Source organism: Hypanus sabinus, chromosome 25, assembly GCF_030144855.1.
Source record: "Hypanus sabinus isolate sHypSab1 chromosome 25, sHypSab1.hap1, whole genome shotgun sequence".
NCBI lineage: Eukaryota > Metazoa > Chordata > Chondrichthyes > Myliobatiformes > Dasyatidae > Hypanus > Hypanus sabinus.
The window spans coordinates 20,864,929-20,996,947 of record NC_082730.1 but is presented as its reverse complement, the minus strand read 5'-3'; the positions used below and the strand labels follow the sequence as shown (position 1 = coordinate 20,996,947).

At 40.3% G+C, this 132,019-nt stretch overlaps 2 protein-coding genes across 4 annotated transcripts; one reads left to right on the top strand and one right to left on the bottom strand.

Moving 5' to 3' along the window:
- Positions 1 to 32,995: 32,995 nt before the first annotated feature.
- On the bottom strand, positions 32,996 to 37,021 carry LOC132381088 (general transcription factor II-I repeat domain-containing protein 2A-like). The gene is made up of 2 exons (XM_059950282.1): positions 34,704 to 37,021; positions 32,996 to 34,618 (listed from the first exon to the last, which is right to left on the bottom strand). The coding sequence occupies exon 1, from the start codon at positions 36,187 to 36,189 to the stop codon at positions 34,708 to 34,710; it is 1,482 nt and encodes a 493-aa protein (XP_059806265.1). The 5' UTR covers positions 36,190 to 37,021; the 3' UTR covers positions 32,996 to 34,618; positions 34,704 to 34,707.
- A 19,557-nt stretch (positions 37,022 to 56,578) lies between these two features.
- On the top strand, positions 56,579 to 131,448 carry cttnbp2nlb (CTTNBP2 N-terminal like b). 3 transcript variants are annotated; one of them, XM_059950280.1, is made up of 6 exons: positions 56,579 to 56,695; positions 71,397 to 71,502; positions 104,434 to 104,664; positions 109,615 to 109,722; positions 124,701 to 126,401; positions 131,309 to 131,448. In XM_059950280.1, the coding sequence occupies exons 2-5, from the start codon at positions 71,404 to 71,406 to the stop codon at positions 126,381 to 126,383; spliced, it is 2,121 nt and encodes a 706-aa protein (XP_059806263.1). In that variant the 5' UTR covers positions 56,579 to 56,695; positions 71,397 to 71,403; the 3' UTR covers positions 126,384 to 126,401; positions 131,309 to 131,448. The 3 variants fall into 3 exon arrangements, with proteins under 3 accessions (XP_059806263.1, XP_059806262.1, XP_059806264.1); XM_059950279.1 differs by lacking the exon at positions 131,309 to 131,448 and having other exon boundaries at positions 124,701 to 127,759; XM_059950281.1 differs by lacking the exons at positions 56,579 to 56,695; positions 71,397 to 71,502; positions 104,434 to 104,664; positions 109,615 to 109,722; positions 131,309 to 131,448 and adding an exon at positions 122,082 to 122,423 and having other exon boundaries at positions 124,701 to 127,759.
- Positions 131,449 to 132,019: the final 571 nt, after the last annotated feature.

Here is a 132,019-nt window from a genome sequence, read left to right as displayed (position 1 = left end):
GCTTTGGTGGAATGGACAGCAGCATATTTGATTTGACATCAGTTGTGACTCGTTCATTCCGAACTTAACTCTCTGATTCAGATTCATATTCAGATTTAGTTAGACCTGGTGTGGCCAACCCTATTTTATGCCATGGATCGATGTCATTAAGCAAGCAGTCTATGGACCCCAAGTTGGGAACCCCTAATTTAGACCATTAGATTTAAAGATGAGAGCAGAATTAGGCTATTTGGCCCATCAAGTCTGCTCCACAACAGATGAAGGTACATTTATCACTTGTACATCGAAACATGCAGTGAACCATTCTATGATGCCTCCATGCTCTTCAAGGAAGATGAGATGAAAATGGAGACACTACAACTGCAGATGCTGGAATCTGGAGCAGCACACAACCTACTGGAGGAAGTCAAAGAGTCCAGCAACATCTGTGGGAGGAAAGGAAGAGTGAACATTCCTGGTCAAAACCCTGCACCTGGACTCTCAGCAGTCCTACTCTCTAAAGGTTAGAGAAACCCTTCCTGCTATCCCAGTGTTGACCATTGTAACACCAGCTAGATAGATTTAGGTGCTATGGTAGCGTAGCGGTCAGCGTGATGTAATTACAGCTTAGGTCATGGAAGTTCAGAGTTCAATTTCAATGTCATCTCCACGGGGTCTATATGACCTTTCCGAGACAGGCATGGGCTTTCTCTGGGTACTTGAGTTCCTCTCACAGTCCAAAGAGGTACCAGTTAGTAGGTTAATTGTTCATTATAAATTGTCCCATAATTAGGCTAGGATTAAATTGGGGGTTGCTGAGCAGCACAGCTCTAAGGGCCAGAGTGGCCTGTTCTGTGCTGTCTCTCAATAAATAAATAATCTGCTGATAAGTTTACTGTGGATTGTGGTATCTTGTCTTATGAAAACTGGCTACCGCCATTCCTACATTAGCCAGAGCTAAAGATGGCAGCAGAGGGCAGCTTGTCCCAGTTCATCAGTGCAACAGTTGAATTCTTCCTCTTTTAATGTTTTTATTTTTCTTCCAGGGTTGCTGGGTCCTATCGGGATCTTTGGTCCACAGCAGCACTCAAAGACTGCGGCTCAACACGATGGCGTGTTGGCATTCTCGGAGCCCGCCATCCAGCCACGTTTCGGCATGTCCAGGTTCTGCCTGAAGTCAGGCGCCTTCAGGGTCTGTGTGGCCCTGTGGACACGAATTCTCACTGGAGTCGCGTACTGAAGTGAATCTAGATCCCGAGACTGTGAGAGTGGCTCTCGGGGGCTGTGCACTCGGTAATAGGTTTGCCAATGCTCGGGTTGGGGGACTCGAAATAAAAAAGCAACGCTTCAAACTGACTAACATCGACATAGTGACTGTTGTCTCCCTGTCTCTGTTGAAGGAGTGAAATCTGCCTCTCCTTTGTCAGAGAAAGAAAGAGCCTGTGGGATGTCAAAATGTTGGAGTGCACAATTAATATCTGATGCACTGTAGACCATGATCGCTCTTTGGGAGCTTTGCTGTTACTTGCCTGGTGGGTGGTGGGAATGCTGATGCTTTATGTCAGAATGGGAGAGGGAGGAAGGATGCTGCTTTTGTATGGGGATGGGACAGGGGGCTCTGGGGTTCTTATGTTTTTTTTGTCATTCATTCTTTGAGGGTTTTTCTTCTGTTTAGAGGATGTCTGCGGAGATTAAGAATTTCAGGTTGTATATTGTATTCATTCTCAGATATTAAATGGAACTATTAAACAATTGAACTTTTAAACAGTACAACAATGACAGCACACCACATATAATTCTCCAGGTATAAGTCATTTTGAGACATACTAAGATATTTAAAAGATCTGCAGAAATGCAAATCCTTTCTTTCTCACATATAGTTAATGGCTACAAGGCTTAAAATTGATGCATTTTATCTGTAAAATGCTGGGAACTGGAGTTTAATTAAATTAATTGATGAAGGGCCAAACAGAAGTTGTGGGTAATGAAGCAATCAATCCTAGTTGTGCTCAATTAATTTTGAGTTGCAATCAATCCATTTTTTTTTATCAGCCCACGCACAGAGAAAGCTAGGTGAAGGCCAAGATGTATGGTTTTGGGCTAACACTGAGAGGACCATAAGTGAAGATATTGGACTTGACCCCAAAATCTACAAACAGGCTAATACTAGACAGTCCTAAGAGAGCACTGCTCTACAAGGATTGAAATTATTTTTCTTTTATTCCAGTAATATCCATTTGAGAAAAAGAAAATCTGTCACTCTTATCTGGTGTGGCTTAAACACTCAGTGGCCACTTTGTTAGGTACACCATGGAACTTGGTGTGGTCCTCTGCCGCTGTAGCCCATCCACTTCATGGTTCAACATGTTGTTCATTCAGAGGTGCTCTTCTGCACACCACTGTTGTCAAGCGTGGTTATTTGAGTTACTGTTAACTTCCTGTCAGCTCAAACGAGTCTGGCCATTTTCCTCTGATCTCTCTCATTTACAAGGCATTTTTGCCCACAAAACTGCTGTTCATTGGATAGTTTTTTTTCATTTTTCATATCATTCTCTCTAAACTTTATAGCAGGAGTTCCCATCTATTTTATGCCATGGACCCTGACCATTTAACCAAGGGGTCTGGGAAAATCCTAGGAGACCAACAGTTTCTAAGATACTCAAACCATCCTATAAAGCACAAAGAATCATTCCATGGTCAAAATCACTTAGATCACATTTCTTCCCCCATTCTGATGTTTGGTCTGAACAAATGAACCTCTTGACCAAATCTGCAAGCTTTTATGCATTGAGTTGCTGGCACATGATTGCCTGATTAGTTAACTGCATTAAAGAGCAGGTGTACAGGTGCACCTATTAAAGTGGCCACTGACTGTACGTGACACCAGATCTGCCTGTGTGTTTGACTCTTGGCTGTCCTCATGAATGCTCTAGCAATTAGAATTGGACAATAAATGTTGGCTTTGCCAATGGTATTTGTCTCTCAAGATCAGATAAAAATCAATGAAAAATGGAGTTGCTTTAATTGAGTATGTCTAATCACAGAGGATCTTTTATTTTCATTTAATTTGCTTTCACGTCTAAATAGCACATTCAGCTCCCCTCTGGGATCAAGAAGCTACAACAAAATTGTGTTTACTGATTTCTCTGAAGACACATAATATATATGAATAACACAGCAAACAGGATAAAGTAGCATGAAAGCAGGAGAGAGAGAGAGAGAGAGAGAGATGAAAGACAGCACAAGCTTTGATATCTGTGGATACAACAACATCATTAACTAAAGATGCATTTCATGCATGCAGATTGCATTTTGGACACACCCACGCAGCAGTGAAACACACTGAAGGGTTTTGTTTATTTCGGTGGGCATGCAGTAGAGGGACATCTTCGCCAAAGTCCAGCCCTGCGCAAGGGCAAGAAATCCTCCTGCTATTCAGTGGCCTTTTACCCGATTTGCAGATCACAATCAGACTGCAGCTCTGGGCAATCCCTTCAGTCACTCTGCCTCAGTGTTTATTTTGTGAATCTATTGGTGAATTTGATCCATTGATGTCCCTCTGCCATTCCACAAGAGATGCTGTCCGCTCTGTTAATACCTAGGAAATCCAGGACTTCCTTGTCTGCGTGGCAAAAATAGGTTGCACTTTCTGTACCAATATAATTTGGTTGTATGATTCTCCTCATCAAGAAGGGGAGGGATAGTTGCATCCCTTTGTTGATTGCAGCATAAGAAGATAAAGCAGATCAGGCCTTGCTCATCAGTGCCAAGAAACCTAGAGATTTCATTACATACTGTTGTTAATTCCAATACATGTAGACTATAGGACATTACAGCACAGTACAGGACTTTCAGCCATGATCTTTCAACCTACTCTAAGATCAATCTAACCCTTTCATACTATGTACTGTAGCCCTCAATTTTTCTATCATCCATGCACCTATCCAAGTTTTGTAAATCTCCCTAACATATCTGCCTCTCACACCATCCCTGGCAGGGTGTTCCATGAACCCACGAATCCCTGTGTAAAAAACCTACCTCTGACGTTCCCCCTATACTTTGCTCCAATCACCTTAGAACGATGGTACTGAAGGTCACTTTCCTTCTACAACCCTGAGTTATGCTGCCATTTACTGACTAGTGCCAACAGCTCAGCATGCCTAAACCACGTTTCTGATGGTGTGTCAAGCAGCGGGTACATCTTCTGCAGCCTCCCATCTTCCATCCAGATCTTCTGCAGAGTTCTCAGCTACAGAAGGATGAAAGATCAAAGGGATTGTATCAGAATTCATAAGTAGCTCTGGCTGAAGTAACTTCTTTGAAACCTTAGAAGCAGATATCTCTTGAGGATGCAGCCCAAATGCTCATTGTGCAGCCTTCATTTTTTTTATAGTGAATCGGATTATTAAACCATCAAAGTTAATAGTGTTCATTATAATAAGAAAGGTTACAAAGCTATTGAAATAATGGAGTTGTTTATTCTACATAATGGGACAGTTTGCAGCCAATCAAAATGAACAATGTTGCTCTTACTATATTGAGACATATTACAAGAACTAAAATGATTTTTACTTTGCACAGTAAACTTGGGAAAATTAATAATATTGTGAGATGAAGAACCAGTACAAAAAGTATTAGATCCTACTGTATGATTGCCTACAAGTAACTAGGCCATAACACCAGTAAAAAAATGATCACGTTTCATAAAGTAGCAACATTTATTGCACTCATTGCCTCAAAATAGAAGGGTTTCCCTTCAGAACAGAAATGAGAAGGAATTTCTTTAGCCAGAAGGTGGGGAAACTGTGAAATTCATTGCCACAGATGGCTGTGGAGATCAAGTCATTAGGTGTATTTAAAGTGTAAGTAGATAGGTTCTTGATTAGTGAAGGTTTCAAAGGTTATGGAGAGAAGGCAGGAGAATGGGTTTGAGAGGGATAATAAATCAGCCATGATGGAATGGTGGAGCAGACTCAATAGGCCGGATGTCCTAGTTCTGTTCTTATGTCTTATGGTCTTAATAAAATGTTCCAACATGCTTCATGGAAAGCTACCAAAATATGATTTGTAGATAACAGAATATTAAGACAGATGATCATGGGTTATTCACAGGGGTAGGTTTGAATAAGGTTCTGGAAGAATGACACAGTTATGAAGGAGCTGAGGGATTCTATTCCAGAATTTCAACAGAGGAAAACATGGTTGTCCATAGTGAGCTGAGTAAAATCAAGGATATACAAACGGTCAGAGATAGAGTCGTGTGGAGATATTGGAAAGGAGCAAATAAAAATGTACTGTACCTGTTCAATTCAGAAGTCAGACCAGAAAGTTCACTTGTCTGCTTTCTCTTCACAGATAGGGCCTGATACATTGAGTGATTCCATCATGGAATCCTAGAGCACTTGTGCATGTTTTTTATTGAAACAACTGCCTGGTATTACCCCATCTCTCTTCACATAATCTTTACATAATTTGTCATTTGGAATATGTGATGGAAACTGAGTTAGAAGTAAAGGTCCAATGCCTTCCTCCACTATCCTTTTAGGTTATATTTTCCAGATCTCAATAGGCCTATAGTGTGGAAAAAAATACTCCATTTCTCCCTAAATCTGCAAATTATTTTCAATCTGTAACCTCTTGATACTGAACTGCTTTTTAGTATTATTTCATTTATTTCTTCCTTTTTTGTAATAGTTATCTTACATCACAAGTGCTTCATTGAGTGTAACTCTCATTGGGATATTCTCAAAGGGGTATGAAAGGTGGCGTAACAATACAAATTTGTAGTAGGTTCAATTTCAAACTTCTCAGTGCCAAGAAGGAGATTGCAGTTTCTTCATTTTGCTTAAGTAATTGATGTAGAATTACTTAATTCCCAATGGTTCTTCTGCACTGGTCATGACCTCAGTGTGAAACGGACCCTGGAGACAAAGGAAAGAGACCAAGCTGCTGGCCCATGCTATTCTTATATGCTTGAGCTGCTTGAAACTGGTCACTGGTGCCAAGGCACCTAGTGCAGCCAATGGGGTGCTGGCTGCATACTTCAAACTAGCCAATCGATGGAAGTGACTTTTGACCAAAAAGTAAACAAACCCTCACATAACACCTCCCTAACAACACATTAAGACAGCATGAACTGCAAGAGCTCAAGAAAAAGGCTCACTTCAACTTTTTCCTAGTTAACAGTGAGTGACAAATGCCAGGAGAATCCACATCTTGGGAATGAATTTGAAAAATGAATAGAGACAACGAGGGTTATAAGGATGTTTAAATGCTGTGGAACATTTGTCATGGAACCAGTATGTGACAGCAGGGCACTAGTGTGCATCTACAGTGAGCGCGACAAGAGATTGAAATGGGACTGTCAGTCTACTTTATGCATATTTGTCAAAACTGTTCATCAAAGACTCTCAAATTTTGCCAAGATTTAGTGGTTTAATCTAAACAATCTGGAGCCCGAGGTGCTAAATGTTATAATTTTGCACTGTAAAGTAATCATTCTGACACTTTCAAATTCCTTTAAAACAATTTCATGCTAAATCTAGACAAGGCCAATAACTGTTTGCCTCCCATTTACAAAGTGCCCAGAGGAACGCATTTTTATTTCAATCCTGTTTCTTCTGCAACTTGCCTGAAATTAAACTAATACTTTGATAGTTTAAACAGATTTTTTTTCCCAAGAGAGTATAAGTTCACTGTGATTCTTGCTGCTTAAAGCATGCATATTTTATCTTTTTTGGAGGATATTTTACAACAGCAAGTTACCTAAATTTCAATGAAGTCTGTGTTCATTTTTCAGGAATTTCTCATTTTAACGCGCTTAAGGAATGAGCTCTTCAAAGACCTGTATAAACAGGAATCTGACTCGTTATGGGAGATTGTGCCCTCACTGCTATGACTCTAGCCCTCAGTTCAGCTGCAGCAAACATATAAGCTTACCTTCACCTCAATGTTACGCACCGGCAAGAGCCGAAATCTGAAATAAAAACTGCAAACAGTCAGCAAGTGAGGCACAAAAGAGAAACTGGTTATCATTTTAGGTTGAAGGTACTTCTTCTGATGAATGGACTCCAACCTGAAACATTAACACTGTCGTTTTCTCTCCGCCACTGTCTTTTCCCTTGGTTACCCCAACACTCACCACTGGCCACTTCCCATGCTATACTTTCTGTAAACTTGAGGTTACCTAAAACTTTAAAGATGTAATTGCATTGGAGAGTACACGGGGGGTGGGGGGCTCACTAAGATGCTGCATTTATGAAGAAACTGTAGGTTTGTTTTCCGTGTACTGGAAATGGCCAAGGGGGTCTCGTTAGAGATACACAAAATTATGAGACCACAGATAAAGAAGCTAGTAGGTGTCTAAAATAGAGGACATAATTTTAGGCAAGAAGTAATTGGTTTTGAGGAGATCAGAGTGTGGTTAGAAACTGGAAAACTCTGACTGAGTGGTTGGTGAAGTCAGAGTCTTGGAATATTTCTGAAGCTTTATTAGGTACATTCTGTACCCAAGAAAGTAGCTACTGTGCATGTGTTCATTGTCTTCTGCTGCTGTAGCCCATCCACTTCAAGGTACAACATGTTGTGCATTCAGAGATGCTCTTCTGCACACCAACATGGAAACACATGGTTATTTGGGTTACTGTCATCCGCCTATCAGCTTTTACCAGTCTGGCCATTCTCTTCTGATCTTTCTCATTAACAAGGCATTTCTGCCCACAGAACTGCCGCTCACTTGAGTTTTTTTTTATTTTTTGCACTACTCTCTGTAAAATCTAGAGACTGTTATGAGTACAAAGTTTCTGAGATACTCAATCCACCCCACCTGGCACCAACAATCATGATTACATTTCTTCCTCATTCTGGTGTTTGGTCTGAACAACTGAACCTCGTCTGCAGGCCTTTATGCATCAAGTTGCTGTCACATGATTGGCTGATTAGATATTTGCATTAGCAAACAGGTATACAGGTGTACCTAATAAGTTGGCCACTGAGTGTAGGTGAGGACTTGAATCACCTATAGACCACATGCTGATAAGTAAGATTAATACAGAAAACAGGTGACTCAGTGACTTGTGTTGTCAACATGAGAACCAATTCACCCTGCCGTAAACTACCAAGTCTGATAAGATGGTCTTGCCCATTCCATACCTGCCATAGTCTGTGCCTGCGACTACACAGAGATTAGATTTGTAGTCACACAATCTATAATCAGTTGTTGCACAGCTAAAACTAGAGAATTATTTACAGTACATGTTTTTATTGTGATCAAACAGTCCAACAATATTACTTACCTCCTGTATAAGGTAGAATTCCTGGCACATTAGAGACCCACATATAGTCTAAAAAGAAGGGTGCTTGATGTCATCCATGTTTTTTATTTACCACTTCTCTTTACCCTGTGCCAGTTTACTTACACAGTCTCTTGGTTGAGCGATGACTTGACTTTAAATTTCTAACCCTCATTTACGATTTCTGCCATGGCATTATGTCCCTTCCTCACAACCTTCCCTTATTTTGGTAAACTCCTGTGTCTCTTTAGCCATCTGCCTACCTCCAGTGCTGGGCCTTCAATCACCCTGACTTTAATCTTTCTGCTAGTGTTAGCTTCAGGTGTGAAGGCTTTAAGCAGTGAAATTCCCTTCTTGCCCTTCTGCTTCTCTGTCTATCCTTCTGTTTCCTTAAAACTGCTCCCTGATCTTTTGTTCCAATCTCTTTTTATGCCTAAGTGCAGAGAGTATGTTTCCTCTCAGATGGAGAGCCCAGAGCCAAGGGTCTCATAATAATGTCTGCTGAAGACTGAGTTGAGGAAGAATTTCTTCCCTCAGAGGGTTCTGGATCTTTGGAGCACCAAGGCAGAGAGAGCTATTGGACAGAGTCCTTGTGTATATTTATTGCTGAGATAGATATCACCTGATATGTAAACACCAATGCCCAGGAGCAAAAAAAATTTAGAGAGAGTGGTGGATACAGCCCAACCCATCAGAGGTAAAACTCTCCCCACATTGAGCACATTTAGAAAGGAGCACTGTCACATAAAAAACAGCATCAATCATCAAGAACACCCACCATCCAGGCTACGCTCTCCTCTTGCTACTACTACGCAGGAGGTACAGAAGCTGAAGGTCCCAAACCACCAGATTCAGGAAGAGTTATTACTCTACAACCACCAGGTTCCTGAACCAGCATGGATAACTTCAATTGCCTCAACTCTGAACTGATTCCACAGCCTATGGACTCATTTTCAAGGAGTCTACAGTTCATGTTCTCAGTATTTATTTATCTAGTTTCTTTACTTGCATGATTGTTTTTTTTTGCACATTGGTTGTTTGTTAGTCTTTGTTTATGTGTAGTACATTGTAATATCTAATGTATTTCTTTACTGTCCTATGAATGCCTGCAAGAAAATGAATCTCAAGGTGACATATATAAATTGAATTTGACTTTGATATGACTTGATTAGGATGGCAATGAAGGACTCCAGGTAAGGGGATTTGTGGAATATAAGATCAGTCATGATCCAATTGAATTGCCAAGCAGAGCTGAGGAGCTGAATGTCCTACTACTGTTTCCACTTCTGAAGATTTTTACTCGATAACATTCCTTATGATGTTTTATATCATCAAAGGTGGTATACACTGTAAATGGAGGCTATTGCTGTTGTCAATGTGCAGTTTTAAAGGGATAGCATCACTATAAGGGTCACTCTCTGCCCTTTTAATCAATCTGTTGACTTGGGTTTTTCTTGGTCACGGTTGTGTGGGAAAGATTTTAGTTTTCAATTGTTGAGACACTTTGGATTTACACCAGGGATCACGAGAAGAAATCAAACCACAGAAAGAAGCACAAAAACATTCGCAATCCAATAAAAATATTTATTTCAGTTACTGTAAAGTATCTCATATATTTCAAACCTTTTGTTTACTTTAACTCAATAAATTTAATACGATGAAAAATTTACTGGTTGCCAAACACAAGGCCTATTTTGATAATCTATCAATTTCTTTCAAAAAGGTTCAAACACTAAATGTATTATAAATGTATTTCTGCTCAAACTTCTATCTTTTCTTTCCAGTATAGGATGGAGAAAATCTTTTGCTATTTAACCATTTTCCCTGCTATTCTCCTGACTTTGAGCCTGACTGAGTGCCACCAACATGTAGCTCAACACTACCAGCTATTAGAGGCATCACTCCTACCTCAGGTGCTCAAGCCTTGCCCAGAACCATCCAAACCCAGAGCTGGCTCCACCTCAGCAGCTGCCCAAGTCAGTTTCTTGTTGAAATGTGAGTTTATGCCTTGAATCCAACAAAATGGATATTGCTGTCATCCTTTTGATCACAAGCCCTGGATACCAACAGCTGGAAGTAGGTCATTTATCCCAAATCATCACTACCAACCAAATCGGCATTCTTCTGCGTTAATCCTATTTCCAGACTCTTGGCCCACAGCCCACTTTGTTCAGGTGAGTTATGTGCTCACTTCTTCATTGGTGTCAGCCACCCAACTTCAACCACCCCCTCAGGTAGAGCATTATAGGTACTGTACCTACCACTCTCTGGGTGAAGAAGATCTCCCTCATATCCACTCTAAATTTCTTTTCCCTCACTCTAAATCTAGTCTTATTTCATTATCATCATCATGATGTGCTGTGTTGTGTGATGTGGGCGATAATGTTTCAACCTGAGAAGTTCTAATCTCTAACCACAACCATGAATACTCTTGGCAAACTTCTCTGCAGAAGTGGTTTGCCATTGCCTACTTCTGGATGGTGTCTTTACAAAACGGGTGACCTCAGCCATTATCGATTCTCCTCAGAGATTGTCTGCCTGGCTTCAGTGGTCAAATAACCAGGACTTGTGATATGCATCGGCTGCTCATTTGACCATCCACCATCTACTCCCATGGCTTTACATGACCCTGTTTGGAGAGAGGGGGAGCGGTGCTACACCTTGCCCAAAGGTGACATTCAGGCTAGTGGAAGGAAGGAGCACCATGCAACTTCTTTGAAAGGAATGTATCTCCACCCAGCCACTGCAGTTTTACCCACCCCCTCTACATTTCTTTCCCCTTACCCTAAATCTGTGTTCTAGTTCCGTCTCCCTAGGTACATGGAATGGAAGGGCTTAGAGGGTTTTGGATCAACCATAGACTACTGGGACTAGTAGTCAGCATGGACTAGCTGGGCCAAAGGGCCTGTTTACGTGGTGTATTACTCTAACTCTATAAGGGAGGGCAATTTCTCTATCCCAGGCAACATACTGATGGATCTCCTCTGCACACTTCCCAGCACAATCACATCCTTCCTATACCTTGGTGATCAGAGCTGCATGCCATACTCCAGCTGAGGTTCATAAATTTGGAGCATTACCTCTCTAGTTCGGTTCCCTTTTGCCTTCCTATTTCTGAACAGACACTGAAGCAACGAACACAACCTCACTATGTTGCTCTCTTTTTGCACTATTTTTTTTTAAGCTTTGTACTGTACAGCTGCCACAAAACGACAAATTTCATGAAATAAGTCAGTGATAATAAACGTGATTCCGATTCTATATTCAATACCATGATGAAAGAAGGCCAGTATCCCAGATGCCTTCCTAACCACATTACCTACAGTATCACCACCATCAAAGGTCTCTAGACGTGCACTACACATTCCCTTGGTTCCTCAGCGTTCCCTATCCCATGACCTTTCCATTCATTCAAAACATCTTTTGAATTAAACATTAACCCAGATACTTCCACCCACCCCAGTTTACACTGCCAAGCCCATGGCTCCAAAGAGCAGCCATTATGAATTGGCCATTCCTTTGCCAGATGAGGGAACATGTGCCTCAAAATGAAACAATGGTTACAGGAAACAAATTGCATTCAAATAGGAAAGATGGGCAAGTTCTGAGAAGCAGTACAGAATCAATGGGCTAGAAAGAACATAGAATATTTCAGCTCAAGTACAGTCCCTTTGGCCCACGATGTGCTGACCTTTTAACCTACTCTAAGATTAATCTAACACTTCCCTCCTGCATAACCCACCAATTTACTATCATCCACGTGCCTAAGAGTTTCTTAAGTTCCCTTAATACATCTGCCCCTAACCTTACACCGCATCAATGCATTCCACTCACCCACCACTCTGTGTAAAGACCTTATCTCTGACATTCCCCCTATAATTTCCTCCAATCACTTTGAAATTCTTCCCCTTTTATTAGCCATTTCCAACCAGGCTGTCCACTTGATCCATGCCTCTTATCATCTCGGACATGTAATGCCCTGGTTAAGATTTCTACTGCTATGCTGCAGGTATTTCATTTTAACAGCTTCTGCAAAAGTAGTGAGTCCTGCTGGTCCAGTAGAATGATTTGGTTTCAGCTAAGGGCAGAAGTCCTGTTGTGTCGGCCAATCAGGAAGGTGGGATCCAGAGAAAATGCTAGAGGGAGTGGGGCAGAGAAAGATTTGTGATGGACAGTAGTCTGGCTCGGGGCCTTTTTGGTGGGAGCTGCGGAGCAGGGCAGAAGGGAAGATGCCACAGAATGCTATGGGAAGGAAAGACCCCATTGGCTCTGAGGAGGGGGGCCACTACACCTGGGAGAGAGCCGGTTTGTTCAAGATGGACTTCAAGGGAAGTTCGGATAGTGCCGGGTGCTTTCATGCATACTGTGGGTCCAGTGCCATGCTTAATGGTTATATCTGGGTACGAGCTCTGACAGTCCTGTGTACATTTAGACAAGTTTAACTGTAATGGACCCTTTTTATTTTTTCCTTTCTGCTCTTTTTCTTAATAGTTGTTTGATAAACCTGAAATTAGTAAATATACTTCCTTTATAATTTTTTTCAGTGTGCGGTCTGTAATTTCTTGTCATCCAATAATTGTGCGTAGACAGTATTTACACAGCATTTGCTCAAATCGAGGTTTCTTTAATCAGAACATCACGACATTCCTGTTTGGTTGAACCCCAAATCATACTGAACCTGGACACGTGTTGCTTGTGAAAGGTGGTCTCCACGCTGCTGAGTCACATGGCTGTTATCAGAGGCAGCTTGCGAGTCAGGTTTGCATACAAGCCTGGTGGGAAGGTTACAGACACTTCTTGTATAGAGAGGTCACTGCACAGGATCAGAAAAGCTGCAGAGGGCTACAAACTCAGCCAGCTCCATTCTGGCCACTAGGATCGAGGACATCTTCAAAAGGTGATGTGTCAAAAAGGCAGTGTCCATCATTAAGGACACTTATCGTCCAGGACATGGTCTCTTCTTAGTACCACCATCAGAGAGGAGGTACAGGAACCTGAAGACACACACTCAACATTTTAGCAACAGCTTCTTCCTCTCTGCCATAAGATTTCCAAACGGACAATGAGTCAACCCATAACACTACTTAATTATCTTTGCTATCTTTTTGCACTACGTATTTAATTTAATCTTTTATATATACTTATTTTAATTTACAGCGTTTTTATTTATTACTACATATTGCTGCAGCAGAACAGCAAATTTCATGACAGTGATATTAAACCTGATTCTGAAACACCTCTTTCAAGTCTGTATGAAACAATACCTTTTGCAGCTTCGTGGGTGAGAAGAACTCAGAGCATTTATGGAAAAAAAATACTCATTCCCCTGCCTAAGGCATCGATGGTGGTCCTTAGTACATGAGTAACAGAGGCCAGAGGAGCAAAGAGAAATCAAAGGTGTTTCACATTCATCTGGAACAGAAATTAAAGCTGTAATTTAATTCAGGCCAAGACAGATAACCCTGTAACTGTAGAAGCGGTGACTGCTGTAGTATCTCAGTCATAGAAAGCTTTAAATGGAAATCACTCCTGTATGTACAATGCATCATTTGCAGTTGTATCGCACTTTATACGAACATTGACGACCTTGCTTAAAATGACCGTGATTAAAACTTCAGATTATACTCCCCTCTGCTGGTGCTACTGTGATAGCACATGTTAAAGATCCAAGACCCATTTATTTGAGCCTTGCAGGAACTCATGACTCTGAGATTGGCCTTGAATCCGAATGTGCCAGGTTACACTTTAGCCCCCTTTGTCTTCAGCCGCAGGAGATTTTTGCTCTGCGGTTTATATAAAATGGAAACACAGTCTATCCCCGAGCCATGAGATTTAGAGAGAAACATCCAAGAAGCAGCTGTGTAAATTAGAAGCAAATTGGATACAAAAAGAGAAGACAAATAAGGAATGGAAAAGAAAGCAAAGGAAATATACTATAAAATTTGAAAAGATCTCCATCTAGTAATGATTCGAGATTGGCCAAGTTGCTGAGGGTCTGAGAGGAATGCTCTCCTGAGCTGGATGGATCAAAGCTCAGTATAAACTGGATGTGATCAAACCTCACTATAACAAATGGGACTCATGCTTAACACTGGCATTCCTTCACATCACTTCCCCTTTCCCAACAAAATCTCCCGATAGATAGCCCATGTGCAGCCAGTAAACCCAATGTGGTGAAGAAATGGTTCGTTCATATCAATCCTGATTGACCCTATGGAAATAGGAAAGAGGAGTGACTGGAAACTAACCCAGTTGACAGGCCAGGTCCTCCCTTCGTTTTATACTTTGTGTATTTTTCTCACTCTGCATTGGCCCGAAGAACGAATAATGGCCAGAGAGTAAATCTTTGTGATCCACCTGAACCCCTAAATTCCTGCCCAGTGTGTTTGGACACAAGTGCCCAAGTGTCATTCAGTCACAATTTCTCTGATTAATTTCTAAATCCTTCTGTGACCTCCCCTGCCCCACCACCATCACCAGTCTCCTTTGAAACACCCCAGAACAACTTGCAGTCTAACAATCCCAAGAGAGATCTCTAATCCCTTCCTGTTCCAGCCTCCTATGTAAGTCTGATATTTATTAAATCATCTTTACTACCCATCCCTTCAACTGAGTGACGTCCACACTGGGAAACCCTCTTCCTAAGTCTCTGTACTCTTCTACTTTCATTTGCTCCTTAAAATCCAATATTTTATAAAATGGAAAACAAACTGGTGTTCAGCCCCCCTCCCCCACTCTGTGCCAGCCAAGTTCTGCCATCTGAGCCCATCCCATCTGCCTGTGTTTGTCCCATCTCCCTCCCTTCTCACTACTGCCATCAGGCAGGAGGTGCAGGAGTCTTGGGTGCCACATCACCAGGTTCAGGAACAATTGTTGCCCTATAACCATCAGGCTCCTGTATTGGCATGAGTGGCTTCACCCATCTCAAAGCATGACTTTCAGGGACTCTGCAGCTCACGTTTTATTATTCTTTACTTTTTAAAAATTATTATTTTCATGATTTGTCCTCTTTTGCATTTTGGATGTTTGTCAGTCTTTGTAATGTATGTTTTTCATGGATTTTATTGTATTTCTTTATTTTCCTATGGGTTTCTGCAAGACAATTAATCTCACTGTTGTATATTGTATACAAACTTTGATAATACCTACAGAAAGCAATGTAGCATAGGGTTTAGTGTAATGCATTACAGCACTAGAGACCTGGGTTCAATTCCCCCCACAATCTGTAAGGAGTCATGTTCTCCCCATGACCTTGTAGATTTCCCCTGGGTTCCCTGGTTCAAGTGGTTTAATTTAATATCAGAGAATATATGGAACCTGAAATTCTTACTCTTCACAGACTCCACAAAACAATAGAGCCCAAAGAATGAATGACAGAAACATGAGGATCCCAAAGCCAGCCCCTGCTCCCACACACAAGCCACAGGCAAACTGGAAGAAGTCACCTGGGTCTACAAAAACGTCTGGCACCCTGCATTGTTTTTCCCATATTTCAAAGATGTACAGTTAGTAGGCTAATTGCTCACATGGGGACAATGTGGGCTCATTGGACAGGAATGGCATGTTATGGTGCTGCATCTCCAAATTCAATAATACATTTATTTTGAACTCTGAAGTTTAGATTTCTTTTACTAATGCCTCTTTGTTGGCTCAGTCTCAAATAGTTTTAATAACTTTTCTGCTCAATGCCTTAAGTTTAAAACGCTTTGTTAATGGTGCTAAATAAATGCAGGCTATTTGTTGTATATAATACACAAGCAGAATGCATGGTAACAACTGACAATATGTCTTCAACCCCACCCAATTTACAAGGCATGTAAGTTACTGGTTATGTTGATAAGGAGCAGCAAAATTCTTTCAGCCAATATCATTTCATGCAGTTGGTTACTTTATCCTGATTTGCACCTCCTGCACAGGAGAAGATAATTACTAAACATTCCTCCAGCACAGACACAGAAAACTATTGAAGCATTCATCAAAATTTTCATTGGGAACTTTTGCTAACTGCACAAAATTCAGCTTCGAACATTGCTAGTTAAAATTATTATAATGATTAATGATGTTGCTATATTTATATTAAGGACTAGTAATCCAGTGACAATAATCCAGCTAAAATCCAGAAAACATTAATTCAAATCCTAGCATGGCAATTTGAGATTCTGAAATCAAACAAAAAAATGCAGATACTAAGTTATAGGGAAAGGTTGATAGGTTAGGACTTAATTCCCTGGAGAGTAGGAGAATGAGGGGAGATTTGATAGCGGTATATAAAATTATGAGGGTGTAGATAGGGTAAATACAAGCAGGCTTCTTCCACCTAGGTTGGGTGAGACTATCATTAGAGGTCAGAGTTTAAGGTTGAAAGACGAAAACATTTAAGGGGAACCTGAGGGAGAAATTATTTACTTGGAGGATGATGCGAGGGTGGAATGAGCTGCCAGCGGAAGAGGTGGATGTGAGGTTAGTTGCAACATTTAAGAGAAATTTGGATAAGTACATGGATGGGAGAGGTATGGAGGCTATGGTCTAGGTTTTAGTTGATAGAACTAGGCAGAATAATAGTTCAGCACTGACTGGATCAGCTGATGAGCCTGTTTCGTTCTGCAGAGCTCAACGACCCCACAACTCTATGCTGAATTTCTGAAATTAAAACAGAAAATCTCAAGATAGTCAACAGTTTACACTCTGTGGAGTGAGAAATAGAATTCTCAGATTGACACTATTCACCAGAACTTATTAAATTCACTTAAAATTGGTCGTATTCTTTAGAGCAAGACCCTTGCCACCCTTAACAGGGTCTAACCTACACATAAAGTGTTTGCACAGTCTCACTCTGAAATGCTCTCTGTTGCATCAAAACCATCCCCTTTTTCTTGTCAACGTTTCTCAGAATATCCCGACATGGGCAATACATGTTGACCTTACCAAACTTACTTAAGCCCATCACCCCTAATGGTACATAAGCCACCGACAGTAGTTCACCAGAGTCTTCTATCCAGGACCAGTCTTTCTTATTGTCTCCTAAGTCTTCAGAGCTTCTGTTGGTGTGTCTATGGCATTGGTTTTTATGATTTGGGGTTGCTAGCCCCTTGTCCAACCATCTTCCTTTTCTAGTTGGCTTGGTTTCATCCATGGCAGAGTTACTTTGCTGAAGATAACATTAAAAACTATGATCCATCTTCAGTCCCAACTTAGTAGCTGCTCATGTTCCCTTCCAGTCTGGAACAGTTCTGTCACGAATGATATGCAAATACTCTAAAGAAAATGTAATTGCCTTTGCCATAATATTTACCTTGAAATTTACAACGGGAAAACTAACAGGAGACAAGCAGTATGGCTTACACCAGAAGTGAACACAAATTCATTAAAATGGAATTGGACATTGGCTCAGAAGTTTCAGTCATCTACAAAATGAGTTTGACTGACATTTCAAAGATACTGAAATGAAGCCTGCAGATATCAAACTAAGAACTTATACTTGGAGAAAATATACCTCCTATGGGAATGAAATTCATAACTGTGAACTTACAACTTGCAACTTAAAAGCCACATTAAGCTTGTATGTGGTAAAGGCAGGAGGGCCAGCATTGTGCGAGTGTAATTGGCTGAGACAACTACAAATTGATTGGAGATCCATCCTCCATTTGCATGCCACATCTCCGGAAATAAAGCCAATGAAAGTGAATTAAGAAGAATATTGGATGATGTCACAGCAGTGCTCAAGGACAGCTCAAACATATCAAGGGTAAAGTAGTGTTAAAAACGCCACACTCATTTTACAAAGCTCATCCAGTTCCTTATACCACCTGCGATAAAGTGATCAGAGAGCCAGATTGCATGGAGGCTGAAGGAATTCTTTCCAAGGTTCAGTGGAGCCCATGAGCAATGCCAGTGGTCCCAGTAGCTAAGAAGGATGGGTCTATCAGGATCTGTGGTGCTTTTAAGGTTACCCTTGACCTAGTACTGAAAGTAGATCAATTCCCTCTGACCAGGATAGAGGATATCAATGCAATGCTTTCTGGAGGGAAGCACTTCAGCAGAGTGGACTTAGCTAATGCCTACCTACAGATGGACATGGAAGAAGAGTCCTAAGTGCTTCTCACCAAAAACACTCACAAAGAGCTTTATCGCTAAAATAAATTTCTGTTTGGAGTAACATCTGCAAGTGCACTCAGGCAGAAATCTATGGAAAAGGTGCTGCAAGGCTGCCCGGGCACTCAGTGTTACCTGGATGACATCATTGTTATTGGTGAGCAAGATAAGGAAGATCTCCAAAATGTCAAGGTAATGTCAAAAAGATTAGAAGATTATGGGCTCAGAGAGTAATGCTTTAAATGTGAATTCTTTAAAGTAAGTATCACTTACTGTGGTCATTCTATTAATCCAGAATGATTACACAAGTGTGCTGAGAAAATTCAAGCAGTGGTGGATACTCCAAGGCCAGAGAATGGGTCAAAAGGATTTGTCAATTCTATAATAGGTTCCTGCCAAACCTAGCAGTGTGGTGGAAGTTCCGGAGTGTCAGGGGTCAGAACAGTGTGAAGTTGACATTACTAGGGAGAAGGTTCTTGTGAAACTGAAAGGTCTGAAGGTAGATAAGTCACCTGGACCAGATTGTGTACATCCCAGGGTTCTGAAAGAGGTGGCTGAAGTGACTGAGGAAATTTTGGTAATGATCTTCCAAGAATCTATTAGTCTGGCATTCTTCCAAAATGTCAATTCACTTTTCAAGAAGGGAGACAGGCAGAAGAAAGGAAATTATAGGGCAGTTATTCTGATCTCAATGGTTGGGAAGATGTTGGAATCAATTATTAAGGAGGTGGTTTCTGGGTACTTGCAGGTATATGATAAAATAGGTCATAGTCAGCATGGTCTCATTAAGGGAAAATCTTGCCTTAGAAATCAATTGGAATCCTTTGATGAAATAACAAGCAGAATAGACAAAGGAGAATCAGTTGATGTTGTGTATTTTGATTTTCAAAAAGCCTTTGACAAGGTGCCTCACATGATGCTACTTAACAAGTTAAGAACCCATGGTGTTGTAGTACAGAAACTAGCATGGATAAATCATGGGTGATTGGCAGGAGACAAAGACTGGGAATAAAGGAAGCCTTTTCTGGTTGCATCCTGATGACTAGCACTCAACATCAGTAAGACCAAAGAGCTGATTGTGGACTTCAGGAAGGGTAAGATAAAGGAATACAAACCAATCCTCATAGAGGGATCAAAAGTGGAGAGATCGCTCAATTTCAAATTCCTGGGTGCCAATATCTCTGAGGACCTAACCTGGATGGAATATATTGATGCAGCCATAAAGAAGACAAGACAGTGGCTATATTTCATTAGGAGTTTGAGGAGATTTGGTTTGTCAACTAAAACACTCAAAAACTTCTACAAATGTACTGGGGAGAGCATTCTGACTGGCTACATCACTGTCTGGTGTGTGTGTGTGTATGTGTGTGTGTGTGTGTGTGTGTGTGTGTGTGTGTGTGTGTGTGTGTGGGGTGGGGGGTGCTACCGCATAAGTTGCAGACACTTGTAAAATTGGTCATGGATGCCAGCCTCTGTGGTATCCAAGACATCTTCACGGAACGAAGCCTTAGGAAGACGCCGTCCATCAGTAAGGATCCCCACCACCAGAACATGCCCTCTTCACACTGCTACCATCAGAAAGGAGGTACAGAAACCTGAAAACATGCACTCAGCAATTCAGCCTTCTTCCTCTCTGCCATCTGATTTCTAAATGGGCATTAAACCCATGAACACTACACTACTTTTTCAGTTCTGTTATTTTGCACTATTTATTTTAACATAACTATTTAATAGATAAATATATTTTAATGTAACTCATTTTTTCCTCTATTTTTAAATATTATGTATTTCATTGTACTGCTGCTGTAAAGTTAACACATTCATGACATATACCAGTGATATTAAATCTGACTGTGATCAGAACTAGTAGTGTTCCACAGGGGTCTGTGTTGGGACCGCTTCTCTATCTGTTATGTGTCAATCAATTGGATGATGGAATAGATGGCTTTGTTGCCAAGTTTGCAGATGATATGAAAATAGGTGGAGGGACAAGTAATTTTGAAGAAGTAGAGAGACAACAGAAGGACTTAATACAGATTAGGAGAATGGGCAAAGAAGTAGCAGATGGAATGCAGTGTCGAGAAGTGTATGGCCGTGCACTTCGGTAGAAGAAATAAAAGGGCAGACTATTTTCTAGATGGAGAGAAAATTGAAAAAGCTAAGGTGCAAAGGGACTTGGGAGTCTTTGTACAGGATTCCCTAATGCTTAATTTGCAGGTTGAGTCAGTAGTGAAGATGGCAATTGTGATGTGGCATTCATTTCAAGAAGACTAGAATATAAAAGCAAGGATGTAATGTTGAGGCTTTATAACACTTAGATGAGGCCTCACTTGGCATATTGTGAGCAGTTCTGGGCCTCTTATCTTAAAAAGGATATCCTGGTATTGGAGAGGGTTCGATGGAGGTTCACAAAAATGATTCCAGCTTTGAACAGCTTGTCATATAAAGGGCATTTGGTGGCTCTGGGCCTGTATTCACTGGAATGCAGAAGAATGAGAGATGAACCAACTGAAAACTTTTGAATGTTGAAAGGCCTCAATAAGGTGGATATGGAGAGGATGTTTCCTATGGTGGGAGATCTAGGACCAAAGGACAGAGCCTCAGAATAGAGGGGTGCCCTTTTAGAATGGTGATGAGGAAGAATTTCTTTTGCCAGAGAGCAGTGAATCGATGGAACTCCTTGCCACGGACAGCTATAGGTCCACATTGTCCAGTGATGCCTTGGCTTATGGTATAGATGCAGACATGTCACATGTCATGAGTAAAAGAAGTGAACGCCCAAAAGCCATTTCATCACGTTCCCTTACCGCTACAGAGAATAATTATGCACAAGTTGGCAGAGAAGTCTTGAGTCTGGTTTGGGGTGTAAAACATTTCAACCACTAACTGTATGGGAGAGAGTTTACTCTCATTACTGAATGTCAACTATTGGAGGCCATTTTCAATCCCCACTAACAGGAGGAGCAGAAAAGCAGAGATGGTCTGTTGTCTTGGAGGATACATTTACAAGATCGAATTCATAGAAATGCTGATGGATTGTTCTGTTTATCCTTGGAAAAGGAAATACCTGAGAAGTTTACAGAAGAGGACACTCCTCTTGACACATTCTCCCTAATGCAAATCAAAAGTCTCTCTACTATGGCAGAGATAATCCAAAAGGAAACCAAAAAATGCCCTGTACTGTCTAATGTCTACATGGACATCTAAAATGGCTGGAAGGTGCAGCAGAAATTCCATTTTCCCAGAGGTGGAATGAACCTGCCCCTAATGGGGGTTGCCTTATGTGGGAATTGACAGTTGTTGTACCATTCAAGCTGAGAGCTAGAGAGTTGGAGGAGCTGCATGCCAGTCATCTAGGTGTGGTCAAAATGAAAGCATTGGCTTGAAGCATTGTCTGGTGGCCTGGGACAGATCAGCAGATCAAACAGCTTACCATGCACTGCCTGGGATGCTAACACATCCAAATGCCAGCAGCAGCATCTCATCCCTAGAAATGGCCTGCATTGTCCTGGCAGAGGATTCATGCGGATTTAGTCAGACCATTTATGGGCACAAATTTCTTGATAGTGGTGAATGCAGCTACAAAGTGGCCAGAAGTGTTCCCAACAGCCTCACATACTGCAGATGTGTTGAGAAGCCCCTTCTCATGGACTGGTGTTCCAGAATACTTAGTCCGTGACAACTGTCCACAGTTCATTGCGGAACAGTTTCAGTCATTCCTGAAAAGGAATGGAATAAGACATGTTACATCTGCAACCTACCACTCAGCTACAAATAGAAAGTTTTGTCCAGAGTCTAGAGAACATACTGTGAGCAACCTCCGCAGAGCACACCACACTATCCCTGAATCAGAAGTTCACTCAATTTCTCCTTGCATATCACACTGAAGCACACTCCTCAACCAACAACTCACCAGCTATGCTTTTCCTGGATTGTCCCACCTGCTGAAGTTTGGATCTCCTCAAACCCAATCTCACGAGGAGTATGCAGGACAAACAGCTGAGACAAATTATTAAGCTGTTAAATGGTTTTATTATATAGTATGCAGTGTGTGTATATATACACATATTATATAGATGACTATAGAACAAAACATTACATATTTGAATTCAGATTAATTCTATATTGAGTTGGAGTTTATAGCTAAGCAGGTAGGGTAGGTATGTATTTAATATTTTAGTAATATTTGAGTAATATCATAAATGTATTGTTTGATTCTTTGTTCACATAATTCATTATAGATTATATGTATCTTACAGAATTAGATTTATTGTGTTTTATTATCTTATTGTGTTCTTTCAGATCTGGAGAAACAATTCTTCCATTCTCCTTTACACTTGTCTACGAAAGTGACATTAAACAGTCTTGAATTTTGAATATTGATTTAAACACAGAGAGTAGAGATGGTCTTCACCCTTGATTTAACACAGGACATCATGCAAACATGTCACTTGAATCCACCAATCCAGCTGAACACAGAGCATCACTTTCTCATCACACTGCTATTTTCCTTATTGGAATTCTTTGCAGGCACAACAGATAATATTATTTTAATCCTTTGACGAGGGTGCAATGAGGTTAGCTGTCTATCTTTCACAAAACCAAAATCAACAACAATAGAATCAATTAAGGTACTAAACAAGCAGCCAGTCTGAAATGCCATTGTTAAAATCACACTTGTTAACTAATGGCCTAAAACAATGTAAACTCAGCTACCTGCTTCTCCATCTGAATCCAAACAATATTAGAAAAATCATTTACTTGCCGGTATTCATTCGACAGGCCATGCAAATTCTATTCAATTCAAAGTCAAAGTTCAAAGTAAATATATTATCTAAGAGCGTATATGTCGCTAAATATTACCTGTGTCAGCATTTACAGAAAATAAAGAAATACAATAGAATTTATGAAAAACTAAGCATAAGCAAAGATTATGTTGGGATAAGGACACACTTAGGTTGGAGAAACAACACCTGATATTCTGTTTGGGTAGCTTCCAGCCTGATGGCATGAACATTTCTCAAACTTGCAATAATGTCTCCCCCCACTTCACTATTTCCCATCCCCTTGCTGCTTACTTGTAACAGCACTCTTTGTAAATGTGCTCTATGGTGGGAAGGAGTTTGCCTCTGATGACCTGGGCTGTATCCACCACTTTCTGTAGACTCTTCTGTTCCTGGGTTTTGGCGTTTCCATACAGGCCATGATGTAACCTGTCAGGATACCTTACATTGTTAAAGTTTCACATTTTTTTCAATAAACCAATCCACAATATTAGCCCTAAGGCTTCAGTCTAACCATTTCCATCTGATGCCCAAGGTACTGTTAAACTGCAATGAATATGTCGAGTTCCTTTGGTGGAAGAACAGTTGATTAAACATTAAATCATTTTAAAAATTAAAAAATAACGAGAGGGGCCAGAAGCTCAACCTGAAATTATTAATGCTAATAAAGTTACTAAATAATTCAGAAAACAATTCAGAAAGATGTTGAAGCCATGCTAGGTGTAGTGTGTATTTTGTCACTCTGTTATTAGTAAAGAAATCATTAATTTGGAAAGGGTGCAAAAAGAATATTACTAGGAATGGAGTTATAAGGACAGCCTGGATTGGCAAGGACTTTCCTCACTGGATCCCAGGAGGCTAAGAGGTGATCCTATAGAGGTTTATAAATTCATGAGGGGCATAGAAAATGGGAATAGTCATAGTCTTTTCCCCAGGGTAGGGGGCACCAAAATTAAAGAGCATATGACACTGTGCTTTTTGACTCAAGTGCTGAGAGAGAGGGAATTTGAAGTTGATCAAAAGTTCAGTGATTTTTATTAGGAACTCCAGAAATAAAGGAAAAACTACAAAGCACTAGACCGGGGGTCGGCAACCCGCGGCTCCGGAGCCACATGTGCCTCTTTTACGTCTGTGCTGCGGCTCCCTGTTGCTTTGGGAAATAATTGGTTGTGGCGACCCTTTTCCTGGCACATCCGAACCGACTCACAATTAGATAGCCTACGGGGTTTTGCAAGCACAGAGCTTTGGAGCCTCTGCGCCATGGGGGGGGGGGGCAGGTTGAGGGAGGCTTAAAAGTGAGGCTGAAGATTTCGAATAAAGTTTTTTCCTTCGACTGCAGTTACCGACTCCGTGTCATAATTTTAGCGCTGCGTGTAGCACACCGCTACATGGTCAGTATTTAATTAAAATGTATTTTATGTTAGTTTGTTAGTTTTTGAAATGTAAATCTAAATTTGAAGATTATGGTGATCTTGTACAATCTAAATAAGACGTCGTGGCGACCCATTTCCTGACACATCCGAACCGGCTCACAATTAGCCAGCGTTCAGGCTAAGGGAGATAGCCTACGGGGGTTTGTGAGTACGTGTCTTTTGCAGCATCCGCGCCCATGGGGGGCGGGTTGAGGGAGGCTTAAAAGCAAGGCTGTTTAGTTCGAATAAAGCTATCTTTGACTGCAGTTTACTGACTGCGTGTAGCACACCGCTACAACGTGTTTTTATCGCTGGCTGTCCAGAGGGGAGGTGCTGAAACGCTTTGTCGCGTGTCTGGAAGAAGTGAAAACTTTCCTGGGCAGCAAAGGGCTTACCTTTCCTGAGCTGGAACAGCCAGAGTGGCTGGAAAAGCTACACTTCATGGTAGACATGACAGCGCACCTGAACACGCTGAACACAGCTCTTCAACGGGGTAAGGACGTACAGCCCTGCACATGTTGGAGGATGTTTTGGCATTCGAGCGCAAGTTGACGTTGCTTGCCAGAGATTTACAGAAAGGCACATTGTCTCACTTCCCCAATTTGAGAGAGTTCTAACAAGGTCACGACATGATAAATTCGGGGTATTTACATTCTGCAATCATTGCAATGCAAACATGGTTTGGGAAACGCTTCTGTGAGTTCAGAGAGGAAAAAAACACATTATCCTTCCCGGTCACTCTCCTAAGCATCGATCCATCCCTACTGAATACGACTGCATTGTCAGGTGTGAGTCAACCTGAACAAGTATGATAAATATTTTAATTGCCTATTATTTTACGTATATTCATATGTTTTCATTGTTCAGTGAAATAGTCCTTTTATTTTTCAGGTTGACAGCTGGCTGACGTTATTTTTGGTTTGCTGCTGGCGGAAAATTTAAGTTTGGCGTTTTTCATAAATAAAAGAAGGACTCAAATAGCCGTTGAGTATTTTACTTAAAAGTAACCTTCAACCCAACGTCTTTTTTTCGGAGTTCAAAATGTTTTTGTTGCATGCAGAAATGTAATTTCGTTTTCTCTGCAGGAGTTCATCAATTTCATAAATGCAACACATTATAGTTTGTTTATACATAGCATAAAGGCAAAACAAAACGTTGTATGCAGTGTTATTTCATTTTAAATGTCAAACGGGTTTTGCGGCTCCCAGTGTTTTCTTTTCTGTGGGAAACGGGTCCAAATGGCTCTTTCAGTGGTAAAGGTTGCTGACCCCTGCACTAGACCAACAAGGCTGCCAACTAGAACACAAGAAAGTCTGCAGACATTGGAAATCTGAAGCAACACACACAAAATGCTGGAGGAGCAGGTAGGTCAGGTAGCATCTATGGAAATGAATGGACAGTCAGGACTGTTTCTTCAGTTCCATAGATCATGCCTGAGCTGCTAAATTCCTTCAGCTTTGTTAAGTAGAACTTTCAAGCCAAAGCTAACACCGATACAGTGACTCAGCAGTAGTATCTTAATACTAAAAAATACGGAGATTCAGTCTAAACTTCTCTCCCAGAACCAGGACAAGGAGCAGAAGTTGCTCTGCCTTTCATCAAATCTCAACAGGACTGAAAGGAGAGGAAGGGAGTTAAATACCACCAAAGTGCAAAACTAATTGGCTGGAGCATGCGTACTCATGAGCCTGATTGCCCAACTTTGTCTGCAGCTCGCCTACAAGGACCAGCCTGTGATTGTGACAGGGGCCCCTTCCTTATATGGAGCTCCCAAGGCGCCACAAACATGCGCCTATCGGAAGTTGTGGATGAGAGACTTGTTCAGGATGACATGGGACAGAGTTCAAGAACGTTCCTCAGGGCACACCCCTCCCAATCCATGTGATATTGGACCCTGCCCCACACCCGGCGAGATGCCAGGAGGTGCAACGCAGAATAGATCAGGGACACATCCTCCAAGTGGGGAGGAGGGACTGGAGCAGTGGGGGAGAACGTCACCGGCTTGACCTGGGAAACATGGAACATGGGGTAGGCTCACCCTATACAAGACCTTGCTGATAGTGTTCTCCATTATGAATGACCCCATGTAACATGGGGCCATCCGGTGGCTCTTGACTTTCAAGAGAAGATCCCCAAAAGCCCACCAGACTTTCTCTCCTGTCTTGTGAGGCTTCACTTATCAGCAAGGCCAATTGGCCTGCCGGGCATCTTGTCTCTGAGCATGCAACAGAGGAGCTCTGGTCTGTCTCCACGTGCACTTGGAGCATTAGACCAACTGTTCAGCAGCATGTCAGTTTCTTGGTCAGTGAAGAGCAGTGGCTGGATTCTCTTTAGGCATTCAAAGGGGGACATGCCAGTGGAGGACAGCTGGAGGTTACGGTAGATAATCTCTGCCCAAACCAATTAGGAGCTCTAGGACGTGGGGTTGGACGAGACAAGGCAGAGCATTGGGTTGTCTCCAGCTCCTGATTCACTCTCTCAGTCTGGTCATCAGATTTGGAGTGAAAACTAGATAAGAAGCTGGCTGTGGCTCCCACGAGGAAACAGAAGGCCTTCCAAAAACAGATGTGAACCGTGGTCCTCAATCAGACACTATGTCCTAAGGGAAGCCATGCAGTTTGAACGTGTGCTGAACCATGACAGTGGCAGTCACATGAGCTGACAGAAGCTTCGGGAGAGGAATGAAGTGGGCAGCCTTGGAGAATTGGTCCACAACCACCAGAATGGTAGCACTCCCATCAGGCAGGGGGTAGACCAGTGATAAAATCCTCTGAGAGGGGGGACCAGGAGCAGTAAGGCATGGGCATTGGACAGAGCAGCTCCACAGGGCACTGACTTGTTCTGGGCACAAGTGGGACAGGCAGAGACAAAGTTGTAGATATCATGGAACATAGCTGGCCACAAAAATCATCTCTTGATAAATTCCAAGGTACATTGAATTCCTGGATATCCAGCCAGATGAGAGGGGCAACCTCATTCCATTGTTCCATGGTAGGGACAAACAGCTGGATGATAGGTTCCCCCACATGGGTCTGGTTCCAACTCTTGGGTAACCATCATCTCCTCCTCTATTCCTCATGTCACCGGAGCAGCAATGAATTAGCAAGGAAAGATGGGCTCTGAATTGGTGTCCTCAGATATGGATCAAATGTGAGCAGATGGGACTAGCTCATGAGACAAGTTGGCTGGCACGGAGAAGTTGGGCTGAAGGGGCTATTTTCCATGCTGATTGGCTCAAAGAAAAGATGATAATTCATTGAATGCATTTTATCTGTGAACTGCCAATTCTGAATTTAATAACACTGTGTTTTAATACCTTCACTATGCTTCATTTCCCTATGTCCACAACTTTCTTCAGGTGTACGAACATACTGTTCAGTTCTTTTCTCCTGTTCAACCATTATCAGATTCATCTATGAATCTTTCTTGCTTCCTTTGAAACTTCCCAAAATAACTGTCTCTTCAAAACCTCCACATTGCTCTCATTGTAGATAATTTCCCAGTTGCACTATTTTAGGCCGTTTCTATGCTTAAGGAGCTAGGTAAATGCCAATTAATTATTTTGGTCATTAGAAGCTTCTGTTATCAGGAAAATACTGGTAGGCAGAGCTTTCCTCAGTAACATTGTGCAGAGAAGAGAGTGCATAATGTATATGTCACCATATACAGCCCTGAGATTTATTTTCTTGCCAGCATACTCAATAAATGGAGTAACCATAAAAGAATCAACAACCACAACAGGGTGGAAAACCAGTGTGCAAAAGACAACAAACTGTGCAAGTATGAAAAGAAAATAATAATAATAAGAAGAAGAAATTAGCAACATATATCGAGAACTTGAGATGAAAGTGAGTCCATAGGTTGTGAGAACAGTTCAGTGATGGAGCAAGTGAAGTTGAGTGAAGTTATCTCTTCTGGTTCAAGAGCTTGATACTTGGAGAGTAATAACCCTTCCTTGTGGTATGAATCCTGAGGCTCCTGTACCTTCTTTCTGATGACAGAAGTGAGGAGAAAGCATGTCCTGGGTGGTAGGGGTCATTGACAGTGGGTGTTGCTTTCCTGTTAAAAGGCTCTGTGCAGATGAGCTCAATGGTGTGTATGGCCTTATCTTCCCACCATTGATGGACTTTTTGCAGCATTTTCTATTCAAGGACATTAGTGTTTCCATACCAGGCTGTGATGCAGCCAGTCAATTTACTCTCCAACTCACATCTATAGAAGTTTGCCAAAGTTTTTTATGTCATGCCGAATTTTCAGAACTGCTGAATTTTCTTCACAATTACACTGACATGCTGGGCCCACACAGCTCCTCTGAAATGCTAACACCAAGGAATTTAATGTTCCTAGCCCTGTGGTGTCATCAGCAAATTTAAATACGGCATTGGAGTTCTGCTTAGCCACACAGATAAAAGTGTAAAGTGAGTACAGCCTTGTGATACACCTGTGTGATGCAGATTGTGGAGATTTTGTTGCCAATCAAACTGACTGGGTCTACAAGTGAGGAAATCAAGGATCTAATTGCACAAAGATGTATTGAGGCCAAGGTCTTGAAGCTTATTGAATAGTTTTTAGCAGATGATAATATTGAATGCTGATCTGCAGTTGATAAAGAGCATCCTGATGTATGCATCTTTGCTGTCCAGATGTTTCAGAGTTGAGTGAAGGGCCAATGAAATGAAATGTACTGTGGGCCTGTTGTGCTGGGAGGCAAATTGGAGCGGATCCAAATAGCTTCTCTGGCAGCAGCTGAAATGTTTCATCACTAACCTCTCAAAGCACTTCATCATTGCTTCTGGATTGTCATTGAGGCAGGTTACTATATTTTTCTTAGGCACAAGTATAATTAAAGCCTGCTTGAAGCAGGTGGGGACCTCAGACTGTTGAAACAAGAGGTTAAATATAGTAGTGAACAATCCAGCCAGTTCAGCAGCACAGGTCTGTAGTACTCGGCGAGGTATCCCATCTGAGACGCAAGCTTTCTGTGGGTTCACCCTCCTGAAGAATATTCTCATGTCAGCCTCAGAGACTAAAATAACTGGAGCATCGAGAGTTTCTGATGGTTCGTCCATGTTTTGACAGGTGAAGTGAGCGGCGAAGGCATTGTGCTTATCTAGAAGTGAACCCTTTTATCACCTGAGTCACTTGGTTTCACTTTGTAAGAGGAGATAACCACAGCCATCGAACATCCTTCAATGATTCAACTTTAGCTTATTACATCCATTTCCAGACAAGATCCTGAATTGTAGTTTCTATATTTAACAGTAAGGGGCAAGGTCAACTATAGTACTTGATGAACTGGCACAGATACAGCCGGAGGCATAGTCAGATACTCCTCAGTGACATAAATGTCTATTAACAACTGAATGATTGCATATCGCTTTTTGCTATAGATGCCAAAACATATTAGCTAAATATTACCGGATACTGAAGCCTATCTCAATACTGAACATCCTGATTGCCATTCTGTTCACAGATTATTCCCATAATAATATTACCTGGATAATGTAGCAAGAAGATGTTTAAATTGGCAATGGTCCATTATTCAAATTCTTATCATAGATCAGATTATTTTGCCTTAATCCTTCAGTTTGAAAAGTCTGAATAAAGTTGGTATAACCGCTGCTACTTGCTTAGTATCACAAACATGGGAACATGTTCAGACGCTGGAAATCCAAAGCAACACACACAAAATTCTGGGGGAACTCAGCAGGTCAGGCAGCATCTATGGCAATGAGTAAACTGTCGACATTTCAGTCCCAGAACCTTCATCAGGATATGTATCTCAAGCAACTTTACTGTAATTAAACAGTTTGACCCTTCTTTAACCCACCCTGCCTCGTTTAAGGTCTCAATTTCATTCTCCTAGTCCATTCATCTCCACTGTATTTGCTCCAATTTTGACACCTTCCACACTGATGCCTATGAAATGTCTTCTTTCCTTTTGAAGAATGGCTTCCTCTCTACCATTAACAAAGCCCTGGACCTCATCTCACTTCTTCTGGTGCCTCTACTGTCACTCCCTGGCCTTCTTCCTCTCCAACAGCCTTTACAATCACGAGCTCATTCTCTGCAATTTACACCACTTTCAAAGGTAGTCCATCTTCCTCTTTCAGCTTTTGCGGAGGAACATTCCCTTTGTGAATCCAGTCTATTCTTCCATTCCCAACTTTTTATGGTACTTTCCCTTTTGACCACAGACAATGCAACACTCATCATTTCACCTCTTGCCAAGCCACCATTCCAAGTACATTTATTATCAAAGAGTATAAAAATTATGCAACCTTGAGATTAGTATGTTTATAAGCAGCCACAAGGCAAGAAATTTGAAAGAACCCATTAAAGAAAAATAAAGACCAATCCCCAATGCACGGGGGGTGGGGGGTAGACACAGAAATCATGTGAGCAACAACATTTTGAACCAAAATCAGTCCTTAGACCTGAATTTTGAACCATCCTGGAGTAGGCCCAAGCCTCAGTATCAGTCCATCATATTAGTGGGCATGGAACACAGCAGCCAGAATAGTCTTCATAGCCTCAGCGCCATGGAGAGAGGAGTGAACATCGTGGGAGAGCAAGCAAAATGGACTCTTGCCTCCGATCCCAAAGGCCCGGCTTTCCAGTATATCGTTTAAATAGTCCAAGCAGTGTATGGTACCTCACATTAGGACCTGGTACCACTGTGTGAAAGGCTCTGGGCCTAGAACTCACTGCCCGGAGACTCACTCCAGGCCCAGGTTTCACCACCCAGTCCGAAGCTGCTCTCGATTTCTCCAAATCAGCTTGGTACCCAGAGCAATCCAACCTCGCAAACGGTTGTATAGGCATTGGAACTCCTGTGCCTCAACTTCTCCTCTCCGATAGGCTAACTCCATCTGCGTTGATTCTGCAGTGCCAGAGATCCATTCAATCTTTCTATATGAAGCAGCAGTTCACTTGCACGCCTTCCAATTTGATGTATTGGAATTGGAAAGTTTGCCTTGCAAGGTGTTCATACAGATCAAATCATTACATGCTGCATTGAGGTTGAACAATGTAAAACAATATCAATGCAGATAAAATGCAATACCTAGAGAGAAAGTGCAGTGTGGGTAAAGTGCAAAATCACAACAAGGGAGATTGGAAGGCCAAGAATCCATCTTATTATACAATAAGTCTATTCATGACTCTGATAGTGGTGGGATTTAAGCTGTCCTTGAGCCTGGTGGTACTTTCTTTCAGGCATTGTTATATTCTGCCCTATGGGAAAGGGGAGAAGAGAGAATGTCGGGCGTGGGTGGGATCTTTGGTCATGCTGGCTGCTTTACTGAGGCTGCGGGACTATAGGGAGAGTTCACAGAGGGGAGGCTGGTTTCTGTGATGTGTCCACAGCTCACTTCTTCTTGTCATCTCAGGGAGAGCAGCTGCCACGCCAAGCTCCAGGTAGGATGCTTTCTATTGTGCGTTGATAAGGGTGAAGGAGCCATGGGAAAACTTGGTGAGCTTTCTTGACCATGATGTCCATGTAATTAGACCAGGTGATATTCACTCGTCACAATGACAGGCAATGCAAGCTTAAGGAACAGACCTCATCTTCCATCCGGTCGTGTCGTTTTCTGGACTTGATATCGAAATGTACACCATCAATCAATTAGATATCTGGATCTGTGTCACTCATCCGTCTGTAATATTGCCTCAGCTCTCTTTCCCATTCTCAGGGAGTGGAGGACTTGCCCAGTAGGTCAAGTCTTCCCGCTCTGTATTTCACAACTATCCCACTCTTTTGACTGGGTTCTTTTGCCTATGTTCTCAACTACTCCCATTCACTCATTGACCAGAGAACCTTGCTTACAGCTTATCCCCCGGTCACCATGGCTTCATCTCGTCAGATGGCTACTGCCATCACAGGCACTAGCCTCCCCACCATCAAGGACATCCTCAAAAGGCAGAGCCTCAAAACAGTGGCATCTATCATTAAAGACCTTCATCATGCCCTCTTCTCACTACTACCATTAGGCAAGAGGTGCAGGAGACTGAAGACACACACTGAACATTTCAAGAACAGCTTCTTCCTCTTCCACTGTCAAACTTTTGAAGGGACAATGAACACATGAACACTTCCTCAGTAATTTTATCCCGCTCTTTAAGCACTACTTACTTAACTTATTTTTTTAATATATGCTTTTTATTGTTATTTATACTTTTTATATCATGTATTGCAATGTACTGCTGCCGCTAAACACTAAATCTCATGGCATTTGCCAACGATATTAGACCTGATTCTAATTCTAATGCTACTTCTCATGTCAGACAGTAATCATGTAATGCAAGCTGCAGAAACCAATATAGGAGCAAAAATAGCAAATAAGATTTGACAATAAATGTGCAGTGACCATCATAGATTGGTATATCATTACATCTCGTGAAAGATATTGAAGTTTGTACTGTGCAGTGCCCGGGCAAAGCGGCAAGAAGTACATCAGATGAATGGAATATTGACAGTCAGTATAAAGATTAGCTTTATTTGTCACGTGTATATTGAAACATCAAAACATACAATGAAATGCACCATTTTATGTTAAATTCCAGCACAGTATGAGCTGAGGACAGCCTGCAAGTTTCACCACATTTCTGGTGCCAGCATAGCATGCCCACAACTTACTAATCCTATCCCATAGCTCTTTGGAATTGGGAGGAAACTGGGAGGAAGCCTATACGGCCACAGGGAGAATGTGCAAACTCCTTGCTGACAGTGCTGTAAAATGTTATGCTAACCATTACACTACCAAGCTGCTCTGGGAGCTATTGGTATCATGGAACAAGAGCAACTCAGCAGGTCAGGCAGCGTCTATGGAAAGGAATAAAAAGTCAACATTTCGGGCTAAGGACCCACCAGGGTATGGCCAGAAATACCAGCTCTTTATTCCTTTCCATAAATGCTGCCTGACCTGCTAAGGTCCTGCAGCATTTCAACTAGGCAAATTGAACAATTGGAATCGTTTTTGCTGGGATTTTCAAATAATCTGATCTGGTCTCACCCTTTACCAATAAAAGAAGGTCACTTTACTAGATGAAGTGATCCTGTGCAACTTCCCAACACTGGCCAGCAGAGCTACATATGATTTCCTACACTTTAGCACCGCCACAGAACAAGTTTTAGCAATTACCTCAAAGGAGACTACATTATTAAAAAGAGCCCTCTTGGACACTGGCCAGCATTCAAATGTTTTATTTGAGCTAGTTTCTTATGCCCAAAGAATGTAAATTTGAACAGTTCATCTCAAAATGTGGAAAATGTGAACAATTATACATCAGTTTCAATAAATTGCTTTGAATGTTTGTTGATTAATTGCATAATTTTGCATTATGCCTAATTCAATTGAACATAATGGTAATGAACATAATAATGAAGGTTTCAGGAGAATAGAAGGTCTATTTAAAATTTGAAGGCTGAGGCTCATCTTTATAAATAAATGATTTAAAGTTGTTTTAGCAGTGTTTATGCATTTAGTGGCATTTGAATCCCCTATCGCCAGCACTCTCCTTCTTCTTCCACCTTCCCTTCCTGACTTTTCCATCTCCTTCCCAGAGCCAGACCCAGTGTGGCATGGTGGTGTAGCAGTGAGTGTAACACTATCACAACACCAGCAACCCAGGTTCAGTTCCTCCGCTGTCTGTAAGGAGTCTGTATGTTCCTCTAGGCCAGGGGTCAGCAACCTTTACCACTGAAAGAGCCACTTGGACCCGTTTCCCACAGAAAAGAAAACACTGGGAGCCGCAAAACCCGTTTGACATTTAAAATGAAATAACACTGCATACAACGTTTTTTTTGCCTTTATGCTATGTATAAACAAACTATAATGTGTTGCATTTATGAAATTGATGAACTCCTGCAGAGAAAACGAAATTACATTTCTGCATGCAACAAAAACATTTTGAACTCCGAAAAAAAGACGTTGGGTTGAAAGTTACTTTTAAGTAAAATACTCAATGTCTATTTGAGTCCTTCTTGTATTTATGAAAAACGCCGAACTTAAATTTTCCGCCAGCAGCAAACCAAAAATAACGTCAGCCAGCTGTCATCCTGAAAAATGAAAGGACTATTTCACTGAACTATGAAAAAATATGAATATAAGTAAAATAATAGGCAATTAAAATATTTATCATACTTGGTTAATGGGATTTCTGCTCCTGGACCTCAGCGCACAGCGTCTGCACATCAGGGCTGTATGACGTCACCTTCATCTTTACACAGGATCGCAAGCTGTCATCTGTGAGGCGTGCGCGATGTTTGTTTTTAATAAAGTTCATGTTGGAGAACACCTGCTCACATACATATGTGGATCCAAAGATCGACAGGACTCCAAGCGCATACTTTTTCATGTTTACATAAATGTCGGGCACAGCATTCCATGTTTCAAACACAAGTTGGTCCGGATTTGGAAGGTTTTCAATATCACTCCATTTGTGATTCTGAGCAAGAACGGCCTTCTGACGGGCAACATCTTCAAGGTCTGCTGTCAAGCGTCTAAACTTGGACACCCATATGTCTTTGTCGGCTATGTCGGCCAGTTCCATCTCAAGATCAGGTTGACTCACACCTGCCAATGCAGTCGTATTCAGTAGGGAAGGATCGATGCTTAAGGGAGTGACCGGGAAGGATAATGTGTTTTTTTCCTTTCTGAACTCACAGAAGCGTTTCCCAAACGATGTTTGCATTGCGATGATTGCAGAATGTAAATACTCCGAAATTATCATGTCGTGACCTTGTTTGAACTCTCTCAAATTGGGGAAGTGAGACAAAGTGCCTTTCTGTAAATCTCTGGCAAGCACTGTCAACTTGCGCTCGAATGCCAAGACATCCTCCAACATGTGCAGGGCTGTGCGTCCTTTCCCCTGAAGAGCTGTGTTCAGCGTGTTCAGGTGCGCTGTCATGTCTACCATGAAGTGTAGCTTTTCCAGCCACCCTGGCTGTTCCAGCTCAGGAAAGTTGAGCCCTTTGCTGCCCAGGAAAGTTTTCACTTCTTCCAGACACGCGACAAAGCGTTTCAGCACCTCCCCTTTGGACAGCCACCGGACTTTGTTGTGCAGCAGGAGATCAGAATATGCGCTTTCCATCTCGTCCAGTAACAAACGGAATTGACGGTGATTTAAACTTTTTGCCATTATTTTATTGACAATCTGAATGACAACATCCATTACTTCTGTGCATTCCGGAGGAAATGTTTGAGCGCACAGTGCCTCTTGGTGCAAGATGCAGTGAAAAGTCAACAGCTTTCTGTCCAGCGACTTCTGCAGTAAAGCCACAAATCCCTTGTGCGTTCCCGTCATATTCGGAGCCCCATCAGTAGCTACTGACACCAGATGGGTGGTCTTTATTCCTTTGGCTCTTAAACAATTCAAGACAGCCTCACAGATGTCCTCCCCCCGTGTTTGGTCTTTTAGAGGTATCAACTCAATCAGTTCTTCCTGTGGCCCGGCAGAGTTTACATACCGGCAGAACAACGCTATTTGTTCAATATCGCCTTTGTCTTTAGACTCGTCACAGGCAATCGAGTAGGCCACAGCTGAATTGATGTCTTTAATTTGCTGTCTTGTGATGTCTTCTGCCATTTTTATGGTTCTGTCTTTGACAGTCTTTGCAGAGAGGGGCATATCCCTGATTTTCTGCACAATTTCACTCTTGTTTTTAAAGTCCGTGAATAGATGTTCTGAAATCTTAATGAAAGATTCTTTTATATATTCACCATCTGTAAACTGCTTCCCGTGCCTGACTATTTCCTGAGCGGCAATATATTGATTTTCCTGACTTCATCCATTTCTGGAAATGATTTTTGCTCAGATCAACCTTCCGCATCAGTTCCGAAACGGCTTTTTTTCTCTCATCTCCATCCGGATATTTTTGAGCAAAGGCTGCGTGTTTACTCTGGAAATGCCTTGCGACATTTGACTTTTTGTTGTTTGCTAGTTTCTCATTGCATATTAAGCATACCGGTAAACCAGTCTCGTCAACAGTGAAAGCAAATGAATCTGTCCACGTATCATTAAACGTTCTGTTTTCTTCAGTCACTTTTCTTTTTTTAGAATTCTCCATAGTTGGCTTACCTTGGATCGAAAAATTAAAGAAATCGCGCACTGGCGGGTGTCAGGTATTGGCAGTGGTGACGTATATTAATAGCGATAAAAACACGTTGCAGCGGTGTGTTCAGGCAGTCAGTAAACTGCAGTCGAATAACTTTATTCGAACTAAACAGCCTTGCTTCTAAGCCTCCCTCAACCCAGCCCCCATGGACGCAGATGCTGCAAAAGACACGTACTCACAAACCCCCGTAGGCTATCTCCCTTAGCCGGAATGCTGGCTAATTGAGAGCCGTTTCGGATGTGTCAGAAAATGTGTCGCCACACTTACATTGTACAAGATCACCATAATCTTCAAATTTAGAATTACATTTCAAAAGCTAACAAACTAACATAAAATACATTTTAATTAAATACTGACCAATTATTTCCCAAAGCCACAGGGAGCCGCAGCACAGAGGTGAAAGAGCCACAAATGGCTCGGGAGCCGCAGGTTGCCGACCCCCGCTCTAGGCGCTCTGGTCCAAAGATGCACCTGCTAGTAGTTTAATTAGTTACGGTTGTAAGTTGAGCAGCAGGGCTGTGTCTCTAAAATAAAACAAATGTACCATGCGCATATGAATTTTCCAGTGCATTAATTTCAGGTGCAACTATCTTTCGAAGAATGATATTTTGCTTAATGTTCTTCCACATAAAGTGCGCTCTTTTGTTAGTGTGAATGTCCTTAGCTATTACTTGTTATTCCGCTTTAGCTGAAAACTACACCAGATAGGGACTAGGTCAGTCAATTCCAACCAGGAGCAAAACAACTCCTATAGTGAAGGATATAGCTTGTTCTTTACCCTGGAAAAGGCCAGTTTTGGCTTTACAAATCATGTTCCTTCCACCTGTGTTTTACTGCCATCTTACTTCGGATTCAGTAAAAATGAAAAAGTTCAGAATCAGAATCAGGTTTAACATCACTGATCTGTTGTCTTTGTGGCAGCAGGATGATGCAATACATATTAATTGATTAAAAAATGTGAACTAAAGTATGTATACATAAAGTAGTTAAATAAGTACTGCAAAAATAGAAATAAAAAAGTAGCAAGGGCTCTATGTCCATTCAGAAATTGAATGGCAGAGGTGAAGAAGCTGTTCCTGAATCATTGAGTTTGTGCCTTCTGGATTCTCTACCTCCTTCTTGATGGTAACAATGAGAACAAGGCATGACCTGGGTGATGGGGTCCTCAATGATGGATGCCGTCTTTTTGAGGCATCACTCCTTGAAGATATAATTAACTCAAAATAATTAAAATACTCCAAGATTAAAATGGGTATCCTTTCATGAGTGTTGTATTAAAAGCATTATACATCATTTCAGTATATATGATTTTTATACATAAAAAGGGGTTAAACCATAACTTCTCCAACAGGTACAACTGCAAATGTGAAATGTGACAAGAATCATTACTTAACCATTAAGCATTATGATAAATTGGCTCAATGACATAAAAGTAGATGATGGATTTTGTCCTGAAAATTGGTGGTTGTTAGATATTTCCAGCAGTAATTTTGCTCTATCCTTTAATAACTTTGCAGGTATCTAAAGTTTGAGAGGGCATCCATCACTGTCTTAGGACATTTTTTTTGTGTGCACCAGGCCTTTTCAATTATTGTTTGTAGTTTCCTTTCCTTTTCTCCAACCTTTCCCCCTTAGGTTGACGTGCGACTAGAACTGGAGAGCTCAGGTTCAGGGTGAAAGGCGAAATATTGAAGAGGAATCAAAGAATGAAACGTCTCCACTCAGAGCATGGTAGGATTGCAGATGAGTGGAAGTAGTAGATGCGAGCTCTGTTGTGATACTTAAGAGAAGTTTGGATAGGTACATGGATGGGAAGGATTTGCAGGGATATGGTCCAGGTGCAGGTAGATGAGGCTAGGTATCAGGTTGGCATGCACTGGATGGGCCAAATGGTCTGTTTCTGTGTGGTAGTGTTCTATGACTTTATGATTGCTTCTGTCTTTCCAGCATTTTTGGCTAAAGAGCTTTCTTTTAATCGGTAATAGGTGTAAAATAGCTTAGAAATGGTGAAGATGGCAAGGTCATTGTGGTATGCTGGAGCAGATACTGTTAGCATATGTGAGGAACCTAATGTTAAACTCCAGTATATAAAGAATCTCTACAGATGAGAAATGAGGGAATTAAATATCTGTCCTTAAGGAAACTCCATGGGAATAGAATGTGAAGCTCCTGCCAGTAATTCTGGCTATGAATGGGAGGGAGTGGTGTGGGACTGCATCCTGCAAATGATAGAGGTAAAGGCATTGGAGAGGTTTGTTGAGCCCAAATGAATCAAATGTTGCAGAGGAAGAGCAGGAACAGTTACCAGGTTTACTCAGGATGTCATCAGTAATGTCTGTCAGACGCCTAGCTGTCACTCCAAGTGCCAGCTGTGCCCCAGGTGTTGCACGGTCACAGCAGATGAGACAGGCAGGAGGCCCTGGGCTGATGCAGCAGGAGTGGGGGGGGGGGGAGAAAGAGGGATGTGCGGCCCCAATATGTGATGTAACAAACAAATCAAAAATACCACACTCAAGTTCCTTAACCTCTTCAAGGTGCCATGGTAGCATTACAGTTAGAGTAACACTATTATATCATGAGCGACCCCGGTTCAGTTTTCGCTGTGGTCTGTAAGGAGTTTATATGAACTCCCCGTGTTGGTGCAGGTTTCTTCCAAGCGCTCCAGTTTCTTCCAACATCCCAAAGATGTACAGGTTACTAGGTCACATGGATGTAATTGTGCAACTTGGGGTTGTTGGAGCAAAAGGGCCTGTTACTGTATTATATCTCTAAATAAATAAAGTAAAAGCAAAGACACAAACTTTAATTTCCATATTGTGCAAGTAACACACATTACCTTAACAAAACTGAATTACAGTGGTGTGTGTGTTGAACTGAAGCTCAACAGCAATAGTAGTGAAATAAGCTTTAGATTTTTTTGATTATCAGTCAAAACACATAATAATAAAGAACAAAAGAATTGAACACGGCAATGAGGAGTGTGTGTGATTACATCAGGCTCTCAGCTCATATGCAATGCCAATCAATAAATGGTGCTCTGGACTACACAGTAAACAAACCAGCTCAAGTCTGCCTCAATGTTCAATCTTGTTATTACTTGATATATTCCACAGGTTATTGAAATATGCCTGTTTATTCAAATTGCTCTTATTAAGAAGGAACAATTTGGGCTCTTGAGAAAGAAAGCCATTGCTGAAGTGATACTCCAGATTCTCAGATAGTTCCATGGTCTTCAATTTTGGTGCACAATAAAAACTAGCAGGCTAAAAATTAAGATAGCAAAATGTTCTATTCAGAGGACAGAATGATTTATATTTGCTATTGAAATTTTATTGCTTGTTTTTCAGCCAATTTTTTTTTCCTGCAATGCCCAATAACTTTGGGCATTACCACATCCAGCCCATTACACTCTGAGCTGAGCTGGACAATGCGTCGAATAACTTACTGTGGGACCATTACTAAACACAGACAGTGTGTAGTGAGACTGCTAGCAAGGAGAGACTGATGATAGGGCAAGATTGCAGTCAACAAGATGAGTTGCAATGTAAAAGGCAGACAAAATCAAAGTGTGAATGCAGGACTGAAGGCGCTATAGTTAAACGTATGCAGTATACGAAATAAGGTAGATGAACTTGTAGCACGGTCACAAATTGGCATGAATGACGTATGACATCACTGAATCGTGGCTGAAAGAAGATTATAGCTTGGAGCTTAACATCGAAGGATACACATTGTTTCAAAAGGTTAGGCAGATAGACAGAGGGAGTGGTGTGACTCTGTTGGTAAAAGATGAAATCAAATCAATAGAAAGGTGACAGAGGATCGGGTTTTGAATTGTTGTGGGCAGAGCTAAGGAACTGAAAGGGTAAAAAGACCCTGATGGGAGTTATATACAGACCCCCCAAACAGTAGCAAATACTGGTCTACAAATTACAATGGGAGATAGAAAATACCTGTCAAAAGGGGATTAGCTATACTGGATTGGTGTTATGTAATGAACTGGAGTTGATTAAGGACCTTAAGGTAAAATAACCCTTAGGAGGCAGTGATCACAATATGATTGAGTCCAACTTGAAATTTGATAGGAGGGAAAAGGTAAAGTCTGATGTAGCAGTATTTCAGTGGAGCAAAGGAAATTACAGTTGTATAATTACAGTTGTATGAGAGAGGAGTTGGCCAAAGTAAATTGGAAGATGTTGGCAGGGATGACAGCAGACCAGCAATGGTGTGAGTTTCTGGGGAAAATGAAACAGGTGCAGGATAGATGTATTCCAAGATCAAATGGCAAAATAGTACAACCATGGCTGACAAGGGAAGTCAAAGCTATTGTAAAAGGGAAAGAGAGGGCATGCAACAAAGCAAAAATTTGTGGGAAGACAAAGGACTGGGAAGCTTTAAAACCCTCCAGACAGCAACTAAAAGAATCATTAGGAGGAGAAAGATGAAATATGAAAGCAAGCTAGCAAACAATATCAAAGTGGATAGTAAAAGCTTTTCAAATATGTAAAAAAATAAAGAGAGATGAGAGTGGGTATAAGACCACTAGAAAATGAGGCCAGGGAAATAATAATGGGGGACAAAGAGATGGCAAAAGAACTAAATAAGTATTTTGCATCAGTCTTCACTGTGGAAGACACTAGCAGTTGAAGAGTGTGAGGGAAGAGAAACGAGTGCAGTTACTATTACAAAGGAGAAGGTTGCTCAAAAAGCTAAAAGACCTAAGGGTACGTAAGTCAATCGGACCGGATGTACTGTACCCTAGGGTTCTGAAAGAGGTAGCAGTAGAGATTGTGGAGGCAGTAGTAATGATTTTTCATAAATCACTTGATTCTGAGACTGGAAAGTTGCAAATATCACTTCACTCTTTAATAAAGGAGGAAATAGCAGAAAGAAAATAATAAACCAATTAGCCTGACTTGTGGTTGGAAAGATGTTGGAGTCAATTGTTGAGGATGAGATTATGGAATACTTGGTAACACAAGACAAGATAGGACAAAGTCAGTCTAGTTTCCATAAGGGAAAATCTTGCCTTATGAACCTGATGAAATTCTTTGAGGAGATTACACATTGAACAGATAAACAGGATGCAGTGGATGTTGTATATTTGGACTTTCAGAAGGCCTTTGACAAGGTACCACAGATGAGGCTGTTAAAGAGCCCATGATATTACAGGAAATTTATTGGCATGGTTAGATCATTGGCTGATTGGTAGGAGGCAGTGAATGTGAATGAAAGGATCTCTTTCTGGTTGGCTGCCAGAGACTAGTGTTGTTCAGCAGGGTTCAGTGTTGGGACCACTTCTTTTTATGCTGCATATCAATGATTTGGATGATGGAATTGATGACTTTGTTGCCAAGTTTACAGATGATGCAAAGATTGGTGGAGGGGCAGGGAGTGTTGAGGAAACAGGAAAGCTGCAGAAGGACTGAGAGAGATTAGGAGAATGGGAAAGTGAGTGACAAATGAAATACAATGTTAGAAAATGCATGGTCATGCACTTTGGTTGGAGAAATAAATGTGCAAACTCTTTTCTAAACTGGGAGAAAATCAAAAAGTCGGAGATGCAAAGGGACTTGGGTGTCCTTGTGCCAAACATCCTAAAGGTTAATTTGCAGGTGGAGTTGGTGGTGAGGAAGGCAAATGCAATGTTGGCATTCATTTCAGGAGTCTAGAACACAACAACAGAGATGCGATGCTGAGGCTTTATAAGACACTGGTGAAGCCTCACCTTGAGTACTGTGAACAGTTTTGGGCACCTCATCTAAAAGATGTGCTGGCAATGCAGAGGGTTTAAGAGGAAGTTTACAAGGATGATTCCAGGAATGAAAGGGAGGAATCATACCATTTAACAATGACAGCACAGAAACAGGCCATCTTGGCCCTTCTAGTCCGTGCCAAATGCTTACTCTCACTTAGTCCCACTGACCCGCACTCAGCCCATAACCCTCCATTCCTTTCCTGTCGATATACCTATCCAATTTTACTTTAAATGACAATATCGAACCTGCCTCTACCACTTCTACTGGAAGCTCATTCCACACAGCTACCACTCTGAGTAAAGAAGTTCCCCCTCGTGTTACCCCCAAACTTTTGCCCCTTAACTCTCAACTCATGTCCTCTTGTTTGAATCTCCCCTACTCTCAATGGAAAAAGCCTATCCACATCAACTCTATCTATCCCCCTCATAATTTTAAATACCTCTATCAAGTCAACCTTCTATGCTCCAAAGAATAAAAACCTAACTTGTTCAACCTTTCTCTGTAACTTACATGCTGAAACCCAGGTAACATTCTAGTAAATCTCCTCTGTACTCTATTTTGCTGACATCTTTCATATAATTCGGTGACCAGAACTGTAGACAATACTCCAAATTTGGCCTCATCAATGCCTTGTATAATTTTAACATTACATCCCAACTCCTATACTCAATGCTCTGATTTATAAAGGCCAGCACACCAAAAGCTTTCTTCACCACCCTATCCACATGAGATTCCACCTTCAGGGATCTATGCACCATTATTCCTAGATCAGTCTGTTCTACTGCATTCCTCAATTCCCTACCATTTACTATGTATATCCTATTTTGATTAGTCCTACCAAAATGTAGTACCTCACACTTATCAGCATTAAACTCCTTCTGCCATCTTTCAGCCCAATCTTCTAACTGGCCTAAATCTCTCTGCAAGCTTTGAAAACCTACTTCATTATCCACAACACCACCTATTTTAGTATCATCTGCATACTTACTAATCCAATTTACCACCCCAACATCCAGATCATTAATGTATATGAAAAACAACATTGGACCCAGTACAGAGTCCTGAGGCACACCTCTAGTCACCAGCCTCCAACCTGACAAACAGTTATCCAGCACTACTCCCTGGCATCTCCCATCCAGCCACAGTTGAATCCATTTTACTACTTCAATATTAATACCTAACGATTGAACCTTCCTAACTAACCTTCTGTGTGGAACCTTGTCAAAAGCCTTACTGAAGTCCATATAGACAACATCCACTGCTTTACCCTCATCAACTTTCCTAGTAACCTCTTCAAAAAATTCAATAAGATTTGTCAAACATGTCCTCCCACGCACATACGAGGAATGTTTGAGAGCACTGGGCCTGTATCGCTGGAATTTAGAAAGAAGATGGGGCATTGCATTAAAACTTAACAAATATTGTAGGGCCTAGACTGAGTAGATGTGGAAAGCATGTTTCCTGTGGTGGGTGAGTCTAGAATGGGACGGCACTGTCCACAGCCTCAGGTTACAGCAGTGTCCATTTAAACAGAGATGCGTAGAAATTTCTTTAGCCAGAGGGTGGTGAATTTGTGGTATTTATTACCACAGGCAGCTGTGGAGGCCAGGTTGTTGGGTGTATTTAAGGCAGAGCTTGATAGGTTCGTGATTGGACAAGGCATCAAATGTTATGGGGAGAAGGCCAGAATGGGGAAAAAAGGATCAGCAATGATTGAATAGTGGAGCAGACTCAATGGGCCAAATGGCCTAATTCTGCTCCTATGACTTATGGTCTGATGTTACAACAGTCATGGGGGATTTCAATATGCAGGTAGACTGGGAAAATCAGGTTGGTGCTGAGTAAAATTCTCCAAGAGGGGTAATTTCTAGAATGCCTGTGAGAGGGTTTTTTAGGGTAGCTCATGGTTGAGGTCACTGGATTTGGTGTTGTGTAATGAAACAGAATTGATTAAAGAGCTTAAGGTAAAGGAACACTTAGGGGTGTGATCATAATATGAAAGATCTCACCTGTAATTTGAGAAAGAGAAGCTCAAGTCAGATGCATTAGTATTACAGTGGAGTAAAGGGAATTGCAGAGGCATGAGGGAAGAGCTGGCCAATGTTAGTTTGAAAGGAACACCAAAAGGGATGATGACAGAGCAGCAATGGCGGGAGTTTCTGGAAGCGATTCGAAAGGCGCAGGATTTATGCATCCTAAGAAGTAATAAGTATTCTAAAGGAACGATGACACAATTGCAGTTGATAAGAGAAGTCAAATTCAACATAAAAGCAAAAGAGAGGGCATATAAGAGAGCAAAAATTAGTGAGAAGTTAGAGGATTGGGAATATTTTAAAAACTAACAGAAGGCAACTAAAAAAGTTATAAAGAAGAAAAAGACGGAATACAAAGATAAGCTGGCTAATAATATTAAAGAGGATAACAAAATTTCCAAAAGAAAACATAACATTTAAAAGAGGTAGAGTGAAGAGTGAATATCAGACTGCTGGAGATGTAGTAATGGGGTCCAGGAAATGGCAGACAAATTGAATAAGTATTTTGTATCACTCTTCACTGTGGAAGACACCAACAGTATGCCATAAGTTTGAGAGTGTCAGGAGCAGAAGTGTGTGAAGTTGCCATTACTACAGAGAAGGTTTTTGGTAAACCGAGGTCTGAAAGTAGTTAAGTCAAAAGGACCAGATGGTTTACACCCCAGGGTACTGAAAGAGGTAGCTGAAGAGATTATGGAGTCACTTAGTAATGATCTTTCAAGAATCAATGATTCTGGCATTTTTTCCAGAGGAATGGAAAACTGCAAAATGTAACTCCACTCTTCAAAGGAGAGAGATGGAAGTAAGAAACCATGGGCCAGTTAGTCTGACCTCAGTGGTTGGGAAGATGTTGGAATAGATTATTAAGGGCGTGGCTTCAAGTTACTTTGGAGGCACATTTTAAAATAGGCTGTAGTCAGCATGTTTTCCTCAAAGGAAAATCTTGTCTGACAAATTTGTTGGAATTCTTTGATGAAATTACAAGCAGGATAGACAAAGGAGAATCAGGATGTTGCACTTGGATTTTCAGAAAGCCTTTGTCAAGTTGACACATGAGGCTGCTTAAAGTTAAGAGCCCATGGTATTTCTGGAAAGATACTAGAATGGATAGAGCATGGCTGATTGTCAGAAGGTGAAGAATGGGAATAAAGGGAGCCCTTTCTGGTTGCCAGCCAGTGACTAATGGTGTTCCACAGGGGTCAGTGTTGGGACTGCTTCCTTTTATGTTATTTGACAATGATTTAGATAACAGAATTGATGGCTTTGTGGCCAAGTTTGTAGACAATACAAAGATAGGTGGAGAAGCATGTAGTTTTGAGGAAGTAGAGAGGCTACAGAAGAAATTAGACAGATTAGAAGAATGGGTAAAGAAATAGCAGATGGAATATAGTGTCAGGAAGTGTATGGTCATGCACTTCAGCAAAAGAAATAAAAGAGTATACTATTTCTAAATGAAGAGAAAATTCAAAAGTCTGAGGTGCAAAAATTTGGGAGTCCACATGCAGGATTTGCTAGAGGTTAATTTTCAGGTTGAATCTGTGGTGAGGCAGGTAAATAAGTTCTTAGCATTAATTTAGAGGACTAAGATATAAAAAGAAGGACATAATGTTGAGGTTATATAGCACTGGTGAGATCTCACGGACTATTGTGAGCAGCTTTGGGCCCATTTTCTAAGAAAGGATATATTGACATTGGAGAGAGTTCAAAGGAGGTTCATGAAAATAATTCTGGGTTTGAAAGGCTTGTCAAACGAGGAGCATTTTATGGCTGGGCCTCTGGAATTCAGAAAAGTGAAGGGAAACTTCAATGAAACCTATCGAATGTGGAGAGGATTTTTATGTTAGGGAAGTACAAGACCAGAAGACACAGCCAGAGAATAGAGGAGTGTCCTTTTAGAATGGAGTTGAGGACAAATTTCCTTAGCCAGAGAACGGCGAATCCGTGGAATTCGTTGTCACAGGTGGTTGTGCATATTATTGGGCATATTTAAGGCAGAGGTAGATAGATTCTTGATTAGCCAGGGTACTAAGTGATATGGGGAGAAGGCAGGCGATTAGGCCTGAGGGGGAAAATTTCATCAACCAACAGCAGATTCAATGGGCTAAATGGCCTAAATCGGCTCCTATATCTTATCACACCCACCCCTTCCACCCCCACCCTCAGTGATAGTCTTTCCCAGTATTCAGGCGGACACCAATCTCTGGTAAGAAAAAATAGATTAGATGTTATTAAGGAGTAAAAGGGTATTTAGAAAAAGCCACTGAAAAAGATAGACTGGCGAAAGTGATTACAGTTAGAGAATTTCCCATCTTCATTTGCCCTCACTGAAACCCACACAAGTCAGTCCAGATAAGGGGCTCAGTTGTTTTTTATTGCACTAAGGAATTAAAGGGAATAAACTGATCGGCTTCTTAAAGGAAACTGATACTGAGTTTTGAGGAAAGGGATGAATGCAAGGGCTAATGTGCTGAGCTTTAGTGAACATGCTGGAATGGATGATAGGAGGATGGATGGTTATTGGTATGGAAGAGTCTAAAAGGGATTTATCCTAGAGTAGGTTAAATATCAGCACAAGATCATGGGCCAAAGGATCTGTACTATTCTATGAATGTAGCTGCCAGCTCCTTTCCTTGGTGTGGAAGTGAAGCTGAGAGGGTGGTAATTGGGCAGCACTGCTGTATTTTTTTTTATTTCTAACTGCACAGTGGCAGATAGATTAGGGACATTTAACAGACTCTTAGATAGGCAAAGCCCCAGAACAGACAGATGACCCTAAAGGAAAGAAATGTGGAGCAGTTTCTTTAGCTAGAGAGCCCCAGATGGCAGTGGAGGTCAAATCATCAAGTATGTTTAAAGTGAAGGTTGATAGGTTTTTGATTAGTAAGGGTGTCAAAGAATACGGGGAGGGGGGGAAGGAAGATTAATGGGGTTTCAGAGGGATAAAAAAAAATCAGCCATGATGGATTGCAGAGCAAATTCAGTGGGCCAAATGGTCTAATTCTGCTGCTGTGTCTTATGATATTATGGTGCACATAGATGCAAGAGAGACGTAATCCCCACTCCCCCACCCCCAGGTGTCAGAGATAGGGGTGAGTGGAAGACTATAGAGTAATCTTAGAACAAAGATTTCAATACTGAGCTACTGAGTAGACCAGCAAGCAATGGATGATAGACAGAGAGGTATGGGTGGATATCACCTTCACAAAGTGCAAGGGCAGATTACTCACAGGCAAGCTCTTGGTACTGACACTGTAGAATACAATCAAAGGTTTTCAAAAGGTTCACTTTATTGTCAAAGTATGCAGGTAAAATACAACTGATCTTCTACAGATAGCCATGAATTAAAGAAAAAAAAATATCAACCCTCTCCCCACAAGAAAGAGAAACAAAACTTGCTAACACCAAACTCCCAATCCCTCCCTCCCAATAAAAAGCAACGATATCAAATTCCCAACACCACTCCCTTGCAAAAAAAAAACAGCGACGATAACATCAACCCCACCAAATCACAAAAACTGGCAGATCACCCACATAGGAAAACCAACAAGAACATCAGGTCCCAAATCCCCCAACCCTTCCCTCTTACAAAAACTGACATATTCCCTACCCGGAACCCCAACCTGCCGATCAGCAACAAGAAAGAGAACACTGAAAACTGACAGAGAGCAATACAGTCTAATCATCACAGAAATCTTAGAACTCCGAAAACATCCTCTGGTCAGAATCAAACTCAGTCCTTCCACGAAGAGCGACCACCATACCTCCATGACACCAACCCGACAGCCCGTGGCCTCCGTGGAGAATGACCGCTGACCTCCTCTGCATTCGCCTCGATGCTTCAAAACTGAGCCAGTCATGGCCCCGCACCCATGATCTTTCCCCATGAGGTGGCTTTCAGTCCTCTCCGTGGACAGCAGAGCGCTAGATTATTCGATTGAATTCCAAGCTGCATGTCAACAGTTTCCATAACGCATTCAAGACCAAAAGAAGCAGCACAAGGCATAAAGAAAGTGAAATAATTGAAGAGATTAGCTATCTGAAAGATGTCGCCTGAGGAATCATTGCTCGCTGGCGCCATCTTGACTAGAAGATAAAGGAAGGCCAAAGGTGGCATTATGGAGACAAATCCCCGACAATAACCTTAACACTGCAGTCGGTGCCTCCGGACATGGAGGCTGTGACCTGGATACCAGCCAGTGTGACTGAGATGGATTGGTTCTGGTTAGATCCAAAAACCGCCAAGCGCTGGAGAACAGCAGACTGCTGCTCATTCTTGATCAAACCATACATGTTGTCTCGCTCAGCAGGATCAGCTGTCACATATAAACCAATCGCCTTGCACAGCTCTCCTTCCACCATGGGGTTTTCGAACATCACCCCAAAGAAGCACGATCCCACCTCGTAACTCAGGAGTCCGCAACACTGAATTTCCCCCGGGTTGGTGGAGTACTTGCTCACACCCTCTGCATTCGGGGCAACACTCTCTGGTTTAATGACTGTAGAATTACCATCAAGGAAAATCCTGAGAATGCAAGAAGATTTGATCAGACTACAGGTGGCCCCCATTTTTCGAACGTTCACTTTACAACAGCTCGCTGTTACAAAAGACCTACATTAGTACCTGTTTTCGCTAACCAAAGAGGATTTTTGCTTTTACAAAAAACGGATGCCCATTTTATATGTGTGTTTACCCCCGAGAAAGACTACAGTGATAGCAGTTGTGTGCGCATGCATGTACGTGCCAATTTTTTTCCCTCCAAATCGATTTTGATAAGTGACACTACACCATACATACAATATTTCTAATTTATATAGGCTGTGTATTTATCATATCACTCCTATATGTTCATGTTATTTTAGGTTAATGTGCTATTTGGTATGATTTGGTAGGTTATTTTTTGGGTCTGGGAACGCTCAAATATTTTTCCCATATAAATTAACAGTAATTGCTTCTTCGCTTTACGACATTTCGGCTTACAAATGGTTTCATAGGAACACTCTACCTTCGGATAGTGGGGGAAACCTGTGGTCCTTTTCTTAAAAAAAAAGTTGGTAATTATCATTAGTGTGGCATGGTAGAGTAGAGAACAGCGGAGTAGCATAGTGGATAGTGTAGTGCATTATGATACTGACCCGGGTTCAATTCCTGCCACTGTCTGTAAGGAGTTTGCACGTTCTCCCTGTAACCACACGGGTTTCCTCTGAGTGCTCGAGGTCCCTCCCACATTCCAAAGACCTACCAGTTAGTGCGTTGTGGGCATGCTCTGTTGGCACCAGATCTATGCCAACACTTGCGAGCTTCCCCCCCACCCCCCGCCCCCCACACATCCACAGACTGTCTTGGTCACTGATGCAAATGATGCATTTCACTGTGTGTTTTAATGTTTCAATGTATGCGTGATAAATAAAGTTAATCTTTAGTTTCATCATGGCATGTAAATGTTTACCTAACTTTGGGCAGCTGTCTGGTTTGACAACATGGCTGGGGACATTCTCTGTGACAAGGAGGGGGTGAGGAACAGGAAAACACAAGTGAATTATAATCACTAATGACACATAACAAGCCCAGCCATATGACACAGCATAACTGTTCCTCTGCAAGGAAGGAAATGGTTACATTATCCAACACTTTGCATCCAACACATTGTCGTCCACAACTTCCACCAGCTTCGATGGGATCCTACCACTAAACACATATCCCCTTTCCACGGGGATTGATCCTTCTGTGATCCCTTGCCCATTTGCCCATCCCCACTAAGTGGTGGAGGAGCAACACTTTATAATACGCCTGGGTAGCCTCCAGCCTATTTCTCCTTCTGGTGAACCAAATTCTTCCCCTCCACCACCACCAACCTTTCCTCCATTCCCCACTCTGATCTTTTACTTCTTCTCAACTGCCCATTACTCCCCTCCCCCGTCCCCTCCTTCCCTTTCTCCAATTGTCCAATCTCCTATCAGCTTCTTTCTTCTGCAGTCCTCAACTTTCCCACCCACTTGGCTTCATCTGTTATGTTCCAGCTAGCCTCCTATCCCTCCCCCACCTTTTTATACCGGCAACTCCACCCACCTCCCCCACAGTCCTGAAGAAGGGTCTTGGCCAGAAACGTCGACTATTTACACTTTTCCATAGATGCTGCCTGACCTGCTAAGTTCCTCCAGAATTTTGTGTGTGTGTGTGTCTCTGTGTGTGTCTTTGCGTGTGTGTGCCTGTTAGTTATTCTGGATTTCCAGCATCTGCAAATTCTCTCGTGTTTGGGACTGCAATATCATTCCCATCCAGTGATCATAGACAGAATTATACAGCTCAGCGACTGGACCACTAAATCCACACCAACCTCTAATCCCATGTCACTGTATTTATTTTATTCAGAGATACAGCATGGTAACAGTGCCTTCCGGCACAACGAGCCTACACCACCCAAATACACCACTGCTACCTGTGAGTTTTTGGAATGTAGGAGGCTACCAGAGCACCCAAAGGAAACCTACAGAGGCACAGGGAGAATGAGCCCAGTTCACCCACTGTTCCCATCACTCCTTTCAGATTCTCCCTCTCAGCAATGCACTGTGGGTAATTAACTTACCAGCCCACACAGCTTTAAGCAAGCAGTGAACCTGGAGCAAACCCACAGAGTCACAGAGCACCAGACATCGGGACTGAACCAAGATCACTGCAGGTGCGAGGGGGCAGCTCCCCCTTCACCAGCATTCATTGACACAGAATGCCAATTCACAGAGGAGACGACTGCTGTCCACTGTAATAAAGCAAAATCCATCACCGAGGGACCCCCACCATGCTCTCTTCTCACTGCTGCCATCGGGAAAGAGGTACAAGAGTCGTAGGTCCCACACCACCAGCTTCAGGAACAGTTATTACCCTTCAACCATGATGGTTTTCAACAGGCAAGGATTACTTCACTCAGCTCAACACTGAACTAATCACTAAACACAACCCATGGACTCACTTTCAAGGACTCTACAGCTCATGGTCTCAGTATTAGTTATTATTTATTTCTTTTTTGTATTTGCACAGTTCATGTTCTTTAGCACACGGGTTGCTTGTCAGTCTTTGGGGATAGTTTTCATTGATTCTACTGTATTTCTTTGCTCTACTATGAAAGGCTGCAAGAAAATGAATCTTGGGGTAGAATTTGGTGACACATACATAAGTTGATAATAAATTCATTTTTAAGTGTCCTTTGAATAATCATACCCCAAGCACGGCAGGCCAATAAATTATCAGGAGAATGCTGTGCTGTAAGTTCACACACCACATACCTGGGGTCATTGAGAGATCGAGATGTACTGTTGTTAATAGTTGTAACCTCAACAGATGCCACTTTCATCTCGGCAGAAGATCAGCTGGAAGAAAACAAGAGCTGTCAAAGCTTACATAACACAGTCTGGACTTCAGAGTTCTCAGTTGGGCATGAGTGGCGTGGAGGCCTAAACTTGTGAAGGGAAATGGCTCAACAAGAAAAGACACACTACTGAACGCACCTTCCTTTATTCGATCCCCACCATCCAAATCCATGCTTTCTTCTCACTGCTATCATCAGGAAGCAGGTACCAGAGCCTTAGGCCCAACACCACCAGGTTCAGGAACAGTTCGGCCACCAGGCTCTTGAACCAGCCTGGACAACTTCACTCACCTCAACACTAGACACAACCTTTGCACTCATTTAGGTGGGGGGGGGTGAAGATAACAAGATATGGGGTATTAGGGTCAGGAATCTCAAAAAAGCTGCATTTAGGCAGATGATATCATTATCTTTGGCGAAAATGATCTCATATTTTTAAAGTATGGAGGATGGATACCGGTGGCATTGGTGCAGTTCAAAGGCATTGATGCAAGTGCTTAGTCATGATTTTACAGCAAAGAGCAAGCTCAAGGAGTCTGATAACAGATTCCTGATTCTACCTCAGATATTACAAAGCCAGGTTATATCAATATATCAATGCAGCTATAACGAAGGCAAGAGAACGGCTGTATTTCATTAGGAGTTTGAAGAGATTTGGTTTGTCACCTAAAACACTCGGAAACTTCTACAGGTATACCGTGGAGAGCTTTCAGACACTGTCTGGTATGGTGGCGTGTGGGAGGTTGGCTACAGCACAGGACCAAAAGCTATAGAAAGTTGTAAAATTAGTCAGCTCCATCAAGGCTACTAGCCTCCAAGACATCGTCAAGGAGTGCTGCCTCATTAAAGTGGCATCCATTGTTATGGACTTCCGTCACCCAGGGCATGCCCTCGTCAGGAAGGAGGTACAGAAGCCTGATGGCACACATTCAGTGACTCATGAACAGCTTCTTCCCTTCTGCCATCCAATTTCTAATTGCACATTAAACCCATGAACCTCACTTTGTTTTTATATTATTCCTGTTTTGCACTATTTTTTATCTATTTAATATATATACTTACTGTAATTGATTTTTTTTTCCTATATCATGTATTGCATTGAACTGCTGCTGCTAAGTTAACAAATTTCATGACATATGCTAGTGATAATAAACCTGATTCTGATGTTAATGAAAGTGTGGGGGACGAGCACAAACAGGCTGGAAAAAATTCAATCAAGGCCTAAATAACATTATAGTCACGCCAGCTGAACGTGGCTATTTTATATTTAATTTTGCTTATCTCTAGCCTGAGTCCACTGACTAACATTCAATGAGAAGCCTAGGAAAACCTACTTTCAAGTGCCCAATTACTTCCCAAGGCACCAATTTTTAGTCTTTGCTTTCTGGCACACAGTACTCCTCCACCAGTAGAGGGCAATGCTTCCCTTTATTTCAAAGCCAGCACTTCACCATCGAAAGCTTTCCCATAACCAAGTACCAGTTTTAGTGATACAATTTCTGTAACTCACAAGTGGCACAGAAAGTCCTACTGGATTATGATGTAGAATTGTGATTTTTCTTGTAGCTTAACTTTTCTATGCTTGTTTGTATTTTTATAAAAATCACTTACAAGTTCAATGAATTGCCCAATACTTATGGTACAACTGCTTCTCTAGAAGCTTCTTGGTTTTCTGTAGGAGGTGTCATGCCACCTGAACCTGGCTATTGTGTATTTAGTCATCATCACTGCAATTTTATCCCGAGTAAGACACAACCACAACTTATTTTTTTGTCTTTTCTTCATTTGCTCTTGTAACCCTTAAACAAGTTTTAATCTTGACTTCTGAAGAACCTCCGGATCGCAAAAACACCAGGATCCAACAGCGCTAAAGTGCTGTAAATCCTGAAATGGAAAAAAAACAACAATTTGCTGGGGGAAACTCAGCTGGTCAGGCAGCATCCATGCAGGGAAATGGATGGCAAATGTTTTATGCCCAGAAGCTTCATTGTGCATTCCTGGTCTACAGCACCTTCACCAAATGTCCTGCACTAGTTCACCACAAGCTTCTCATGGGCAACTGGAGATGAATAGTTAATTTTGGCAACACCTCAAGCCCAAATTGTATTAACATTAGACTTATTTTAAACTTTGTCTTTCTTTCTCACCTGTAACAGATTCTCAGAAGAATTGACTTTATTTCTTACATTCTTCATATACATGAGTAAAAATGTTTGTGTTACCTCTCCATCTAAATGTGCAATTTATAGTAAATAGTATGTACAACAGGATAGTCAATATAACATAGAAATACAGTTGACTTAGCAGGACTTAAGGAGGCTGTTAGCCTGGTGAAAGAAGCTGTCCCGGAGCCTGTTGGTCCTGGCTTTAGTGCTGCGGTACTGTTTCCTGGATGGTAGCAGCTGGAACAGTTTGTGGTTGGGGTGACTCGGGTCCCCAATGATCCTTCGGACCCTTTTTACACACCTGTCTTTGCTGCCTCTCAGGCTCAGCAGCCCAGTTTTGTTACTGACTCCTCTGCTGTGGCTTACACATGTTCTCCCTATGACTCTATAGGTTTACTCCCAATGTTCCAATTTTCCACCAACCCCACATTTGAAAGGTGTGTCGGTCAGTAGGTTAATTGCCTACTGTGAATTTCCATAAGCCAGGTGGGTGGCAAGATAATTGGGGAGGGGTTGTTGATGGAAATTCATGGGAAAGTTAATATGGCAATAAGTGAGGAGCAGAGCGTATTTATGAGATTGCCCTGAAAACGCATGTACTCATTGGGCCAGATGGCCTCCGAAGCTTTGGGGGGGGGGGGGGGGTGCCCAGATGACCGGAAAGAATAGCCACTGGCTCACATCACTTTTAAAAATTACCCCACCCAGAGGACATCAAGGAGCCCTTTGCAAGCACCAAGTCACAGGTAGACAGGGTTTTGGTCTTCATAAGTCCAGAGGTATTGAGTACAAAAACTGTGGAGCCCGCACATCTAGTGTACAGTATTATCAGTTTTGGTCACCCTACTTTAGGAAAATGTTACTAAACTGAACACTTCCCCTTCTGCCTTCTGTATTTGCAGAAATCATGTTTAAGTGTCCTTATGATTGAAAAAAAATTAATTCAATAACTAAAAAGGTCACCCTTGCACACAGGGACATAAATGGTGCTTCTAGGAATGCTCCCCAAGGACGCGTTTTTCCACATACATAAAAATGACACACAGATCAGTTATAAATCTTTCACAAAAGGTCAAATTGCTCCAGGTAGGGTGCGGAACCACCACAACCACAGGAACTTAAATAATACCTTTACTTGATCAGAATTACACACACATATTGAGGCAGTTTATTCAAAGATGTAAATTTCATTTTAAAGAAGGAAAAAGGCTGAGAGCTGGAATGTAGCTTCTGAACCCGATGACGGTGAAACTGATGGAAATGTGTGACATAAAACGGCCTCAATGAGGTAAATTCAATGAATATAAAAACATATCTTTAAAAATCAATTCGATTATTTAATTATCCAATTTAATTATAGTAGCTTTCTGCTACCTTGGAGGCAGAGCGTTGCATATTGCATAGCCAAGATAGAATGGAAACGTATGACAGGTACTCATCATAAAGGCATACTCCCTGTTAGTAGTTGGATAATTGGACTTGATAAACTCCAGTACAAGATAATTGAGCCTAAGACTGTGTGCTTGTTGCTGCTGCTGCTGCTGCCGCCGTGTGGAGTTTGCACATTCTCTTCGTGACCGCAACTCCGATTATTGTCTCTGATATCTCAAAGTTGAGTTGTTAGGTTAACTTGCTAGTTAATATTGCAACCATAAATGTAGTCGCATGACACGGGAATGAGGGGTGGGGGAAGTTAAATGGGTATATGAGAGAGAATCGAATTGATTGTGAAATCTAAGAGCCGGTAACTCGATAGAGAATAGAATTGTCAAACCCAATAACTAATTCCTTCAGATTAGATCCTAATTCCATCAGTTCTATCCCAACCATCGCGCAGTCAGTTTCAAAAGTTTGTTCAGAAATTTTAAAACTTTTCCTTGAAGATACATCACCACTCCTTTTTAGTTACAGCATTGCACGTCAAGCGCACCGCCACAATAAACAGTGAACCTGGATGACTCCTGTCCCGTTAGGGTGAGTTTCAACTCAGACTGCACCTATCACTTCAGAAACCACACCTCTCCTGAAACCAAATGTTTATATTCACAGCACAATCGAAAGTTTCTGAGTGTTCAGCATTCTTTGTGGAGTAGACCATTCGGAAAAATAAAACAAGTTCACCAGGATGAAACGCGACAGTAAATATATATTTTGTAAGCTGGTTTGCCAAGTTGTCATTTTCTTTCCATTATTAACACAGCAATTTAAAACAATAAGGAAGTACTTCACACAATCTATTAATAAACACATTTTAAGCAGGGAGAAAAAGACCAGTACCTGCTTTACAAGGTTGTTTCCAAATTTGCAATAGTTGTTGCTAAAGTTTGCACCATCGTAGGGAAACCCCACCCACCGGAAGTGACTCTTCGTTCCTCGGAGAGGAAAGCCGAACGACGAAGAAACAAAGGGAACGCGAAAGCCCCGCCCACTTCACTGAGCATGCGTGGCTCACGATAGACGCGAAGAAGGCGGGACAGACGTCTCCCCCGCCCATCCGCTCTCATCGTCTTCCGCTCCACCGGCCGAACTCATTGGAAAATTGTCCCAAGGATCTTGGCTTCCCATTGGCCGAAGCCATTGCCAGTCAACGTATATGACATCCAGCGGCGAAAGAGGCGGGCGGAAAAAAGTGAGAGAGAAAAGCTGCTGAGATTGGGTCGAATCGTCAACACGGAGAGCTGGAGAAAGAAAAGCACTAAATGTAAGTTTTTTTTCATCTAATAAAGTATTTTTATGATTATTATAAGTATTCGATGTTTTATGTCGATTTATGTTGTGGGAGTTTTGAAGTGGATTTATTTTCAGACCTTTTGGGAATATTTCACTCTTTTCGTTCTGTACTATGTAGTTTTAATTTCTTTTCCCCTTTTTTTCTTGTCAATTTCTCTGGACAAAACGCTATAAATAGATTTTTTATGTAATCCTTCAACAGGGACGGATTGACTTGATAAAAAGAACAAAAAATCACGAATTTGCAATCAGATTAAAAATCTTACTGTAAATTACAAGTTTCATCTTGTAAATCTACATTTTTTCTTTTATGATTTCTCTGTAGTTTAATACTCTAGGAGTAGATCGCAACATTTTTTTGTGTGGAGGATGATTCTGTATTTTCAGGTCAAAATAGATAACGACTAAATGTTTTATTTTTCTTAAAACAAAAATTCTGCTTCGATTTCTTTCTGAACTTCGTTTGCACCCTGCTGTCCCAATTCTGATTTGAGTTTTGCGTACAGTAGTTGAAGCACTTTGCCAAATGAGGGGGAGGGTTTTGTGAATGTCCCAATTGGAAGGGGAGAGATCAGCTCCATGGAAAGCCCCTTAATGTTGATAGCTATTCAACTCAGTACTTTCTTCGTGCCCCATCTTAATACTAAAAGGCTGCATAGTCGTTAGTGGTATCCGGTCACTGGGAAAGCATGCTTATTGTATATTAATAATAGTTTAAGAGTACTTAAATGACTGTAAAGGACATTCCGTCTGTCGTGGTAGATGTCATATAAGCAATTTCTTTCCTTCCTACACTTCAGAGGAAGTACTTTGGGTCATCCTTGGGCCATACAAGATGAGACAATTTTTCTTTTAGTTGGTGTGGAGCAAACAGATATCACTCTTAGCATTTTTTAAAGTGCATGCTTTTGTCTGAATGTAAAGGAAATTCGGAATTAAGCAGTTTCTTTATGCTGATATTAACAGTTCAGGAAGAAATTGCCTCTTGTAATAAAAAGAAAGGGCTACAATTTACTAAAGCAAAATGGCATGGCTTGAAATTTCCTTGGAGGGCCATTAATTACAGAAACAAATTGGGTGCTCCCTTGTCTTTAGAGAGGAATGTTCTTTTTCATTTTTTTGTAGTTCTTAATTTGCATATCTAATTTATAATTGTACTTTGGTGTGACTAATAATCAGAACCTTATTGACTCATATCTTTCATCTGCCATTTTTCATTGTCCTACTTAAATCTATAAGGTCTGTTCTCTATTTAATTACCCACATGCATTTATTTATTGATTTATCACAAGTTGTTCTTTGCTGTCACTACCCTGCACAGTAGCTGGCAGTGGATCACACTTTCTATAATAAGCTCATGAATATACATTTGGAAGGACTAACCATCTGTGGCAGTATTGATATATAGAAGAATTATGAGTAACATCCTTTTTGTTTAATTCATTGCCCTTGAAGTGTTTTTGACGAGGCTTTTGTTTATTCAGTAGCTACCAATTATCAATTACATAATTGAGTGTTGTTTATGGATAGATAGTTAAGCCTAGCAATGTGAGAAGTTAGAATTAATCTAACCTATAATGTAATGTATCCTGTGTTAATAATTGCCACTGTGATATCCAAAAGCCAGTCTCAATACCCCTCTGTTAATATTCTTACTTGAAAGAAAACAATAAGGTATAAAAAGTATAAAGAGATAATAAGCTAGTTGAGTGCTGTCGCAGGAACAACCTTGCACTCAATGTCAGTAGGAGCAAAGAGCTGATTGTGGACTTCAGAAAGGGTAAGACGGGGGGACCCAAACCAGTCCTCAAAGAGGGATCAGAAGTGAAGAGAGCGAGCAATTTCAGGTTCCTGGGTGTTAATATCTCCAAGGATCTAACCTGGTTCCAACATATCAATGCAGCTATAAAGAAGGCAAGACAGTGGCTTGGGGTGTGAAGAGATTTGATATGTCACTTAAAACACTCATAGATTTCTACAGATGTACCACAGAGAGCATTCTAACTGGCTGCGTCACCATCTGGTATGGGGGTGGGGGGGGGGGTGCTACTGCACAGGATTGAAGTAAGCTGCAGAGAGTTGTAAAATCAGTCAGCTCTCTCATGGGTACTAGCCTCATTGGTATCAGAGATATCTACAAGGAGCGGTGCCTCAGAAAAGTGGCTTCCATCATCAAGGATCCTCATCACCCAGGTCATGCCCTCTTCTCATTGTTACCATCAAGAAGGAGGTATAGAAGTGTGAAGGCACACACTCAGTGATTTAGAAACGGCTTCTTTCCCTCTGCCATCTGATTTCTGAATGGACATTGAACCCATGAATACTACCTCACTATTCTTTTTATTTCTGTTTTTGCACTACTTATTTATTTTAAATAAATACACACACACACACACACATACTGTAATTCATAGTTTTTTCTATATTATCATGTATTGCATTGTACTGCAGCCGCAAAGTTAATTTCATGACACATGCCAGTGATGTTATACTGGATTCTGATTCTAATTCATTGAAGTTTTTGAATTTACATGTTAAGTTGCCATGATGTTGAATGCAACATTTAAGAGAAGGTTGAGTGAGTACATGGATGGGAGGGGTATAGAGGGCTATGGCCCAGATGTGGGTTGGTGGGACTAGACAGAATAAAAGTTTAGCACAGATTAAATGGGCCGAATGGCTTGTTTCTGTTCTGTAGTGTACTATGGCTCTTTGATGATGTAAAGTCATTATTGCATTAATTGCAGTTTGTGACACTTAGTTATCATTAAATATAACCCAACATAACCTTTCAGTTAGTAAGTGTTGCTGTGGGTTGTTAGCACTGAGTTTGTAATGTTTCATCTGGAATATTTTAAATATTGTGATTGATCATGATTTAAAATCATTTAATTTTGTTCAGAGGTTTAGCTAAGCCAAGAATTGCAGTAATTGTTTTCCTCCCCACAAGTTGCTTATAAAGTTGCTTACAAGTTGGGCATATTAAATATAAGTTTGTTGGTGTATCTTGGATTTATTGGCTCAGAATTGTTCTGTAAAATAACAGCATGTTATGGGATACCTTCTTAGAAAAGCACAAAAAATAAAATAACTTAAGCTGTGGACACAAGTTGCAATTGCTGCAAATTGCTGAATGATTTGTGCGCCTCTGTCATTAGCTTACCAGATATGAAATCACTCTTGTCAACTTGCCTCTGAACAGTAAAAAGTTACTGAAATTGTGCCAGAAGTATGAATTAAACTCACCATAGAAATGTAGTGTTTGCAGAGCATTTAGGACACAGGAAATGTAGTACTTTATGCTTCTGAATTGCCAGACCAAGAAAAGGAAAAAATGGAACTTAACTACAGATGGCAAATAGTTCCTAGAGATGATATATATTAAATTTTCAGTTTTATGTTACTCCTCCTTTTAAACCTTCTCACTTGATCCAGTCATATTGTCCTTTTTTTTTCCTGCCCCTTTTGCCACTCCTGTTGGACTGTTCAGCCATTGTCAGTTATGCTGTACCAACGATTTGCAATGCAAAATGTGGTAGTAACTGAAGGAAATAAACCAGTTCATGGCAACTGCTGCAAGAATCCCTGCTCAAGCAAATTCTAGGCCATTATGCCTTTGATTGGTTTTCAAGTGCTACCTAACTGAAAGCCAATGGTCTGATGTAAACCCATTTGTGCATGCTTTTTTCATCATTGCACAATGTTAAATGACAATGTTAAGCATCCCAATTTAGGGGACAGTAACAAAATCACCGAATTTGTAAATCTAGTGTGTAGTTTGTTGTTGCTATTTTTGTTTATCTGGGTATTGAGGCATACAGAAATCTACTGAATGCATCTAAATCAAGCTGCAAGTGTGGATATGGATAGTGCCATTGCTTGCTCAATGGACAATAACACTTAACTCTTTATATTGTTCTGTAGAATATCTATCTATTAAATATATAATTACTTTAGTTTTATACTGAAAGACTTCTTCAAGATGTTTAACATTGTGGACTGGAATAACATTTCTCATAAAGACCTTTTAAGGTATTCTTCAGTTTGTCAGTGTATGTGAATGTGTTACATTTTTAGTAACCTTAATTCTCTAACAAAATACAATGTATAAATTTTTGAATGTTTGATTCAAGTTGTTGACTCAGATCTTTAGTACCTTAAGTTACTCTAAGTCGAAGGATAATTAGTGTCAGTATTTTTATTGAATAAGCTTGAACACTCCTGTATTTGGAAACATCCACTCGTCATTTTGCTTGGTAATCAGAGAATTTCCATTATTGGATTACCTCCATCTTTCATTCCCTTTGCCAAGAAGGTCTTTTACTTGGGGGTTGGGGAGGGAGAGAAGTTTTTCTTTTAAGAAAATCATCCTCCTTGTTACGATTCTTGAAGTATAGCCAGTGAAGAAATTATATCAGTGCAAGGGAAGTTATCATCGATTAAAGCCATTTAATTGACTTATTGTAACTTCATATCTGTCTCAGTAAATTTTGTTCAGTATAAATTTAGAAGTCAGCATTTAAACATCTGGTGTGCCACAGTGCAAGGGTTTATTTACATGTTTTATTGATTTTGTTTTGAGAATGTATACAAATTTTAAGTGTGTGTTTAACCTGATTTGAAATATGGTTTAAATTCAGCTTTGTGCTCCAGTTTTAGTTTTAAGCACATTTTTCACAATTAGGCTGTTGGATTCAAATCGAACATGCCTTAATTAACTTGTCACATCCATTAAATTTACTTGAAGCAGAAGAAATTAAATCTGGAAAGTAATAAACTATACTTACCATGGAGTGGACAAAGAACTGGTGTGTTCAGTAAGGAACAGCTGCATCAAGGTCACAAAAGAGCAGATGTGGCAGGAAAGCAGAGGAAAGGAACAATGATCTGAAATGAAGGGATTAAACATTTTGTTGTTTCCAAGCTGAGCTGCTTTCAGCCAACAATTTTGAAGAGTAACATGCTGGTTACTTACTTAATCACATTTGGAAAAATATACTTAACTGTGCAAAGCAGAAAATTTTATTTGAAATCTTAAAGCAATGAATATTTAAAGGCAAAGGGTTGACTACTGTGCATGTTCCTTTTATTACACTACTTGTAGTTTATTGGGTAAACAATTTTCACCATTCTCACTACAATTTGAAATCTTAATAATGAACCCAGTAGATGTATTACATGAATGAACCCATTTACCATTATTTGAATGTAGGTGTACCATTTCTCTAATCATTTAACTTGTTCAAAGCAGACTAATAATGTCATAGACCAGGAAAACAAGAATCAATGAAACATTTGTTGAGGTGTACAGTTCTCTGTTGGGAAATAAATAGACACAGCTGGTCCCCTATATATGTAGTTTATTAAATTCCCGCATTATGTCCCGAAGCCCAGTAATGCCAGGGAATACTCAGAAAAGGAATCTGGACGACATACTTGTATAACAGTATTGTCTTCTTTAAATAGCAAGTCTGGCAGCATCTGTGGAGGGGAATAAACAGTTGACAATTTAGATTGAAATCTTTCATCAGTACTGGAAAGAAAGGGGACAAAAGCTAAAAATGCCCTTCCTTTCCAAACCTGATAAAGGGCCTCAACCAAACTGACAGTTTCATAGCTGCCACAAAACTGCCAAGTTCCTCAAGTACTTCACGTGTGTTGCTTAAGATTTCTAGCATCTGCAGAATCCCTTTTGCCCTCTCCATCTAGTTATTGCGTTTAACCATTTTAAAAAAAGCATGGTAATTTGTATTATCCCATTTGTCTAGCCGTTGATCTGCAGAATTATTTTACAATTTGTGTTTGAATCCCTCTACTTCACTTTGCCTTCCACTAACAACACTTATGTCATTAGCTCAGCCATTCAAGGAGGTAGATCCATCCACCACAAGGGTAGTTTGCACTGGTAGTGAAGTTATGAGTGTGCCTGAGGGATCTGATGTACTTCCTTTCTTGCTGCTGATGAATCACATTCTTGATGCATGTTCGAATGCTATAGTGGTGAGGCATTCTGCTAGTCTGCTCAAGGAACCAGCTTGACAGGATCCACAGTTTTCCTTTTCCTGTAGGGTCTTAAAGGCATTTCCTGTAAACTAATACTTAATTAACTTTTGGTCAATGAATTTCTTTGATGCAAACTTTTCTGCGAGGGTCAACAGATATGGAGTAGTACAATTGAATGGTTTATTCTGCAACAATATGTCCAGACTTTTACCTAAATAGATAGCCAGGGGGCATGGGGATAGAGAGAGAACCTCAGCATTTAGCAACACATGGTTTTGTACAGAAGCAGCACAGAACTCAATATAGCATAAACAGGTAGCCATCTATGTTGGATATGTTTTTCCTTTCATACTTTTCAGAGCTTCTTCTCTTGCTGTTAGTCTTTGTGGTATGTGTTAAAGTGTCCAAGTTTATCTCTTTTTCCTATTAGCTAATACTCTCTAATCCAGGCAACGTCAGTACTTCCAACAGGTCTAGAAATTGAGAACCCTTCTCTTTGTCCACAACCCTGGCAATTTTTGTGTCATCTGCCAAATTACCAATCAGCCCACCTACATTTTTGTAAAAAGCATTTTATCATCAAAACAGTAGAGGTCCAAAGTCAACTGATCCTTGAAGAGCACCACTGGCCTCAGACCTCCAGTCAGAATACCACCCCTTCATTTCTGGTCTCTGTCTTCTATGGTGGAGCAATTTTTAAATCCAATCTATCGAATCTAATGTGCTGTGATTTCATTGGTTTTTTTTGTTCAAATACTTGCAATTTTGTGATGAAGAAAATTACTAATGTAGCTTATTTTCTCTGTGATGGGTCCCAGCTGTTGGCATGTTAGATTTTTGTAGCACTCCTTGTTAACTTCTAATTAGCATTACAGTGGTAAGTCAAATCTCAGCAGAAGAGGTGCTAAATAGAAGAAAAGGTGTGAGAATTTGAGTCTTGTGAAGCAGAAGTCCCACAGCAATTTTTTTTGGAAATGGAAGTTTTGAGGTATAAAAAATTATACTTGCACTAGGAAATACTGCAATGCCAGAAAATAAGAGGAGGAGACATGGTCATTTTTTAACACCCACAAAATGCTGGAGGAACTCAACACTGAACTTCCAGTCAAGATGGCGCCAGCGAGGAATGGTTCCTTGGGTGACATCTTCTAGATAGCCAATCTCTTCAACTATTTCACTTTTACATTATTTGCTTGTTCTTTTTTGTCTGCTTTGTGTTTTGGAAACTGTTGGGGCCTGTGACGTGCAGTTTGGAGTCCAATAGAATGATCGAGGGCGGAGAGTATCAAGAACTGCTTCATGAAGAAGACCAGAGATAAGGTGTGGGGCTGTGTTTGGCTTCATTTCAAAGCATCCAGGAACATTGAAGCATCAAGGCAAAAGCAGAGGAGATCAAAGGTCGCTCTCTACGGAGGCCAGGGGTAGGCAGCGTTCAGAAGGATGCAGGCCCGCAGCACGGTGGTCGCTCTTCACAGAAGGGCTGAATTTGATTCTGATGGGAGGGTGTTTTTGCAATTCTAATACGTAATTATTGTCGTTTATATTGCTGTTCTTCAGTTTTCTGTATTTTCTTTCTTGTTGCCAATTGGCAGGTTGGGGATCTGTGGATGGTATGTTAGTTATTGTGAGTTGAAGTATTCGAAGCTTTGGGGTGTGATGTTCTTGGTTTTTCTTTGTGAGCGATCTGTTAGTTTTTTTGTATGAAAGGGCAGGTTGGGATTTGATGCTTTCATTTCTTTTGCGAGAGAAGGGTGGGGGTTTTGGGGTTTAATGTTCTGGCTGCTGTTTTTCATGTGGGTAATCTGTTAGTTTTTGTGCAAGGAAGGGGGTGGGGGTGTTTGGGGTTTGTGAGTTTTATTCCTTTTTCCTTTTTTTGTGGGGAGGGGATTGATGTTTTTTCAACGACACCCATTTTCTGTATTTCTACGTCATCTATAGAAGATAAATATCAGAGTTGTATTGTACATGCATACTTTGACAATAATATGAGCCAATGAGCAGGTCAGGCAACATCCATGGAAATGTTTTAGTTTAATTTAGTACTAGCTGTCCTTAGTTAGGATTTGCAGTTGACTAAGACCCCTGTCTGGGTTTTTGTCTTCATATTATCTTATAATTTTCAAAACTTGATCTTTGGAATTATTGAAATCTAAACTCAAAAGCTGGGAGTAAAACCAGTTCTTGGTGGTGAAGGCAGTGGGAGCCAGAAAATGTTGCTGAAAAACACAACAAAACTGTAGAAAACTAATGACTGGGAAGAAAAGAACACTTGGGTTGAAGAAACAACTCATTACTTACTGTAATTCACATTTTTTCTCTCTATTCTCATGTATTGCATTGTACTGCTGCTGCAAAATTAAATTCACAACATAATGCTGATGATATTAAACCAGATTCTGATTAATTCACCAGACTCTCATTCATTTCTGTGAAAAGCACCTGACCAGGGTGAGACTGGGCAAGATGTTCTATACCCCTAAAAATGGCATAGTGTCGGATTGTAAAGAGGTGTTAGCGAGGGGAGTAATAGAGCAGCAGGAATTGTCAGGTGGCTTTTTCAGTGATGTAAACAAGTGTCTGCTGAATAAGTTGAGTATTTTTTAGTCCTAGTGACTCTTTCCAACCTGTAATTTTCTAAATTTTTTGTTGTGTTTTTGACTATACTTTCTGCCTCCCACTGCCATCACCACCAAGAACTGGTTTTACTCCCAGCTTTTGAGTTTAGATTTCAATACAGTCGGCCCTCCTTAGCTGCGGATTATCATGCGCGGATTCAACCAACTGCGGATTGGGAAAACCCGGTAGTTCTCTCTCCAGCACTCGTTATTTGAGCATGTACAGACTTTTTTTCTTGTCATTATTCCCTAATCAATGCAGTATAACAACTATTTACATATATTTACATTGTATTACGTACTATAAGTAATCTAGAGATGATTTTAAAGTATAGGCAGTCCCCAGGTTGTGAACGAGTTCCATTCCTGTGTCTGTCTTTAAGTTGGATTTGAAGTCTGAACAGGTACATCTGGTATTATTTAGCGTCAATTAGTCAAACGTTTGTCTTGTATAATATAGTATATATAGTATAATATAGTATATATTTCACCTTTCTATGCATATAAAACACTGAAGAAACATATGTACAGGGTATTTCAATAATTAAACCACTGCGTTGCTTAGTAATAATTGTAGCTTTCATCGAGGCAGGGCCTTTTACATGCTCCATTAAAATTGTTCTGATCGTTGTTGACCGACTGTAGCCTAACTCTTTTCCAATGACCAATGGCATTTCACTTCTTTCCAATCGCTTTATTACTTCCACTTTATTTTCAATCGTGATTATTTTCATGAACAGAAATACTGCGGATTCAGAGCTGTGCCTGCTCCTAAAGACCACCGCACTGGTCAGGCTAAATAAGGGACTTGAGCATCCGCATTTTTTGGTATCCGTGGGGGTTCCCAGAATCAATCCCCCGTGGATAAGGAGGGCCGACTGTACTACTTGTGTCAGGGTTAGCTTTTAAACTTACTTTTAAATTAAACTGAGCTTCACAGATGGGGTGAAAAATCCTCTTCTGCCATGTCATAGTCCATCTCCTTTGTTCTCTCCTTAAAGATACCCCACCATCCCTGCCCAACCTCCACCTCTTTAATCTACAATCTTAACAGTTGTTCTGCTTGTTAACTTTTTTGCTTCTGTGTCATCATTTAATCTGAAAACTTGACATTTTTTCTCTCTTTCTCTACAAAATGCTGCATGACCCGATGCATTTCCAGCATTTTCAGTCTTTATCTTTTTAGCACCTATGTATTTGTGCACCACTAAGGTATTGGCTTTAAATAATTTGCTTTAAATTGCTATTCACATATTGATTCACATTCACTAACATAAGTCCAATACAATACGCCAGTTAAATTACACAAATTTATCATTGGTTTAACACGTTTCTGAAAATGCCTGACATGCATTTAAAGTCAAGCAGTTGTATATTAAAATGATGTTATTTTGAAAATCCGTAGTTTTTTTCTGTAAAATAATTATGCATGAAAAATATTTCCAAATGGATTGCTCTTCAGAGGTTTGAACTCAAGCTATCCTTTGCTGCTGAACATTGGAGAATCATGACTGACGTATTTCAAGTATTTGTGAGGCATCATGGGAGATGCCTTTGGTCTTTCAGAATTAGTGCAGAACAGTAATATATGTTGTAAGTTGAAGATGGAAATTTACAAATGCGGGTATTGCTTGTTAAACTTTAAGCTGAAACAATTCCTGTACCTCAAAATCAGCACCTGTAACATAATAGAAAAGAGAACTGCCAATGAGGAGTTATTGTGGAAAATGTTCTTGTTTCTTTGATCTTTAGACCTTAGTTAGGATGCTGCCTATTTGTACAAAGCCATACTCCAGCTCCTGAATACAATGCAGAAATCTACTAGTATACTTATATTATAATTTAGAGGCTTAACATAGGTTTCCTGAAGTAGATGAGCTGCTTGGAAAAGTACTTGTGGAGGATAAATTATTACTGGTCCAAAGAGGAAGAATGCTAATGTGATATTTCAACATAACTGCCTTTTAGAAATAGATGGCTTTTCTAGAGAAGCTACCTTGCTGTGTGCTTGTAAGTAGTTTGCACCTGCACAGTGTATTATCGAAACAACATACACAAAATGCTGGAGAATCTCAGGTCCTGAAGAAGGGTCTCAGGCCGAAATGTCGACTGTTTATCCCTTTCCATAGATGATGCCTGACCTGCTGAGTTCCTCTAGCATTGTGTGTGTGTGTGTGTGTGTGTGTGTAGTGTTGCTTTGGAGTTCCAGCATCTGCTTTGGATTATCCAAATCCTGAGGTCCATGACTTTCACATGCAGAACATGGGATATGAACCTATGTTGCCAGATGCTATTGCACCAAATTTCACCAGCACAATCCTTGTTAGTCACAAACCCGAAACTTGATTAGATTTAAATATGGAAATCCACATTGAATTTACATCTCTAACTTTTATCCATCGTGCATGAAGTTGAAGTTTAATTGTCATTCAACCTTACATGAATACCCACAAATACATCCAAATAAAACAACTTTCCTTTGTAGCCAAGGTACAAGACACAGTACCAACAGTCATACGCAGCACAAGGCACGTACTGTATAGGATGGCAGTAAACATAGTCACACAAAAACATATAGTCCAAGTCCTTCAGACCATGGATGTCATAAGAACAAGCCCACAATAGTCCAGAGAGGAATGCAATTGAGCTTATCTTGCACTGAGTGTACGCTGGAGGGCAGCACTGATGGAGCGCGGCCAGCCCGCAATCCAGTATAGATGCTGCACCTTACCAATGAATCAGATATATGTGCTTTTTTAAATACATATTGCAGTGTAGTGTCCCGGCCAGGACATTCTCAATGGTTTTCCTGTTTTTAAAAAAAAAAATGTTAAAATGTGTTTCAATGGTTCATTTTATTGTCAAAAGTATGCATGTACAGTGCAACTCTGATAATTGTCTTCTCCAGATAGGCATAAAATACAGAAAAACCATGAGGGTTGTTGAAAGAAAAGACATCAACTCCCCCCACACAAAAAAGAAACTAAACCCAAACCCCCCCCTCCCTCACTGGAAAATAACCAGCAACAATAGCATCAAACCCCCGACCTCCTTTCTCACACAGAAAGCTAAGGGATCACCTACACAGAAAAACATCAACATGAAAATCAGACCCCATATCCCCAACCCCTTCTTCTCACAAAAACTAACATATTGCCCACGCACAAATTAGCCACAAGAAAGAAAAAAAACTGAAGAAGACCAATATAAAGGATAGTCCAATAATCTCATAAATCTCAGAATATTGAAAACTTCTGCCCCTCCGCATTTGAGGAGAGCAGCTGCATGAACTTAGTCCTTCCGTGGAGTGACTGCCGCGCCAGGTCTGAGTGCTGCCGATCCGGCTACCGACCGTCATTGCCCCTGTGTCCTCCATTGCTGACCCTCTCTGCAATTGTCTCAATCTTCAATCTTTCTCGATGTTTCAAAATGGAGTCGTTCATGACCCGTGCCCCGTTTTTGGTCTTTTCCACCAGTTGGCTCGTGTTCTCTGTACTTTTTTTTGGAGCCGAAATTATTATTTAGAGTAGAAATACTGGCTGATTGATAAAATTGAATTGGGTGGGTAGCATGGTAACATAGCAATTAGCATAATGTTTTACAGCACCGGAGTTTAGAACATCAGGTTTTAATTTCTGCTGCTGTATGGATGTTCGTGATGAATAAGGATTTCAGGTTGTATACTGTATATATTCTACGTTCTGAGTGACAGTAGTACTGCACTAACCAGTACACTACCATGGCGTCTTCGCAATTCTGTTGTTTGGTCTGAGAAACAACTGAACCTCTTGACCATGTTTGCATGATTCATGCATTCAGTTACTGCTACATGATTGGCTGATGAACAAGCACGTGCACCGAATGAAGTGGCCACTGAGTCCATGTACACACCATATACAAGCTCCCAAAATGCAATTAAATATGGAGGTCTTGAGACATTCACACATATTCAGTTACGTAAATGATAGAACCAGTCTCCTTCCTTCACTTCGGCAATGTTCTTATCAGGCTTGCGTGCTTTTGATGCTATTCATTATCATCCTGTGACACCATCATTAACTCGCAAAATAGCACATATTGTACATATCACTGCCTCACAAAATAGCATTCTTTCATTGTTTTTCAGGATGCCATTTTTAGCAGTAACATAAGGGCATTTTCATGCCAGGTGCACTGGTTCAAAGTGCAGTTTCCCATTTGGTTCGCTTGTTGGGATTGGGCGATCAAATACAGCCAGAATACTTGGGTCCTGTAAATGTAATTAATAAATGCATTGGATGGGAACAAGAGAAGTGTAGGGATTGATATTTCTAAGATTTCTACATAAAGGATGATTACATGCGCTGCAAATTTGGCAAACTTTTAAAATTAAAAGGTCATAAATTGGATTAAGATCAAAAATGCCAGAAATGCTTTGCATATTGGGCAGCATGTGGAGTAAGAAATAGTCAACCAGTCGTTAGTACTTAGAAAAGTTTTTAAGTCAAGGACTCATGAGTTGCGGGGCAGGGGAGAGAAAACACAATGACATTTTTTAAAGATGTTCACCCATTTGGTTCCTGTGACTCCCATCAATTTAATGTACTGTACATATACCGATCAAACAGTCAGATGAATCTCCACAGTACCCTAAAGAGAAGAACTCAAAAGATTTGAACACTGAAGAAATTTCTTACATATGTCATAAATACCACCCACCTTTTTTTTCAAAAAAAAGAGGCAGTGTTCTCTTGTTGGGTAGGAGGGTGGCGATATGTCTCTACGGAAGGAGATATAAGGTGCTCCTTCCCTCTGCTAGCCTGCAGATCACCCTTAGGCAAGGTGTAGCAACTGCTTAGCTGCCCCCCCCCCCAAAAAAAATATCTGGGTCACATGAAGCCATGGGACGAAATGATGGATAGTTGTGTGATCAGCTGGTGCATATCACCATTCCTAGTTGAGTGACCACTGATGCCAGGCAGACAATCTCTGAAGAGAATTGATAATGGCTGGGGTCAGTGTAAAGACACTGCCCAGAAAGTGGCAATGGCAAACCACTTCTGTAGAAAAATTTGCCAAGAACAGTCATTGTCATGGAAAGACCACAATCGCCCACGTCATATGACGTGGCACAAAATGAATAAACAAGTGTTCTTGACTCCTAAGCCAGGTGAAATGTCTTATCCACATTAACACTGTCAGGATCCCTATGACTGAATGGAAGATAGAGGTTGAGTGACAAAAGCAGAGATGGAGTTGATGGGAAAAGGGTTAGTAGTAAAGACGCATGTGTAATAACAAGTATGGCTTTTGGCCTTTAGAATGGAATTGACTTTTAAAGGTTGATGAAAAGCTTCAATAGCTGCTTTGGTACTAGCAGTATCCATTGCTTGCATCATTGGTAATCTTCCTGCTAGCAACTCAGAATAATTTCCAGAGCCTGTTCTTAAGTGTGAGTATAAAACATCTGGTCAGCACAAAGGATCAGTACTGTAATGGAGAAGTCATTTGCTAAGAACTCATCGCTCCTCAACATGGGTAATGTGCCACTATTGTGCTACACAATGTTGAACAGAAGACCCTTGTTCTTGTGATTTGCTAACTGGAAAGGCCATACGTCCTCTCATTTTTTTTCCCTCTTTGGTCAATGAAAAAAATCAAAAATAAAAATGCACAATACTGGAAAATAGTGGATCATAGAGATGCTGCAGAAAGAAACAAAATCCATTCCATAGACTAAAACTTGTGATACTTTAAATGAAACTTAAATAAAATGGTGATGAAGAATGAATGTTGTATACTTAATACACCGTTGAATTATGTTTAAAGGTGTTGCTAGGCTAATGAAATTTAACAAGGTTCAAAAAGCCTAAAATTGGCATAGAGAGCTTCAAAGGCAGGATTTTTCAACGTACAAACTATTACAATGAAATATTTGTTAATATATTGGACCAGTCTTGATTAACTCTGTCTGGAGTCATCTGTGTTTTGCAGTATATCTCTTAAACATTGCATCAAAATAGGAGAAAAGTAAGTTTAAAAACATTAACTAATGGATGAACTTTTGTTTTGCAGAGCCATCATGAACCTAGAAAATCTCAGCAAGTCAGAGTTACTGATGTTCTTCAGTGTGCTTGAGGGGGAACTTGAAGCAAGAGATATGGTAATTGATGTGCTGCGAGTAAGTATCACAGAATCTCCTACTTTGCTATTTCTCATGTAGCAATAATATTAAGCGGTGCATCAGCTTGTTCAAAAGCAAATATACCGTTCTTAATTCCAATTGAAAACTAATATTGAGAAATGTGTAGTATCAGCACTTTACCTAACTTTTGTGATGCAATGTTTAAGTGATTCTATTATCTGTATTAGTTATTTATCCTTTGATAAGGACTATTAGTGTGTTGGCAATTCTTATTTCTCTATTCCAATATCCCAGAACTGTCAGCTTTGTTCAAATGCTGATCTGCTTAGGTAGGTGTGCTGTCATCAGGTAAATATGCAATACAAGCACACAAAAAATGGAAATATTTAGCAAATCAGGCAGCATCTGTAGAAAGAAAAACAGGGTTAACATTTCAGGCCAATTATCTTCCATCAGAATTGGGGAAAAATCTAGAAAACAGGTGTGTTTTAGGTACCAAAGAAAAGAGTTTGAGTAAAAATAACGAATATGGATGATAGCGCTGAGACCAAGGAAGACAAACACACGTTGGTGTTGGGTGATACAGGGTGGTAAAGGCTTTTAGTTGCAGTTGATATATGTGCACTAGATAGGGTGGATGTGGAGAGAGTATTTCCTATGGTGATGATATCCAGAACTAGAGGGCACAGCCTGAAAATTGAGGTGTGACTCTTTAGAACAGTGGTAAGGAGGATTTTTTTTTAAGCCAGAGAGTAGTACATCTGTGGAATGCTCTGTCACAGACTGTGGTGGAGGCCAATCTGTGGGTATATTTAAGGCAGAAGTTGATAGTTTCCTGATTGGTCAGAACATCAGAGGATATGGCGAGAAGGCAGGTGTATATAGTCGAGTGGGATCCAGGATCAGCCATGATGGAATGGCGGAGCAGACTTGATGGACAGAATGGCCTAATTCTGCTCTTATACCTTGTGGTCTTATAGTAGATGTTAATCTGGAAAGATGAAGGAGAGGACGAGAAAAATACAGAACACTGTATGTGCTGTACATTAAAGGACAATGCTAGAAATACCAGCTGGTCAGGTAGCATTTGTAGAAAGGGTAACACAAAAGTAATAATACAGGTTGATAACATTGCATCTAAACTAATCATTACAAACTGGAAACTGGAAATTGCTGAATTTACTATCAAATACTAAAGGCTATAAAGTGTTCGGGTGCCTGGAAGGTGAAATGCTAATTCTCAAACTTGTGTTTGGTTTTGTTAGAACAGCCAAAATCTGTCAGAGTAAGAATGTGATGGAGAATGAATTAAAAAAAAATTGAAGTTCAGGGACACTCTCGTCGACTGAACAAAAATGTTCTGCAAAGCCATCATCCACTCTGCATTTGGTTTCTCTCATATAAAGGAGACCACTTCATGAGCATTGAATGTTGCATACCAAATTGAAAGAAGTAAATTGCAGCATTGCTGGAAAAGAATTTTTGGGCTTCAGTAATGGGAAGGTGTTACGTTTTTGTGGATGGTGCAATGTATGTCAGTGAAGTTGGAAGAGTGTACAGTCCTCAGGAATGCTTGAGAAATCTGTCTGCTGGAGCCATCTTGTCAAAAATTTGAACTAAACATGGAGCTTCAAAGGGGCTGATTCCTTCCCACTGACATCTTTCAGCATGATATAGCAAAGAGACATTCCAAAAAAAAATAATTTCTGTGGTGTTAAGAAAATGAGAAAGTGGATGGACAGACACGTATAATTTCCATTCATAGTATTTACACAATAATTCATGCAATTTTCCATTCCTAAATGCATATTTCAGTGAATAGACTTGATATAAAGTTATTACTAATTGTTTCATTTTCACTCGGATAGTAGATCTATTTGATTTATAATAATTAATTAATGCAAATATGAGACTTATAATTAAAGCAGTTCGGTGTCATATGACAGAATCCTTCTGGTTTTTGGTTGCCAATACTTAAAACGATCTTATCACAATTGATGTGTTTCAAAATTAAGTAAATGATATCTACAGAGCTAATTAACTTCCAAAAATTGCAAAATTTGTTCACATTATTTTTCATCAAGTATCTACCATGCTCCTAGTGACTGGTTGCAGAGCTTTGTAAGACCAGTAGTTTGCAATAAAACCCTAATTGCTAGCAAAAAGAAATCTTCTATGACAGTAGCAAAGATATTTTGAAGAATACAAATCCTGTATTATTTCTTTGAATGCTGACCATTACCTGTCCACTAGCAGATCTTTTAAGGTAATTTTCCACATGATTACAGCAACCTTAATCTCTCATACATTAGCAGTTTATTTTATTTAGATTTAAGACCATAATTTTCAATTTAACTACAGAAATTTGAATATGAAATTCTACCATTATCTTGCTTTTTTTTGCTTATCATTCTAAATATGATGGAATGGTATAGTAGACTCGAAGGGATGAATAGCCTAATTCTTCACCTATATCATATGGTCTCAGTTTGTAATTCTGCTTGCCCTTCATTCCTTTATCTATTTATTTTAAATACTGCTTTTCTATAAGATGATAACTAGTGTTAATAATTACAATATAGTTGTTTATAAATTATTGAATGTATGAGAGAAAAAATCTACCAAGTCAATGAGCGGTGAGGATTTGAAACTTAATTGTTGTAGGTGTACGTCTGAGGTAAGTAGCATAGTGTCAAGAGGAAGTTATGCATCCAAAACAAGGAACAGATCACTTCGAAGTTGTCAACGATCCCCCAATGCTTCAAACTTTTGAATGCATATCTTTCTGTAAATTCTTTTTGTATTCCTGTCTGGCCATACACTCTTCAGCCCTTCCTAGTAGTTTTTTCTGCATTGGAACTCACACCCCACCTGAGTTGGCTATCTCCCCGCACCAGTTTCCCTCAACCATCAGGTTCTTGAACCAGAAGGAATAATTTCACTCACTACAGCACTGAACTGTTCCCACAACAGCTGGACTCATTTTCAAGGACTCCTCATCTCATGTTGCCTGTTTATTATTTATTTATTTATCATTATTAATTGTGTTTTTTTTTCTTTTTGTATTTGCATAAGTTGTTGTCTTTTACATGTCGGTTGTCTGTCTTGTGTGTGTTTTTCATTGATTCTGTTACGTTTCTTTGTATTTACTGTGAATGCCAGCAAGAAAATGGATCTCGGGGTTGTTTCTGGTGACATTTACTTTGAATTTTAAAGGTACCTCTCTAATGCTTTCAGATGCTTAGTATAGGTAGCCGATAAGTCTGAAGCGTGCAGGTGTGTGCCTAAGCTTCTTCTTAAGATTGGCTGCACTTTTCAGCAGCGCTGAAAGCATCTTTCAGAGCTTACAGATAATTATCTGATGTGATTAATGGGTTTTCTGCCTTCAGGAACCTCACTATACCAGCTGATGGACACTTTAAACTCTCTACCAGTCTGTTTTTTCATATTATCAGAGCACTGCCACTCAACCATTAACTGAGATGTCTTCTCTGCCTAAGCCTTACACTCTTCTTCCCCATTGGGCACGGGCTTGGCTCTAGAGAACATTCATAGCCTACAATATTGTCAACATTTATTAACCAGTGATGTAATAGCTGAAACCAGCACAGGATTTCCTTCGACTGCCGAAGAACCCATTACACAACTCTTTCCCCTCACTTCACAGCAATGAAAACAACTTGTCTTTAAAGTCTTCACCTTTAGCTACATGCTCCCCTTCTCTAAAAGTATGGACTGCCCGTGGGCCCTCCTCTCCAGGGTATCTCATCCGATCAGGTAGCAGAACTCCAGTTACATCACTGCTAGTCTTTTTTTTCCAACACTTTTATAGAATTCCTCATTTCCATCCACCCCTTTCAGAACACAAGCATTATTTGTGGATAACCATTTCATTTGCACCAACCCTTTATCCCTGCGACATCTATAATAAAGTACCTTAATCAATTTCCCTGACACTAGCCTGACAACTGGCTTAAACACACAAACTGCATAATCAGTCCTAAAACAGCAGTCGTACAGCATCTGAAATCATCAGGGCATGGCCCCCCACAATTGTAACCTCTCACCAGGGCTCATGTACAAACTCTGCTCATTAGCTAACTCTTATGACAGCCATGTGATTGACTCAGTGGTGAGAAGCCCACCTTTCATAAACAATATACATCTAGCTTCAGTATGATTTATGGTTCAAACAAGTGGGAATGTTGTGATTTTCTGTTTCAAGGAACCTTGATTTGAGTGAGTGCCTTGTAAATACTGCCCATACACAATTACAGCTGCCCCCCCCCCCACTTTACAAAGGTAGAGCGTTCCTATGAAACCTTTCTTAAGCCGAAATGGCATAAAGCGAATAACCATTAATTTATATGGGAAAAATTATCTTCAAAGTGAAAATCCTCTTTGTAATGTGAAAACAAGTTACTAATATAGGTATTTTGTAAAATGAACATTTGTAAAGCGAGGGACGCCTGCATTGGTCAGCAAGAAATAGCAGATAGTACACCGCATACAATTATAATGAAAGTATATCTACCAATGTCAGCTTAATTAATAGTTAATAGGAAAAAGAAAAGAAAAGGGCCCATTACGGATAAACCAATCCAATGTGCACGTGGTGTTGGAGCTCATGCTGGAGTATTCGAGGGTGTATCTCTTACTCACAAGCTGGACCCTCGGTCTGCGTGAAAGCACTTGCCACATTCTGAGTCCATCTCAAACAAACTGGCTGTCTCTCGGGAGCGTTAGTCATTCTTCCTTGGAGCTATTCATCTGCACGAAGCACTCCCTCCAATGGCATTCTGTGGCATCTTCCCTTCTGTCCCCCGCTCCGCAGCTCTGACCAAAAAGACCCCAAACCAGACTACTGTCCTTCAGAAATCTCTTCCCCTAGGCTCTCTAAAACTTTCTCTCACATCCCACAATCATGACAAAGTTGGACAACCTGGGCCTTTATCTTAGTTGAAGCCAAAACACACTTCCAGCATGGCACACTGCTTTTATAAAAAAACTGCTAATATAAACTACTTTGCAGCATAGCAGTGGAAATGTTAGCCAGGGCATTACATAAGTAATTTAGTAAAACTTGTTACCCAGTACCCTTTGGGCTTTGGTAATGATAGAATAGTAGATTTTCTCAACTATTAGATGTTACTTCCCAATTGAATGCTTTTATTCCAAGATTTATACAAATTACATCATTTTCCAATGAACCCACAGAATTGAAAAGGAGCAGGGAACAAATTCTCTGGACCATGCTGCAAATATACTCCTGACCCAGCCTTGTATATGACCCACAGTCTGGATTCCAATCCTGGCGCCTGTTCCAACGCCTGGTTCTGGTCATGCATTATCTGAATTAATTCATGAGCTAGATGCTGGATCATCAGGATTTCTGAACAATTGAATGCTGGATTATTAGTGTTTTGCTGGAATCTCCAGTGTTCAGGCCAATATTTATTCCTGGACAAATTGTAAAACTGGTCATTGAAAGTCAAAATGATTGCAGATACTGGAAGTTCTGAAATAAAAGTGAAGTTCTGGAAATAATCAGCACCATCTGTGGAAAGAAAAAATGCATTTCCATACATACTTTTCCACAGATGCTGACCATTTACAGTGTTTTGATTTTATTCCAGGATTTTCAACATCTGTAGTCTTTACAGCCATGCTTCCTAAAATAAGGATATACTTTTTAAGGAACGCAATGATTGTCAAATGCTTTGGGGTGTCTCAGTGTTGAGAAAGTCTGTTTATTACCATTGCCAATCCAAGGTCTGTTTATTGCCATTGAGAAGGAACCATTTATAGGCCGACCATCAGCCTAGTATATTGAAACTCAAATCCACTTGCAAGAAATGTTGAAAAAGGAAGAAACATTTCTGCAATCAAATGAAGAGGGTTTGAAGGAAAGATGACAGAGAATAGTTGCATCGAAATGCATCTAATAAAGGGTAGCTTGATAGATTTAAAAACGTAAGTTAGGTGTACCTATGCTTGTTGATGCAGGATCTAATCAGCCAATCATGTGGCAGCAACTCAAAGCATAATAGCATGGTCAAGAGGTTCAATTGTTGTTCAGACCAAACATTAGAAGGAGGGGAAAATGTGATCTAAATGACTGTTGGTGCCAGATAGGGTGGTTTGAGTGCACAACAGTCTCTGGAGTTTACAGAGAATGGTATAAAAAGCATCCAGTGAGTGGCAGTTTTGTGGATGAAAATGCCTTGTTAATGAGAGGGATTAAACAGGCACTCAACATATTGCATGCTGCCATCAGTGAACAAGAAACAGCCCCCCCTCAATGCATTTCAAATCTTAGAGACTGCAAGCAGACTTGTTTGAAGAAATCTCTGCCCAATTATCATCAGCATATAACCTGCAGCACTAACGGTCACAGTATACTTCACCACTGTTATATTGTAATAAGGAGTGTCTACTGTTCCATGCCTAGACCAGATTTTTGGAAATCTGATCACTTGGCTGTCCTCTTACCTATATTGAGGCAGAGGCTAAGAGTAAGGCTCCAGGGATAAAGACAACAAAGAGGTGGTCGCAGGAGACAGGAGGAGCTATGAGATTGCTTTGAGCAGCTGGACGGATGTGTTCAATAACACAAAGGAGCTGAATGAATATACCACAGTTGTCACAGACTTCATTTTTTTTTAAAGTTATAAACGAGTGTTTCCCTACAAAGTCATTCAGTCTTCCCCAACCTGAAGTTCAGGATGAACCATGCGATCCATACTCAGCTGAGTGTCAGATTAGTGGCATTCAGGTCTGACAACCAAGTAAGATACAAGAGGTCCAGGTATGATCTTAGGAAATATCTCTTATGTGTGAAATGGTAATTTCATACCAAACTTGAATCACTGAAGATTGTACAATAGCTGTGGCAGGGCCTAAATGCTATTAATTTTTACAAAAGTGAAGCCAAGCTCAATGTCTTCTATGCGGTCAAAACATGGTGACACTGGGTATTCAGTCTCTGAGGTGAACATGAGAGCATCCTTCAGGAGGGTGAGCCCGCTGAAAGCATCTGGCCCAGATGGCGTAACTGAAAAGTAACTGATCAGCTGGCTGGAATGTTCACCGACGTCTATAACTTTTTGCTTTGGCAACCCGAGGTACCCACCTGCTTCAAGCAGACTCCATTATACAGCTGCCGAAGAAGAACATACTAACTGTCTCAATTACTCATCCAGTAGCACTTACATCCACTGTGATAAAGTACTTCGAGAAATTTGTGATGAAAACTACCAACTCCTGCCTGAAAAGCTGTTTGGATCCACTCAAATTAGTATAGTGGCATAACAGATCCACATCAGATGCTGTATCATTGGCTTGTCACTCAACTTTGGAAAATCTAGATAGCAAAGATGCATGCGTCAGGATGCTCTTTATCGACTACAGCTTGGCATTCAATAGAATTGTCTCCTCAAACCTAATCAATAAGCTTCAAGACCTTTGCCTCAATACCTCCTTGTCCAGTTGGATCCTCAATTTCCTCACTTGCAGACCCCAGTCAGTTTAGATTGGCAACAACATCTCCTCCACGATTTCCAACAGCACAGGTGCACCACAAGGCTACATGTTTAGTCCCCTTCTCTACACACTTTAATACTCATGACTGTGAGGCTAAGCACAGCTCCAATGCCATATCTAACTTTATTGATGACACCACTGTCATTAGCCAAATCAAAGGTGATGAGAAATCAGCATCTAGGAGGGAGATTAAAAATCTGGCTGCATTGTGCATGTTTACATGGTGTTGTCGCAGGAAAGCAGCATACATCATCAGGGACTCCTACGATTCAGGTCATGCTCTTTTCTTGCTACTACTATCACAAAAAAGGTACAGAAGTCTCAGGACTCACACCACCAAGTTCAAGGTCACTTATTACCAAACAGAGGGTTTAAATTCACTCTACTTCACTTGCCCCATTACTGAACTGTTCCCACAATCTATGAACTCTTCATCTCCTGTTCTCATATTTATTATTTATTTATATTTTCCTCTTTTGTTTTTGCAGTTTGTTGACTGGTTCTTTGTCCTGCTGGGTGCAGACTTTCATTAATTCTATTGTGTTTTTTAGATTTACTGTGTATTCCTGCAAGAAAGTAAATCTTTGGGTTGTTTTTGATAATTTTACTTTGAACATTGAGGGCAGAAGAGAATGGCCAGACTGGTTCAAGCCAACAGGAAGGTGACAGTAACTCAAATAACCACACATTACAACAGTGGTGTGCAGAGGAGCATCTGTGAATGCACAGCACATTAAACCATGAAGTGAATAGACTACAACAGCAGAAGATCATGACTATGTACTCAGTGGCCACTTGATTAGGCAAAATGCAAAATGACCAATAGCAGGAGCAGCTACCAGTTCACACCCTTCTTGGAATGGGATCCACCAATGAAACATTATAAAGATGAGGACATCTGAAGTTACAGCAACATCTGGTCTGTTGTTGACAGCGGGAAGAGTGTGACACAGCTTGCAGTTTGACGGATCTTTGCATCAATTACACTCTATGTAGGTTGTGCAGTCAGGCTTGTGAAAGAAAGTTGGATTTTATAAATGAGTGCACATTGTGAAGTAAGTATTTGTTTCTGTTTTTTTTTCTGTGGAGCAATTGCAAATATTTGGACTGTATAGCTGGACAAAAGTTGGACCAGAAGGCCAGTTTAAAAAAAAATCTTTATAAGCAAAGATGTAACATCCAGCAAAGCTAAAGAGGCTAAATGCCAAAATGGGGAAGAAACTATTTAGCATGAACAAATTCAAACATTTAACAATGGATTTGACTTCCAGCAGGAAATTCTAACCCAATGTATTCACACTATGTTTGCTTTCCAGGAGGTTCTGCCAAAATTTAAGCATTTAGAGATGCCATACTCAAAAATGTGATGGGCTTAATGGCAGAACTGTCTCACAATATACAGAGTTTAGGCTGAATGAGAGGAATTGTCACTTACAAATATGGTTAATGGAAAATGGGGCTTGTGAAGTAGCAGTAGCCATTAAAGAGAGGAGGAATATTTCACTCACAAAATTTAAATATAAAATGATATAAATGGGAACAGTATGCTACCACTATAGCAAAGACTTCTATCTCAAAGGAAAGATGAAATTAAGATTATTACATGAAACCAATCTCTCTGAATGTTTGAATAAACAAAATTTATTTACTCAATGTGTGATGAATATTGTCTTAAAAAATAAATAACCTGTTATCAGTTATCCAAATAATTTCCTAATGCACAAGTTATGTTTGAAGTGCTTCAACTGACTTTATAAGGATAAGTTTTAAGGACAAAGTTGGTGGGGGGGGGGGGGAACATGTTTATTTGAAATCAAACTCTGGAATGTAAATACTTCATCATTTCCTTCCAAAGGTTATGCTACGGAAAATAACGACTTTGGCTTGAGCAAAATGATTACATGAGCAATCGTAGAGCAGTGAACAAATAATATATACTCAGTATTAGGTAACTCCTGTACCTAACAAAGTGGCCACTGAGTGTATGCTAGTGGTCTTCTACTGCTGTAGGACATCCATGTCAAGGTTTGACGTGTTGCGCGTTCAGAGATGCCCTTTTGCTCACTACTATTGTAACACGTGTTTATTTGAGTTACTGTCACTTTGCTGTCAGATTGAACCAATCTGGCCATTCTCCTCTGACATCTCATTAATAAAGCATTTTCACCTATAGAACTGCTGCTGTTCCCTGGAAGGTTTTTGTCTCTCACAACATTCTCGGTAAATTCTAGAGACTGTATGAAATCCCAGGAGATCAGCAGATTCTGAGATACTCAAGCCACCCCATCAGACACCAACAATCATTCCACGGTCAAAGTCACTTTGATCACATTTCTTCCACATTTTATGTATTGAGTTGCTGCCATTTGATTGGTTGATTAGATATTTGCATTAATGAGCAGGTGTACATAATAAAGTGGCCACTGAGTGTAAGTGCCTATTTAAACACTCCAAAAGAAAATAAAACTTTAAAAAGTCTCCTTAAAAGCTTTGGATCGAAAGTGTGATGTCGATCATAAAGACAGAGTCAATTAATTGTCAATGGTACACTGACTAGTTCGTTTTCTTCAGTGCTGTTGCTTGAACAAGGTATGTTGGGTAGAACAGCAGGAGAATTCTCTGCTTTTTGACTAATACAATGAAAACATTTTTGTTTATGTGAGCAGATAAAGTCTTCCTTGGTCCAATTATCTATTCAAAGTGTAATGCAATGCAACACCCTTCAGAATCATAAAAAATTGTTAATCAAGATTACGTATTCCAGGCTTATTTTGGTCAAAGCTTTCACTCAAATTAGAAAAACAAATTAGTATAGTATTAATTGAAACAAAAAAATGAAGGCCCTTTTAGATAATGCAAGACTATTTGCAATAAAACATTTTAAATGTTTATTGTTTCCTTCAATAGTTCTACTGTACATTTTAGACATGGCAATGTGGATTCCTCAGCCAGATAACCAAAAAAGGTAATTTTCCCAACAAGTGGTGGCAGGTTCTGTATTAACTAGCATGAGGGGAGAGGGGAGAGGGGAGAAAAATGCAAACAAAATGGGGAGTGCATTTTTACAGTCTTGCTTCTTGTGATGTCACATTACCATTAGGAATTTAAATCAGGCTGTTGAATGCAGTTATGTGGGTTCCCCAAAACTGGCAAAACTAGAAGGAGCATTCTGCAGTCTTGAGTGACTGTAGGTTTTCAGTCAAAAAATAATAATTTTTGGCATTAAATTGTTAGATGAAGGTTCAGTTGGAATAAATAAAAATCACCACTTAGTTATTGATGTTAGCCAATGTTAGTAAAAATTTTGAGAGCTATGAGCTTATCTGAATATGCTAACTCAATGGAAAAAGTAGCAACTCTGTTTCATATTTTGCATATATAAACAATGTTACATTAATTAAGTCGCCACAGCTAGTCTGTGTCTGTCAGCAATTTCACTCAGTTGTAATAAAAAATCAGACCTACAGTATTTACAAGATCTGCCTGACCCGTTGAATGACAGGGAGCAGTTTCCAGCATTTTCAAACTTTGAACAGCTCGTATACTACATTTTGCAGTAAGTTCATTGTAGGATTACACTAGCATACACTGTTCTTGATGTTACATAGCTTGATGTTAATTATACATGTTGACAGATCTGTTTTTTTTTGCCAGGTACTGTTCACCTCTTTGATAACTGCCTAAGGACTGAAGGGGTATACTTAAAAAAACAAAAGCTTCTGATGCAATTAACTGAGCAAAGTTGTACTTGTATGCAGCTAAAAGCAAAGGCCAAAAATAGATGATTTTAACATTAATTGAAAAGCAAAAAATTTTAATAATACCGTGCCTATAAAGAGTATTCACCCCCAACCCCCCCCCAGAAGTTTTCATGTTTTATCGTTTTTACAGAATTGAATCACATTGGATTTAATTTGACTTTTTTGACACTGATCAACAGAAAAAGATTTTTATGTCAAAGTGAAAGCAGATCTCTACAAAGTGATTAAATTAATTACAAATATAAAATCAAAATAATTGATTGCATAGGAGACATGATAGAGGTGTGCAAGATATTAAGAGGAATAGACAGAGTGGACAGCCAGCGCCTCTTCCCCAGGCACCACTGCTCAGTACAAGAGGACATGGCTTTAAGGTAAGGGGAGGGAAGTTCAAGGGGGGTATTAGAGGAAGGCTTTGCACTCAGAGAGTGGTTGGTGCGTGGAATGCACTGCCTGAGTCAGTGGTGGAGGCAGATACACTAGTGAAGTTTAAGAGACTACTAAACAGTTATATGAAGGAATTTAAGATGCAGGGTTATATGGGAGGCAGGGTTTGAGGGTCGGCACAACATTGTGGGCCAAAGGGCCTGTAATGTGCTGTACTATTCTATGTTCTATAAATATTCAACCTTTTCAAGTCAGTATTTAGTAGATGCATCTTTGGCAGAAATTACTGCATTGAGTCTGTGTGGATCCATCTCTATCAGCTTTGCACATCTGAACACTGCAATTTTTCCCCATTCTTCTTTACAAAATTGCTCAAGCTCTGTCAAATTATATAGGGATCATGAATGAACGTCCCTTTCCAAGTCCAGCCACAAATACTCTGTTGGATTGAGGTCTGGACTCTGACTTGGCCACTCCAGGACATGAGCCATTCCTGTGTAACTTTGGCTTTATGCTTGGGGTCATTGCTTTGCTGGAAAACCAATCTTCTCTTAAGTCACAGTTCACTTGCGGTCTGCATCAGATTTTCCTCCAGGATTTCCCTGTATATTGCTGCATTCATTGTACCCTCTACCTTCACAAGCCTTCCAGAACCTGCTGCAGTGAAGCATCCCCACAACGTGATGCAACTAGCACCAGGCCTCACGGTACAGATGATGTGTTTTTGATTATGTTCTGGCAAACTCTACCCAAGATTTCATGTGAGTTTTTTTTTCAACAGTGGCTTTCTCTTTGCCACTCTCCCTTAAAGCCGTGACTGGTGAAGCTCCCGGGCAACAGTTGCTGTATGCGCAGTCTCTCCCATCTCAGCCACTGAAGCTTGTGTCATAGGTCTCTTGTTGGCCTCCCTCACTAGTCCCCTTCTTACATGAGGATGGCCTGCTGCAGGCAGATTTACAGCTGTGCCTTATTCTTTCTATTTCTTGATGGTTGATTTAACTGTACACCAAGGAATATTCAGTGACTTGGAAATTTTGTTGTATACATTTCCTGACTTGTGCTTTTCAATATCGTTTTCACAGAGTTGCTTGGACTGTTCTTTTGTCTTCATAGTGACTCACCAGCAGTTGGACCATCCAGATATAGTTTTTTTTTACTTCAAGCATTTGAGACACACACGGTGATCTCCATTTAACTAATCATGTGACTTTCGAAAACAATTGGCTGAACCAGTGATGATTTGGTGTTCAGATTAAAGGGGGTGAATACTTGTGCAATCAATTATGTTTTATATTTGTAATTAATTTAGATCACTTTGCAGAAAACTGTTTTCTCTTTGACACAGAAAAAATCTTCTGTTGATCGTGTCAAAAAAGACAAATTAAATCCACTGTGATTCAATGTTGTAAAACAATAAAACATGAAAACTTCTGGGGGGGGAATACTTTTTATGGGCACTGTATATATGAAACCCTGCTCAGCATAGAAGTGGGGAATCAACTTAAAGCAAAATACATAAAAATTTAACAAGGACTCTTTGTGTCCTACCGAAATCCATCTTGCACAATACCCTAGAAATTTTAACTATTGCATTACTGATATAGCAGTTGTATAATTAAATTCAGCCGCAGCAATTCGCATAGTTCCCATTATTAGTGCTCCAAACATTTCTTCAACTGTGTAATTGTTCATGCTGTGTCATTTAATTTAAAATAAAATTGCAAAAATATTTATAAGCTTTGCAAAGCCTCCTATCATGAAAACGGATACACAGTAGTTTTCAAAGCAGTTATTTACCAGTAGTGTGAACTGCACTATAAAATAACAAGGTTAATCCACTATGAAAGTATAAAGTATGGAAATAAATTTCGAACATTTTACAAAAATCTCTAATAGTTTTAGAAAAATAACTTGCAATGGAAGGTTTTAGAGGGATTTAGGCCAAATGTAGGCAAATATGACTCTCACAGGTTGGCAAATTGGTCAGCTTGCACTGGTTGGGCCAAAAGGCCTGTTTCCCTGCTTTAAATTCTCTGGTCAGTGGGAATTAACAATAGTAAATATAACACAATATAACTAGACCTAAACAAAGGCAAAATCTTAAATTGGCAATGGAAAGCCCATAATCATGCTAATCACATTGAATAATTGTGTGCATAGTCAGGTGATCTATAGAGTAAAATAGATATGAAAAACATTGTGCATCTTTATTGTGTGAAAGACTGATTAATTTAGAATGTAATTCAGTTGAAGTAATAATTGGACTAATTTGTTAATACAAGACAACTATACAGCAATCTTCTTAATACCTGTGCAAAAGCTACTGAAATAATTAGCTCATCATTGTTAATATTGGAATGAAAGTTGAGCTTGGCAATTCTCCACCTTTCTTTTGAATATTGAATATTAATGATTAAATTATTGCCTTTATAAAATGTATTAAAAGCATATTTCAACTATTACTTTAACTTAGTATCTCAATGTTAACTAAATTCTAGTGCATTTTATCTGAATTTGTTTTCTTAAGAGATATATTTTTAAGTTTGAAAAACTATAGTATAGTGTGAAGTTCAATATCATGAACCACTTAAGGTTGTCAATGTTTCTGTAAACATTTCACTGATGACCTGGCCTCTTAATATTATGTAATTCAATCCCAGCACTAATAAGAAGCCATTAACGTCACCAATCCTTTGAAATACCTGTTCAGTTAGTTTTCCTCCTGCTTTTCATTAACCTGTAATTATTTTTATTTTTTTCTCCTTTCCATGTCTATATCCACACCTTTCTGAAAGCTATCATTAGTGCTGTTTTCATCTTTTACAGAAGACTTTCAGCATCAAAGGATACTGCATTTAAAATAAAATCTTTCAGATTCTTTTCAGTTATCTGATAAATCTTGTCTACACCTCCAAGACTTTGACATTCTTTTTAAAGATTGAATCAAAAAGTGGACATTTAAAATCTCAGAATCGAGTTTATTATCACTGACACACTGTATATTGTGAAATTTGATGTTTTATGATAGCAGTATACTTAATACATGTTTTGCTATAAGTTACAATAAGAATTGTAAAAAAAAATATATAAGTAGTGCAAAAATAGAATAAAATAGTGAGGCCATGTTCATGGGTTCATGCATTGATTAGAAATCTGATGATGGAGAGAATGAAGTTGTTCTAGAACATTGAATGTTTGTCTTCAAGCTCCTGTACCTCCTCTCTGATGGTAGTAATGAGAACAGGGTATGTCCTGGGTGGTGAGGGTCCTTAATGATGGATACTGCCTTCTTTAGGCATTGTGTTTTGAAGATGTCCTCCAAAATGAGAAAACATGCTGTTAGCCTGAAGCTTTATCTTTCCTCTCAGTTCACACTAAAGGTGTTGGGGCATTTTTTTTTAGAAAGGAAGATTACCCTTGGTTTCTTAGCTAGTATCTATACTTTGTTCAACATAACTAAAATAGATTTTTCAGTTATTATCATGTTACCAGTTGTAGAGACTTGTTTCGTGCAAATTGTTTTTCTTGCATAACTGCACTTCAGTTTTAGGACCTTTCAGGATGACCACGGATTGTGAGATTCTCTTCTACATAATGTGGGATAGGCTTGTTGGGCCAACTGTTAATATGTTCTGTAATTTTGCATGAAGAACTGAACATTTGTTTCGAATGCCCTTCCCTTGGACAACATCAGTGGTGTGGAGAGGGGCGACTTGCAGCTTGGGCAACTGCTGGTCTTTCATTTTAAAAAAAACCTTGCCCAAGCTTTGCGCCCTGGAAACTTTCCAAGGTGCAAATCCATGGTTTATCAAGACTAATGGAGGCCTACACTACACATTTGTTTAAAATATATAGTGAGCTTGGCTCCGAAAAACAAGGTCAGAACAAAGGAGTATGAAATGCACCTAAAATATACTGGAAAAGAGCCCACCTACTACTCTCTTTTATGAATCATTTTTTGCTTTAATGGCAGTGCTGCCACGTGTAACTTTGGAGGTTCTATATCCATTTAAAAAAGTGTCCCTCAATGTTGCTTCATTTTTTTTTGGATTGTTGTCAAACTTTAATATAATTTACATGCATGGGCTAAACTGTCCTGTGTAGTTAAGTAGCTTCAAGATATTGATTGTGCTAAAATTGAATAGATATATTTCTGAAGATACATTCCATGAAGTCAATGAGTAATAAATTAAGCGTGCAAAACGATCAGATGACAAGATTTATTAAAGCTTGCCAAGCCCTTTTGGTGTTTTAGCTAAAGAAAAAAAATGTACATCTTAGGCTCTTCAGATAACATGACAGTAAATCAAAGAGACCACTTTGAGAATATGAGTTCCCAAAAATGATTTAAGAGATCCATTTTAAGCAAACACAATGATTAAACTAATAATAGCTATAGGCTCAGAAAACATGACAAAATGATGATTGCCATAAACTTGTTCAGTGGAAATTAATTCCAAAATGCATCTCCTCGATGGGGAAGTATCATATAGCTTGGCTAGAGGATTGACAACACCTTGATTTAGAGGCTGTTCTTTTTTTTTTGTTTTAGGCATCATTGATAATTTTAGTCCAACTCCTCCTAAGCATTAATATCTGCTCTGAAAGGATCTTATTCACCATGGAATTTAGATTTTTTTTTTGAGTTTTGGATGAGTTCAGTGCCTTTTATGCATGCTTTGAACAAGAGAATAGAACTACACTGGGAGACTTTATAATCTGTCTTTGAAGCTGTCATCAGAACATCTTTCAAGAGAGTGAACCCTCGCAAAGTGTCAGGCCCGATTGCATACCTGGCAAGGTACGAGAAACTTGTGTTGGCCCACTAGCTGGAGTGTTCAGCTGCTCACTGCTGCAGTCTGAGTTTCTTACCTGCTTCAAAAGGACACCAATCATACCAGTGCCCAAGTAAAACAGGATGAGCTGTCTCGATCTCTATCACCCAGTCGCACTTACATCTACTGAGATGAAGTAAACACAAAATACACTGCAGATGCTGTGGTCAAAGCAACACGTACAACACGCTGGAGGAACTCAACAGGTCGGGCAGCTGAGATGAAGTGAATATTGGATACTGAGATGAAGTGCTTTGGGAGCTTGGTCAAGACTTGAATTAGCTCCTGAATGAGAAAGGACCTATATGGGTTGCAATTTGCCTGCTGCTACACCAGGTTTACCCTGGATGCTATCTCACTGGCTGTCCACAAGGAAAACAGCAATACACATTGTGATATATACGAGCAGACTTCCTTGGAAGGTCTGGAGCCATGAGCCAAGTCCTATGTAAGAAATTTTGACTCTTGAAACAATTGTTAATTATGAATGTTTTTCTTCCTGTCTTCCTCTTGGTTTGGCATGAGCACGTTCAAATAAGAGTTTGGGGGTGGGGGGGGGGAATGGGAACAGAAGGTGACTCTGGTGGTGGTTATGGTTTGGGTGGTAGAATTCCAGTGACTCAGTTACAATTACAAAGGTCATTTGCTCTGGAGCCACAAAAAGGAGTGGCTGAATATCTTGCTGCTGTGTTGTCTGCGTAATAAATGGGAGGAAATTCTGCATTGAGCCTTCTTTGTTTTATTTACTGGCACATGCAAACAACATTTCAGGAAGGTCAAAGAAAAAGTATTTAAAAGATGATGGGAAGCTCAGATAAGCCATTAATCTGAATATGGTGAAGCTGATTTTTCTAAATAAAATAAAAATGGCAGATTGGATAGAATTTTTCATTGAAATCTTTCATCTTTGTGTTGAGATGTATTCAATTTTATCCATTTTTTTAGAATAGTTAATTATCCTATGGCATAAAGACAAGAGGTTCTGCAGATACTAGATATCCAGAGCAACACACAAAATACTAGAGGAACTCCATAGGTCAGGCAGCATCCATGGAACGGAATAAACAGTTGATGTTTCTGGCAAAAACACTTCATCAGGACTGGAAAGGAAGGGGAAAGAAGCCAGAATAAGGAGGAGGGGGGAGGTGGGTGAACGGGGCTGTGGGAGATGAAGTGGGAAGCTGGGAGGTGGTAGGTAGAAAAGGGAAGGGGTTGAAAAAGGAATGTGGTAGAAGGGAATTAGACCATGAGAGAAAGGGAAGGAGGAGAGGTTCCAGAGAGAGGTGATGGGTAGGGGGGAGGGCTGATAGTAGATATTTTCCTGAAGCCAGCTTGTAATTGAGGCCATCCTTGTCCTTGCCAAAATCCCTTTAACTTCATTTTCATTGTACTTGAATTGAAATTACTGGCCATTCTAGTACTATCTGCTCTTTTCATTTTATAGCACTTTCCTGAAGAAAACTGAATCGAATGATATCGTAGTCATAGAGCAAGAATTAGAAATTCTATTATAGAGCATGTGTGGTTCCCTTTGTGAACTGTGGCATGGTTGTCCATGCTTATGTCAAAGGAATATGAAGAGATTGTCCTTCACCTTCCAAAAATAGTCTACTAGAGTGGACCAGAAGATGGACTTCCTGTAGTGAGTGACCCTCCTCCCTTCTCCTGACAGCCATTAGGAGTGTGAAGGAATATTGTCCACTTACCTGCAACTGTAGCAATACTTATGTTTCAACACCATCCAGAATAATTGTTACATTCACTACGTCATATATTCAATCCCTCCACCAGCACACTCCCTTATATATTATCTACAGAATGTCCTGCAGTTACTCCTCCTAGCATATCCTATGGTATCCCTTAAAATCCCATTGCACTGATTACGAAAAATTAACACACAACTACTAAAAAGCATAAACACACGAGATCCTGCAGATGCTGGAAATCCAGAGGAACAAAAATAGAATGCTGGGGAAGCTCAGCAGGTCAGGTAGCATCCATGGGGAGAAATGAACAGCCAATGTTTTGGGATGAGACCCTTCATTAGGGCCAGGGGATTCTGGGGGTGGTGAGAGTCCAAAGGAATAAACATAAAATACTGGAGGAACTCAGCAGTTCAGGCAGCATCAATAGAGAGGTTTGAACAGTCGACATTTCAAGTTGAGACCCTTCATCAGGACCAAATACTAAAAAGCAAAATGAAAACCTGAGTATTTTAATCCTGCTGTCAAGGGGATTATATAGATAAATAAGGAAGTTCTGTCATACTGTATTTGCTACCAGGCCTCATCTGGTCAATTACCTTCGTACTTGAGTACAACAGGAAAGGTATTGGTAGTCTCTGGCAGAGTACCACAAATAAGTTTTTTTTATGGCAAGGCTGAAAAAGTTTAGTTCTGGTCTTTTTGTTAATTTGGATCAAAGGTAGTCTAACCGAGATTTTATTTTAAATAATACATTAATACAATTAAGTCACAAATTCTTTTCTCCAGGTTTGGAATCCGGGGCATTGGCTTAATATTAAAATCAAAAATGCCAATGTAGATTGATACAAATTTGGAACTCTGCTTACTATTTCTATCCCTTTTGGAATAAATATAGCTGTAATTTTAAGTTGGGAGAATCTTGATCAGTAATAATCGAATTTAATTATAAGGAAAGTATCAGGGAGAAGTCAGAGGTAGGTTCATTACAGGGAGTGGTAGGTACATGGAACGCATTGTCAGGGGTAGTGGTAGAGGCAGATACGTTAGGGACACTTAAGACACTCTGAGATAGGTACATGAAAGAAAAATGGAGGACTATGTGGAGGGAAGGTTAGATTTATCTCAAGTAGTTATAAAGGTTAGCACAGCATCATGGGCCAAAGGTTGATGAGCTTTGAAAAGCCAAATCTTATTCCTATTCTATTTTAACAGTAAAGAAATTCTCATGTTACAGTACTAGGAGTTAGGGTGTTCTTGCAATAGGACTTGGTTGATCTATACTTAAGGAGATGTACAACTATACTTTAGCATGCATGCTATCATGTGTATTACATGATACATATAGATATAAACCAGAATAGATAGAGCATTCTTGACTTTGTAAGGACTATACTTTCAATGAGCAGTGAAAAGGACATTCTGACAAGCTTGTAAATTGAAAGGCTAATAGATAATGATCTGTGATAAATTACACATCCCAAATAGCTTATTGTGTACGGAAACAAGTTTCAACATTATCAAGATATATTTGAATATAGTTCCTTTTTTCTTGTTACTAAAATTTTTCAGTACAGACTCTGAATGTGAAGAAAGGTATAAAATTACTTTTAACTCGCACAGTGTATTCCCAACAAGGAGCGATTTTAAACCTGCCTTTCCTCATAGTGCTGACGATTAATATCATTGTAAAAACATGTTTGACAAGAAATACTTAATTTTAAATCTGGGTTTCTCTACTGCAGATTAAAAAGAACCACATCGTATCTTAATACCACAGTCTATAGTTATATATTTTCACAGGCTCAATCTAGATAAAGCCTGTATTGTACAGAATATCAAAGAGAAAATGGATGGCTGTTTTTAGGAGATAAATATCATCTGATAGGCTGCATTCTTTGATAATTAAAAGCCGGATAACTGAGAAATATTCTACTTAGAGTGTAGCATCTCCTTTGATGAATAACTGAATTAGATGGAGCGAATGAATGGAGATTAAATGTTTAGAATTTTGTCCAATTGAAATTAACCTTAACAATCCATTGAAACTCATTCCCTGCCTAAGCATAATATTTGCCAGTTGCCTGCAGAATGTTTCTGGTAACAACCATCACAGCTGAACGGACAGCAGATTACACTTTTTCTCACTTTTATATCTTGTTTTATCTCTTCATTAGTTTTGATGAGAGAAATGATGTGGAGTTCACGTTTACATGGTTCTTCATAAATACGAAGTAGTGTGCAGTAAATCAAGATGTATGTATATACGTCCCCATGAAACAAGAAAAACCAGGTCAGTCAGTGGCTGCTAGCGATGCTTCAGAGAGAAGGATATGTGGATGGTGGAGAAAGGAATAGAGCAGAATGATAAGTTAAATTGTTCTTTATTTCTTAGTAACTGATTCAGACATGTTTAAGAGGACTGACAGCATGATGCATAGTTTCAATCTTTTTAATTACATCAATTTCCATAGGTTTGGTCAGATTAGGACATCAGTGTGGCAAAAGATCTGAATCATAATCAGTTCGGGATTTGGTGATGGAAGTTCTTGTCACTTTTATTACGAAGGAGGGAGGGCCAGAGAGTGACTGACTCAAGGTAAAGTTGAAAAGCAGCCAGTTTCAAATGATGCACTCTAGGACTAGCACATGTTCAGTGGTTCCATTGAATATAGAGTACACAACCTGAAATTCTGAATACAACCATGTTGTGCAGGAGCAAACTTTCATTGAGCATTCAGCAATTAGTTTGCTCTTTTATTGCATAGCACAGGCCAAACTATCATTTTCTAGATCAGTTCTATCTTGCAATATTGGTAGCAAATGTACTTGGCTTGGTGGCCCAGAGAATGAGCCATCATTAGATTTTTATCAAAACTTCAATAAAAAAAAGCAAGAACCCCCAGCTAGGATCACAAAAGCTGTCAGAATTTTGTAAATCCTGATCTTTTATCTAGAGAACCAGCCATTCCCTTCCTATCGAAGTCTCTGTGTACTGGAATACTGCTGTGGTTTAATTCTCATGGTCCGAGCCTCTGCTAAGTAGCAGATCAGAACTTTAAGGAAATATGACCAGAACTCAGTAGTTCCAACCCAATTAGCTTTATGGCACGGACATATATACGCAAAGTAAGACACATAATCCACTGCTGCAAAACCACAGGCGGGATCATCTTTACCTTAGATTGCTCTATCACCATTTCCAGCTATATTGTATTCTACTGGCAGGGTCGACTCACAAGAAGTCTGCATGTTATCATAGCAGTTAGCATGGTGCTACTACAGCTTGGGGTGTTTCAGAGTTCAAGTCCGGTGCCATCTACAAGGATTTTGTATGTTTTCCCCATGAACCATGTGGGTTTCCTCCCATAGTCCAAAGCAGTTAGTAGGTTAATTGTAAATTGTCCTGTGATTAGGTTAGTTTTAATAATTAAGCTGCTGGGCTGCGTGGCTTGTTAGGCCAGAAGGACCTGTTCCACACTGTATATCAAAATAAAAATTAATACAGTGGAACTTGGTCTTGTGGATTTAAAGTTGCCTGGTCATATACCCTGCATTACAAAAAATTATAGGTTTGGGTTTAGTAAGGCCATGAAAACTTGCGTCTGATTTTCAGCTCATACTTTGCTCTCAGTTAATGAATTGGTACCTTGCTATGTTTAAAAAAAAACCATGAAGTACTGAAGAAGCCAGGAATACTGTCAACAACAGCAGAATGATATGTTATTCTATTTAATGTATTTTGCTATTACATATTTATCAAGTTGGAAAATGCAATGGGAGCAAACAGAAATATATTCTACAAGAGAAATCGGGAGAAGTTTCAATAGTGCATACAGGCTTTAGACATTTCTAAATGTTCCCACAATAGAGAAAGCCCCAGGGAATAAATATCAGTGTACATACATAGTTCTATAGTTTGATTGTTTTCTAAAGTGAAAGCAGAGCTGCTTTCATTAACTGGCAAAGAGGTTTACTTTATTCCTATACTGTGTTTTGAAAAATGTTTTTTTAAGGAAAATTCATTACTCTTATCATTAAAATTTAGCATGCTGAATGTTGTAAAAATTGCCTCGAAGGTGATGTATGCAGTAGACACACTAAATTAGCCAGTAGATGATCACTATGGCTAAACCTAGCATTATTTCCCCACTGGGAACAGTATTCCAGGTGGTAATAAGCTTGTGTGAAAGTATTTGTTGCTGGCTGAAATTCTCTTCCAAGTGCAAATTCTGCTTCATTAACTTCACTATAATTTACAGTTCCATAATTGTACCCATTGGAATTTCTATTGATTTAATACTCTTGGGCATATAGCTACCCATTTTAACCTTTGGCTCATGCAAGAAAGCCTTTTTTGAAAAATCTGTAATCTGATAAATACAGCCAAGCCTCATTTTTTCCATCATCAAATTCCACTACCCTGTAATTTTGTTTTAAAGAGCATTGCCTAAAGTTTAAAGAATGTTTCCTCTTTGTTGTCGGTCATTTTGTAGGAAAGCACAATGCTGAATCAAAAGCACAAGCCTGATAAACTGTATAATGTCCAGCCACTTTTGAGTTAAAGGCACTGGTTTCTCAGTTTACACTTATTTATATGAAGAATTGCAGAATTACACTTACTTATATGAAGAAATATCTGTTCTGTGAAAAGTACACTTATTTACACTGTGGGGCAGTTGTAGTCATACCAAGCAGCAGACCTTGACTTTTTCTATGTCATTTACAGAGTATGAGTATTTTGTTAACCTTGGCCATATATGCTAGTTGTCTGAAAAGGCAATAACTCACATTGCTCTCTGGAGTGATGAAAAATTTATCAGAGGATACAACCTAAAACTAGTTAATTCCACCAAGAGCTGTTGCTTATTTCTAGTGTTTGGCCCCTGATTACTAACAGTTACAATATTTTGGATTTTGTTTCATCAGTTTAAATCATTTCTAATCAATACTGCCTTCAGTGGGAAAATACTTAAATGTGCCTCTCTAGTGAAGCTGATTTCGACTAGTAGAAGTAGTAGAAGAAGTAGTGAGGGATCCCAATTTCCCTCGGGATCAATAAAATATGTCTGTTTGTCTAGAAGGTGCAGTAGCCAGGGCCGGATTTAGTGGTGCCGGGTCCCCTGGGCTGGAGGCCCTGATGGGCCCCTGCCAACACCATAAAATGCTCCTGTACCAAGCAAAAAAAGGCAAGAACAAGAGCAAAGGTCATACTGGTCTAAATATCAAAGCTGTGGACCAAGACATCAGTTGAGTACAATACATAGGCTATACACTTACAGGCCTTAAGAGAGAGGATGAAAGAAATGCAGTTTCTTAGTTTGAAGGACAGCATCTAAATCACTCAAAAACTGACCTAGGCTTAGCTGGCTTAGTAAAGTATGGTGTACCCAATCTTAAATCTTTATTTAGCTATTGCTGCACATACCATAGGCCTTATTTCTCAAACAATGACAAAGCATTTTTATCTAGGTATTTTTCTCAACCATGTGTTCTGAGAGAGTAAAATGGAAATGAGAGACAAAAAGACCATCACTGAAGATGCGGCATGCAAAACAAAACACACAGCTGGTGGAAGGGGAATATAGGAGCCATTGCCTTGACATGCACTCACCATTTACGAGCTTGCATTTGAAGTGAAATTTGGAGGAAAAAGTGTCTCTGCTGTTTGTATACTCTTTCCGAAGCTTTCATAACCACATCCATGTTCTGGCCGGGCTCCGTCCCTTTCTTAGCCCAGTATGCTCGGACTGAATCATCTAACGTTTCCTTTCCCCAGCAAACAGGATGGGTGCTGTAAGGATTCTCGGTAGTGGTAACGTTAACATTAATGGCAGCCTGACTTGGTTGTTCGGAGGCCTCTGTGGTCGGGAATCCCAAAGTCATGCTCTCTGCCTCTTCAGCGTTAGCTGCTGACTGTGGCAAGGATGGTGGTCCTGTGCTAATGCTGTTGCTAGCGCTAGCTGTTGAACAAGTCTCCATTTGTCCAATGGTCTCCGACCGTGACAACAGCGGTGGTACTGCTGCATCATCGAGAACAGGTTTAAAAAAATCTGTCAATTTCAATGTCTTTTTTAATGCTTCTTTCTCACGGTCCTCTTTTTCTTGTTTCTATTTTGTAATTTCTGTGCTCCACTCTCCTATTTCTTTTTGTCTGCCATGATGATAGCTACTTATTTTGGACCCCTCTGTAGCTCTGGCCCCCGTGCTGCAGCCCAGCCTAGCCCTGCCTAAAGACCAACCCTGGCAGAAGCCATTTAATTATAAATAGTAACTAAGAAGCTAATTGCGTATGTTCTTGCATTGCATTCATGATGGTATCCACCCTACTAAGTAAAGTGCAAAATCACTTGTCAGCTGGCAGCACAGTTGTATAATATAAATATTTTTTCAATGTGTATGGCAGAAGGTATTTTTGCTTTTTTGGAATTTAGAGTTGAATAGGGTGGGGTGAGGGAACAGGCATGGAGATATTGGCCTTGGGGCCTGGAGACATAAGGACTTGGATCATCATCTTCTCAGCTATATTTCACAGTTGTATTCCTTCTGAAGACTCTTCCTTGATAGTGATGAAAGAATTCGAGTCTTCAGCTAGATGGTTCTGACAGATTTACTGCCAACTATTGCTTGAATAAGGTGGTCAGTTTTTGTCAGCATGATTTGGTACATTTGAGTAGCTTGTTAAGATTGCTTCAAAGGTCAATTGAATCAGTTATACCTGGGAAGTAAGTAATGTTAAGAGGGAACCATTGCAAGCAAATGAAACTCAACTTTGACCAGGTTATCATGAAAATTTTCCATGTTCTTCAAATCCCCTCCATTTGCAGTGTAAAGGCCTCCAACCTGATCTTACCTACCCATTCATCTGAGGTCAGTCTTTCTATATGATAGACTTCACTTAAGACTCTTCATACACTTCAGTTCATTAAGGTTGTTACTAAATTCTATTCCATTCCAAATCCCACTGGCCAGCTCTGCTGTTGTTAACCACTATTGGCTTCTGTGGTTTAAATAGGTAACTCTACACCTTGTACTTACAGCCTTCCTGATAGTGTCACTTCCAGTCCTACACTTAATCTCTCACAGAAGCTTTGTTCCAACTTCAGCTTCTTGTTCACAGTCCATCCCCTCTGTACTTTCACTGTGCTGAGCAATTTAAGTCTCACACTCCAGAAATACCTTCACCACTAGCTGTAATGTTGCTTACAATATAGGCTTAAAGACATTTCTTAGGCAAAAGGTTACAGCAAATATTATCTTTTTGACCTTTATTGTACTGTGCAGATACTATCTTGTTAGAACTCCCTGTTCTTTCTGCTGAAGTGAAAGGAAGCCATGATAGTGTTTTGAAGAGACGAGGAAATATCTATTATGAATTAGAATATAGAAAGAAGATAGAGAGCCTAATGGTATGGTGTCGTTATAACTGCCTTTCCCTAATGTCGGCAAAACAATAGAGCTGGTCATTGACTTTAGGTAGCAGGGCAGAGCACACACTCCCCATGTATCAGTGCTGTTAAAGTGAAGATAGTTGTGAGTTTAAATTCCCAGGTGTGAACATCACCCATAGCTTGTCCTGATCCAATCACTAGACGATGAGACCGTGAAAGCACACCACTGCCTCTCATTCCTCAGAAAGATTAAAAAAAATTCAACACCTTCCTGTGTCCTTCACTATTTTTTATTGATGCCTCCTATCCTATCTGGATGCATCACAGCTGGTGCAAGAAGTTACAGAGCATTGTGGATGCAGCATAGGACATCCGAGAAACCAGCCTCCCCTCGATGCATGCATTTCCCTGTTCCTTGGAAAAGCAGCCAATATAATCAAAGACTTCTACCACCTGAGGCATTCTCTCTTTCCCACCCCCTCCTCGTTTTTTCGGGAAAGATGCAAAAGCTTGAAAACACACATCATTAGGTTAAAGGATAGCTTCTGTTCTGCTGTTATAAAACGATTAAATGGATTTCTTGTACGTAAATGATGAATTTTTGAGCTCACTGGCTACCGTTTCATGGCTCTTGCACCTTATTGTCTACCTGCACTGCCCTTTCACTGTGAGTGTAACACTATTGTGACTGCTTTTCCCTTGCACTGCCTTAATGTACTAACATTTTGAAATTATATATGTGGATGGCATGAAGAACTGTATTTATATCAGTACATGTAACAATAATAGACTAATACCAATATGGTTGTATTTCGATCACCTTTTGGAGTATTCAATGTTAAAGCACTTCTGGATGTCGTGAAATTTTAAAAGATGGGGATTCTTCTTTATTTCTGAACTTAGGAACTTTTCTATTTTTTGAAAGCTTTGTGTGTTTGCTGCTGGTAGTAATATTGTTACTTGGAGACTAAAATGGACAGATATTAACGTAAGCCAAATGTAAATGCGTAGACCAGCAGTACTGTCATTCGAAGGAGCAGAGCATAAAATGTTTTTTGTCTTCTGACAGTTCCACTTCTTTCAGCAGGCTGTAACATTGGAGTTGTTTCTGTTGTAAAATAACTTCAAGTTCTATGTTCACTGCTACAGAGCTGTTACAATGCAAGTCAAAATAAGAACTCAAAACACAAGTCGGCAGCTAGACCACTCATGCCTGCTCTGTTCACTCTGTAAAGTCATGGCTGATCTTTTCCCTGCTCCCTGCCTCTTTCTGCGCTAACCCAATATGTTTGATTCGGTTTTTATGCAAAAATCTATTGAATCTATTTAGCAAAAATAGAAGTCACTGCTGTTTAAATAATTGGCTTTTTAAATGTATTGATTTGTTTTAGTTAGTTTTATTGTCAGCTCAGGCTTGGTATACAGCAGTGCTGAGCCCTGGACTGAAGCAACTTAACATCTTTTCTGCTTTGTTGGTTACGTAAGTACATAACTTGTACTTTGGTAAATTAAGGTTGACTGAGAAAGGCATTTATGCAGTTGGGTGCACCAGGCCAACTGCAGAATTGTTTTTGCCCCTTTACTTCCCTCTATAGGTGCACTTGCTTAGAGATTGGATTTTGCCTAAGTTTGATGATGTTGTCAAATCAGCTTCCCACAAAAATAATCATCCAGAAAATGATTTCTACAATGTGACCCACACTCAACAAGATCACATTCACCTTGGCACAGCTGCCAACAGTTTGCGATGCAATAATCATGAAAGGGCATCTGCCCCTCGAGGCATATACTCTGTAGTAGCCAGATCATCAGCAATGCATTAAATGGCTGCCATGGAAACAAAAAACTCTGCAGGGGTGAAGAGAAGAAGTCCCCAGATTGAAGGTAACAGGAATAGGTGAAAGCACATTAGAGAAATATGATATGATTGCCCAGGGAACATCAAAGTCAAAGAAAAATTGATTGTTGAAGTATGTACAGTGGCATGCAAAAGTTTGGGCACCCCTGGTCAAAATTTCTGTTACTGTGAATAGCTAAGCGAGTAAAAGATGACCTGATTTCAAAAAGGCATAAAGTTAAAGATGACACATTTCTTTAATATTTTAAGCAAGATTACTTTTTTATTTCCATCTTTAACAGTTACAAAATAACAAAAAAAGGAAAAGGGCCCGAAGCAAAAGTTTGGGCACGCTGCATGGTCAGTACTTAGTAACACCCCGTCTGGCAAGTATCACAGCTTGTAAACACTTACTGTAGCCAGCTAAGAGTCTTTCAATTCTTGTTTGGGGGATTTTCGCCCACTCTTCCTTGCAAAAGGCTTCCAGTTCTGTGAGATTCTTGGGCTGTCTTGCATGCACTGCTCTTTTGAGGTCTATCCACAGATTTTTAATGATGTTTAGTTCGGGGGAATGTGAGGGCCATGGCAAAACCTTCAGCTTGTGCCTCTTGGGGTAGTCCATTATGGATTTTGAGGTGTGTTTAGGATCATTATCCTGTTGTAGAAGCCATCCTCTTTTCACCTTCAGCTTTTTTACAGATGGTTGCTTCCAGAATTTGCTGGTATGTAATTGAATTCATTCTTCCCTCTACCAGTGAATTGTTCCCTGTGCCACGTGCTGCAACACAAGCCCAAAGCATGATCAATCTACCCCTGTGCTTAACTGTTGGAGAGGTGTTCTTTTCATGAAATTCTGCACCCTTTTTTCTCCAAACATACCTTTGCTCAGTGCGGCCAAAAAGTTCTATGATAATTTCATCAGTCCACAGGACTTGTTTCCAAAATGCACCAGGCTTGTTTAGGTGTTCCTTTGCAAACTTCTGACGCTGAATTTTGTGGTGAGGATGCAAGAAAGGTTTTCTTCTGATGACTCTTTTATGAAGGTCATATTTGTGCAGGTGTCACTACACAGTAGAACAGTGCACCATCACTTCAGTCTGCTGAATCTTCCTGAAGATGTTTTGCAGTCAAATGGGGGTTTTGATTTGCTTTTCTAGCAATCCTACAAGCAGTTCTCTCAGAAAGTTTTCTTGGCCTTCCAGACTTCAACTTGACCTCACCGTTCCTATTACCTGCCATTTCTTAATTACATTATGAACTGAGGAAACCGCTACCTGAAAATGCTTTGCTATCATAGCTTTCTCCTGCTTTGTGGGCATCATTTATTTTAATTTTCAGAGTGCTAGGCAGCTGTTTAGAGGAGCCCATGGCTGCTGATTGTTGGGTCAAGGTTTGAGGAGTCAAGCTTTTTATAAAGCTTTGAAATTTGCATCACCTGGCCTTTCCAGGTGACTGATGACTGTGACAAGCCTTAGCCCTAGCAAGCTAATTAAGGTCTGAGACCGTGGTAAAAGTTATCTGAGAGCTCAAATCTCTTGGGGGGGGGGGGCAAACTTTTGTATGGTGCTCCTTTCCTTTTTTTCCCCCACTCTAAAATTTTCTGAAGGACTTGGCAGACATAACTCTCAAGCACGCAGGTACAGCACCTTTAAGCGGATGAATCTTCGTCGCCATGACCAGAAACAAGGTGAGAGGTGGGGGACTACAAGCCAGGCTGAAACATACAGGATTGAGACCTCCTATACCCCAGCATCTTGTTAGCAAATGTGCAGTCGCTGAAAAACAAAACTGATTACAAGATTGCCGTATTGGACAGAAATGAGAAATTGTAGAGTTCTATGTGTAATTTAAACATTGCTTAATGCCAGACATGATGATCAGTCCCGAAGACTTCTTGATTCACAGGATGTACAAAACTCCCTGAATCAAAACAAAACGAAAGGACAAGGTGTGTGTTTCATGATAAACTCACAGCGATACTCTGGTGTGGTGGTTTTGTTAAACTTTTGTTGCCCTGAACTTGAACACCTAACAATCAAATGCCATCCATTCTCTTTACCTAGGGAGCTCTCCTTCATAATCCTGACTGCAGTTTACGTGCTACCAGCAACCAAGCATAATCAAGCGCATTGAGGTATTACATGATGCTGTCTCTGAGCAAGAAACAGTCAATCCTTACTCATTTCACATCATGGTTGGGGACTTCAACTTGACTTGTCTGAAGAAAACCCTGCCCATTTACCATCAGCAAAAAACCAGTAGCACCAGAGTTCTCAACACACTAGACCACTGTTTTCCTAATGTAAGGAATGCCTACAGTTGGAAACTCAGACCACATTTTGGTAAATCTGATCACGTAGCTGTCCTTGCCCCCATGCAGATAGAAGAAAGAGCAAAGCTCCAGAGATTAAGACAACCAAGAGGTGGTCATGCCAGACAGAGGAGCACCTACAGGATTGCTTCCAATTGGTGGACAGGACCATGTTCAAGGACTCTTCTGTGGATCTGAATGAACACACCATGGCTGTCACAGACTTTATTAAAACAATTGTAGATGCTTGTGTCCCCCACAAAATCATTCAGAGTCTTCCCCAACCAGAAGCCCTGGATGAACCATGTGATCTGCAAACTGCCGAGGAGCAGATCGGAGGCATTCAAGTCTGGTGGTCAAGAGGTCCAAGTACAATTTCCGGAAAGCGATCTCATGGGCGAAGTGGCAATTCCAGACTAAACTTGAATCAATTCAACAGCTGTGGCAGGGCTTTGCTTCAATATGAGCCTAATGCCTTCAATGCTTGCTTTGACCTCCAAAACATGAAGGAACTCAATACAAACCCGCAGCCCCTGATAATCCTGTTATGTCAGTCTCTGAGGCCAATTTGTGAGCAGCCTTCAGGACAGTGAACCCACAAGTGGATCTGGCCCAAGTGGGGTACCCGGTCAAGTACTGAGGACCTGTGCTGATCAACTGGCTGAAGTGTTTACTAAAATTTTTAACTTCTTGCTTCCACAGTCTGAGCTACCCACCTGCTTCAAGCGGACTTCACTTATAGCGGTGTCTAAGAAGAACATGGTAATCTGCCTCAATGACTATCATCCAGTAGGACTTAAATCCACAATCCTGAAGTGTTTTGAGAGGCTGGTACTGAAACATATCAACTCCTGCCTGAGAAGCGACTTGGATCCACGCCAATTTGCCTACTGGAACAACAGGTCCATAGCAGATGCCATCTCAATAGCTTTTCACTCAACCCTGTAACATCTGTACAGCAAAAATGTATCCATCAGGATGCTCTCAGCTCAGCATTTAATACCATCATCCCTTCATAGCTAATCAATAAGCTTTCAGACCTTGGCCTCAATAATTCCTTGTATAATTGGATCCTCGATTTCCTCATTTGCAAACCCCTGTCAGTTCAAAATTGCAACATCTCCTTCACAATCTCCATCAGCACAAGTGCACCACAAGGCCGTGTGCTTAGCCCCCTGCTCTACTCGCTGTACACCTACGACTGTGTGGTTAAGCTCAGCTCTAATGCCATATCTAAGTTTCCTGATGATACATTGCTGCAGGCAGAATCAAAGGTGGTAATGAATCAGCGTATAGGAGGAAGATTGCAAATCTGGCTGAATTGTGCTGCAACAACAGTCTCTTAATGCCAGCAAGTCCAAGGAATTGATTATTGACTTCAGGAGAAGGAAACCAGAGGTTCATGAGCCAGTGCGCATGGAACAGGGATGGAGAGGGTCAGCAACTTTTAATTCCTTGATGTTTCGGAGAACTTGTCCTGGGCCCAGCACATAAGTGCAATAACGAAGAAAACTCAGCAGTGCTTCTACTTCCGTAGGAGAGTGGGATGATTTGGCATGACATCTAAAACTTTGACAAACTCCTATCGATATGTGGAGGAGAGTATATTAACTGGATGCATAACAGCCTGGTATGAAAGCCCTTGAATGGAAAATCCTACAAAAAGTAGTGGACACGGCTCAGTCCGTCACAGGTAAAGTACTCCCCACCATCCAGAACACCAACAAGGAGCTTTGTAGCAGGAAAGCAGGATTCATCGTCAGGGACCACCACCACTCAGGTCATGCTCTCTTCTTGCTGTTGCCATCAGGAAGAAGATACAAGAGCTTCATCCCTTCAGCTGTTAAACTAAAGGGGATAACTTCACTTGCCTTATCATTGGAATGTTCCCACAACCTATGGACTGACTTTTCAGGATACTTCCTCTCATTTTCTTGATATTTATTGCTTATTTATTTCTATTATTATTTCTTTCCTTTTGTATTTGCACAAATTGGTGTCTTTTGCACATTAGTTAAATGCCAGCTGTTGGTGTGGCCTTTCATTGATTCTATTGTGGTTATCATTTTATTACGGACTTATTGAGTATGCACACAAGAAAATGAATCTCAGGGTTGTATATGGTGACATATGTACTTTGATAATACATTTGCTTTGAACTTTGAAATACCATAGAATTCATGAAAAAACTATGCAGAAACTAAGATAGAGAAACTACCAGTGTGCCAAAGAAGACATGTTGCAAATAAAGTAAAATACTGAGAACATGAGACAACAATGATCGAATCCTGTTGTTACAACCTTATTGACTGAAATGTTGCTCTTTTGCTGCTGATATATCACCACTTGTACTGCATTATGAACCTTGAATTGATCATTTGGTGAAGTGGCTTAAAATGAAGTTTCACCAGGCGTTTCAAGCAGTATTTCTCAATGCTAAATGATTGTGGATTCCATTGCTTTCTTATGCCCAGCTGATCTAAAAAAGTACACTCAGTGGCCACTTTATTAGGTACAGGAGTGTACCTAATTGGGTGGCCACAGGAGTGGAACCCGGTGTGATCTTCTGCTGCTGTAGCCTATCCACTTCAAGGTTTGACATGTTGTATGTTCAGAGATGCTCTTCTGCACATCACTGTTGTACCACGTGGTTATTTGAGTTACTGTTCCTTCCTGTCATCTTGAACTAATCTGGCCATCCTCCTCTGACCTCTCTCATAAACAGGACTTTTTCATCCAATGAGCTACCACTCACTGGATGTTTTGTCTTTTGTTTTTTTGCACCATTCTCTGTAATTCACTTGTGCATGAATATCCCAGGAGATCAGCAGTTATTGAAATATTCAAACTACCTTGTCTGGCACCAACAAGCAATCCACAGTCAAAGTCACTTAGATCACTTTTCTTCCCCATTCTGATGTTTGGTCTGTGGCTAATTAGATATTTGCATTAATGAGCAGGTGTGCCTAATATAGTGGCCATTTAGTGGTGTATATATTATGCTGAAGTCAGACTGGGGAAATCAGATATATCACATTAGAAAACAGATTTTTTAGCAACCCATTTGAAGTTACTAGCATTAAGAGAGTTCTACACTGCCGTTTATTTTCACTTTTTCATAATTTGTTTCAGCAGTATTAATTTGGAATAGGTTTAAGGCAGTGATAAAATTAACTTATGTATTTTCTGATTGGTTGCAGGCACAACACAAAGATCGTTTCATCCAAGAACGCTATGGAAAGTATGACATCAGTGACCCATTCCTTGCTCTGCAAAGGGACTGCGAATCAATCCGTGACGGGAATTGTGTTGATAAGCAAGCAGTGTGCACCAACCCATTATCTGTGCTTAAAGTAGTGATGACGCAATGCAAGAAGATGCAAGACAGAATGTTAGCCCAGTTGGCTGCTGCAGAGAGCAGGCACAGGAAGGTATTATAAAATGTTATATTGCATGATGCCTCAGGTCACAGATTGTTCTCAATTCGAGGAACTTCATGGGTTAATGCATTAACTAAAACTTCTATTAGGTCTTTCAGAGAGATGGCATAGCCAGATTGTGCTCAATATCCTCTTCGACTGTAAGCTTCTATGACATTTACATTTCCTTGTCATTCTCCTTCAGAAATATAATTGTATTTGGTATTAGGCCAACAGCATGTGGAAATTAACTCATAGAACAAGATGTTCTAAGAAGTTTATGTTCTTCTTCATTATTATGTCCTCATGTATTTCCTTGGTGTGTCATAGTACTGGACAACAAGTGACTTATTCTTGCCTTCATCACTCCATGTAGTTTGCCTGAAAGCTTGGGCAGGTGGAGAGACTGGCTGCTCATATATTATTTTTGTGATATAACTGATAACTTGCACTGTGAATCAGCGAGCATTGGCTACAAATAACTTCTCCAAACCCACTGGACACATTAATTCAATAGCAATTTCAGAATATAATTACCTAAAACGTGGGATGTCAATGTTGGACGTGTTAACTCGTTGACACAGCTGGCATCGGGATACTGCTAGCATAATCAAAGCAATTGAATTGCCAGTGTGACAACTCAAGTGATCTTTCTGCAACATTTTTCCATGTCTTCCTTTGAAAATGCCTGAACTGAAAGACACAGAGCACGGTCCAGCTGATGAATACCACACAAGAGAGTAAAACATGGAACATAGGATTGAATTCTCCATGTACATAACTAACATGATAAATGTTTTCTGTGACCTAAGGACACACTAAAGCAATGCACAAAGGTAAAGTATTTTTGAAGCTCAGTTGTTACTGAACAGTGGAGCAAAGTAGTAGCAAATTAGCCAAAAGCGACATTCTTCAGGCAGTATTGCTGTTGGCACATTCACTAGATTAAGGAATAAAGTTGGCTGGAATATTGGGAGAGCTTCCCAGAGTTATCTTCGGATCTTCTCATGTTGGTCCAATGCCCTTATGTGATCTGTATACATTTGAATTCATTCAACTGTATAAGTATAATTAAATCCACTTGTACAGTCCCCTACGTTGATTTATGCTATGTTGATTTATGTAGGTACTTTCTATATTTTAAGAGTTCTAGATGTTTACAGTAATTTCAACTTCAAAGGAAGAGCAGAAATCCAATATAATGATTAAAACAAAAAAATTCTTGTCTCTTTAATAACATAGTGCCAGTTTCATAGCCATTCTCCAATAAATGGCATACCTGATTCATTCACTATAAATAGCATAACCCAAAAGATCACATAACTTACCACATAATGCTGACCGTGGAGATTACAATTCTGGATGTGGATTAACCCCAGAGGACTGCACTAAAATATATAGATGTACTGTACATATTTAACCAGCCGTTCTGTTATCTATGAATCAAGCTATTGATAGTGTTAATGAGATGGAGAATGCCTCCAGATGGAATTTAAGTTTAATTACCTACAGCAATTGTGCTTCAAGGCAGAGTTGACCCAGATCCCAATAAGAGAACACTAGACAAATTTTCTTTTAAATAATTCTGTATTATATTTATTATTTTTGCAGGCATAGTCAGGAAATCTAAGACATCTGTTTGGCCTTGGGGTATTGAAATTAACACTCTGCAGGCTAACTGCCTACTAAGGATCTTCTCTACCCTCCAAAAAACCTTCTCAAACTGGAATGACAGCCATTCAGCCCCAAATCAAATTAGATGATTGATCTGTAACCTTGCTACCTGCCTGGTTTCATGGTCTATCTTACTTTTTCCTAATTTAAAAATTCCAACTATCTTAGTTTTTTAAATTGTTTTAATTTGTACAGGCCTTGCCATTGCCTCTAATTTGTAATGGCTTTTTTATATTGGACTCTTCTAACAGAGGAACTATTTCTCTTCATCTATAATATGAAATATTTTAATCATTCCTGGATAAATATTCAATCCTCTTCAAATATGAGACCAATTCCTGGTTTTGTTTTTGGGCTACATATCTGATATTCACAAACTTAAAGGTCATGATGCCATTTGGAGAGATGGTACCTAAAACATTCCAAATGGAAGTTAACTAAGAATTTTATAACGCTTAGGGAATATAAAATCTAGAGACCAAGAGTAGATTTATCTTTTTAAAGTCCACTTCTATACTTGAAGTCCAAAAAAATGTCTGCTACTCCAGGTTTCCTACTGTTTTTTTTAAAAAACTTATTTAAATTGCTTGTAACTTGCCCGTAATTGTCCACTTATTTTCCCACCTTGTTTTCTTTTCATTTGAGCAAATTTACTTTTTTTTAAATTTGCTCGAACACAACCTATTCTGCTTGTTACTCCTCTCCATGCATCAGGCAGCAACCTTGCCATTTCTTTAGCATTTTGTCTTTTTATTTTGCGAGCTCAACTCTCAACCCACCATGGATGGAAAGTGTGTGAGCTGTTGGCCATATTTGAACCCAGGACCACTCACCTCAAAGTCTGATGCTGATGCCACTACACCATCTTCTGGCTTAACCTCTTCTGTAGCCATGAAAACACACTTCTTTTAGAAATGAGTGGAGAAGTATTGTGTGTCTTTGAGAACGATTGAATTACTTGGTATGACTCAACCTCTCAAGAGCCCTTTCTGTAATGAAATATTTGATTGTTGATCACACCTTTCATTGATTAAGTTGTCATTTTACTCTGACAGCTCACTAGAAGAATCTTGCCTTTTGCTTCTTGTGACGCATTTATAATTAACCCGTAAGTGACCAATGCCAATCAGCTGATACAGTAATTAGATTTTACAAACACTAGAAACACTGCAGATGCTGGAAATTCAAAGCAACACACACAAAATGCTGAAGGAACTCAGCAGATCAGGCAGCATCTATGGAAAAGAATAAACAAACAGTTGATGCTTTGGGCTGAGACCCTTCATCAGGATATTTTACAATGTGTTTGCTGGACTTAAATTCTGCCCCCTCAATAGATATTGGCAGTGACTGGTTGTGTGTTAAAGGTAAAATATGGCAGTACAATACTTTGAGAGTGCTTTAGATTTACCTTAATACTGGAAATTACAATGAAATAAATATAGAATGCATTGTTCCTGAGTACTTGCATTCATTTCACCAATTGTGGTAACTTCATCTGAAATGGTAATTAATAAATATTTTGCTTAACGTTTGAGTGTAATATTTATTATTAACTAAGCAGACATGATGTAATCTTCAGTAGCAGAGACAGCAGCAAGTCAGTTGTGTTAGTCACTGTCCCACATCTGTGAAACAGCTTGTGGCCAAAAAAAAGCCCATCTGCACTCTGTTCAGCTCCTCCAACACCATAAGCAGCCCTAATGGAATAGCAATAGTATCCAGCTGAGTAGAAATTGGCCAATTTTAGTTTAAATTGGTTGTAAAAACTGCAATATAAGCAGCTTGCCAACAAGTGTGATTTGTCTATTTAGCTGCTTTTGAGGGATACATCAAAGAAATTTGAAACTCAAGGTTGTTCATTATTGTCAAGGCACAGAACAAGGTCACTAAGTCTGTGATGGCTTTCAGAACTATCCCATTGATCCTAAATCCCCAAAGAATTTCGCTGTAAACCCTTCTCTCCATGGTGTGCATCAATTCCCCCAATTTTCCTACCATACACTTATACAGGAGATAATTTACAGTAACTAATTAACCTACCAGTTAGTACATCTTTGAGGAAGAAACCAGAACACTGGGGGAAACTCACAAGGTTATAGTGAAAAAGTCCAGACTCTATATGGAAAGCACCATTTGAACCCAGATCACTGGAGCTGTTCACATGCATGTCAGTGCAATATATTGAACGGTAGCTTTTCATAGTTGAAATTTATTCTTTTAACAAATGTACTGAATGTGCGGAAGGAGGTACAGAAGCCTGAAGGCACATAGTCAGTGATTCAGGAACAGCTTCTTCACCTCTGCCATCAATTCCTAAATGAACATTGCACCCTTGAACACTACCTCACTTCTGTTAAATTATTATTTCTGTTTTTGCACTGTTTTTAATTTAACTGTTCAATGTAGATATACTTGCTGTAATTCATTTATTTTTTCTATATTTATCATGTATTTTATTGTACTGCTGCCACTAAGTTAACAAATTCAACAACATATGCCAATGATATTAAACTTGATTCTGATCGTGATATAACTGGGGAAAATGTGCCTAATGTTAGTGCTGTAACAGTAGACTAAGTCAGGTAATAGTGTCTGATAAAAGCAATAGAAAAGTGTGGCACTGATGATGCAGCAGGAGTTATCTTTCTGACAAATTGAGATGCTAGGCAGAGTGAAGGAGCTTTTCCTTATAACTAAACTCGGGAAAACTGACCTGCAACTTCAACCATTTTTCCACAATAGAGGGGAGATGAAAAAGAAAGTAGCAGGTTATTGGAATGTTAACCGTTCACTGGTCATAAGCACATGATGAGATTTGATTGCAATCATAATTACATTATGCATGGTTCCTTACTTAACTGGGTCATCAAAATTTATATCAACGTGCCCTGTAGATATCTAATTAAACCAAGGCTCTCTGTAAGATTTTGCCCGAAGCATTTGACTGATGTGTTTCCAACGTTTCAAAGGCATTTACTTGACTGAAAAGTATTTTCTAATATCCTGAAGTCATGAAAGTCATTTTAAAAATATAAATCATGTTTTGTAATGAATCACCTTTCTATTCTTAACATTCACCCTACCATATTGCATTCAAGGGGTGTATATTTGTATTAGTTTCACAAAATATAGCAGAGAACCAGTTACCGAATCAGTATTTGAAATGTTCGTACAGATTTGTTAATGCAGTGACTATTGAAAATAGTCATGATATTATCAGGAGCCTTTTACAAAATGCAGGAATTAAAATTGGAAGATTCAATGAGGTTACTTTATTTGTGCTAGGTTATTCTGGACCTCGAAGAGGAGAGACGAAGACATGCCCAAGACACAGCTGAAGGTGACGATGTGACTTATATGCTGGAGAAAGAACGTGAACGACTCACACAACAGGTATAAAGAATTTTACCCATTTTTTTTTTCCTTTGAGCCAGTGGAAAAAATCAGTTCTAAGTACAAAAACTTGTTTTTAAATTTTGTGTGCAGCTGAACCAGTAAGTCAAATTAGTTTGTTCCCAGTCATTGGGACCAACCTATTTATAACAATTCGGAAAGAGAATTGTAAGAGTGTCTTGTATGGCCCATGTATAAAATATTCCAGAAAATTCAGTAATTATTGATCAAGTGAGACAGAATCAGTGAGAAAAGGCTTATTTCATCTTTCAGGATGATGGCCATCCATCAAATGGGAAGGAATGGAGGGAAACAATAAAAAAAGGTCTGCCTTCCAAGGCAAATAACATGGGTGTAGGTTCTCAACAAGCAATGTATCTATTTCATAGTGTTCTTATACAAATGACACAGGAGGCCATTTGATCATCACATTCATTCTCACTCCAAATAGAACAATCCCACTAGTGCTATCCCCTCTCTCCTTACTTCTCAGTACCACTGCAACTTGGTGTCTTTCATACATGTCCAACAGCTGCTCACTCATTATGTGTATATTTATCCCATTTGCCTAGACTCAAGGGAAATTTAAAGTAGCCAGTTCACTTTTAAGCGTGTCTTTATGGACGGGCAGAAAACAGAATATCTAGGTAAAAGCTGCACTGTACCAGAGGGAGCATGCAAACTCCTTGCATACAGCATCTGAAGTCAGGGTGGAATTTGCTTAACTGCATCCTGTGTTGTGGTTCTGCATTGATGCACACTTAGATTACAATCTGTAATAGACCAGGAGAAATGAAAGGACAAAAAGTTCTTAAAACAGTGAAGGAGTGTTGTACTGGGATTTATTTATTTTTATTATTGTTTTAAACTGTAGCTGGGAGAAGCAGAAATAATATCTGAAGTAACTGAAGGAAATACCATGAACAATGAATCAGAAATAATACTGGAAATGTTAATCACTTGAAATTATTGAAATTTCTGTCAAGCCTGGGATGTTGTAATATGCCTATCCAAAAATGAAACTCCTTGAATGTTTAAATGAGCAATTGTGGAGGGTAAGGTCAGTGTGATAGTGGGAGGGAGAGTTAAGCTTGATGACAGGGTGGCCCATAAAGTTATATTCTGGTGCAGCAACTTACCAGCAATGGATGAAAGATTATGTCACCATCCTAAAATCTCCATTCAACCAATCTTTGCACGTCTGACGTCTAAACCAAATTGTAATTCAATCTTGAAAATGAAAGGTACTTCAGGCATAGGAGTTTCAACAAATAGAAAGAAAAACACCATACAGCTTGACTTCTTACATTATATAGTATTTTCCATATAGAAAACTATCTCAAGACTTTTCTAGTGAGGTACTGGAAGATAAATTGACATCAAGCCCAAGAAGAATTTGGAAAGTGACCACTATCATTTTGCAGGAACCAGTAGCTATTGGAAGAGTCTAGAGGGTAAGGGCGAGAAACCTTTTTTAATAATAACATGCCATAGTTAACCAACATTAGGGAGTGTGACCTAGACGTTATTATCAAATACTTAAAAATAACTTATTAATATTTTTTTGTGTAACCGTATGTGTGCTTGCTATCGTGAATGTACCATGTGTGTATGTTTTGCACCTTGGCCCCAGAGGAATGCTGTTTTGTTCGGCTATATTCATGTACGGTTGAATGGTAATTAAACTTGGATTTGATTTGATTTGATTTAGTGTTGCTGTGAGCGCATTCAACTGGTTTCTACACCATCCCATCATATGTCTTCACAGTGCTGTGGTTTGGCTTCACAGAGCTGCTGCCACAATGGTACCTGCTCCGTTCCGCTACAGTTAGCCATTTGCCTTAATCCAAGTGAGGAACGTGTTAGTAATGACAGCCAATTCTGTTGGAAAATCATGACAAAAGTGCTGGTGTTGTTCCCTGTAAACAAGAGTAGCTTCCGTATTTCTGTACGTGTGAGTGGAAGTCCTCAAGTTGCAGTGAGCTGTTTCTGCTGTTTTTCTTAACTAGGCTCTTGCTGAAACTCTCAAGTTCAATGATAATAAATTGCTGCAAGTTCTTACCCTATGGTGCTGAATACAGAAAAAAACAACCCACATCAGTAAAAGCAGGACTTTTGAAGAAGGAGCTTGTGGTGTAGGCTGGAGTTTAGCAGCAGAGTTTTGGATGTTCTTAACAGAACAGAGAAAGTATAAGAGCTTAAACAGCTTGACTAGCTTGATAGGGATACAAGTTTCAGGGTGAAAGACTACAATATTATGGGGCAGAAGTAGGTAGTGGTTTAGGATTTTAAAAGTCTGTTTAAGTTTAGAGTTGATCTGAAGGTCAAAAGTTTAAAACATTGGTAATGCAGTGTAAAGAAACATAATTATTTTTGTTTCTATGGTTATAACCAGGATTTGTGGCCATCATAGCAGCCCATTGTGTGGTTAGTTATTAAATGGCTTTATTGTATAGTTAGAAAACACCTTGCATCATACTCCATTTGCAGTAGGGAGCAGCCCATTATATTGCACATCTACAGCGATTGGCTAAGTGATACGGCACTTCTGGATAAAATAAAAGCATAGTCTATTTTCTACGTGGAGAGAAAATTCAAAAATCTGAAGTGCAAAGACTTGGGAGTCCTTGTGCAGGATTCCCAAAAGGCTAATTTGCAGGTTGAATAGGTGGTGAGGGTAAATGCAATGTTAGCATTCACTTTGAGATGACTAGAATATAAAAGCAAGGCTGCAGTGTTGATCAAAACACACAAAATGCCGGAGGAACTCAGCAGGCCAGGCAGCATTAGATTAGATTAGATTAGATTAGATTCAACGTTATTGTCATCGTGCCAAGTACAGATACAAAGCCAATGAAATGCAGTTAGCATCTAACCAGAAGAGCAAAAGAATAGTATTATTTACAAAATAACTGCAAATAAAAACTAAGTTCTACAGCATACAAACATAAAAGTACTGAGACAGTACAATATGGGTGCAATACTGCTTAGTGCTGTGATGTGAGGTTCAGCAGAGTCACAGCCTCAGGGAAGAAGGTCTTCCTGAGCCTGCTGGTGTGGGAGCGGAGGCTCCTGTTGCGCCTACCGTATGCGAGGAGAGTAAAAAGTCCATGGCTAGGGTGAGATGCATCCTTGATAATGCTTTTCGCCTTGCTCAGGCAGCATTTATGGTAAATGTTCTCAGCGGTGGGCAATTGGGTGCCAATAATCCACTGGGCAGTTTTCACCACCCGCTGGAGTGCTTTGAGGTCCAAAATGAGGTAATTGCCATACTACACTGAGATGTAGTTGGAGAGTATGCTCTCAGTGGTACAGTGGTAAAAGTCTGTCAGTATTCTGGGAGAGAGGTGAGCTTTCTTGATGCTCCGCAGGAAATAGAGGCCCTGTTGAGCCTTTTTGATCAGGATGGAAAAGTGTAAGCAATCAACACTTGAAGCCAAGACCCTTCGTCAGGATTAGAAAGAAAGGGGGAAGGGGAGGGACTAAGAAGGTGGAGGGAGGGGGAGGAAGAAGTACAAAGTGACAGGTGATAGCTGAAACCAGGAGAGGGGGAGGGGTGAAGTAAAAAGCTAGAAAGTTGATTGGTGAAAGAGATAAATGACTGGAGAAGGGGGATTCTGATAGGGGTGTATTTCCCAGTGCCCATCCATTTCAGTTCTGCTTCCAATTCTGACATATCAGTCTACGACGTCCTCTACAGCCATGATGGGCCACACTCAGGTTGGACAGCAACACCTTTTATTCCATCTGGGGAGCCTCCATTGATACCTCTAACTGCAGGTAACTGACTTCCCTCTTCTCCTTCACCATTCCCCATTCCTGTTTCACTCTCACACCTTCTCTTCTTACCTGCCCATCACCTCCCTCTGGTGTGCCTTCCCCTTCCCTTTCTTCCATGGTCTTCTGTCCTTTCTTACGCACTACCCTTTGTGCCACGCGGAGATACCTGGTGGCCCTGTCTGAGTCATTGCCACAGTTCTGGGATTCTGTCTCCTCCGCCTACAGTGGACCTCTTCGATACTTTATCCTCCGACAGATCCACACTTTCAACCACCAGTTCTTTGCCTTTCTCGCATCCAGCAAGGATTGGATTGTCGCCCATCTCCAGACCACAGATCCCGCTATTCCAGCTCCGACAGCTCAAGGTGCACTCAGACCGCGATCCCTGCTGCTTCCTGCTTGGACTCCGTACCATTGGATGATCCCAGATTACGAATCTTTCCAAGTCCACCCCTGGCCCCGACGGCTCTGGGCAGCAACGTATTGGTGACACTACCATCACCAACACCAGTTCCAATAATCCTGAGCGGACTCAGAACCTGGGTTCCACTGCCAGCAGTGGCAGTTCCAATGACCCCAGACACCTTCAAACTATTAATTGCATGACTGCTAACTCCAGTTCCAGCCTGGACCTTGACTTATAGCACCTCCAGACCGGGTCTTTACACTCTGCTGGAACCCCTGTCTCCCCTTCCCCTACCGCTACTGCAATCCCGTGTCACTCAGATCCCACCACCAGTTCTACCCCCTCTGAGGCAGAATGTTCTGTCCTCAATAAGAGCCTCACCTTTGTCCCCCTGTGCCCGCACCTCAATGAGTTTTGCACCCACTATGACACTGAACTCTTCTTCTCTGTGCCTACTTCTTTGGCAAGGACTCTCCACACCGTACCAATGATACCTTCTTCATCTTCAACCCTCCTCTTCTTCCCAGACACCACTCTCTGGTCCTCTGCCTGCCCTGCATCATTTTGTCGCTAACTGCTGACAAGACATCAACTGTCTTGACTTTAGCACTCTTCTTCCAATTCCAGTATCAGTCCATCTGAACGCGCTGTTCTCCACTCTCTCCGCACTTGTAATATTGCCATTCCCTTCTCTCGTATTCTCCATCTCAGCCTCATCTGCTCCTTAGATGAGGCTTTTCATTCCAGAACAACTGAGATGTCCTCCTCCTTCAAAGAAAGGAGCTGCGCTTCCTCCACCATCAATGCTGCCCTTACCCAACATAGATTGAGGGATCACTTTGTCAAGCACCCTCACTCCTTCTACAAAAAGCAGGATTTACTTCCCATTCCCATTCTGACATGTCAGTCCATGGCCTCCTCTGCTGCCAGGATGAAGCCACACTCAGGTTGGAGGAGTAACATTTTATATTCTGTCTTGGTAGCCTCCAACCTGATGGCATGAACATCAAATTCTCAAGCTTCCTGTAATTGCCCCCCCCCCCACCATTCCCCATTCCTGTTTCCTACTCTCTTTCCCTACCCATCACCTCCTTCTGGTGCTCCTTCCCCTTACATTTCTTCCATGGCCTTCTGCTCGCTCCTATCAGATTCTTCCTTCTCCACCCTTTTTATCTTTTTCACCAATCAACTTCTCAGCTCTTTACTTCACCCCTCCCCCCACCTTCTTAGTCTAATTCCTTCCCCTTTCTTTCCAGTCCTGATGAAGGCTGTCAGCCTGAAACCTCAACTGTTTACTCTTTTCTATAGATGCTACATGACCTGCTGAGATTCCCCCAGCATTTTGTGTTTGTATTGCTTTCGGTTTCCAGCATCTGCAGATTTTCTCATGATGTAATGTTGAGGCTGTACAAAGCACTGCTGAGGCCTCACCTGGAGTATTCTGAACAGATTTAGGCCCCTTAGCTAAGAAACAATATGCTGAAACTGGAGAGGGGTCAAAGCAGATTCACAAAAATGATCGCAGGATTGAGATACATATTATACAAGGAGTGTTTGATGGTTCTGGGCCTGTATTCACTTGGAATTCAGAAGAGTAGGGTGGGAGGGAAATCTCATTGAATGTTGAAAGGCTTCGAAAGAGCGGATGTGAAGAGGATGTTCCCTGGGTGGAGGAGTCTAGGATCAGCGGACACAGCCTCAGAATAGATGGATGTCCATTTAGAACGGAGATGAGGAGCAATTTCTTTATCTAGTGAGTGGTGAATCTGTGGAATTCATTCCTACAAGTGGCCATGGAAGCCAAGTCACTGGGTATATTTAAGGCAGATGTTGTCAGATTCTTGATTAGTAAGGGCATGAAGTGATGCAGGGAGAAGCCAGGAGGTTGGGCTGAAGGGGAAATGGATCAGTCATGATGAAATGATGGAGCAGACTTGCTGGGCCAAATGATCTAATTCTGCTCCTATATCTTAAGATCTGATTATACATGTAATGGAATCATATGCCTAGTTGGAAAAACTAAGTACAGTCCTGCAAGAGAGCCAGAAATAGAAAATAAAATGTGGCTGAGTGAAGTCCATGAAACCTAAGCTTTTCACTATTTTTCATAATTTCAGCAAAGTAACAATGTGCCCTAAATAACTGGAATTGTTTTTGTCATTCTGGAAATGATTAAGTTTCTCTTTAAAAAAAACTGCCGTCATTCAACATCCATTACAAATTTGACTAGACTATGAGAGAGCAATGACTCATCAGGAAAAAAAAATATTATTATTAACCATTTCTGTACTTTTTTTTTCAATACATTCTGTCAAGACTTATGGGTTTTATCTCTAAATACCTACTCAATCAGACAAAATCTTGTCTTGGAAACCTCACTTCTTCAGATGTACACATGAATACCGCCAAATGAAACAGCTGTCCTCTAGAACAAAGTACACAACACAATACATATAACTCACACACAACACAAGGTAATGTTACCACATATAGATTAGCAATTAGTGAAATATTTCCAGAAGATTGATATTTATCATGAGGTGCATTTACGACACAAACTTGGACCCTATCCTCAGAACTTCATTTTGTTAAGCATCATTCTGGTTGCTTTCATCTCCATATTTTTTGAAGTATGCAAATTCTTTATCAATATAGGAACTAAATAGGATATAATACTCCTTGGAGCTGTATCAAAATTTTATATAGTCAGGCTGTATTCTTCACTTAAACTGAATGTTCTTTGCAATTCAGCATAAAACTTAACCTGCTTTCTTTACAGCCTACTTGCCTAATGTGCACTTTCAATTAATGAACAACAGTGAGTCCCACACTTTGTGAAATTATTGCATTCCTTGCAAGGAAAAGTAAAACAAAAAGTTGAAGGACAGTTCACTGAGGACCACACTTACACATCACTAATTAGATGTTGAAGTGAGTGTGCAGAAGCCCAACAGTCTGCCTAGTCATTTACCTTATCAATATGTATATGATACTTGATCAAAAGTTAAAAAGTATATCTGCAATATCAGGAGCAGACAAGTTGGACCCTTATGCTGGCTTTGCCATTCAGTAACATCATAGCTGACCTTGTACCTCTGTTCCTCTTTCATACGCTAACCCATTTCCTTCATTCCCTTGATATCAAGGGATGTTCTGTACTGGGTGTCAAATGTGGGAAGTGCAAGAGACTCCCAGCCTCCCAAACGGCCACATCTGCGCCAGGTGCGTCAAGCTACAGCTGCTTAAGGACCGGGTTGGGGAACTGGAAATGCAGCTCTATAACCTTCACCTGATGAGGGAGGGTGAGGAGCTATAGGCAAGTAGTCACACTGGTCCCTTGGGAGACAGATAAGTCAAGGGAGGGAAGGGCAAGAAGCAGATACTAGAGAGTACCCCTGTGGCTGTCCCCCCAAACAATAAGTACTCCTGTTTGAGTACTGTTGCGGGGGGGGTGGGGGAGAAACAGCTAACCTGGGGGAGGCAACAGTGGATGCGCCTCTGGCACAGAGTCTGGCCCTGTGGCTCTGAAGGGTAGGGAAAGGAAGAGGATTGCAGCAGTGATAAGGGACTCTATAGTTAGAGGGTCAGACAGGCAATTCTGTGTATGCAGGAAAGAAACAAGGAAGGTAGTTTGCATCCCAGGTGCCTGGGTCAGGAATGTTTCTGATCGTGTCCACAATATCCTGAAGTGGGAAGGAGTACAGCCAGAGGTCACTTTACATATTGGCACCAATGACATAGGTAGAAAAAGGGAGGAGGTCCTGAAAGCAGACTACAGGGAGTTAGGAAGGCAGTTGAGAATCAGGACCTCAAAAGTAGTAATCTCAGGGTTACTGCCTGTGCCACATGACGGTAAGTATAGGAATAGAGTGAGGTGGAGGATAAATGAGTAGCTGAGGGATTGGCGCAGTGGGCAGGGATTTAGATTTCTGGATCATTGGGGCCTCTTTTGGTGCTGGCGTGACCTGAACAAAAAGGACGGGTTGCATTTGGATCCCAGGGGGACCATTATCCTGGCAGGGAGGTTTGCTAAGACTATCAGGGAGAGTTTAAACTAGGATTGCTGGGGGGTGGAAACCAAACTAAAGAGACGGAGCAATGGGTGGTTGGCTCCCAAATTGAGAAAGCTTATAGACAGTGCGAGAGGGAAGATAGGCAATTGATAGAGAAGGGATGTGCTCAGACCGATGGTTTGAGATGTGTCTATTTTAATGCAAGGAACATTATGAACAAAGTGGATGAGCTTAGAGCGTGGATCAGTACTCGGGGTTGTGATGTTGTGGCCATTACAGGGACATGGATGGTTCAGGGGTGGGAATGGTTACTTAGAGTGGCAGGCTTCAGATGTTTCAGAAAAGACAGGAAGGGAGGCAAAAGAGGTGGGAGCATGGCACTGTTGATCAGAAATAGTGTCATGGTTGCAGAAAAGGAGGAAGTTATAGAAGGATTTTCTATTGAGTCTCTGTGGGTGGAAGTTAGGAACAGGAAAGGGTCAATAACTCTACTGGGTGTTTTTTATAGACCACCTAATAGTAACAGGGACATCAAAGAGCAGATAGGGAGACAGATTCTGGAAAGGTGTAATATTAACAGGGTTGTCATGGTGGGAGATTTTAATTTCCCAAATTTTGATTGTCATCTCCCTGGAGCAAGGGCTCTAGATGGGTTGGATTTTGTTAGGTGTGTTCAGGGAGGTTTCTTGACACAATATGTAGATTAAGCCTACAAGAGGAGAGGAGGAAAAGCTGTACTTGGTCTGGTATTGGGAAATGATTCTGGTCAGATGTCAGATCTCTCAGTGGGAGAACATTTTGGAGATAGTGATCACAATTCTATCTCCTTTACCAAAGCATTGGAGAGGGATAGGACCAGATAAGTTAGGAAAGCGTTTAATTGGAGTTAGGCAAAATATGAGACTATCAGAACTTGGAAGCATAAATTGAGAACAGATGTTCTCAGGGAAATGTATGGAAGAAATGTGGCAAATGTTCAGGGGACATTTGCATGGAGTTCTGCATAGGTACGTTCCAATGAGACAGGGAAAGGATGGTAGAGTACAGGAACCATGGTGTACAAAGGCTGTTGTAAATCTAGTCATGAAGAAAAGAAAAGCTTACGAAAGGTTCAAAAAACTGGGCAATGATAGAGATCTAAAAGACTATAAGGCTAGCAGGACGGAGCTTAAGAATGAAATTAGGAGAGCCAGAAGGGGCCATGAGAACTCCTTGGCAGAGAGGATTAAGGAAAACCCCGAAGCATTTTACAAGTATGTGAAGATCAAGAGGATAAGACGTGAGAGAATACAACCAATCAAATGTGACAGTGGAAAAGTGTGTATGGAATGGGAGGAGATAACAGAGGAACTTAATGAATACTTTGCTTCAATACTCACTATAGGAAAGGATCTTGGCGGTTGTAAGGATGACTTACAGCAGATTGAAAAGCTTGAGCATATAGATATTAAGAAAGAGGATGTGCTGGAACTTTTGGAAAGCATCAAGTTGGATAAGTCACAGGGACCTGGTGAGATGTACCCCAGGCTACTGTGGGAGGCGAGGGAGGAGATTGCTGAGCCTCTGTCAATGATCTTTGCATCATCAGTGGGGATGGGAGAAGTTCCGGAGGATTGGAGGGTTGCAGATGTTGTTCCCTTATTCAAGAAAAGGAGTAGAGATAGCCCAGGAAATTATAGACCAGTGAGTCTTACTTCAGTGGTTGGTAAGTTGATGGAAAAGATCCTAAAAGGGAAGATCTATGAACATTTGGAGAGGCATAATAAGATAAGCAATAGTCAGCATGGCTTTGTCAAAGGCAGGCCATTTCTTTTGAGCCTGATTGAATTTCTTGAGGATGTGACTAAATACATTGATGAAGGTAGAGCAGTAGATGTAGTGTATATGGATTTCAGCAAGGCATTTGACAAGGTACCCCATGCAAGGCTTATTGTGTAAGTAAGGAGGCATGGGATCCAAGGGGACATTGCTTTGTGGATTCAGAATTGGCTTACCCACAGATGGCAAAGAGTGGTTGTAGACGGGTCATATTCTGCATGGGAGTTTATGACCAGTGGTGTGCCTCAGAGATCTGTTCTGGGACCCCTACTCTTAGTGATTTTTATAAATGACCTGGATGAGGAAGTTGACAGATGGGTTAGTAAATTTGCTGATGACACAAAGGTTGGGGGTGTTGTGGATAGTGTGGAGGGCTGTCAAAGGTTACAGTGGGATATCAATAGGATGCAAAACTGGGCTGAGAAGTGGCAGATGGAGTTCAACCCAGATAAGTGTGAAGTGGTTCATTTTGATAGGTCAAATATGATGGCAGAATATAGTATTAATAGTAAGACTCTTTGCAGTGTGGAGGATTGGAGGGATCTTAGGGTCTGAGTCCATAGGACACTCAAAACTGCTATGCAGGTTGACTTTGTGGTTAAGAAGGCATACAATGCATTGGCTTTCATCAACCTTGGGATTGAGTTCAAGAGCTGGATGGTTGTGTGGGGGGGTTAATGTTGTATCTATATAGGACCCTGGTCAGACCTGTTACGAATTCCCGTAACTGGATCACTTACTAGCAAAGATAGAGAGGTCCGTTGAAGTCTGATGGTACTATTTTTAAAAGTATTTATTAATAAAGGGCACAAAAATAAGATTAATGCAAACATACAGATAATGTACGTCATCAGTACTAAATCTAAGCGCGGGTATAATAATAATCAATGAGAAATAGCTCTATGGTTGTCTAGGGGTTAATGTATTGTCCGATGGAAAGGTAACAGTCACTATCAGTTCGTCCAAGCTGCAGCGTTGTTGGGTTTAAAAGTGATGTAGTTTAAACTTGCCCCAGGTCTTTTAAGATGCCGATCCGTTGAGTCAGGGGAGCGGGTTTCCCCGTTATTAGCTAAAAGCTGTTTTCTCGTGGTTCCAGCCACCAATTCCAGCCACGGAATTGAATGCACGTGGCTTCCTTCAGATGATTTCCTGACGTTACGTGGTCGCTTAACGTTTCTTCTGGTGCGTCTGAGGGGTTGTTCCCCAGACCCTCTTTTATACTTCCTCACGGGGTCTCAGATGTCAATCAGGTTGGGATGATGCAATCCCTCAACCAGCCCTCTCTGGTCATCCCCTGAGGGGCTTCAATGAATAGTACAGTACTCAATACACAACTTGGTCTTCCGGAGACAATGGCCATGTCCCGTAGCTTTACATCGCCGGGGAAACGAGACATTTTGCACGTCCCATTCTCCTTTCCTGGGCCCCTTGACCTAACTCAACAATGACCTTGCAATTCTCACAAAGGAGGGGGCTACGGACGTAACAGACCGCCCTTGGAGTACTGTGATCAGTTCTAGTCGCTTCACTACAGGAATAATGTGGAAACCATAGAAAGGGTGCAGAGGAGACTTACAAGGATGTTTCCTGGATTGGGGAGCATACGTTATGAGAATAGGTTGAGTGAACTTGGCCCTTTCTCCTTGGAGCGACGGAGGATAAGAGGTGACCTGATAGAGGTGTACATGATGATGAGAGGCATTGATCCTGTGGATAGTCAGAGTCTCTTCCCAGGGCTGAAATGGCTAACACGAGAGGGCAAAGTTTTAAGGTGCTTGGAAGTAGGTACAGAGGAAATCTCAAGGCTAAGTTTTATACACAGAGTGGTGAGTGCGTGGAATGGGCTGATGGTGAAACTGGTGGAGGCAGATATGATAGGGTCTTTTAAGAGACTCCTGGACAGGTACATGGAGCTTAGAAAAATAGAGGGCTATGTGTAACCATAGGTAATTTCTAAAGTAAAGTCATGTTCAGCACAGCTTTGTGGGCTGAAGGGTCTGTATTGTGCTGTAGGTTTTTCTATGTTTCAGTAGGATCTCTGCCCATTTCACTCTATTGCACTGTCTGTGCCAAGTAGATCCTTTGGGGTGTCGTAGCTAAACTATATATAAGACCACAGGACATCAGATCAGAATTAGGCCATTCAGTCCATCGTGTCTTCGCCACCATTTAATGGCAGTAAAAGTGCTGAGATCTCGAAAAAGCACTTCAAATAAAAGGGTGACTACATTATAATAAACAGTTTGAGCTTTTGTTCAAAATAAACAAATTCCCTTGAAGGAAACATATTTCTAGGAGACAATCTTTTGACTAAAAGCACAGGATATTTACTGAATTTTAAATCAATCTCATGAACCTGATCTAATAGTTTTAGATCTCAATGGTTGCTATGTGACCAGAACGCTGATTCATGCTGTTACTGTTTTGTTGCTTTCCTTGTTCTGATAACATTGTGGGCATGCTATTTTGGCGCCAGAATGTGTGGCGACACTAACCCCCATTCTCAGCATAGTTTTAGGTTGTGTTGGTTGTTTAATGTAAATGACACATTTCATTGTGCTCCCATGCACGTGAGGAATCTCGATATCTGCAAAACTGTGGCAAAAAAAATGTTCTTGGAAGAATGCACCTGCTGGTATGGTGGAGGCACACAGTCTGCACCCTCAACGACCTGCATTCTTGTGGTGGGTGTGATGATTTTTTTCTTCCCCTGGTTCTCATTAATGATGCATCAGTTCCCATATTGAAGTTTAGTTTGCATAAAGATTCCAACATTTTAATTATATTTTTAACTATGAAGACAGATTTTTTAGTTAAGCAACACACAGTTTGAGGGAAGTGCAAAAGAACAATGGGGGAATCTGATGAAGTTTTTAAAATATTTAGGGAAATGCACTGAGATATATATCAATGATCTTTGTGAAACCTAGAACTGAGCTTCTGCCTCTGCCACATGACTGATGTTTCCAGTCTTAAGTATATGTTAGCCTGGTGTATGGACACATCACATTATGACACACACACACTCCTTTGTTGCTTGATTAAGATCATTGTTCAATTTAGGATTATGATATACAGCTGTGTTTTCAAACAATGGCAGGTATCCTTGACAATAGATCATGAGTAAGCAGTCTATGAAACAGATTTGAGAGTTTACAAAAGAAAAACGGTAGCGTCTCCATTTTTAGCAATGTATGCTTTATTATTATCCTAAAATACTACTCCAGCTTTTCCTGCCCCTCACATTTTAATTGATTTCTAACATTTTAACCTGCTTTTGAAATAGGTTGAATAAAAAGAAATGCAGCATTGGAGCGTGACAGTTAGCTTAACACTTTCACAGTGTCAGCAATTGGAAGACTGGGTGTCAGATTTTGCCACTGCCTGTAAGAAATTTGTATGTTCTCCTCGTGACCATGTGGGTTTCCTCCAGGTGCTCTGGTTTGGTATGTTGGCACTGGAAGCAGGATGACACTTGCAGGCTGCCCCCAACATATTCTTGAATTACATCGGTTGTTGAATCAAACAACACATTTCCCTATGACACACACAAAATGCTGGTGCAACACAGCAGGCCAGGCAGCATCTATAAGGAGAAGTACTGTCGATGTTTTGGGCTGAGACCCTTCGTCAGGACTAACTGAAAGGAAAGACAGTAAGAGATTTGAAAGTAGTGGGGGGAAGGGGAAATGTGAAATGATAGGAGAAGACCGGAGGGGGTGGGATGAAGCTAAGAGCTGGAAAAGTGATTGGCGAAAGTGATACAGAGCTGGAAAAGGGAAAGGATCATGGGAAGGGAGGCCTCGGAAGAAAGAAAGGTGGGGGGGGGGGAGCAGCAGAGGGAGATGGAGAACAGGCAGGGTGATGGGCAGAGAGAGAGAAAAAAACACAAACATCTAAATATGTCCGGGATGGGTTAAGAAGGGGAGGAGGGGCATTAACGGAAGTTGGAGAAGTCAATGTTCATGCCATCAGGTTGGAGGCTACCCAGCCGACTATATAAGGTGTTGTTCCTCCAACCTGAGTTTGGATTCATTTTGACAGTAGAGGAGGCCATGGATAGACATATCAGAATGGGAATGGGATGTGGAATTAAAATGTGTGACCACTGGGAGATCCTGCTTTTTCTGGCGGACCGAGCGTAGGTGTTCAGCGAAACGGTCTCCCAGTCTGCGTCGTGTCTCACCAATATACAAAAGGCCACACCGGGAGCACTGGACACAGCTGACTCACAGGTGAAATGTCGCCTCACCTGAAAGGACTGTCTGGGGCCCTGAATGGTGTTGAGGGAGGAAGTGTACGGGCAGGTGTAGCACTTGTTCTACTTGCAAGGATAAGTACCAAGAGGGAGATCGGTGGGAAGGGATGGGGGGGGAACGAGTGGACAAGGGAGTCGCATAGGGAGCGATCCCTGCGGAAAGCAGAAAGAGGGGGAGGGAAAGATGTGCTGGGTAGTGGGATCTCGTTGGAGGTGGCAGAAGTTACAGAGAATTATACATTGGACCTGGAGGCTGGTGGGGTGATAGGTGAGGACAAGGGGAACCCTATCCCGAGTGGGGTGGCAGGCAGATGGGGTGAGGGCAGATGTGCGGGAAATGGGAGAGGTGCGTTTGAGAGTAGAGTTGATGGTGGAAGAAGGGAAGCCCCTTTGTTTAAAAAAAGAAGACATCTCCTTCATCCTGGAATGAAAAGCCTCATCCTGAGAGCAGAAGCGGTGGAGACGGAGGAATTGTGAGAAGGGGATAGCCTTTTTGCAAGAGATGGGGTGGGAAAACACATTTCCCTAAATGTTTTGATGGACACATGACAAATAAAGCTAAACTTTAATCTTAAAGGTTACAACTGTGAAGTGTTACAACACTTCAATTACTTATAGAAGAAAATCTTCACAATGGGGAAAATACAGATTGTAGTAAAATAAATTTGTTTTTCTCTTTTTTCCCCAAAATGCATCTGCGTAGCTGGAGTTTGAAAAGTCTCAGGTGAAGAAGGTGGAAAAGGAGCAGAAGAAGGTGTCCACGCAGTTGGAGGAAGAACGATCACGGCACAAACAGCTAACCACGGTGTTGGTGAAAGAATGCAAGAAAGCAACTAACAAGTCAGCAGAGGAAATGCAGAAAGCTGCAGAGCTAAAATTAAAGCTTGAGAAAGAACTGGAAAGGAGCTGTAAATTGGAAGAAGAGTTGACCATTGAGAAGAGACGGGCCTTGCAGAAGGAAGCCCAAATGGAGAAGCAACTCTTTGAATTTGACACTGAGAAGGAGCAGCTGAGAGCTAAGCTAAACCGCGAAGAAAACCAAACACGAGCTCTCAATGAAGAAGTGGAACACTTAAAAAAAATCATTGCAGAACTTAAAAGTGGAGCAGGAACCTCCATTAAAGCAACAGGGAATGAAACAGGCTCATCAGTAGGGGCTGGGTCTAATAAAAGTAAATCATGCCAAGTAGATTTTCCATATGTGGAAGTAAGCAGAAGTGATACAAAAGCAGGACACTGCACATCTCCTAAAATGCCAGTGTTTGTTCCACATCTAAACGGGCACTGTGCGACACTTGCATTTAATAACAATGACGATCAGTCAGCTCGTGACAATGAAACAGATGGCATTTACGCAAATGAGAATAAACCTGTTTCTCCCACTCCGGATCACGTCAGTGAAAATGGAGCTGCCACGGTGACCATGAGCTATGCAGCACATTTCACTGGTTCTCCAAACAACACCGTAAACTCGTCAGCTGCCTCTTCAGTATCTTCCTCTCCATGCTCATCTCCTGTGTTGACAAAACGACTGATTGGTTCAGCAAGCCCCACAACCAGCTTTCAGTCCTCCTATCAAGCTGGGCTGAATCAAAGGTTTCATGCTGCTCGATTTAAGTTCCAAGCACAGGCAGAGCAAGATCAACAGACTGGTGTCCTTCAGAGTCCTCCGCCAAGGGATCTGTCGCCCACTACCTTGGACAGTTCAGCTGCCAAACAGTTGGCTCGTAATACTGTGACCCAAGTCCTTTCTAGGTTTACAAGTCAGACGAATGCCCTCAAAACTACAAATAATTCCCCATTTGGCACTGACTATCGGCAGCTGGGCACTTCAACGAAAGCTCCAATCAGTGATGCCAATCATTCACCAAACAGTAGCAAAGTCTCTAGTCCTCAGAGTCCACTGGTACCTTGTATAAGATCACCAACGACATCAAGGGTGGATCGAGGCAATCCTCCACCAATTCCTCCTAAAAAGCCCGGCCTTGCACAGTCTCCAGCTTCACCACACCCACTTGGGAGAACGTCAGCGGATGGTGGACCAACGCAAATCGGGCTTGCTTCTAAAAACGAGTCAAGTACCTCCAGCTCTGTGCAACCACAGTGTTTCTTTAACTGGCGAGAAACAGGGAATCATGAGGATGTCTCATCAAAATCGTCTTTGGACCATGGTGCAGTGATGGGCTCAGCAGATGGTACTGACGCTGCAGTTTGTGTTGTGCCGCTATCTAATGAACCAAACCCTACAGCCTCCATAAAGCTCTCAGCAGCTTCTGTGGATGGTTGTAACACCACAGTTGACCTTCCGAACACTTGTGGCATGGATAACAGTTTGATCACAACATCCAATAAAGAGATTGATATACTTCTACCAACCAGTAGTTAAACTGTGTAGAAACCAGATGTGAGTTGATGCTTTTTTCACTCCTTCCAGATAATTGGAGTTTTGTAACAACAATTTATTATTTATAGCACATTTTGTATTTATACAATATCCATTTTTCTCTGCATTTTACAAACTTTAGCAGTTACTTTTTTAGTCCTGATGTCAATGACATTAATTTATGGATTAAATGGGAACTATTAACTAAATGTATAAAAATTCAAAAGCTCCCATTTTATAAAACACTTTTCAGTATTACCAATCATTAATTAAAGGATGGATTTACTGAATGCTCCCCAAAATGTTTTGAAGTTCCTTCAGGGTGTTTTGTCCATTATCTGTAACCATGGCTTTTATTGGTTTTCACTAACATGTACATTTATAATCGTGAAAAGTTCATTGTGAAACTAAAATGGGAAGAGATTAAAAAAGGGAATGAAAACTCTATTTGCAAATCTGGTTACATACATTTTGCAGCCCAAGCCAGCTTTTATGTAAGAGATGATAATGGTGCTGGGAAATCCATCAGGAATTTCACAGAAAACTGCAATCAATTTTCTGATGGTCACTTTGGTTCTTATAATGGTAAACCTGGGTAGTGGGTAGAAGATAGTGGATCTGAGAAACATAAGATTGCTTATTTCTTTGTCATATAACTAAAATAATTTATCCCTCATTATTGTTTTGTTCTGATGGTGGTGGTGGTAGTAATTGTTTTTGCTCTTGCAATAAGTGCATTTAAAACCTTTAAATGGATTATCTCTTCAGTGAAGACTTCAGTTAAGCTATATATATTGCATTATTTTATTAGTTACCTAACTGATCCTAGGAGTATTAGCAAAGGTTGCTGGTGATGTTTATTTTTCATCTGGATGCTAAATTACTAGAATAGACCTGTGAATGATGTTTTAAATGCTGTATTCCTCTGGTTTGATTCATTAATTGCCAAGGATCTGTATATCATATCAGAGGGAGTTACGAGTACTTTAACAACAGGTTCAAATGTTTCTTTGATTTGTAAGTAGCACAGCCAAAGGGATTGCACAATGTTCTGTTTTACATCCATTAGTTAAGTGTCATTAAACTTTAGTCAGAGTCAGTTCAACAACTTGTGGTATTCAGTGGCAGTCTTTGCCGGGCAAATTTTGAGCAACTATGTACTGTAGTAACATCTTTATAATTTCCAAAGGCTTGTTTAAATGCTCAATTTAGCTAGAATCATGCAATAGCCAGTACACAATGGGGAGGAAATCTATGGTGTGCACAAGGCATACACAACATCATGTACAAGAAGGTAGTACCATTTTTACAAACTGAGCCTATAAACTGATGTTCTCCCCAGCGGGTGTGGTGTGGTATTTTTTTTTTTAGTTTTTTTTCTTCCAACACCCCACAATGAGAATCTCATTGTACACATTCATATGACTAAAATGACAACAAAGAGTTATTCCTGCATTTCTACCACAACAATGAAGCTGGAGTTTTATTAGACTGTCCAATGGTTTGGGAAAATGACTTTGCTTACTTGCATGCCACCTGCCCTCCATTTCCCTACACAAATAGTCTTCTACCACGATAGGCATTAACATGGACAAATCAGAATTTTAATAACTTCAAAATCTGATAAAGTATTAGTTTCAGTCATCTAAATGACAGATTAAAAATTGTATGTTGGATTGGCAGCGGTTATTTTAAACACAGTTTTGTAAACTGCAGGGTAGATATGGTCCACTGAGGAAATCCAGTGAGAAATTGTACTAAATTTGTAAAAAAGACATAATATTTGTTCTTTTTTTTTACTGCCTGTTTCTAAGCATCAGGGTAAATTGGTGTGACTACTAGAATGGAAAATTTGAAACTTGTTTAGCGTCTTTTTGCACCTTGGATCTATAGCTCAAAGGTCTTCAGATGAATTGAATTGCCTTAAAATGTGATAAATGTTATTTGGGTGCAAGCGATGGCCAGTTTGTACATAGTAGGAATCTACAGAGAGCAATAAATGAAATGCTCTGTTAGAATTTTTAGATATAATATTTCTTTTAATACTCAATATTTTAAAGGCTGCAAAGACTGTGCACTTGAGACTCTCAAAAGGCTCACTCAGCCATTTAAGCTCTGAAATAAAGGGCCTTCAATTGCCATTCTTGCCCAGTCCTGATTAAATTGGGAATGAATCATTTCTATGAATTAGAAAGCTACCTTAGGTATTTCTGATGCCCTTAGCATTTGATCTTACTAGATTTGGAGGTAATAACTTTGAAACGTTACATTTCCAAAGAAAAGCAAGTTCCTAAAATGTCTGAGATTTCTTTATTTTTAAATTATCTGTTCTGGAGCAATCAGTAGGCATCGGGAAACTAGCAGTTTGGACCTCAGTGGAATATGAAATGCAATTGTGGGAGGGCCAGAGTATTCCATGTCATCTCATCCTGCCTGTCTTCTGGCATCAGCTTTTATCAACACCCAACTGAACCAGAACTGTATTTCAGCCTTCCTCCAATATTCTCCCTGTCTTACTTAGCAACAGAAGTTCAAAGCTTGTTGGATCACACAAATTCTCAGATAGCCTACTGACTTCTGGGATGTGTCGATAAGTTCATGTGTTTCCATGTGAAAGACGGCATAAAATAAATCACTTAAAACAGTGTTCCATAACCTGTGAACTAGCTTAACAAAACATGATGATAAGCAATGGAAAGTCTGTGACTTCAGATTGACATGGCTCTGATTGGTTTATTCCAGACCCATGAACATTGCAAATGAACCACTACTGCTTTATAAGAAATTACACGTAATGGTCCCAGTGGGGCATATATCATCGTGACCAAAATGTGATAAACAATTTAGGCAAGAGAACACATCATTGCTTCATGAATGGTCACCTTTAAGTAATCAATGTTTTGTGCATTTTTAAAATTCAACAGCGCTTTTCTAAAATAAATTTTATGGTGTTATTTTCTTAAAGTTGTGTGGGCTGCCTGATAGAGATAGCGAGAAATGAAATCAGAGAGGTTATATCATTATGTAGCGTGAATAGACCCCAATTAATCCAGTTGGCTGTCTTGCCCCCCCCCCCCCTCCCCTGCACCCACAGGACTATTTGCTGTGATTAGGGAAGTTGCAAAGAATGTAGGTGAGGCATTGCCTCATTTAGATATACAGATATTCCATTGACAGTAAATCTGGAACACTGCAAGGTAAACTAATAATAGAACAAAGAGAGGTAGGGCAAATCAGGAGCAGTTTCAAGAAGTCCTTTGTACTGAGAGATGATTGTGAAAATGGTTGAGGAACTGTAGACTAATTAACTGCAGAATGTAAGTACTTGTGTCCATATTGGAAAACTTGACAGTTCTAGTATAATTTTAAGTTTATGGAAGTGCTGAGTAGTAGTTGAAGAATATAGTCAATATAATACAGCTAACAATGCGTTTTTATAAGTAAGTACATGGAAGTGAGTTGTCGTGGAGAGAAAATTGCAAGCTACTGGAGTAAGGGTTGAACGGCTTGTGGATGTTTTAGGAATCGTGTTTTAATTGTTTCCTTAATGCCACAGGTGTTTCAAAAATAGTTTTCCTTTGAGGCTTTTTGCTTTAAGTTTTGCTACCATGCTGTAACAGTGATTTGAAATTACATGATGTAGGTGATAGAGTGGTGGTGGATAGTGATGTAGGATCGGGAGAAATGGGGAATGGTGACTGATAAAATACAGGGGTTTCTTTTCTGCAACAAAACTGCACTAAACAATGCTAAGTAGTTAAAAAACCTTGCAGTTATTGACAGTCTTTTAATAACAGTAGTATTTTCAATAAATAACAATTATGCAGGTATTAAATTGATAAATGCAACCCAAAAGATGCAAAACATTTATTTTTTTCCCATATTGAGAGTAAACTGGTTTGATAGTAATTTAGCCAAACCTATCGAATCTGAAATGAGGAGACCTGTCTATTTGTGTTTCATCGTTTCAAATTGGAGGCTTAAGTAAGTATTGGATGCTGTTACTTGTGCTGATTGGAGTAATTTAAAAACAATTAAAATGCATTGTATATTTTGGAGTTTAACGAATGTTCTAGTGGCATTTGTAAAGTTCTGGAATTAATTTCAAAGGAATGGTAACTCTTCAGGATACAGAATACATGAGGTCTTGCAAAAGGTATCATGAACCAATGAAATTGACTTAATCAATATGTTCAAAAAGTCCCTGTGAATTGTTCTTTGGAATGGAATTAATTCATCCAATTAATTAAACCTAACAATGAGAGCTAAACATTGTGGATGGAATGTGGATTCCTTCCATTATCTGTGAAGCAAGTAATTTTATGATTCTTGTTAACCTAATTACTTCTTCAATACCTTACAATTACAAATTACTCCAAGTTAATTTACAGAAGTTACTCTAAAATAAATCATTAATTATAATTTTTGATAAGTGGAAAGTGAAATGGTTCTCAATTGAATTAAAAATGAATATTAATTACACTACATCTAAAATCTATCGTGACAGAGTACTGAGAGCAGGTTAAACCTGCCCGGTTGCTTGAAAGTCTTGTCAAATGCATCCTACTGAAAACACTTAAAAACTTGAATCTTGAAGCAATCAAACTTTTAAACTTATCTCCCTCCCTCTGCTTTGCCAGTTAATGCTTTGTGGAGGTTATTTTAATAATTATTCCTGAGATTGTCAGTAATGCTCCATCCTATTCCCCTTCCTACAATACTTTCTAAAATTGATTATGTAAATCTTTTTAAATTGTTAAATATTTTCTTGTTTTATATGTGTCTGTGTGCAGAGACTGAAATAAAATCAAAAGATTTACATTTTGTAAGTTTAAACTACAGTGCAGATGTAATTTTGAATTTTCATATATACTGTAGTTCTGATGAAGGGTCTCAACCTCAAATGTTGACTGTATTCTTTTCCATAGATGCTACCTGACCTGCTGAGTTCCTCCAGCATTGTGTGTGTGTTGGGAGTATTTGAAATCTTTATGTTCCCACCCCGGAAGCCAGCTTCCTTTTCCAAAGTATGTAGTTATGAATACCACTTCTTAAAAAATATATATACACCACTTTACTGATACTGAAGGCATTTGTATTGAAGCTTTCCCTTTTATTTAACCTTCTGTCTCAAAATAATTTGCTATTGACACACATACAACTCAACTACCACACACAGGCATTTTAAGACGAAAACAAAAGCCACAGCTTGGAAACCTACCTGAAGTGTATCAGAGGCCTTTATTTATGATTAGCTGTTTGATATCTGATCTCTACTGTAAGTGCTGGGGCATTTGTTTTCAGAAAAGCTAAATACAGTCGCCTTGCTCTGGTAGATCAGAACTGCTCATGCTTTCAGGTGTACGCATTCTTTTTTTTATCTTAATTTACTAAACAATATGTTAAGCAGATGGTTTTAAGGAAATAAATTCTGATGCATACAGTATGCATTTTTTGAGATGTGATTAATCTTATTCCATAAAATGCAGTTACCACACCATGTGAATCTTGACAATCCAAATATTGATCAATTTCTGCATTTTGGAAAGTGATATTCAAAAACTCTAGTGTTCTGAATTTCCATTGTTGTTTGTGAATAATTAACAGAATGGGAAGCATCCTTTCTGGGTATTGAAAAA

What these genes read in the sequence shown, in the direction of transcription:
- cttnbp2nlb (XM_059950280.1), top strand. Translation starts at nt 71,404, where the DNA reads ATGAACCTAGAAAATCTCAGCAAGTCAGAGTTACTGATGTTCTTCAGT. An exon ending in TGGTAATTGATGTGCTGCGA is followed by an intron (nt 71,503 to 104,433) that starts GTAAGTATCACA and finishes GATTGGTTGCAG; the next exon opens with GCACAACACAAAGATCGTTT. An exon ending in CAGAGAGCAGGCACAGGAAG is followed by an intron (nt 104,665 to 109,614) that starts GTATTATAAAAT and finishes TATTTGTGCTAG; the next exon opens with GTTATTCTGGACCTCGAAGA.
- LOC132381088 (XM_059950282.1), bottom strand. Translation starts at nt 36,189, where the DNA reads ATGCCCCTCTCTGCAAAGACTGTCAAAGACAGAACCATAAAAATGGCA.